At 34.8% G+C, this 128262-nt stretch overlaps 2 protein-coding genes across 2 annotated transcripts; one reads left to right on the forward strand and one right to left on the reverse strand.

Moving 5' to 3' along the window:
- The first annotated feature begins 408 nt into the window (after window positions 1–408).
- On the forward strand, window positions 409–86810 carry LOC131800597 (uncharacterized). Its single transcript, XM_059131381.1, has 5 exons — window positions 409–686; window positions 57323–57625; window positions 81063–81265; window positions 81340–81506; window positions 84479–86810. The coding sequence occupies exons 2-5, from the start codon at window positions 57334–57336 to the stop codon at window positions 84648–84650; spliced, it is 834 nt and encodes a 277-aa protein (XP_058987364.1). The 5' UTR covers window positions 409–686; window positions 57323–57333; the 3' UTR covers window positions 84651–86810.
- A 39409-nt stretch (window positions 86811–126219) lies between these two features.
- LOC131806711 (uncharacterized) lies at window positions 126220–126695 on the reverse strand. Its single transcript, XM_059131319.1, has 2 exons — window positions 126606–126695; window positions 126220–126527 (listed from the first exon to the last, which is right to left on the reverse strand). Exons 1-2 carry the CDS (start codon window positions 126618–126620, stop codon window positions 126276–126278), a joined length of 267 nt encoding a protein of 88 aa, XP_058987302.1. The 5' UTR covers window positions 126621–126695; the 3' UTR covers window positions 126220–126275.
- Window positions 126696–128262: the final 1567 nt, after the last annotated feature.

Consider the following 128262-nt stretch of genomic DNA (forward strand, 5'->3'; position numbering starts at 1 on the left):
GTACACACACATACACTCGCCTCCATTAGAGCTTTTACTACGAAAGGGAAAAAAGCTTTTTGTAGGAAAAAAGCTTTGACGACACATTGTCCTTACGTTCTTATTCACTGAGATTATGTGGAATTTTCGTTATCACTGCTGTGGGAATATATCATCAGTCATTCGGATATGGGTGGTTATGGTTGAGACAATTGGCCATTGTTGTTGTTACTGCTGCTGTTGTTGCCTTCCGCTGCTTGTCCAAAACGTAACATTCGTTACAGTTAACTTCGTGTTTTACTATTGGCCACTTGTTGTTGCAAACTAACGGCGTGCTCTTTTCTATCACAACGTTCGTTTCGTTCGTCATTCGTCGTGTGCCGATGTTGTCGTGATTGCTCGAAGAAATAAAAGCGGCTGACATTTCGGATAATTCTAACATTTAACGGCTAACAACGCATTGTTCAACAAGTGTCGTCGCTAGGTCTCTTGCCAAAGAGAGAGAGATAAACCGAAAACGTCTCAAAAGGATAAAAGATTTTTGAAAGCCACAGAAAAAAAACATAATTTGGTGTTTGAATTTAAAGTGTTAAAGGATTTTTCGCAAGTGAAGTGTAATAAGAAAAGCGAAAAAAATTAATTAAAAATTGTCACAAAGGACTCGGAAAATTGAAAGAGGTTTTAAATTTGTAAAATTTTCAAACAAAGTGAGTTAAAATTTTTATTTTTAAAATTTTATGTAATTTGGTGGATTTTCAATAAGAAAATTAAATATTTAAGTAGTTTCAACAAACTCTAGTTTTTTTTTTTGGGAAAGTATGTAACATTTGAAGCCATTTTTTAACAATTGGTTTAGTTTTGAATTGAAAAAAAAAAAAAAAATATTGAAAAATAGTGGTGAAATATATTTTATAACAGAAATTAATAGAAAATATGATGATGTTGAAGAATGCTGACAAATTCCGTATTACTTTCAAATATTGAAAATGCATCTTGACTTTAAAATAAAGTGATAAAATTTGTCTTTAGAAAATTTTACCCTTGGCGTGACATTTTAAATGTGAATTTATGAAAGTCAATATCAAAAATGTGCAACGAACAGTTACGAAACTAGGTCAAATAAAGTTTTTTTTTTATTGAAAAATTAATTTTTTATCGAAGAATCTTAAGAGTTAGTATTTAATGAAAGGACTTTTAGCTTAAATAAAAATTAATTTCAATTTATTTTTAAAATTCTTTAAAAACTCTTTGAAATAAAATATCACGGAAAAAATTAAAAACTACTAAAAACGGTAGAGCATTTCGAAAGTATCAACCCACAGAAATCCAATAGTTCTCAATAAAGCCTGAAAAAAAGACAATTGCCTTTAAAATATATCACATAAAATTATTATAAATATTATTAAAAAAAAAAAAAAAAAAACAAGAAAATTGTCGAACAATTTTTTTTCGAAGAATTTAAAATAAAAGGAGGAGTGCTAAGACCAGCAAAAATCAGTCGTTCAGTCAGTCAAAGGGTTGTGCAAATATTTATAAGTTGGTAACTCAAAGTTTTATTGAACAAACAAACAATAAAAAATAAATATTCCGGTAGGAAAGAAGAAATTCTGAAGAAAAAGTGAAGTTTGCCTTATTTAACTAACTACCTTCTCCAAAATGCACTTTTCTTTGCGGAAAACTTTGTACTCGCAAATTGGGACGAAAGCAATTGTTTTTGAAATTTTAAAATAATTCTCAGAAAATGGCAGAAAAACATTCCTACGCAGAACATATTCGAAGATATCCAGGGAACTTATGTTGCTTCCCAAAAGTGATTGTGTCGTTGTTTGACCCATATTGTCGACATAAATAATATTAATTAAAATATTATATAAACCTTTAAACCATTCTATCGATAAACTCGAAATTACAAAGGCTAAACGATTTGGGCATAAATTTACTTTTCGATATTATGATCCTTTTTATACCCTCAGTCATATTGTTACAGTGGGTATATACCATTTGATATGGCAAAACTGTATGTCTGGATGGCAAGCATGATAAGTCTCTCAAACTTAGATCTAATTCGAAGATGAGTAATATTGGTTTACTCCTTCCAGTTCTGATCTATATCTATAAAAGAGAAAAATGTTTGTGCGTTAGATTGTTTGTTTGTTTATTTTTAATTTATAGACTTAAAAACCGCTAAAGAGATTTTCCAGAAAATTTCCAGACATATTATAACATCACCTGAAATTCCACTTGGGATACAGATTCAGAATCGGAGGTACCTACTATAAAATTTAGTTTTTGTAAGCAAATATCTTTTGATCGGATAGATACAGCCTTTGGAATGTGTAACGGAATTTGATGCAAAACTAAATTTACCAAATTATATGGAAATCGGTTCAGATTTGGATATAGCTCCCATAAAATTTTTAGGCCAATGTCATTCTTTTGATGCACCAACCATGCTATATACCATTACAATGAAATTTCGAATGTGTAACGGAAGTTGATGCTAAAAGAAATTTTCCAAATTATATTGAAATCGTTTCATAGAAATTTCGAATGTGTAACGGAATTTGATGCTAAAATAAAATTTCCAAATTATATTCAAATCGTTTCAGAAGTACATATAGCTCCCATATATATTTTACAATTTATATATTTGATGCACTAAACACCCTATGTATCTCCAATTTCAATGAAATTTGAAATGTGTAACGGAATTTTGTAAAAAAGATTAAAATTTTGAATGCATTTAAAACGAAAGGAGTAGCGAAGCGAGCCGATGTACGCCTATGAATAATAAAAATTAACAAAACCACAAAAAATTAATTTGTCAAAGGAACTTCGTTCAAACTTGAAATATCGCAACTTTTTATCAATGCTAGGTTAGGTGGAAAAATGACCGATATCGGCCCACCACTTTTGGTGTCTCCCACACAAAATTTTGAATATTTCTCAATATTTCTACCATCTTGAGATCAAATAGGATAGAACGGACAACTTCTTTTGATATCTCCCCTACAACAAATCAAAATTTTGTGTAACCACAACGCTCAAAAATATGAAAAGAGCATTCGTTAATCTTCAAACATGGCACATACCAATATGTCTACCACAAGATTTGTATGAAGATTATTTATTAGATTTATTACAGAATCTGCGAAAATGAAATATATATGTCCACTCTATCTGGTACCTCTTTAAAAATGTACCAAAAAATAAATCGCATATACACTCATTGCTGCAAAAAAAAAAAAAAAAACAATTAAAAAATTACCTAAGTTCGGCCAGGCCGAATTTTTAATACCTTCCAACATTTGGAACGAACTTCAAAAACTTTATAAAAACGTCGTCGAAAAATAGGCTTTAAATGAAACCCGTTATATGGGTATGAAATTTAAAACAATTCCGTTGAATTATGTCGCTAATATCATCAAAATACCGAATATTTACAGGTACCAATATATGGGGGCTATACGAAAACGTTGACCGACATGACCCATTTTCAAACTTAACCTGCCAACTAACAAAATACACATGTGTGCAAAATGATGAAGACATATCATATATCATAACATATTGGGAGTGCATATTAGGCATGTGATTGGCTTTAACACCAAATCGCATGAAATATATATATATAGGGAAGTTATAGCTATATCTGAACCGATTTTCACCAAAATTTGAAGCACTTGCTTTTAGGCTGAATTCGGTCGGAAGTAACAAAATTCAAACACTTTGGGCTGATATTGGCCATTTGGTGCACAAAAACCCCAAATTCGGTTGAAGATATTTATGGGAGCTATATCCAAATCTGAACCGAACTTGACAACATTTTAAACACTTTTTGCAAGCTGTATCTGATATCTGGTACTAATGATTATTGTAGTGTAGTGCATATTACGAATGTGAAGGACTTAAACACGAAATTGGATGAATCATCTATATGGGAGCTATATATTAATGTACTTGCTTCTAGACTGAATTCGGTCGGATACGCCAAAATTCAGGTCATTTGGACTGATATTGGCTATTTGGTGCATATCTTCAACCCGAAATCGATTGAAGATATATTGGAGCTATATCTAAATTTGATTCGATCATCACAAATTTCAATAGGGTTCGCCCTTGGGACAAACAAGTGCTGTTTGGAAAATTTCATCGCAATCGGATAATAAATGCGACCTGTATTTTGTTCACAAGAATACATGGACAGACAGACAAGCAGAACTGAAACCCTTAACTCTTGAAGGTTTAGTACGAATAATCATGTTATAATAAGTGAAGAAGTTATAAATTTACTAACCTGATTCACAAATATAAAAAGACATACTGCACATCTTTCGCAGTCTTTTTATTTTTTCGACTTTCAAATTTCTTAAAAGTGACGCTGTAAATGTTTTATTTATTTATTCTTTTTATCATTTATTTATTTATTATTATAATTATTATTTATTTATTTTTTAATAATGACACACTAAATTACTTGACACCCCAATTATTATTTATAGTATCTGTTTTTGTCATCATAATTCGTGCAGCATAAAATACGTTTTCTTTAATTAGGCGCAAATTAACAAATGGGATTAAAAGTGATCAAATTAAGCTGCATTTCATTTGAAAATTTATTTTCCAAAAATAGGAATGCATTGAACTTTTTGACGTCACATATTACAGCCAGATTTCGTATTTCCAAAATGTACAGATTATTATCCATTTGCATTTGGCTAAGGGCTCAATAAACACACACAAACATAAATTCTTATTTTGAATTGTTTTGAAGTGTTTGTTACCGTTTTTACATCCTCCACCATACATAGTATGGAGAGTATATTGAGTTTGTCATACCGTTTGTAACTCATCGAAATAATAACTTTAGACCTAGCAAAGTATATATATTCTTGACTTCCGTCCGTCTGTTGTGCTCACACTAGAGTCAAAACGAATTAAGATAGGAAGCTAAAATTTTGCACAGATGAGTCTTTTGTCTGCAGGCAGTTCAGGTTCGAAGACGGGCTATAACGGCCCACTATATCATATAGCCCCATAAAACGGCACCCTCGACATTCGGTATTTTATATTGTATGGAATTGTCTGCAATTTTCAACAGGGAGGTTTTGTGAGTACTTTTGCTTGATATCATCCGTTCTATAGCAAACTATAACTGCTCTAAAGCTAATGTTGATAGGGGTATGATCTACTTCAAATAAATTCTTTTCCCGTAAAGCTCTACTAAATATGCATAGTGGTATAGGGTATCATATAATCGACCCCGCCCGACTTTTGACTTTTGCTTACATTGTTTTTGTTTTTTTTTTTTTGGTAAGAGTTTATTTTTCTTTCATAGTCTAAAAATAATTATGAAAATTGAAATTATAAGATTTTCTGATTGAGATTGAACAAGTAAAAAAACAGTAAGTTCGGCCGGGCCAAACTTTTAATACCCTCCACCTTAGGGTAAAAGAAACATTAGAAGAAATGTGGCAAAAACCATTAAAATGCCGAATATCAGGAGTTACCGTTATATGGGGGCTACATCAAAACGTGGACCTATAATTACAATGTTTCGCCACACGAACTAGGACCCATTATGACCCACAAATACCAATTTTTAGACAAATCAGTGAAAAAACATATCAAAAACCATCAAAATACCGAATATCGGGAGGTACTGTTATATAGGGGCTATACCAAATCATGGACCCATACATGCAATGTTTCGCCACCGGAGCTGGAAACTATTATGACCAACAAATACAAATTTTTAGACAAATTCGTGATAAAATGTGGCAAAAAGAAACTAAGATACCGAATATCGGGAGGTACCTTTATATGGGGGCTATACCACAACGTGGACCTATACATGCAATGTTTTGCCACACGCTCAGGGACCCGTTATGACCTACAAATACCAATTTCCAGACAAATCCGTGAAAAAATGTGGCCTAAGTCATCAAAATACCGAATATCGGGAGGTACCTTTATATGGGGACTATACCAGAACGTGGACCGATATATCTCATCGTTAAATCGACTTAGAATTTTATGCTGATTATGAATATATATACTTTATGGGGTCTAAGACCAATATTTAAGGATGTTACAAACGGAATAAAAAATTTAATATACCCTCCTTTCCAAGGTGGAGGGTATAAAAAGAACCAAACAATTTATTAGATTTAAATATGTAATATTTTTATTCGGATTCCATTCCACAATAATATTTTTCAGTCCTGAATTTTGAAAACGAAAAATTAAGTTCACAAACTCAAAAGAGTAAATGTAATTGTATTTTTGACAACATTTCATACATCCATCACAAATGGGACTGACTGTCTTTGCCGAGCGTGAATTTGACTTATCAAAGAATATTCCTGTGTACTCTTGTACAGGTACACGATAATAACAGATAACTGTATATTAAAACTGACATGTGTTTTGTCATGTAAGGGGATTTTTATGAGAGAATTTGGACAGTGCGTGTGTGGTTGTTATTGTGACACATTTGTCTTTAGAGGTATCATTTCGTAAAAGTATTTGATAAATACATAATGGTTAATTAAATAGATTTAAGAAAACTAGTTTGGTAACAGCTCGGAATATTACGCACGGAAAACTAGTTAGAAAAGACATAAGTTATTAATTAAACATACATACATTTGTGACGGAGAAGGCAAGTAGCATCATATCCGAAAAATAGTAGTTTTGGAAATTAGAAGTGTACGTAAAGTAAAGCATGATTTTTTTGTAACTATAGGAAAGTTGAAGAGAAACAAATAAAATTCAGAAAAAATGATTAAAATCTTTATTAGAATTGATAGTACGGTCCATATAATATAATGTTTAAAGATTATTTCATGCAAATGTCGACAGCGACTACCTCCCAAAAGGTCCATCCCCTTAGTCCAATTTTGTCACAATCTTTCCAGCATTTCGCCCGATATAACGCGAATTAATACTTCAATGTTGTCTTCCAATGCGTCAACTGAAGTGGGCTTGTCTGTATAGATTTGTATTTTAATATAGAGCCACAAAAAATGGTCTAGAGGCGTTAAATCGCACGATCTAGGCGACCCATTCAATTAAAATGATCAGCGAACTCGGCTATCAATAAGTTCCTTGTTACGCGTGCTGAGTGGTATGTGGCACAGTGTTGTTGAAACCATATGTCATACAAGTCAAGCCCTAGAATTTTTGGCAAAAATTTAGCATCTCATCTCACGGTAACGATCACCATTCACAGAACTACCATTCTATATAGAGCATGCATTTTCATAAACCCCGACTTCACATAGTTGCCAAGATAGACCCATAGTTTCTTTTGAGGATACTCATAATTTTCTGAGTCGATTTATGTATGTCAGCCCATCTGTCCGTCCGTCTGTCCATGTAGTTTTGTGAACAAAATGCAGGACGCATTTATTTTTCGGTTCAGATGGAATCTTCCCAACAACATTTGTTTGGCCCGATGACGAACCCTATTGAAATTGGCAAGAATCGGTTCAAACTTAGATATAGCTATATATCTTCGACCGATTTTAGGTTCATTGTGCACCAGATGGTTAATATAAATCCAAATGAAGTGAATTTCAGCACTTCCGATCAAATTCAGTCTAGGAGCATGCATTTCAAATTGGGTGAAAATAGGAATAGATATAGCTGTATCTCCCACATATACAGGGTTGCCCATATTCGACGGACCCATCTGGCAACGCCATAACTTTTGACAGAGATGTCACATCGCTTAATGACATACCGCGTTTGAACCGTCAGTCCAAGCAGATTTTTACCATGAACCAATACACGCCACGCGAGCGCTCTGAAATAGTTGAAATTTACATTCAACAGAAGAAGTCAATTGTGAAAATTCAACGTACTTTTAAAACATTAAAAATGTGAGAAGTGCGCCTTCTACCTTGTATGTGTTTCAACCTTGTATGTGTTTCAACCTTGTATGTGTTTCAACCTTGTATGTGTTTCATCCGATTCTACATTCGTAATATGCACTCAACAAGAATGATATTTGGATATCAGATACTGCCCAGAAATACCTTTGACAAATTTTATCGAGATCGGTTTAGATTTGAATACAGCTCCCATATATATCCTTTTCCGATTTCAGGTTTTTTGTGCACCAAATGGCCAATATCAGTCCAAAAATCATGAATTTTGGTACATACGACCGAATTCAGTCTGGAAGCCAATAAATCGAATCCCATCCCATATATAGGTTTCAACCGGTTTGATCTTTAAGTCCGCCACATTCGTAATATGCACCCCACAAAAATAATCTTTGGTATCAGAAACCAGATACATCTCAGAAACAATTGTTTCAAATTTTGTCAAGATCGGTTTAGATTTGGATATAGCACCCATATATATCTTCAACCGATTTCGAGTTAGTTTATACCAAATGGCCAATATCAGCCCAGATGTACTGCATTTTGACATATCTAACCGGATTCAGTCAAGAGGCAACTTGGTAAAATTTTTGAGAAAATCGGTTTAGATATAGCTGTAACTCTCATATATATGTTTCATCCGATTTGGTATTTAAGTCCCTCACATTCCTAATATCCATTCGACAACAATGATATTTGGTACTAGAAATGCCTTTGGTTCCAGACTTTTGACTTTGTTTACGGGTATTTTTATAAAATGTCGAACTTTTGTTGGGGATATACCAGAATATCGGTCTACTCGATATTGCCCATCTTCGAACGCGATCTATAATTGATAGTGGTATTACGATATACCAAGTTTGAACAAAATCGGATACTCCCTTCGAGAGCTACGTCCTGAAATGGATTTGGTCCAAAAAAACCAAGGGTCTAAAATCGTTACTTCGATGAGGCACGTTTTGGCCGTATCAAAGGATATATATCCTCTCTAGCCATATGGCTGAGGGTATAAAAAGAGCATATAAGTGTTTCTTAATCTTTGTCATAGGTATTTGATGCAAAATATAGCATTTCTCAAAAAATAGAACCAGTAAACAAAGTCTTAAAGTCGAGTGGGGCCGACTTTATGATACCCTACAACACTTTGCTAATTTAGTAGAGCTCCACATAACAATTGAAAGTTTTTATGGGAGAATTCAATCATACACCCTATGATTATAATTAAAATTTAAAGTTCAAAGGACTTAATATGCTCAACCATTTGTATCTTTTTAATTCGGACTTGTATTGCCCATTTGGAGCAAAATTAATTTGAAATCAAATATAGATATATATGGGATCTATATCTAAATCTGAACCGATCTCGATAAAATTTGGCAAAGATATTTCTGAGCTGTATTTGATATATTTCCCTGCATATCGTTGTTACGGAGTGCATATTACGGCAGTGGGTAACAAGTATGACAAATCGGATGAACAGTATATATGGGAGCTATACTAGCATACTACTAGCTTCTAGACTCAATTCGGTCGTAAGTGCCAAATTTCGTCCAATTTGGGCAAATATTAGACATTGGTGCAAAATCAAAGGTAAATCGGACGAAGTTATATATGCGAGCTATATCCAAATCTGAACCGATCTCGATAAAATTTAGCAAAGATATTTCTGAGCTGTATTTGATATATTTCCCCAAATATAGTTGTTACAGTGTGCATATTACGGCTGAGGAGGACAAAAATAACAAATCGGATGAACAATATATATGGGAGCTATAGCTATATCCGTCAAATTTCGCATACTTATTTTCAGGCCTAATTTGATTGTATGTGCGAAATTTCATACTATTCGGGCTGATATTACACGTTTGGTGCATAATAAAAAGCAAATCGGACGAAGATATATGTGGGAGCTACATCCAAATTTTTACCGATTATCTCCAGTTTCAATAGGGTTCGTCCTTGGGCCAAAAAAATGACTTGTGCAAAATTTCATCTGGATCGGGAAATAAATGCGAACTGTACTTTGTTTACAAAAATACATGAAGACGGACAGACGGACGGACATGCATAAATCGACTCAGAATGTGATTCTATGCAGATCATCAAAAGGAACTATGGGTCTATCTCGTTTCCTTTTGCCTGTTACAAACAAATGCACAAAGACATAATACCCTGACCACCTTGTGGTGTGGGGTATAAAAACAGTGCTTATTGCTTATTTCCTCACAACAACCAAAGTATCGCTTCTTCCTCTTGCTGTATTTATTGTTTTTCTTACTTAATTAAATGTAACATTTAATTTTCAAGTCGTTTTTCACAAGTGTCGTTTAAATAAATCCCCGCGAAAATTTGTAGAAATTCTTGAGTCCTGTTTGATTTATTCCACTTGCTATAAATTATGTTGATACTTTGCTGATATTGCTTATATAAGTTTACTGTTACATCTTAAGATGACACAAAGTCTGACATTATTTTTGGGACTACTGTGAATTTCAATGAATTCTCGAGAATTTTTCGTTTCAACGACGTTGAAGACATTTTTACAAAATGTCAATGTAGACAATGACTACATATTTAACAAACGTGTCGAGGGCACGGATGTTGGCAAGGTGGATCGATTGCCATTTATTTTCAAAGTTTAAACCAAATCACAGAGAAATCAGATGCCAAAAAGGCTAACAATGATTTTATTGTTCTATTAACAAATGTAACAGTGCTTTACAATATATCCCAAAGAGAATGATATTTTGAAGTTAAAACATATAAATAATTAATAAATTAAATAGAATCTGATTTTTTTCCAATATTTGCTTTAATGTCATTAAAAAAAGAGAAAATTATCCATGGGAACTATATAAAAACATACACATAGTAGTTTTTTCGTTAAGGTTTGAAGTCAACAGATTTGCCTTTTAATTTGATTAACAAGCGACATAAATGGCCTGTCTAACATTTAGTTTTATTAAATTAATTCGCAAAAAAAAAACGTAAACAAATAACAGGAAGACTATAGTGTTAATTTAATTTGTAGCGAATCAATCACATTGGATGTTTGTGCATTTCATGTCAATTACGAACAATTCGTTTTGGAACGTGTGTGACGTATGACTTTTATTTTGGCTACACACTTTCATGACTCATACGCCTGTATGGATAGCACGGAGAGTAACTGTGCATGACGTATTAAAAAATGAAATAAAAAAGTTTCTCGTTTAATGGATAATGGATTATACGCGGAACCTACATTTACATACATTCATTGTTAGAGAATAAAAAAATAAAATTTCTAACCGCTTCAAAGTCATCAGATCCTGCAAAAATTTAAGGAAAAATTTTAATTTTAAAATTTAATTTGAACTTTGTGTTTAAAAGTATATTAATTTTGCCATTTCGTTTTTAACACCTCGAAATATACATTTTAACCCCAAAGAATATATATTTTTAATCAGCATAAAAATCTATGTCGATTTAACGATGATCATCCGTCTCTTCGTCCGTGGAAATCACTCTGGCTTCCAAACGAATTGAAGTAGGTTGATAAAAATTGTACTCAAATCTGTGTTTGGTCTGCAGACCTTTTGGTATTGAAAATAGGCCTTCGGTACCTTCCAATATTTGCTATTTTGATGATTTTAGAGACATTATTCACCGAAAGTTTTTCAAATTTCGTATTTGAATTTCCTACTGGGTACTACAGTCTATGACAGATACAGTTCGTATGCAGATATTACAGGATTCGATATAAACTTGTCTATGCAGGTCCAGGTCTTCGTATAGACCCTATATAACGGTATTTCCCGATATTTAAGCGACATTATTCACCAGAATTGTTTCAAATATCTTATTTGAAGTTCCTAATGGGTACTACAGTGTACGATAGAAAATTGTCTATGCAGGTCCAGGTCTTCGTATAGACCCCATATGTCGGTACCTTCAGTTATTTGGTGTTTTCTTGACTTTAGCGACATTACCGGAATTGTTTACACCCGGATTATTTCAAATTCTCAAGTCAAAAATCTATCTGTGTTTTAGTTACCAAATTCGTTCCAAATGGTGGAGGATGTTCAACCTTTCGCCCAGCCGAACTTTCTGCTTTATTACCTGTTATACCCTCAGCAATATGGCTACAGAGGGTATATGTCATTTGGTACGGCCAAAACGTGTCTCACCGAAATAACGGTTTTAGACCATAGGTCTCTTCGGACCAAATCCGTTTGAGCACATTTGGAGTCCGTCCATCCTTCTGTCTGTCTGACTGATGCGCACGATAACTCTCGAAGGGAGTATCCGATTTCGTCCAAACTTGGTACATGGTAATATGTTTGTCAAACGTAGATCCAGTTCGGAAATGGGCAATATCATTCCACTTCTTCTTGTATCTTTTCCACAAACTTTCAAAAAATTGAATATTCATGAATCTCATAAAAAGCGAAATTAATATCCGATTCCATTCCAGACTTGATACATCTCAGTATTTCCATCAATACAAGATCTCTTGTACAGATCGACCATTTCTTTTGATATTGAAAAACAAAACGCTCAAAGAAAGCGAAATAAGCATCCAACTCACCTCAAATTTCACACAAACAGATATGTATTTTAAATTTGGTGAAAATCGTTTCAGATATAGCTATGGTTCCCATATAAAGCTCCTACCTTTCGTACAATTTTAGCACACATTTCCAAAAATACCTCCATATCTCAATTCCAGATACTAACAGAGACAACAATATTAAATTTGTACGCTAATCCGGAGTTAGTGTACGCCATTCCGAAACCACCTCAAAATGTCCATGCTAGACATGGACAGCGACCCAATACCAACTTTCAGATCTCAAGCCCTTTCTGTGCACTCAATATCAAATATAGTACCATTTAGTACTTTTGGTAAAATTATGGTACACATTTTCAAAAACCACCTCTACATCTTTATCACAGACGCCAACATTGTCATCTGTATCATATTTCAGGATGTCAGCTCTATTCCTTTACGAAGTACAGAATGTAGTACTAATATAGGTACAAATATAGGACGCATTTCCAAACCATCGCCAAATTTCTGGCTTTAGTTTTTAGCTCTATTCGTCCACATTTTACCAAATGGTACCATTTTAGAAATTAGTACCGTTTTTGAACTTTTCGTAAACTTAAAGTTGGTATTTCCAAAAACTCTTTGGTATATCTATCCTGCGATCTATCAGTAACAACATTTCATGATTCTAGCTTCAGCCGTTTCGTCTGGGCGTTGATTCGAAGTTAGGCTGTCAATCAAGTACGAAATTATTTCAGATATGAAATGTCCAATGTGCTTGGAAAAAGAGCTTTAAATGTGAAAATTGTGATCTTTCTATTGAAGCCAATAGTGACGATATTGTTACTTCGTTACTGCTATAGTTTTGGATTTTTTTAGAAATTTAAAAATTGAATAATTTATCTTGTTATTTCGGATAATATTAAGAAGTAGCCCAATAATTAATTCAAAAGTCTTCGTGACTTTGTTCCTACAAATCCAAGATCACAGAAACTTTTCCATAAATTATTGTATTTTAGGAAACCATATAGTCGGCCCAGACCAACTGTAGCCTTCACTTACAAATTTTTGGAATTCCAAAATTAGAATTCTAAATATCATGATGAATTTTGATTCCTACTCTTTAATTGTCGTTGAAAAGGGTGTAGTTCAAAAACCATCAAGAAGTGAACAAACTATTTAATTTATTCTCTTTTGCAAATGTGTGATAAATTAGATAATATTCCTTGAGGTTATCATTAACATATCAAATGTTGTGGAAATGAATCGTGATATCACCCACACATACAGTGTTACTAAATATACATATTCATGGGAGATGAAAAGCATACATTAATTTTATCTTAATGAAACTATTAATATAAAGTTTTGTGTGGTCCGTATAATATCATGTTTCCACAAACCCATAAATTTTTCAAAAAAAAAAAAAAAAAAAAAAAAAAACAAATGTCTTTTTCAAAAAAATGTACTAAAATTCCCTTTGAATATAATTCTTATACTTATATGCACGTAAATAAAAAACCTACTTACCATTTTGCTTTGCGACAAAATTGTCTCAGACTTAATTATGATTAGATTGAATAAATTACGACAAACCTCAAGTAGATGAAATGCACACCTACATGGTCATGCACGCACACACATACACATCAAAGTACCACATTAATATTTCCACTCATGTGAGCGGATATAATTCATACAAAACCCATGTCAAATAGTCACTTCCGCTTTTTTGGTTACAGGATGTAACCAAATGTTAATTAGAGATTGTCAGAGATATGTTTGTATTTAGTGGATGCTAATATACAAAGCAATTGAGCGCAAATTAGATATTTGTTGGTATGAGAAATAAATTATGCGGATATTTTTACGTATTATCACACATATAAGAGAACCAGAGTCTGATTCCTAGATATAGCAGATAGATGGAAATAATGTGTTCACTTTACAACATATACATATATATATAAACAAGTAAGCAAAGTTAGAAGCACCCTTATGTCCAAATCCATTTTGGAAGATTTCGCTTTTGAAATTTTGTCATGGAGCACTGCCCAGATATTGCCCTTACCATTTTGACCAGGGACATTTGCGCACTCTGTCGTGCTGTTAGTTGTTGTGGTCGATTTTACAGCTAAATATAATCCAATGATCATCCAAAAGGCTAGAATTCTTCCCTATCCTTAACTCTCTTCTCAGGCATGTCGATTGGCTTCAGTTGTATGATCAGTAATTTTTTTCTGTTTTGGTTCATTTGAGCCCCTTAATATTTTGCGATCATCTGCAAAAGCAAGAAGTCGTTCTGCATCTACAAATGTAGACCCATCTATATTAATTGCTTGCCTACGATATTTGGCTATATTCATCAACGAAATCAGCATAAACAAGCCAGAAGTTCGCCTTTTGTGTATTTCGGATATCGCCTGTAAGTGCTGGTATTTTTTTTCACACAAAAGTAGTGGTCCATTCTACCCGCTGTCCTTTGGTTTCTATTTGCGACTTTATAACGGCTGCAAAATCAGGAACATTTTTAGTGGTTGGTCCATTTCAACCCATAAATATATTGCGGCCATCTTTGAAAACAATAGCTCTTCTGAGCCTAACCCTACCCTTGTGAAAATTTTCGTGAAGATCGGACGATAATTGCAATCTGTATATAATAACATAATAACTAAATGTTTATCATAGGCTGTAGTTACCATCGCTAAAATCATGAAAATACCGAATATTGGGAGGTTCCTTTATATGGGGGCTATACTAAAATGTGGACCGACATGGCCCATTTACGAACTTAACCTGGCTACTGATAAATTATGCATGTATGCAAAATGTTAGCCTTTTATCTCAATTCGTTCGAAAGATAGCGTGATTACAACAGACAGACAGGCAGAGAGACACACGGACAGACAGACACACATGCAGACAGACTGACATCGGTAGATCGTCTTAAAGCTTTACGCTGATTCAGAATGCATATATATACTTTGTAGGGTCTATTATGAATGGATTCTCTTTCTGAGTCAATTTATGCATATCAGTCCGTCTGTCCATGTATTTCTGTGAATAAAATGCAGGTCGAACTTATTGTCCAATTGAGATGAAATTTTCTAAATAACATTTGTTTGGCTCAAGGACGAATCCTATTGAAATTGGTGAGTATCGGGTCAAATTTAGATAGGGCTCCTATATATCTCTTCAACCGATTTCGGGTTAATTGTGCACCAAATGACCAATATTAGTCCCAATGACGTGGATTTTGGCACATCCGACCTAGTTGAACCTAGAAGCAAGATCTTCAAATTTGGTGAAAATCCGTTCAGATATAGCTATAGCTCCCAGATATATCTTCAAACGATTTCGGGTTAATTGTGCACCAAATGGACAATATCAGACCAAATTGCTTGAATTTTGTCACATCTGACCGAATTCATCCTAGAAGCAAGTACATCAGATTTGGTGAAATAAAGCTATAGCTCCCTTATATATGTTTCATCAGATTTGGAGTGCATCCACAACAATGATATTTGATACCGGGCATCGGAAACTGTTCGAAAATATATCTGCTAAATTTTATCTATATCGGCTCAGATTTTATATACACATCTTCATCCGATTTTACGGTTATTGCTCACCATATATGTAATATCGGGCCAAATTTAATAGATTTTTTCATATTCAACCCTTTGGTGAAACTCGGGTTTTAATATAATCCTTATCGAAGTCATATCATATCACTATACAGGAATGTTATTTGGGACATACTTTTTGTTACGTGAGCTCTACTAAATACACATTGGGGTGTAGGGTGTCATATAGTTGTCTCGCCTGAAATTTGACCTTTCCTTACTGGTTAAAAATGAGCGAGCAAAGGATCAATTATCTGGAATCCTTGTCTCGTGCGGGACCAGCAATCATCCTACTAATGACCAAACAACTGAAATTGCTATAATGACCCAAAAGTGTGACATAAGAATTATTTTCCCTACCCTCTTCGTTCAGTATTTATAGTCCTCCTTTTACTATCCTTCCAACGATAAATAGAGTTTACCGAAAGCCCTACCAATAGAGTGGTTCTCAAATAAGGACTTTTTTAACCCAACCCATCCCCGTGTAGAATATAGTGGGACTTTGCCTATTTGTATAAAATTTTATATTTTGCGAATGAACATACATAGACGTAATCAAAATGAATATTATTTTTTTTTTAAATAATGATACGACTCCAAATAAGAACATGCCTGTATTTGGTAAGGTAATTATAAATTTCATATGCCTCACAGATGTTCAACTCGTTTTATCAGACTTTCAAAGAATTTTTCTTAAAATAACTGCCAAATATAATCAACACATTTTTCTTAGCAAAATACAAAAAAAAATTTTTTTTGCTTAAACATTTTCTTCGTTTAAGAATCTTCAAAACCATGGAAAATTTCGACCACATAGAAATAACGACATTTCCACTTAATACCACCTAAAATATGTTCATTGTTCTCACTGGAGCTAATGCCTGACATCTAGATTTAAAGAAAACCTCGACCCTTTAAATTCAACTTAAAGAAAACATAATATTGTGGCACATGAATGTCTATTCCTTCAAATCCCACAGCATTTCCACGGTATTTGTTAAAGTCTTTGACAGGGATAATGTGTACTCGTATTCAATTACAGAGAGAGATGTCAGGCAACAACAGTTGCTTGCTCAGTTGAAGCAACAGCAACTCAAAATGACGCCAACACATTTCATTGGAGCGGGGGAGGGTAGGGTAGGAGAACATAAAGATTTATCGCTGTTGGTGCTAGTATGACATCCCCTTTCCGCTACATCATAGCAGCCTAGCATGGGAATTGGCTGCCCGCCCAACATTGTTTCAATTTTCTACATTGTTGATTTGTCTACATTTTCATTATTTTTTTTTTCTTTTTTTTTAATGTGGAAAATTTGCATTTATGCTGTGTTTTTTTTTTTTTTTTCAAACACGGAAATGTGTTGAAAATACAAGAATTATTACAACATATCAATCAAAATGAAACAGAACATTCCAATTTCCTTAAATACCTATTTCACTCTATGGGACAGCAACTGCTAATATTCCAGATGTTGTAAAAATAAATAAAAAAGAAAAATGGGAAATTTACAAAAATAAGTTCACAGAGTTCAAATGAGATTGACGATAATCAATGTGAAACGGAGAAAATTGCCGTAATTGTTTTAAACGGGCCATGAACTTCCTTCTGGAATGACAAATACATTCATTACAATTTGGAGCAATTGCAACATGAAAGAGATTTTTTTTATGATGGAAAATTAAAAAAAAATATATATTTCTCGGTAGGTATAATTGTTCAACGTAGTCTTGCAAGATAAAGTAATAAATGAAACATCTGGGTTTTCGAAAAGTCCATATAATGTGTACGAATAAGAGGAGGAGAAGCCAATTTGAGATATAGGGAAGTCTATCTTCTCTCCTATATATAAACAGTAAGGAAAGGTCACAAGTCGGGCAGGGCCGACTATATGATATCCTACACTACTATGCTCATTTAGTAGAGCTCCCGTAGTGCATAATATGACTTCGATAAGGATTATATTAAAAAATATTTATTGGAGCAATAGATATACCGGACCGAGTTTCACCAAATGGTAAAATTCTGTTGAATATGAAAAAATCTAATTAATTTGGGGCGATATTACATATATGGAGAGCAATAACCGTAAAATCGGATGAAGATGTATATCAAAGCTATATAAATATCTGAACCGATCTGGATAAAAATTGGCAGAGGTATTTCGAGCAGTATCTGATGACCGGTATCAAATATCATTGTTGTGGAATGCATATTACGCATGTGATGGAATTTAACGCCAAATGGGATGAAACATATATTTGGGAGCTATAGCTATATCTGAACAGCTTTTCACCAAAATCTGAAGCACTTGCTTTTAGGCTGAAGCACATCTGTCGGAAGTGCCAAAATTTAGTTCATTTGGGCTGATATTAGCCATTTGTTGTACAAAAAACCTGTAGTCGGATAAAGATATATATGGGAGTTATATCCACTAATTTCGGAGCTGTATGTACAGTGCATATTACGCATGTGAGGGACTTTAAAGCCAAATCGGATAAAACATATATATGGGAGCTAGAACTATATCTGAACCGATTTACACCAAATTTGAAATACTTGTTATACCCTCAGCCATAAGGTATATATCATTTGATACGGTCAAAACGTGCCTAGTCGAAATAAAGGTTTTAAACCCTATGTCTCTTTAGACCAAATCCGTTTCTGGACATTTGGAGCCGATCTAGCGATGTCCGTCCGTCTGGCTGGTGCGCTCGGTAACTCTCAAAAGGAGTATACGATTTTGTTCAAACTTGGTTCTTGTCAACCTTAGATCGAGTTCGGAGATTGCGATATCAGTCCACTCCTTCTGGTACATCCCCCACAAAAGGTCAAAATTTTCAAAAAAAAAAAAATAAATAATAATTATTGCACTAAACGAGAAAAGGATAATCCGATTTTGCTCCAAATTTGGAAATCCTAATATTTCCATCAGTGCTAGGTCAGGTGCGAAAATGGACAATATCAATAATTACCTCGCCATATCATCAATTACCTCCCCCACAAGGTGTCAGAATTTTGAATAATTACAACTCTTATAATATGTGATGTAAGAGCCTGATTATCTTCAAATTTCGCACATCCCAATATTTTTATTAACTCAAGGTCTGGCCTTGAAATGAAATATATCGTCAACTCCTTCTGGTACCTCCCCCACAAAAGGTCGAAATTTTCAAAAAAAAAAAAATTTTCTGCACAGAATGAGAAACAATAATCCGATTTTGCTCCAACTTAGCAAGTATTAATATTTGTGCTAGTGCTAGGTCAGATGAGAAAATGGACAATGACGGTCCACTCCATTAAGTACCTCACCAACAAAGGGTCAAAATTTTGAATATTTAGAACTCTTATAAAATGTAATGTAAGAGGCCGATTGTCTTCAAATTACACACATCACAATATTTTTATTAACCCAAGTTCTGGTGTGAATATGGAATATACCAGTCCACTCCTTGTTATACCTCCCCCCAAAGGGTCGAAATTTTGAATACCCATGAAGCTCATAAAAAGTGAAATTAAGATCCGACTCCTTTGGATCCAATATCCGATTCCATTGGTACAATATAAATATTTCCATCAGCACAAGATCTGTTCTAAAGATGGTAGAGATCGGATCATTTCTTCTGGTACCTCCCCCACATAGGGTTCGAGATTTTGAAAAATAAAACGCTCAAAGGAAGCGAAATAAGCATCCAACTCTTTTCAATTTTCACACATACAAACATTTTTGCTAACACAAGTTCTGTTGTGAAAATGAGATATATCCTCACCACAAAGGGCCACAAGGGCCACAATTTTCAATACTTTTGTCTGTCATAACTTGCGAAACAAGTCAGCTATTCTTTACAACTTGCTATTTCTCTCAACCAGGAACATGAGATGAATATGGAATTTATGATTTAGCATAAAATTGAATATAAAAACTCGATTTGTTTATAATATTGCCCACTCCAATATTTATACCCTACACCACAAGGTGGTCAGGGTATTATGTCTTTGTTCATTTGTTTGCAACAGGCAAAACGAAAAGAGATGGGCCCATAGTTCTTTTTGATGATCTGCATAGATTCACTTTCTGAGTTGATTTATGCGTGTCAGTCCATCCGTCTGTCCATGTATTCTTGTGAACAAAATACAGGTCGCATTTATTATCCGATTGAGATGAAATTTTCCAAACAACATTTGTTTGGCCCAAGGACGAACCCTATTGAAATTGGAAATAATCGGTAAAGATTTAGATATAGCTCCAATATATATCTTCGTCCGATTTGCCTTTTAATGTGCACCAAACGTGTTATATCAGCCCGTATAGTATGAAATTTCACACATACAACCAAATTAGGCCTGAAAATAAGTATGTCAAATTTGATCGAAATCGGTTCAGATATAGCTATAGCTCCCATATATATTGTTCATCCGATTTGTTGTATTTGTTACCCACAGCCTTAATATGCACTCCGTAACAACGATATTCAGGGAAATACATCAAATACAGCTCAGAAATATCTTTGCTAAATTTCATCGAGATCGGTTCAGATTTGGATATAGCTCCCATATATATCTTCATCCGATTTCGGGTTAATTGTGCACCAAATGGCCGATATAAGACCAAATGGACTGAATTTTAGTACATCGGACCAAATTCAGCCTAGAAGCAAGTATATCAAATTTAGTGAAAATCGGTTCAGATATAGATATAGCAACCATATATATGTTTCATCCGATTTAGTGTTTTAGTCCTTACATTCGTAATATTCACTCCACAACCGTGATATTTGGTACCAGGTATTAGATGGAGCACAGGAATAGCTGTTTTAAATTTTACCGAAATCGGTTCAGATTTGGATATAGCTCCCATATATATATTTATCCGATTTCGGGTAATTGACCACCAAATGGCCGTAATAGCATCAATTTTGGCAAATCCGACCGAAACCAGCTTAGAAGCAAGTACACCAATTTTAGTAAAAATCGGTTCAGATATAGTTATAGCTCCCATATATATCTTCATCCGATTTCGTGTTAATTGTGCATCAAATGGCCAATATCAGCCCAAATCACCTGAATTTTCGTACATAAGACCGAATTCAGTCTAGAAGCAAATACGTCAAATTTGGAGAAACCCTGTTCAGAGATAGCTATAGTTCGTAAAATGCACGATAGAATTAGATAGATTTTGATTTTGTACCAAATATCTCATAGAGCTCTGAAATGCCCTGTATAAACCTTTTTACGAGAGCTCTACTAAATATGCATAGTGGTGTAGGCTATCATATAGTCGGCCCCGCCCGACTTTTGAGCTTTCCTTACTGGTTTTATTTGTATTAGATGAAGTATGAACATGCAATAATTCGGTACTTTTTGTTGATTTGGATTTTCAAAAAAGATTATAAGAGTACTAAGTGCTATTAAATCTGGTATTTATTGAAAGAATATTGCTAGGAATCTGAAATTTTGCATGAGTGTTTTTGATGTTTTGTGGATGAACAAACAAAAAGGCTTTTGGAAATTCGAATAAAAAATGTACTAAAATGCATTAAATTTGGTACCATTTGGCATTATATATAGAGTTAGGTAAAATCTTGAAATTTGGTCAAAGTTGGGAAGTACAGTTGATATAAGAAGGTGTTTTTGGAAATGTGTGCTTAATGAACTGAACTAAATGGTACTAAAATTGATACAATATCGTTTTTAGGAGAACGGATGCAGTTGGAATTTTAAAATTGTGCTTTTGGGGTCGCCATGGTGGGTTTGTGATAAAGAGGTGGCTTTTTTACCCTGCTGAATTTTATCTTTTTTTTCCATAACATCTCACTGAGCTAAATTACCTTGATTTGGCCGAAGAATCATAGACCAATATAAAATATTTGTTATGATTTTGGTGATTTCTCGAAAACGTTTGTATTTACACCAAATCTAGACAAAATTTGCGAGTCACCAAAAGTCATTTCATGTTTCTTTGAAAATGAATTTCAGTGAAGTCGAATTTTTTTCTTTTTCCAAAAATATGTGTAATCCACTTATTTTATTGCATAATTTTTATAACGCTTTCTTATGCAAAATTTTTGCGAATTTCATTTGAAAATAAAATCTCCATATTCCGAATATTATGAAAAGCATTTTGCATGTTAATGTAACATGTTGGAATTTTGCCTTTAAAAGCTACAACGATTATGAATTTATGTAACAGGTCGTGGTATGTTCCACACACACACACACAAACACACTTGGAAGTACATTTACATAAATAGCGAACATTTTCAATGGCCAAAGGAATGTGCAAAGCGAAACAGCTGTTGACAATGTTCCACGTAACTTGACACCTTATATTTTTTTTCTTGGCCAATAACAGCACACCCACAAATGAAAAAGAAACGAAAAATCTCAAGCGAAATCAATCCGCATTCTCCCCACGAAGTGAAGAAGCAAAAAAGAAAAAAAAAATCATGATGACTTTTAATTGTTGGTATTTACAGACATAACAAAAGGTTAGCAAATAAAACCAACCCAGTTGTTGTAGCCAAAAACACATTTCAAACAACCTTTTTTTCTTTAGGATTGAAATTCACCAAACAGAATGCCCTCAACGATCCGCCCCGATGCAATGTGGAAAATCTAGCATACTATGGGGGTTCCCACATGAATTTGGTTCAACAAGTTCATCAGAGTTCTATTTGTTTGTTTGCTAGTCGCAACAACATTACGGTCATCATCATCACCAATCGCCATTGACATTTGTTGTGTTTCTCTACAAAGCGCCTAAAGTTATGCCTTTGTTTTTATAGGCAAGTTAGAAGCCACGCGTATATTCTACACTTGTTGATATAATAAAGGAACTGCCATGGGGCAGGTTATTCGACCATAAAGTTGAAATAGCTCGCTGATGAACTTTCAACGAATATGTGATAGATTGGTTGTTACATTACATACAAAAGTATCTGATATATTTTTTATGGAGATTTCTTTCTTAAAAGTGGTTTGATGACCTTATGCAAAAGGTATTACATTTATGGGTGTCACTCTGTACTCTATGAGAAAATCTTTAATAAGGTAATTCAAAAGGAAACATTTAGGGCCTATTTATGGGGGTCGAAAGAAAATCCATGTGAAAGATACCGAACTCGAGAGATAATTCTATGTGTGACTTTCATATTTTTGAATTTTGTTATATTTGAATCAAAAATTTCGAAAACAAGCATAGAATTGGTTTTTTCATCTTCGACATAAAAACTAGCTAAAATAATCAAATATTTACACATTACATAGAAAATGCTTTAAGTAAATTTTAAGGTTGAACTCCCACCATGCTGCAGAACGATTCAATGAGTTACAGATGTGTGGTTGTTTTAGCAATTTTTAAACATTTAAAAAAAATAATTAAAAATCTGCTGGCCTATGGTCAGTTTGTTTTCATTTGTGAAATCGAGTTGAAAAATATTTTGTTGTTGCTAAGAACTATTGGATAGAGGGTGTCTGAAAACAAAATCAAAGAATAGAATAACTTTAGAAGCAACGGCAGGTGGATTTTGTGGAGTCTGGGGCTTGAGAAAATACAAAAACATGGAAATTCAACAACGGTATGACAAAATGTAAAACAGTGTTTGGCACAATTAGAATATGCTCGTTTTCGAACGAATTTCCCTCCCAGTCTAATACGAGCAAAGCATGTTCAGTCTTATTCTAGCGAAACCGAATAGTGGAATTTATTGTTTTGTTTTTTATACACTTCACCATACATACTCCTCGAAATACACATGTCAGACCCAACAAAGTATATATAGTCTTGATCAGCGTAAAAAGCGATGTCCGTCTGTATGTCTGTCCGTCTGTATGTTGTAATCAAGCTATCTTTCGAACAAATTGAGATAGAAGGCTACAATTGTGCACACATGTATATTTTGCCAGTAGGCAAATGGGCCATGTAGGTCCACGTTTTCATGGAGCCCCCATATAACGGGACCTACCTATATTCGGTATTTTGATGATTTTAGCGACATTATGCACCAGAATTGTTTCAAATTTAGTATTTGAAGTTCGTAATAAATGCTACAGCCTATGACAGAAAATTGTCTATGCAGGTCCAGGTCTTCGTATAGGGACCATATATCAGTACCTCCCTTTATTCGGTATTTTGACGATTTTAGGTACAATACTCACCGAAATTGTTTGAGATGTAGTATTTAAAGTTCGTAATGGATGCTACAGCTGTGACAGGGAACTGTCTATGCAGATCCAGGTCTTCGTATAGCTCCCATATAACGATAACTTCCTATATACGGTATTTTAATGATTTCAGCTACATTATTCACCGTTTATTTCAAGTTTCGAATTTGAATATGGTAATTGCTTATGACAAACAATGCTTATATAGTCCACGTCATATAGACCCCAATATAACGGTTATATTCGGTATATTTAAGATTTTAACAGAACTTTAACGGATTTTACTTTTTGAAAATTTCCAAATTCGTTCCAAATGGTGGAGGGTATTCAAAGTTCGGCCCGGCCGAACTTACTGCTTTTTTACTTGTTTTTTCTTCTCCCAGGAGCTCTCTCGCTCAAATTCGAGCTCTTTACTCCAATATCGAGCGAGTTTTTCGAAGGTCTGCTAGAAATGTTCAGCATCTGGATATTAACACTTTTGAAGATATGACAACTATTTAGAAAAAAATACTGTTTTCAAATTTGGTATATCTAAAAAATTGTGAAGATATTTTAAAAATTAAGCGGCTCATATTAGTAAAAATAGAGTATAATTATGTTTTTTCGAAAATTGCACTTAAACAGCAACCTCTGCAGCATCGCAGCTGTAATATAGTATGTTTTTTTCGACTTGGGTAAGATCAGTCGCAGCCAAGATGTCCCTAAATATCTTATGAAAAGAACAGAATTTTCCCCTTTCTCTGAGTCTAAATAGTGTATTTTTATACTCTCCACCAGAGTATGGAGGGTATTTTAAGTTTGTCATCCTGTTTGTAACGAAACGAAATATATATTTTAGATTTCACAAAGTATATATATTCTTCTATGTCGATTTAACGATGACCATCCGTCTGTAAAAATCACTCGTCTGCAGAACTTTTGGTATTAAAAATGTTTAGTTACAGCCCCAATATACCTTATTTTTATGATTTTAGCACCATTATTCACCAGATCTGTTTAAAATTGTATTTGAAGTTCGACATGGATACTGCAGCCTATAACAGATAATTGCATATGCAAGTAATGGTGTTTATATAGTCCCCATGTACCGTACCTCCCTATATTCGTTATTTTAAGGATTTAAGCGACATTATTCACCGGAATTATTTTAAATTTCGTATTCGAAGTTGGGAATCTGTACTACAGCCTATAACAAAAAATTACCCGTCTTCGTATATATAAATGATCTCATTTTGCGTCGGTCCGCACTTAGCTGTTTTTTTTTATACCCTCCACCATACATAGTATGGAGGGTAAATTAAGTTCGTCATTCCGTTTGTAACTCATCGAAATAATCAATTAAGACCCAACAAAGTATATATATTCTTGATCAGCGTAAAAGACGATTTAGCCCTGTCCGTCCGTCTGTCTGTCTGTTGTAATCAAGCTACAGTCTAAACGAATTAAGATAGGAAGCTAAAATTTTGCACAGATCCCTCTTTTGTCTGCAGGCAGGTCAAGTTCGAAGATGGGCTATATCGGTTCACGATATCGTTTAGCCCCCATATAACGATACCCCCCGATATTCGGTATTTTGATGATTTTAGCCACATTTTCTAATGGAATGGTCTGAAATTCCTTGGAAAAGAATTATCTATATAGGTCCACGATATCGTATAGCCCCCATATAACGGAACACGATATTCGGTATATTGATGATTTCAGCCACATTTTCAATGGAATTGACTGAAATTACACACGAGGAGTTCATTGTGAGTACTTTATCCCTTGGAAGAGAGGTCTACGATATCGTTATCCCCCTATATAACGGTACCCCCGATATTCGATATTTTGATGATTTTAGTTAGATTTTTCAACGGAATTGTCTGAAATTGTACCCAAAGGTTCTTTGTGAGCAGTTTAACCCCTGACATGTACAGGTTAACAGGCAGAAGGAAACGAGATAGACCAATAGTTCCTTTTGATGATCAGCATAGAATCACTTTCTGAGTTGATTTATGCATGTCCGTCCGTCTGTCCGTCCGTCCGTCTGTCCATGTATTTTTGTAAACAAAGTACAGGTCGCATTTATTGCCCGATCCAGATGAAATTTTGCAAAGATCTTTTGTTTGGCCGAAGGACGAACCCTATTGAAATTGGAGATAATCGGTCAAAATTTAGATATAGCTCCCATATATATCTTCGTCCGATTTGCTTTTTATTGTGCACCAAACGTGCAATATCAGCCCGAATTGTATGGAATTTTGCACGTACGATCAGATTTGACCTGAAAATAAGTACGCCATATTTGATCGAAATCGGTTCAGATATAGCTATAGCTCCCATATATATTGTTCATCCGATTTGTTATTTTTGTCCACCGCCGCCGTAATATGCACTCTGAAACAACAATATTTGAGGAAATATATCAAATACAGCTCAGAAATATATTTGCTAAATTTTATCGAGATCGGTTCAGATTTGGATATAACTCCCATATAAAACTTCGTCCGATTTTCCTTTTATTGTGCACCAAACGTCTAATATTTGTCCGAATGGGATGAAATTTGGCACTTACGACCGAATTGAGTCTAGAAGCTAGTATGTAAAATTTGGTGAAGATCTGTTCAGATATAGATATAGCTTCCATACATATTATTCATCCGATTTGTTATATTTGTTACCCACCACCGTAATATGCACTCCGTAGCAACGATATTCAGGGAAATATATCAAATACAGCTCAGAAATATCTTTGCCAAATTTTATCGAGATCGGTTCAGATTTGGATATAGCTCTCATATATATCTTTATCCGATTTCAAATTAATTGTGCACCAAATGGGCAATACAATTCCGAATTTAAAAGATACAAATGCTTCGGCATATTAAGTCCTTTGAACTTTAAATTATAATTATAATCATAGCGTGTATGATTGAATTCTCCCATAAAAACTTTTAATTGTTATGTGGAGCTCTACTTAATTAGCAAAGTGGTGTAGGGTACCATAAAGTCGGCCCCGCCCGACTTTAAGACTTTCTTTACTGGTTTTTACTTATTTTTACTCAAATACTAAATTTTTATACTATTGTTTATATGTGATAATATGGATGTAACAGTTATGTTGGCGAATTGACTTCGGAGATGCTTGAGAATGTTCGGGTTATTTCGATATCGTTGTTCTGGATGTTGAAGATTTGTATGTAATCGGGAACTCTGTTAAATGATCATCGGCTGCTGAGTGGTAAATAATCAAGAATTTCGATTTTCGGGTTGTATACGACTTGAAGACAATCGGAAACTCTGATGAATGAATATCGAGTTTTCAGCGCACACTTAACGGCTTGGAGGTGGGGTGTGCCCGAGGAGTAAATGATCGTATACTTGTTTTATTTTTATAAGTGCGACCTGACATACATAATTTTTTTTTTTTTTTTAAATCTTCTTTTTTCTTCTTCTTCAAAGGCAATTTAAGGCATCATTTTGCACTTTTTGTTCTCTGTAGCAAAACACTATTATTTTCGTCACAAACATTGGAGGTATTTTCTAACCACTCACTTTACCGAACCTAAATCTCACTTTTACCTGTTATGTTTATTCTAAAACACATCTTGACCACAAAAAATCGGCAAAATGACATCAAAAAGCCTACGAAAGTGTATTATTAGCATAGAGAACGCTGTGTTTTCGTTTTATTTCCTATTTTTAACATCATAGTTAAATACTGATTTACGTAATTAATATTGTTCTACCCACTTACGATAAACATCTTTAATAAAACAATACAAAATACAGCGGAAAAAATACCACCGACCAGCCATATAACGCCCAGAAGGGAAACCATACACAATACAGTCGTCGCAATTCATCAGAACACTTTTCATTGTTGCCTTCCAATAATGATTCTCTGTGGTCACTTATTGTCGACGGGAAACACATTGTGGAAAACCCACAATGGATCTCTCGGGCACTGCTGGCCCAATGTAAATAGTCATGACGGACAGTCAATGGTAAAGTAAATACATATGAATACACCAAATAAGGAAGAACGTGTGGGGAGTAAATGTATGAAAAGGTTAAAGTATAAACACAGTCGTACGCTTTAACAATTATTGGAGCTTCAATAGCTCCGTCTTAAATATGTGAGATATGCGCCACAATAGTGCACAACTCATTACATACATGGTGAGATTTTTTTTTTAAATTTAAGAATATATTAAGTTGAAAATTCTTAAAGTAATGCAAAGATCTCTATGAACTTTCAAGGTCAATATCAACGTTTGCGAATTTTATTTCAAAATATTACAGTACCTTCGTATATGGTCAAGGCTATATAAAGACATTAAATGAGTTTGGAGAGCAACCCGAAGCTCTCTCGACATTTTTCACAATCGAGCTAAGAAAAATTTCAGTGTAAAGAATTGCAGGAATAAGTGCAAAATCTGCGGAAAGTAAAAATGGGGTTAAAACTCTAAAATAGATAATACTTTGGTGGTGCACATTAAATGTGCGAATTGCTATTTCCCATAGACTCACAATAAATTTTTATCTAAAATATTTCTTCCTTTCACAATATGTAGACACAGAACGGATATGTTTTTAATTACAATGTAAACAAGTAAAAAAGCTGTAAGTTGTAACTTTGAATACCCTCCACCAATTGGTAGATATTTGGCAATTAAAAAAAATATATAAGATCCGTTAAAAATTCTGTTAAAATCTTAAAAATACCGAAAGTAGCCGTATATTAGGGTTTAACGACAACCTGCATAGGCAACTTTTGTCATAAGCTATTACAATATTCAAATGCGAAACCTGAAAAAATATTCTGTTTTTAATGTAGCTAAAATCATCAAAATACCGAATATAGGGAGGTATCATGGGGGTTATTAAACGTGGACCTGCATAGACAATTTTCTGATAAAGGCTGTAGTATCCATTAAGAACTTCAAATACAAAATTTGAAATAATTCCTTTGATTAATGTCCCTAAAGTCATCAAAATACCGAATATCGGGAGGTACCGTTATATGGGGGCTATACCAAAACGTGGGCCTACATGGCCCAGTTTCAATACCAAAAGTCCTGCAGACATAACATGCATTTGAGCAAAATTTTATCAATCTACTTCAATTCGTTTGGAAGCTAGAGTGATTTCCACAGACGGATAGACAGACGGACATCGCTATATCGACATATACTTTGTGGGGTCTAAAATGTATATTTCGAGGTGTTACAAACGGAATGACAAACTTAATATACCCTCCATATTATGGTGGATAGTATAAAAAGGAAGCATTTTTTATACCCCACCATATAGTATGGAGGGTATGTTATGTTCATCAATCCGTTTGTAACTCATCCAAATAATAATTTTACACCTAACAAAGTATATATTCTTGATCAGCGAAAAATTCTAAGACGATTTAGCCCTGCCAGTCCGTCCATTGAAGTTCCTAATCGGTACTACAGTCTATGACAGAAAATTATCTATGCATGTCCACGTTCTTGTATGACATCCATATATCGGTACCGCCCTATTTTCGGCATTTTGAAGATTTTAGCATTTTACATTATTTACTGCAACTGTTTCAAATTTCGTATTTGAAATCCCTAATGGGTACTACAGCCAGTGACAGAAAATTTTCTATCCAGCCCAATTATTCGTAAGGCCCCCCCCCCCCCATATCGGTACCACCCTATAAGGGTTATTTTGATGATTTTAGTCACATTATTCACCCGATTTTTTTTCGAGTTTCGTATTTGAATATTATAACGTCCTATGACAAAAGTTGCCTATGCAGGCCCACGTTTTCGTAAAGACTCCATTATAAGGGCTATATTCAATATTTATACCCTACAACACTATGTGTTGGGGGTATTATAAGTTTGATTGGGCCAAAAATTATGTAACACCACGAAATATTGATTTCCCACATAGGAAAGTATATATGGATTTTCCTATCTCGCCGAGCTGAGTCGATCTAGCTATGTATGTCCGTCCGTCCGTCTGTCCGTCTGTCCGTCTGTCCATGTTAATTTGTAATCAGTCTACAGGTCGCAATTATGGTCCGATCTTCACGAAATTTAAAATGGAGGTGGGGCTAGGGTCAGAATAGAACCCTATTTCTTTTGGTGATGATCGCATAATATTTGGGGGTTGAAATGGACCAAAAACTGAAAAAATTCCTGATTTTGCACTTGCTCTACAGGTCGCAATTATAGACCAATCGACGGAATTTCGCATGTAGCTATAGTTTAGGGCGGGGAAGAAGCCTACCCATTTGGGTGGTCATCGGATAATATTTAGCGGGTAAAATAGACCATATCTTTTTAACCATGACAAGGTTACTTCTGATCTTTACATTGATGTTAAGATCCCAAAAATCTAATATATAGCAAAATATGTGCGATATATATGTTTATCAAAGAAGATATGCTTGAAAAATCTCTTATATGTCGAGAACGGCTGAACTGATTTCGACAGTTCTTATTAATTCAGAATGGCCTCTTGGCAGGAAACAAAAAACGTCTAAAAAAATCGCATAAAAATATCTCTCTAAAGATGAAAATATTGATTTTGTAAAATTTTCTCATATTTTTTCAATTTTGTCATATTTTAGGCATATTTTCATTTTGAATTAAACATTTGGTAATATTTCTACAGCTAACAAAACTAAGTAGTTAGGATATCAGGATATCATATATATCGCATTTATGGCCCGATCCTTACGAAATTTTGCATGGAGATAAGATGAGAGTCAGAATATAAGCCTACTCTTTTTGGAGATGATCGCCATATATTTAGGGGTTGAAATGGACCAAAAAACTGCAAAATTGTCAGCAGGTCGTAATTATCGCCCGATCCTCACGCACATTTGAATGGGGGTTACCGGAAATTGCAAAAGCCAAGCAGTTTTGGATGGCCATCCAAAAATATTCAATGTGTGAAGGAGTTTGCCAACTTTTGTAGACAAAATACGAAAATGTTTATTCCAGGGACTCTTTGGAGAATTCACAAATACGGGAAAGACGCACTTCTGACTATTTCGTTAACGCTGATTTCGTTGAAGAATATAGTCAAATGTCTGTATCTCATATAGATGCGTTTCAGTCAAAAACCAATAATAAATGTTAATCTTTTGCCACTTCTGAGAGATTATAGGTCTTTGGGAAATATTGGTTCCAGATCTAGGAAGACCATTTACGTGCAACATCTACAAATAAATTGGAAATGAGCAAATTAGTTAAAGTTGCTATTATTCGAAAGTTAGGGAACGAAACCTGATGGTTTTCTTTTATTATTTGTCACAATATCTTGTGGAATTCTTTCGAGTATCTCGCCTATATAAACTGTATCGTTTATTATAGTGTTGTAGGGTATTCAACGGTCGTCCCCGCTCGACTGTAGCCTTTGCTTACTTGTTTAAAGATAATAATAGAATTGTTAACGGATTTTTTTTTTTGTTTTTTTTTTTTTTTTTTTTTGAATCACGATTAAGCCCACATTATTTGACGCAGAGTTTTAATTTGGTAGAACAATTTGAAATGTGTTTAGGATGGTTGGTATTGAAAATGAGTTATCGCTCCACGTTTTTGTATAGCCGCCATATAACGGTATATCTCGATATTCGGATTTTTGACGATTTTTGCACACATTTCCCACGGATTTGTCTAAAAAATGGTATTTGTAGTTCGCAGTGGGTTCTAGCTCCTTTAGCTGAACATTGTATGTATAGGCCCTCGTTTTTGTATAGCCCCCATATAACGATACCTCCCGATATTCGGTATTTTTAAGATTTTTGCAACATTTTCCACGAATTTTTCTGAAAATTTGGTATTCGTATGTCATAATAAGTTCTAGCTCTGGTAGCTCAACATTGTATGTACAGGTCCATGTTTTCGTATAGCCCCCATATAGTGGTACCTCCCCATATTCGGTATTTTTATACCCTACACCACATAGTGGTAGGGGTATTATGTCTTTGTGCATTTGTTTGTAACATGGAGAAGGAAACGAGATAGATCCATAGTTACTTTTGAGAACCTTCATAGAATCACTTTCTGAGTCGATTTATGCATATCAGTCCGTCTGTCCGTCCGTCCGTCCGTCCATGTATTCTTGTGAACAAAATGCAGGTTGCATTTATTATCCGATTGAGATGAAATTTTCCAAACAATATTTTTTTGGCCCAAGGACGAACCCTATTGAAATTGGTGAGAATCGGATCAAATTTAGATATAGCTCCCATATATATCTTCATCCGATTTCGGGTTAAATGTGTACCAAATGTCCACTATCAGTCTAAATTACTTGAATTTTGGCACACCCAACCAAATTCGGCCTAGAAGCAAGTATATCAAATTTGGAGAAAATCGGTTCAGATACAGCTATAACTCCCATATATATCTTTCATCCGATTTGATCTTTAAGTCCCTCACATTCCTACTATGCACTCCACAACCGTGATATTTGGTACCAGGTATTAGATGAAGCACAGAAATAGCTGTTTTAAATTTTATCGAAATCGGTTCAGATTTGGATATAGCTCCTATATATATCTTCATCCGATTTCGGGTTAATTGACCACCAAATGGCCAATATAAGCCCAAATGGCCCGAAATTTGGCACATATGACCGAGATTAGCCTTAAAGCAAATACAACAAAGAACTACTTAAAGAAAATCGGTTCAGAAACAGCTATAGCTCCCATATATATGTTTTATCCGATTTTGTGTTTAAGCCTCTCACATTCGTAATATGGACTCCACAAGAATGATATTTGGTACCAAATATAAGATACAGCCCAGAAATAGCTGTTTGTAATTTTATCGAAATCGGTTCAGATTTGGATATAGCTCCCATATATATCTTCATCCGATTTCGGGTTAATTGTGCACCAAATGGCCGATATAAGTTCAAATGGACTGAATTTTAGTACATCGGACCAAATTCAGCCGGTCCAGATATAGATATAGCAACCATATATATGTTTCATCCGATTTAGTGTTTTAGTCCCTTATATTCGTAATATTCACTCCACAACCGTGATATTTGGTACCAGATATTAGATGGAGCACAGGAATAGCTGTTTTAAATTTTATCGGAAATCGGTTCAGATTTGGATATAGCTCCCATATATATCTTCATCCGATTTCGGGTGATTGACCACCAAATGGCCGTAATAGCATCAATTTTGGCAAATCCGACCGAAACCAGCTTAGAAGCAAGTACACCAATTTTAGTAAAAATCGGTTCAGAGATAGCTATAGCTCCCATATGTATCTTTCGTCCGATTTGGTCTTCAAGTCCCTCACATCCGTAATATGCATTCCACAGGAATGATATTTGGTACCAGATATCAGATAAAGCCCAAAAATAGTTGATTTTAATTTTATTAAAATCTGTTCCGATTTGGATATGCCTCCCATATATGTCTTCATCCGATTTCGTGTCAATTGTACATCAAATGGCCAATATCAGCCCAAATCACCTGCATTTTCGTACATAAGACCGAATTCAGTTTAGAAGCTAATACGTCAAGTTTGGAGAAACCCGGTTCAGAGATAGCTATAGTTCGTAAAATGCACGATAGAATTAGATAGATTTTGATTTTGTACCAAATATCTCATAGAGCTCTGAAATGCCCTGTATAAACCTTTTAACGAGAGCTCTACTAAATATGCAGAGTGGTGTAGGGTATCATATAGTCGGCCCCGCCCGACTTTTGAGCTTTCGTTACTGGTTTATTTTTTTTTTTTTTTTGTCACATTTTCTCACGGATTTGTCTAAAAATTGGTATTTGTAGTTCATAATCCCGCTCCGGCGGCAGAGCATTGAATATTTAGGTCCTCGCTTTCCTATAGCGCACATATAACGATACCCACGATATTCGGTATTTTTATAATCCTAGTCACATTTACCCACGAAATTTTTTTAAAGTTGGTATTTAAGAAGATTTGGTAGATGACAATCTTTGAAGTATAAAATTGTCTATAGAGGTTCCCGTTTTGGTATGGCCACCATATGACGGCCTCAACCAATTTATGGTTTTTGAAAAGCTTAACTGCATTATCCAAACGGTAGTTTAAAATAGAACACGTTTGAATTCAGGTAATTTTAAAAAAAAATGTTTTCTTTACCCAAAGGTGGAGGGTATAAATGTTTTTTTTACTTGTTTTGTGGGAACCTTGATACAGATATTCTCTTTTATTTAAAATGGAATCAGTCATTTCTGTTTTTTTTTTTTTTTTTTTTTTTCAATTTTCAATTTTTTTTCAATTTTTTCAAATTTCTAAAAATGTTGAAGATGGGGGAACTTGCCCCCTATAAATTTAAGTTACTTTGCGATGTGAACGTGTCTTCTATTTTGGGACAAATCACATAATCTACTGGATTTGTTTTCGGAAATTATGTTGTTGCACAGTGTGATAATAATTATAACGAATGAGATCGCAAAAAATGGCAGGCTATTAGCTTAGAAACAGACTACCGAATCCTTCAAGGGTACCGTTTTATGAGAACGATACCACATTAGATATTCTATACAAGGAGTTGGATTCTATGTATGTACGTTGCAAAACATGCACCGATTCGAATCAAATGATCCATTCGCTTAGTCCAACTTTGGCATACTCTTTTCAACATTTTGGTCGGTATTTCATGTTTATATGCTCCTATGTTCTTACCAATGCGTCAATTGATGCAGGCTCGTGTGTATAGAATGAACTTTAACATATCTCCACAAAAATAGTCTAAAGGCTTTGAATCGCACAATATAGGCGGCCGGACTAGCCTTTTCTGTTAAGAGTTTTGTGTGGAATATGGCACCGTTTTATTAAAACCAAATATAATTCATGTCAAGCTCTTGCATTTCGGGCATAACTTAAATAACACGAAACGTGTGCGAGCTATTCAAACCAGTGTTGTCAAAAAGGTAAAAACTGAATAATCACCCTCCGTCTATCTGTCCGTCTGTGAAAATCACTCTAGCTTCCGAACGAAATGAAATAGGTTGATAAAATGTTACTCAGATGTGTGTTTGTATTGCAGGATTTTTGGTATTGGGCTATTCGCTTAGCCCAACGTCTTGGTATAGCCTCCATATAACGGTACCTCTGCTCCTTTAACGATATTACCCACTGGAATTGTTTCAAATCTCGTATTTGCACATTGTAATAGGCACTACAGCCTGTGACGGAAAGTTGGCTATGCAGGTCCAGGTGTTCGCATAGCCAACATATGTATATCTGTACTCCTTATATTTGGTATTTTCACGTTTTTGTGACATTATTCACCGGCATTTTTTCAAGTTTCATATTTGAATATTGTAATGGGCTATGACAAAATTTGCCTATACTGGTCCACATCATTGTATAGACCCCAATATAACGTAACTCCCTATTTTCTGTATTTGTATGATTCCCAACAGTATTTTTCAACGTATGTTTTTATTTCAAAATTCCTTCCAAATGGTGGGGGGTATTCAAGGTTCACCCCGGCCTAACTTACTGCTATTTTACATGTTGTTATTGAAAATGGGCCACATAACTCTACCTACCGATATTCGTTTTTTCGCGATTTTAGCAACATTTTTCAATAGAATTATTTGCAATTTCGAATTAGAAGTTCGCAACGTGTACTTTTTCTTTTGATAGAATATTGCCCATACAGAGCCATGGTTTAGTATAGCCTCCAGATATTTGATATGTTGATGATTTCAGCAGTATTGCTCACCGACATCTTTTTAAATATAAGATTTTGAGTTCTTAATGGGTATGTGGCAGAAAATTGCTTTTTAAACTAAAGCCACAAAAAAAAAATTAAACGAAAAGGTTCTACTTTGCCCCTCTTATAAAATTATACTACGTCCATCTTACCAGAACAATTATTATTCTCACGGAAATGAATAGCCTCTGGATAACACCATGACACGACAAAAATTAATACGAAGGGGAGAATGTACCCAAACAAGAACAATAAATAGATGTACAAAACAAACAAACGCACACACACACAACAAAATTAGCTTCAAAAGAATAATGACCCTTGACGGTGGACAAAAGGACCCCAAAGGCCTCTCAATTTACCTATGCCGACGAAGAGTAGACCACAAAAAGAGGACAACGACTAAATTTACTAATTGTGTTAATTAACATGTTGACATTGGGGGTGGTAAACAAAAACGCCGGCAACAACAAATTAACCGCAATAAATGATTACAACAATTTGCCAGCTATTGAGAGTTAATTCTTATCTCTCTCTCTTTGTTTGTTTGTTTTATCAAAATATATGGGCCGGGAGGTAGGACACATACGAAGAGAAGGGTTATGTCATGGGATGATGGTTTACATAGTTTTTATACCTTCCACCATTCTTTGGAGGGTATATTAATTTTGTCAGTCCGCTTGTAACTCCTCGAAATATTCATATTTATATGAATATTCAATATTCATAATAGATATTCATATATATATTCTGGATCAGAGTATAATTCTAAGACGATCTAGCAATGTCCGTCTCTCTGTCCGCCTGTCTGTCTGTTGTGATCACGCACGAATTAAGATAGAAGGTTAAATTTTGCATACATACATAGTTTACCAGTAGGCAGGTTAAGTTCGTAAATGGTTGTCCACGTTTTTGTATAGCCCCCATATAACGTTACCTCCCGATATTCGGTATTTTCATGATTTTAGCGACATTATTTACCGGAATTATTTAAAATTTTGTATTTGAAATTCGTAATGGGTACTACAGCCTATGACAAAAATTTTTGTATACAGGTCCAAGTCTTCGTATAGCTTCCATATAACGGTACCTCCCGATATTCGGTATTTTAATGATTTCAGCAACATTATTCACCGGAATCGTTTCAAATTTCGTACTGGAAGATCCTAATAGGTACTACAGCCTATGGCAAAAATTTTTGTATGCAGGTTCAGATCTTCGTATAGCCCCCAGATAACTTACCTCCAGATATTCGGTATTTTCATGATTTTAGCGACATTATTTACCGGAATTATTTAAAATTTCACATTTGAAGTTCGTAATGGGAATTACAGCCTATGACAAAAATGTTTGTTTACAGGTCCAAGTCTTCGTATAGCCCCCATATAACGGTACCTCCCGATATTCGGTATTTTGATGATTTCAGCAACATTATTCACCGGAATTGTTTCAAATTTGGCATTTGAAGTTCGTAATGGTTACTACAGCCTAAGACAGAAAATTGCCATTGCCGGTCCACGCCTTCGTATAGCCCCCATATAACGGTACCTTCCGAAATTCGGTATTTCGGTTTCGCATTTGAATATTGTAATAGGTTATGACAAATGTTACCTGTGCAGGTCCATGTCATCGTATAGACTCAGCTACATTCAGCTACATTCGGCACTTTTAAGATTTTAAATGAATTTTGAACTGATTTTATTGTTTTTGAGAATTGCCAAATTCGTTCCAAATGGTGGAGGGTATTCAAAGTTCGGCCCGGCCGAACTTAGCTGCTTTTTTACTTGTTTACTATAATTCGGACATACCGATGTATGAATACAACATTTCGAGTAGCGAATAACGACATATTAGCTATAATTTCTATAATCGATACATCGTAGGGATTCTTAAAATGATCCATTTTCCAATGTTTACATTAGATCTTTAAAATGTCATAAAAATTCTTTATTCAAAGTCTGGAATCTTTTGGTCAATTTCTGAGTCTCTTTATATCAGTGCCCTACATTCAAGTCCCCTGTGGGTTTCTCAGGACGCAGCATAAAAAATTGATTCAATTATGCCAACCCCAACATATTTTGTAGGCTTCGTATTTGCTTAACATAATTATATAAATAAACCCCATGAAAAAGTAAATGTATGTATGTATCCAACAACGCTAACGTACATAAATTAATTTTCTTGTTTTAAGCAACGTTTACAAGAAACCACAAGAGAAAGATGGCGTTAAAACACAAGACACAAAATGTAGTCGTCGCCACATGGTCTACGAAATTCCCTGAGGTAAAATCTAAATATTTTTCCCCCAAGTCCAACAGGTTCCACCCACACGCACACACACATTAACACAAGCCGAGAATAAACGACGTTAGGGAGAAGAAAAAAATATAAAACAATCAAGAGGCTATTTCCTTGGGGGAAAATAGTAATTTTGTGGTAATGGCGGAGAGAGAGGGAATAAAGAACAATGACGACCTTATGGCCAACTAATCATTACATTACCTCCATTAGTTAGCTTCATTCAATGGTCATAAACACCATACCATACCACCATACCGTTGGCCATGCCATGCCATGAAAATAAGCCAACAGTTAACAGGAAAAACAACAGAAAACGAACAAACAACTGTTTGCTCACCTCTTCGGAGAAGTGAAGTTACGCCAATTTTATAGCCCTTTTCAAGGTTCCGTCTGCACTGCAAACATTATTTACCACCTGCAACAACGTGTAAAATTTCCTTTGGCATAACTTAAGGCCATGGAAAGTGTTACAGTGTCGGTGAGTTGTGGGATGGTGTGAGACGGGCGGTAAATGGCGATTGTAATGATGAAAAGTGTGTTCTTTATTTGGCTTATTTTCATAACCACGCTATAAACATTTTCATTCATTGGTATTTATGGTTGGCGGACTGCTCGTTGTTGTTGTTATTGTTGTAATCTTTGACTCATCTCCGCCAATTATACAGGTATACAACAACAATCCAAAATGTATTGCAGGCTAACAGTGTGGGCGAGATCGTACATAGTAGAATATCAAGGAGGTTATATGTAAGTTACTGATTTGATTTTTGAAGTGAAACAATCGCTAATTCTTTAAGGTTCAATATTTGCTACTGATAATCTCGCTGTTTTAATAAGAAAATTCATAAGCAATAACATTATGCGACAAAATTTTATATTATCACTAGCTGAACCCGGTGCGCTTCGCTACCCCTTTTCATTTTATATGCATTCACAATTTTATTTACGAATATATGTTGATTATTATTGCACTACTTTAATGCGTAAATAACCAAAACCATTAGAAAAGCAGTAACATGACATACATACACGAAGGGTTTGTCCTTCGGATTTATTTATTTCATAGCAAATACCAAGCGTGCAGTAAACTGCAATCTTTTGAAGTTGAGTGGCATTTCTATTGCAATTAGTGAATTCGAGATAGCAACATACTTCGCCGTAATAAGCGTATTTCAAATCAATTGTTGTGTTGTTTTTTAGTGTTAGCCTAAGGCGTTGTGGGTCAATGGTTCTTATTAAAATCATATCCCAATCTGATCCGATTTAAATATAATTTTAAAAAAATTACTTTTACACCAAATTCCGCCACACCTTTCATATTTCATTGAAGTTGGTGCGTCAAATATGTGAAATCGGCCGATAATATATATATATGGGAGCTATATCCCAATCTTAACTAATTTCCAATTAATTTGTCACATTTATTATTGTAACCAAATTCCGCAACACATTCTGAATTTCATTGGTATCGGTCATATATATCATGTTTGGTGCATAACATGTATGAAATCGGCCGAAATATATATGTTAGCTATATCCAAACCTCAACTGATTTCAATATAATTTGGCAATTTTTTCTGATTTTGTCTCTCTCGCTTTGGGTGCATCAAATATGTGAAATCGGCTGAGTATATATATGGGAGCTATAATCAAATCTGAGCGTATTTGAATATAATTTGTCAAATTTATTGGAATCGAAAATACATATCGTGTTTTGTGCATCAAATATGTGAAATCGGCGGAAAATATATATGGGAGCTATATCCAAATCTGAACCGATTTTAATATAATTTGACTAATTTATTTTCTAATCAAAATCCCGTTGCATATTGCAAATTTCTTTGGAATCGAACATACATATCGTGTATGGTGCATAAAATACATGAAATCGGTCGAAACTATATATGAGAACTATATCCAAATCTGAACCGATTTTAATATAATTTGACAAATGTATATTTGTTTTAATTCCTGCTACACAATCCAAATTTCATTGAAATTACAGATACATAGCGTGTTTGGTGCATCAAATACATGAAATCGGTCGAAAATGTATGTGGGAGGTATATCCAAATCTGAACCGATTTCAATTTAATTTGACAAATTCATTTTGGCTCCCAATTCCGTTACTTATTATACCCTACAACACTATGTGTTGGGGGTATTATAAGTTTGATTGGGCCAAAAATTATGTAACACCACGAAATATTGATTTCTCACATAGGAAAGTATATATGGATCATTCTAGCTCGCCGAGCTGAGTCGATCTAGCTATGTATGTCCGTCCGTCCGTCTGTCCGTCTGTCCATGTTAATTTGTAATCACTCTACAGGTCGCAATTATGGCCCGATCTTCACGAAATTTGGAATGGAGGTCGGGGTTGGGCCAGAATAGAACCCTATTTCTTTTTGAGATGATCGCCAAATGTTTAGGGGTTGAAATGGACCAAATACTGAAAAAATGTCGGATTTTGCAGTAGCTATACAGGTCGCAATTATAGACCAATCGAATTTCGCATGTAGCTAGAGTTTAGGACGGGGAAGAAGCCTACCAATTTGGGTGGTCATCGGATAATATTTAGCGGGTAAAATAGACCATACATTTTGTGTTGAAAAAATTCAAAATTTTTCATTAAACCGCGAATATTTTAAATCCCGGCGAAATCACAAAGCCATGACAAGGTTACTTCTGACCTTTACATTGATGTTAACATCCAACATATCGGATATATAGCAAAATATGTGCGATATATATGTTTATCAAAGAAGATATGCTTGAAAGATCTCTTATATGTCGAGAACGGCTGAACTGATTTCGACAGTTCTCATTAATTCAGAATGGCCTCTTGGCAGGAAAGAAAAACCGTCTAAAAAAATCGCATAAAAATATCTCTCCAAAGATGAAAACATTGATTTTGTAAAATTTTCTCATATTTTTTCAATTTTGTCATATTTTTGGCATATTTTCATTTTGAATTAAACATTTGGTAATATTTCTACAGCTAACAAAACTAAGTAGTTTTGACATCAGAATATCATATACAGATCGCATTTATGGCCCGATCCTTACGAAATTTTGCATGGGGATAAGATGAGGGTCAGAATAGAAGCCTACTCTTTTTGGAGATGAAGCCCCTATAAATGGGTTTATTTTAAGCGATATTTACGACGGTTTTTTTTGGAAATTTTCGAGTTCCATCAAAATAGTGGACTGTATTAAAAGCTCGACCCGGCCTTAGCTGCTTTTTTACTTGTTTCACCTATTGAAATTGTTGAGAATCGGTTCAAATTTCGATATAGCTCCCATATATATATCTTCAACCGATTTCGGGTTATTTGTGTACTAAATTGTCAATATCAGCCCAAATGACCTGAAATTCCGGACTTCCGACGGAATTCAGTCCAGAAGCAAGTACTTAAAATTTTGGCGAAAATCGGTTCAGATATAGCTAAAGCTCTCATATACATGTTTTATCCGATTTGGGGTTCAACGTCCCTCACACCCGTAATGTGCACTCCACGAGAATACTATTTGGTACCAGATATTTTATAGAGCTCGGAAATGTTTCATCCGATTTCGGGTTTTAAGTTAATCATATTCGTTATATGCACACCACAATAATAATATTATAGAGCTCGGAAATACCTTTGCAAAATTTTATCGAGATCGGAGATTTGGATATAGCTGCCTTAATCCGATTTCAGGTTTATTGTACAAATAATGGCTAATATCAGCCTAAATGGAGTGAATTTCGGAACGTACGTCTCCATTATGTAGAACTCGGCTCCGATATATATTTGGGTAATATAATCCTTCTCATACTGATAACATGCACTCTATAGCAATGTAATTTAATATAAAAAAAAAATAAAAATATCTCCGTCAGATTTAGTGAAAATCCAGATCCAGAATACGATATACCTCCCATATATTAGTTCCCTCTGTAACGAAATTATAACTGCTCTAAAGCCAAATGTTGATAGGTGCTATGATATACTTCAAATAAATTATTTTGTTACGGGAGGTCTACTAAATATGCATAGTGGTTTAGGGTATCATATAGTCGGCACCGCCCGAAATTTGACTTTTCCTTACTTCTTTTTAATATAATCCTATTCAAAGGTCATGGCCCTTGTAGTGTTACAAGTTCTAAATTGTGGTATTAGTACTAAGTCAGAAAAGTAAAACTCCAAAATACCAGTAAAATTTTTATACCCTCCACCATAGTATGGAGGGTATATTAAGTTTGTCATTCCGTTTGTAATACCTCGAAATATACATTTTAGACCCCACAAATTCGATTTAGCGATGTCCGCCCGTCTGTCCGTCTGTGGAAATCACTCTAGGTTCCGAACGAAATGAAGTAGAATGATAAAATTTTACTCAAATGTATGTTATGTCTGCAGGACTTTTGGTATTGAAAATGGACCATGTAGGTCAACGTTTTGATATAGCCCTCATATAACGGTACCTCCCGATATTCGGTATTTTGATGATTTTATCAACATTATTCACCGGAAGTGTTTCAAATTTGGTATTTGAAGTTCGTAATGGATACTGAAGCCTAAAACAGAAAATTATCTGTGTCTTTGTATAGCCCCCATACGGAATATCAAAATACGGAATATCGGGAGGTTACGTTACCCGATATTCCATATTTTGATGATTTTATCGACGTTATTACCGATTTTTTTATAAGTTTCGCATTCGAATATTGTAATGGCTTATGACAAGTGTTACCAGCTATATTCGATATTTTTAAGATTTTACCAGAATTTTTAACGGATTTAATTGTTTTTGAGAATAGCCAAATTCGTTCCTAATGGTGGAGGGTATTCAAAGTTCGGCCCGGCCGAACTAACAGCTTTTTATACCCAAACCACATAGTGGTAAGGGTATTATGTCTTTGTGCATTTGTTTGTAACATGGAGAAGGAAACGAGATAGACCCATAGTTACTTTTGAGAACCTTCATAGAATCACTTTCTGAGTCGATTTATGCATGTCCGTTCGTCTGTCCGTCCGTCCGTCTGTCCATGTATTCTTGTGAACAAAATGCAGGTCGCATTTATTATCCGATTGAGATGAAATTTTCCAAACAATATTTTTTGACCCAAGGACGAACCCTATTGAAATTGGTGAGAATCGGATCAAATTTAGATATAGCTCCCATATATATCTTCATCCGATTTCGGGTTAAATGTGCACCAAATGTCCACTATCAGTCCAAATTATTTTGGCACACCCAACCGAATTCGGCGTAGAAGCAAGTATATCAAATTTGGAGAAAATCGGTTCAGATATAGCTATAGCTCCCATATATATCTTTCATCCGATTTGATCTTTAAGTCCCTCACATTCCTACTATGCACTCCACAACCGTGATATTTGGTACCAGGTATTAGATGGAGCACAGAAATAGCTGTTTTAAATTTTATCGAAATCGGTTCAGATTTGGATATAGCTCCCATATATATCTTCATCCGATTTCGGGTTAATTGACCACCAAATGGCCAATATCAGCCCAAATGGCCCGAATTTTGGCACATGTGACCGAGATTAGCCTTAAAGCAAATACAACAAATTTGGAGAAAATCGGTTCAGAAACAGCTATAGCTCCCATATATATGTTTTATCCGATTTGGTGTTTAAGCCTCTCACATTCCTACTATGCACTCCACAAGAATGATATTTGGTACCAGATATAAGATACAGCCCAGAAATAGCTGTTTGTAATTTTATCGAAATCGGTTCAGATTTGGATATAGCTCCCATATATATCTTCATCCGATTTCGGGTTAAATGTGCACCAAATGGCCGATATAAGTCCAAATAGACTGAATTTTAGTACATCGAACCAAATTCAGCCTAGAAGCAGGTATATCAAATTTAGTGAAAATCGGTTCAGATATAGATATAGCAACCATATATATGTTTCATCAGATTTAGTGTTTTAGTACCATACATTCGTAATATTCACTCCACAACCGTTATATTTGGTACCAGGTATTAGATGGAGCACAGGAATAGCTGTTTTAAATTTTATCGAAATCGGTTCAGATTTGGATATAGCTCCCATATATATCTTCATCCGATTTAGGGTTAAATGTGCACTAAATGGTCAATATCAGCCCAAATCACCTGAATTTTCGTACATAAGACCGAATTCAGTCTAGAAGCTAATCCGTAAAATTTGGAGAAACCCGGTTCAGAGATAGCTATAGTTCGTAAAATGCACGATAGAATTAGATAGATTTTGATTTTGTACCAAATATCTCATAGAGCTCTGAAATGCCCTGTATAAACCTTTTTACGAGAGCTCTACTAAATATGCATAGTGGTGTAGGGTATCATATAGTCGGCCCCGCCCGACTTTTGAGCTTTCCCTACTGGTTTCCATTTGAACTACATTTTTCAGCGAAATTATCTAAAAATTGCTGTTTGAAATTCCTTGGTGGATAATTGGCACTACAGATCCTTGCGCAAGTCGGTAAATAATTTATAAGTACCCAATTATGTATCCATATATTTTGAGACATTTGTTCATTCCACTCAAAATGATTTCATCTGGACTTCAAGGGAATTCTTCACGCCCCTTAACATTGTTGCCCAGTGTAATTAACAGCTCTTGAAAATTGTTTTATTTAATTATTCACCAGATATATTTATTATTATTATTATTTTTCTAGTATAGTGATAAAGACAGCACTTAGGTGGCTCAACATACATTCTTCATTGTCCATTATACTTCCGAAAAAACACACATGAAAGGTTTATGTATTGTTCCTCCAAAAATAATTTTTCTTTGGCTTTAATTTATTATTGAGTAAAGAAGTCAATGCCCGAAATTTATTTTCTTGTGTGTTTTCAGAATAAAGAAACATTTCCACAAAACTAACTTTGCTACACCTTCGCGCTTAATCTGCCACATAATGTCTGTGTGTCTTTGTGTGTCGGTTTGCTCGGGACAAAATAGCATGGCTGGCTATTAACACTTGCGGACATATTTTCTAATTTAAGAAACAAATAAATTAAATTACAACTATCATTTAGCCGACATTTTACGAAAAAAAGCGATAAACATTCATGTTTTACATGGCCGTGAATTTACTTCTGTCACAGGCTAAACTTTTGTGGGTGGGGTTTTTGTTATTATATGTTATGCAAATCATGTCAATATGAAGAATATATATATTGTAAGTTTATTTTGGGCCGAAGTGAAATATAAATTAATATTATTGTCAAGACCCTCGAAGTAACTAAAATCAGAGGCTATATTTTTGTAAGAAAACTTGGACATATTGATACTTTTTGTTAATAAGTTTTTCACATAATTGTAAATTAAAATACTAAATTTGACTAATTAAAGGATATAGTACTTTATATTAGAACTATACCATAATGTGGGCCTATATCGATAAATACCAAAATACCGAATATCGGGAGGCGCCGTTATATGGGGGCTATACGTAAATGAGGGCCGACAACCATCTTAGACACCAAGTAAATTGTTGTGCCAAATTTTGAAGCTCTACGTCAAATAATGTGGGCGGCAGACAGACAAACAGACAGACCAACGGACATAGTTAAATTGACTTAAAATGTTATCCTGTTTGTGTATATATATACTTTATGGGGTCTACGACGAATATTTAGGGATGTTACAAGATGTTCAAAAATAAATAAAACGTAAAAACCAGTAAGGAAAGCTCCAAAGTCGGGCGGGGCCGACTATATGATACCCTACACCACTATGCATATTAAGTAGAGCTCTCGTAAAAAGGTTTATACAGGGCATTTCAGAGCTCTATGAGATATTTGGTACAAAATTAAAATCTATCTAATTCTATCGTGCATTTTACGACCTATAGCTATCTCTGAACCGGGTTTCTCCAAATTTGACGTATTAGCTTCTAGACTGAATTCGGTCTTATGTACGAAAATTCATGCCATTTGGGCTGATATTGGCCATTTGATGCACAATTAACACGAAATCGGATGAAGATATATATGGGAGCTATATCTAAATTTGATCCGATTCTCACCAATTTGTTTGGAAAATTTCATCTCAATCGGATAATAAATGCGACCTGCATTTTGTTCACAAGAATACATGGACAGACGGACGGACGGACGGACAGACGGACTGACCTGAATAAATCGACTCAGAAAGTGATTCTATGAAGGTTCTCAAAAGTAACTATGGGTCTATCTCGTTTCCTTTTCCATGTTACAAACAAATGCACAAAGACATAATGCCCTTACCACTATGTGGTGTAGGGTATAAATACATGAAATCGGGATTTGTCCTTACGTATGGTTCAAAACTGAACCGAAATGGCCCATGTTTAAAATTGCTGATGCTTTAAGTAATCCAAAGTTATTTATAAACTTTTAAAGCTCTAAATTAAATGTTGCGAAATGTAGATCAAAATATTAGTGTATATGACCTATATAATTCTTTGAGCTTTAGACTAACAAACCTAATATTATCATAGCACCTTGGAATATATTAAATGTTGTTATTGTACATATTAAATTCTCCTCTTCAGAGACTAATGATGAAATTTAAATATTTCTTTCTTTGACACTTTCCCCAAAAACTAAAGTTTTAAGGCCGATAGGGTCAGAATAAATGCCTATTGTTTTTGGAGATGATCGCAAAATATATAGGGGTTGAAATTGACCAAAAATAGAAAAATTTCCTAATTTTGCTGTTGCTCTACAGGCATAATTAAAACCATTCGACGCGTAATTTTGCACGAAGTTAGAGTGTAAGCCTACCAATTTGTACGGTCATGGAATAATATTTAACGGGCAAAAAAATATAACTTTTATCTCAAAAAATACGAAAATATCCACTAAAACGCGAATATTTTTAATCCCTACCAGATCACATATACATTAAAAGGTTACAGGGCATGGGATTTATAGAAAAATAAGTACAAAATATATGTTAACGAAATATATCTTAGTTATTCTGCCTATAGCTCAAGAACCGCTGGACTGATTTTCACAATTCTCGTCAATACGGAATGGTATCTTGTCAGAAAAGTAAAAGATCTATAAAAATCGCTGAAAGAAAATAGAGCTTCATTGGCCGTTTCAAGGCCACAATTCGAACAAATCAAAACGTATTCTAAAATTTGGTGCTATTTCCGACAGTTTTTGCTTTTATTCAATAAAATTTACGAAAAAATGTTAAAAATATGGCGTTTGACTTTGTTGCAGTTTTTATATGCTCCACCATACTATGGAGCATGGTAGAATAATACAGGTAGATGCAGTAATGCTTAGGAGCATTGATATGTCAAAAAATTAAGTTTTTATACCCTACAACACTATGTGTTGGGGGTATTATAAGTTTGATTGGGCCAAAAATTATGTAACACCACGAAATATTGATTTCCCACATAGGAAAGTATATATGGATCTTCCTATCTCGCCGAGCTGAGTCGATCTAGCTATGTATGTCCGTCCGTCCGTCTGTCCATGTTAATTTGTAATCACTCTACAGATCGCAATTATGGTCCGATCTTCACGAAATTTAAAATGTAGATGGGATTAATGTCAGAATAGAACCCTATTTCTTTTGGAGATGATCGCCAAATGTTTAGGGGTTGAAATGGACCAAATACTGAAAAAATGTCGGATTTTGCAGTAGCTATACAGGTCGCAATTATAGACCAATCGACGCGGAATTTCGCATGTAGCTAGAGTTTAGTGCGGGGAAGAAGCCCGGCGAAATCACAAAGCCATGACAAGGTTACTTCTGATCTTTACATTGATGTTAAGATCCAACAAATCGAATATATAGCAAAATATGTGCGACATATATGTTTATCAAAGAAGATATGCTTGAAAAATCTCTTATATGTCGAGAACGGCTGAACTGATTTCGACAGTTCTCATTAATTCAGAATGGTCTCTTGGCAGGAAAGAAAAAACGTCTTAAAAAAATTGCATAAAAATATCTCTCTAAAGATGAAAATATTGATTTTGTAACATTTTCTCATATTTTTTCAATTTTGTCATATTTTTGGCATATTTTCATTTTGAATTAAACATTTGGTAATATTTCTACAGCTAACAAAACTAAGTAGTTAGGATATCAGGATATCATATAGATCGCATTTATGGCCCGATCCTTACGAAATTTTGCATGGAGATAAGATGAGGGTCAGAATAGAAGCCTACTCTGTTTGGAGATGATCGCCATATATTTAGGGGTTGAAATGGACCAAAAAACTGCAAATTGTCAGCAGGTCGTAATTATCGCCCAATCCTCACGCACATTTGAATTGGGGTTACCGGACATTGCAAAAGCCAAGCAGTTTTGGATGGCCATCCAAAAATATTCAATGTGTAAAAGAGTTTGCCAACTTTTGTAGACAAAATACGAAAATGTCTATTCCAGTGACTTTTTGGAGAATTCACAAATACAGGAAAGACGCACTTCTGACTATTTCGTTAACTCTGATTTGCGTTTCAGTCAAAAACCAATAATAAATGTTGATCTTTTGCCACTTCTGAGAGATTACAGGTCTTTGGGAAATATTGGTTCCAGATCTAGGAAGACCATTTAAGTGCAACATCTACCAATAAATTGGAAATGAGCAAATTAGTTTAAGTTGCTATTATTTGAAAATTAGAGAACGAAACCTGATGGTTTTCTTTTATTATTTGTCACAATATTTTGTGGAATTCTTTCGAGTATCTCGCCTATAAAAACTGTATCGTTTATTATAGTGTTGTAGGGTATTCAACGGTCGGCCCCGCTCGACTGTAGCCTTTGCTTACTTGTTTTTATATGTTATTATAATGTTATTATAATTTGCGTTTTTCAACAATTTTTACAAATTTAAATAATTTTTCATTCAACATTTTCAATTCCAAAATTGATTTGACAGTTCATTGTCCCAGCAGCTGTCGATGCGTCTACTTATATTCTTCTACCTTGCTGTGGAGGGTATATTAACTTTGTCATTCCGTTTGTAACTCCTCGAAATACTCATGTCAGACCCAACAAAGTATATATATTCTTGATCAGCGCAAAATTCTAAGTCGGTGATGTCTGTCTGTTGTAATCCCGCTATCATTCGAACAAATGGAGATAGAGGGCTAAAATTTTGCACACATGTTTATTTTCCAGTAGGCAGGTTAAGTTCTTAAATGAGCCACGTTTTCATATAGCCCCCATATAACGGTACCTCCCGATATTCGGTATTTTGGTGATTTAGCGAAATTATTCACCGGAATTGTTTCAAATTTGGTATTTGAAGTTCGAAATGGATACTACAGTCTAAGACAGAAAATTGTCTGTGCAGGTCCACGTCTTCGTATAGCCCCCATATAACGGTACCTCCCTATGTTCTGTATTTTGATGATTTTAGCTACAGTTTTCAATGGAATTGTCTAAAAATAGAAGTTATTTCTAAGCACTTTACCCCCTGCAAAGAAATGTCTGCATATGACCACAATATGGTATAGCCCACATACAATGCTACTCCGCGATATTCGATATTTCGAAGATTTTAGAGATATTCTTCATCAGAGTTGTTTCAAGCTTCGTATTTATATTAGTACTACAGCATATGACAAAAAACATTTGTATGCAGGCTCTCGTCTTCGTATAGGCCCCATATATCAGTACCTCCCTATATTCGGTATTTTGATAATTTTAGGTATAATATTCACCAAAATTGTTTTAAATTTGGTATTAGAAGTTTGTAATGGACAGCCTATGGTATAAAATTATCTGTGCAGGTCCACGTCTTCATATAGACCAGCATACAATAGCTATATTCGGTTTTTTTAAGATGTTAACAGAATTTTTAACGGATTTTATTTATTTATTATTATTTTTTTTTTAATTTCCAAGTTCGTTCCAAATGGTGGAGAGTATTAAAAGTTCGGCCCTTACTGTTTTTACTTGTTTCGACACATTCATTCGAATTCCTTTCTATTTTCAAATACATTTCCATCTTCAAAGCTTAAACCTACCTCGGAAAAAGTTACTTCAATTCCAAACTTCAAATTTCCAACTCTATCACTTCGTCATATACTAAATTTATTACCATTTAGTATTGAAACGCCTCCTTTGGGGCCAAATCCATTTATGCTGATTTCGTTATTGAAATAATACCAAACTCTTCTGCTTTTGGTTTCACACAAAGGTTTTTGTCTATTTTACTCACTAAATTCTATGCGACGACTATCCAAAATGCTATACTTTTGCCCTATCCTAATCTTTGGACTCATGCGAAATTCCGTGTCGATTGGTCTGTAATAGTGACCTGTAAAGTGACTACAAAATGAGGAACATTTTCAGTTTTTGATACATTTCAACACCTAAACATTTTGCGAACACCTTGAACAACAATGATTTTCTATTTTTCTTTAGAATCGGACGTAACTGTATATAATACTCCCAACACAGGAAGGTCAAAAGTCGGGCGGAGCCGACCACATGATACCCTACACCTTTATGCATATTTAGTAGATCTACCCGTAACACAATATGAACCTTTCTTGAATGAGTATTATAGGTTTAGAACACGAAAAATCGTTGTTTCATTTCTCTTTGATATTTTTAACCCACTTTATTCGCATATTTTTCTCATCAATGGAAACATCGAAATAAATCAACCAACCCTTCCTGAACTCTCTGCTGCCTTCAGTGTATCCCAATTCGAATACGTCAGCAACATTTCAAATATTCCTGGCACGTTCAACCAAAATCAACATTCAACCACATGCGTACATGTATATAACATGACGCCTGTTATGCGTATGACAACCCATCTGAGGGAATGCTATTAGCGAGTTATTGATACTAGCAGCGAATATTATGTCTCAATCAACCTGCGAATGTTGCAATAGTTGGTGCGTAATAAAATTTGTTAGCAAAACCATAATTTTGTAACAACGACTACGCATGTTGATAAGCTGGAGATGTGACATCAGAACATTTGTTTTTTTGGGTGAAAGCAAAAATTCGAACACGTTCGTTTCGATATGGCCTTAAACCATATTCGGCAAAACGTCACTTGCTTTTTCCGACAGCAATCACAAATAGTGCCGATTGTATTGACATTTATTGTGGTTATGGTTTGTCAATCACAAAACACGTTAACCCGATTATTTTGTAGAGCTTAGGATTGGTTCGTACACATAATTCATATCAAAACATTGTGATTAAAATCTATGAAACTTCGTTTTTAAGATAAAGATTTTACATTAAAAAGTTTAGAAATATATATTTTCCCAGATATTTTTTTCAGATGCAATATTTTTTAAAAATGTACATTTTAAAAAAATAACTTTTACACCAAACTCCGCCACACCTTTCATATTTCATTGAAATTGGTGCGTCAAATATGTGAAATCGGCCGAGAATATATATATGGGAGCTATATCCAAATCTTAACTTATTTCCAATTAATTTATCACATTTATTATTATAACCAAATTCCGCCACACATTCTGAATCGGTCATATATATCGTGTTTGGTGCATAATATGTATGAAATCGGCCGAAATATATATGTTAGCTATATCCAAACCTCAATTGATTTCAATATAATTTGGCAATTTTTGCTGGTGCCAGATTTTGTCCCTCTCGCTTTGGGTGCATCAAATATGTGAAATCGGCTGAGTATATATATGGGAGCTATAATCACATCTGAGCGTATTTGAATATAATTTGTCAAATTTATTTTTGTTCCAAATTTAGCCACTCATGCCGAATTTCGTTGGAATTAGAAATACGTATCGTGTTTTGTGCATCAAATATGTGAAATCGGCGGAAACTATATATGGGAGCTATATCCAAATCTGAACCGATTTTAATATAATTTGACTAATTTATTTTCTAATCAAAATCACGTTACATATTCCAAATTTCTTTGTATAGTGCATAAAATACATGAAATCGGTCGAAAATACATATGAGAGCTATATCCAAATCTGAACCGATTTTAATATAATTTGACAAATGTATATTTGTTTTAATTTCCGCTACACATTCCAAATTTCATTGAAATTAGAGATACATAGCGTGTTTGGTGCATCAAATACCTGAAATCGGTCGAAAATATATATGGGAGCTATATCCAAATCTGAACCGATATCAATTTAATTTGACAAATTTATTTCGGCTCCCAATTCCGTTACTTATTTTAAATTTCATTACAATTGGAAATACATGTCGTGTTTGGTCCACCAAATACATGAAATCGGCCGAAAATATATATGGGAGCTATATCCAAATCTGAACCGATTTCAATATAATTTGTGAAATCAATTTTTTAGATAAAATCTATCACACGTTTCAAATTTCATTGAAATTGGGGATACATAGCGTGTTTGGTGCATCAAATGCTTGAAATCGGCCGAAAATATATATGGGAGCTATATCCAAAACTCAACCGATTTCAATATAATTTGACAAATTTATTTTCGGATTAAATCCCGTCACACATTCCAAACTTCATTGGAATCGAACATTCATATTGTGTTTGAGGCATCAAATGAACGAAATCGGTCGAAAATATATATGGGAGCTATATCCAAATCTGAACCGATTACAATAAATTTTGGCAAACTTATTTTTGTTCCAAATTCCGTTACGTATTCCAAATTTGGAGACTGTATCTTCAACCAATCAATAGATACGTGCATATAAAATCTAAATTTTTGGGAGGTACCTCCATTTCTGATGCTATATCTCCAGTTCCAAGTGGAAATTCAAAAATGTATATAGCCTATGTTACTTTCAGGCGATGTTGCAGTATATATGGAATTTTTCAGGAAAATCTATTTAGCGGTTTTCGAGTCCATAAATTACAAACAAACAAACATACAAACATTTTCCTCTTTTATATATATACTAGCTGAACCCGGTGCGCTTCGCTACCCCTTTTGATTTCATATGCATTCAAAATTTTATTTACGAATATATGTTGGTTAAAAAAAAAAAAAAAATTAAAAATTAAAAAAAAATTATTGCACTACTTTAATGCGTAAATAACCAAAAGCATTAGAAAAGCAGTAACATGACATACATACACGAAGGGTTTGTCCTTCGGATTTATTTATTTCATAGCAAATACCAAGAGTGCAGTAAACTGCAATCTTTTGAAGTTGAGTGGCATTTCTATTGCAATTAGTGAATTCGAGATAGCAATATACTTCGTCGTAATAAGCGTATTTCAAATCAATTGTTGTGTTGTTTTTTAGTGTTAGCCTAAGGCGTTGTGGGTCAATGGTTCTTATTAAAATCATATCCCAATCTGATCCGATTTAAATATAATTTTAAAAAAATTACTTTTACACCAAATTCCGCCCCACCTTTCATATTTCATTGAAATTGGTGCGTCAAATATGTGAAATCGGCCGATAATATATACGGGAGCTATATCCAAATCTTAACTAATTTCCAATTAATTTGTCACATTTATTATTGTAACCAAATTCCGCCACGCATTCTGAATTTCATTGGTATCTGTCATATATATCGTGTTTGGTGCATAATATGTATGAAATCGGCCGAAATATATATGTTAGCTATATCCAAACCTCAACTGATTTCAATATAATTTGGCAATTTTTTCTGGTGCCAGATTTTGTCTCTCTCGCTTCGGGTGCATCAAATATGTGAAATCGGCTGGGTATATATATGGGAGCTATAATCACATCTGAGCGTATTTGAATATAATTTGTCAAATTTATTTTTGTACCAAATTTAGCCACTCTTGCCGAATTTCATTGGAATCGGAAATACGTATCGTGTTCTGTGCATCAAATATGTGAAATCGGCGGAAAATATATATGGGAGCTATATCCAAATCCGAACCCATTTTAATATAATTTGACTAATTTATTTTCTAATCAAAATCCCGTTACATATTCCCAATTTCTTTGGAATCGAACATACATATCGTGTATGGTGCATAAAATACATGAAATCGGTCTAAAATATATATATGAGCTATATCCAAATCTGAACCGATTTTAATATAATTTGACAAATGTATATTTGTTTTAATTTCCGCTTTACATTCCAAATTTCATTGAAATTAGAGATACATAGCGTGTTTGGTGCATCACATACATGAAATCGGCCGAAAATATAAATGGGAGCTATATCCAAATCTGAACCGATTTCAATATAATTTGGGAAATCAATTTTGTAGATAAAATCTATCACACGTTTCAAATTTCATTGAAATTGGGGATACATAGCGTGTTTGGTGCATCAAATGCTTGAAATCGGCCGAAAATATATATGGGAGCTATATCCAAAACTCAACCGATTTCAATATAATTTGACAAATTTATTTTCGGATTAAATCCCGTCACACATTCCAAATTTCATTGGAATCGAACATTCATATTGTGTTTGAGGCATAAAATGAACGAAATCGGTCGAAAATATATATGGGAGCTATATCCAAATCTGAACCGATTACAATATAATTTGGCAGACTTATTTTTGTTCCAAATTCCGTTACGTATTCCAAATTTGGAGACTGTATCTTCAACTAATCAATAGATATGTGCATATAAAATCTAAATTTTTGGGAGGTACCTCCGATTCTGATGCTATATCTCCAGTTCCAAGTGGAAATTCAAAAATGTATATAGCCTATGTTACTTTCAGGCGGTTCAGGCTATGCAGTATATATGGAAATATTCAGGAAAATCTATTCAGCGGTTTTCGAGTCCATAAATAACAAACAAACAAACGAACAAACAAACATACAAACATTTTCCTCTTTTATAGATATAGATATATATATATATATATATATATATATATATATATATATATATATATATATATATATATATATATATATATATATATATATATATTTGTTTATCAGTTATATAAGCTATATAAAATCTGTACCGATCTCCATAAAATTTGTCAGAGACATTTTTGAGCTCCATAAGTTATCTGGTGACAAATATCATTCTTGTGGAGTGCATATTACGAAAGGGAGGGTTTTCAACATCTAATGAAACATTCTCTTATAAAACATATATATGGGAGCTATAGATATACAGGGTGAGACAAAAAACATACATACATATTATTTTTAGATTTTATTGAATGAAAGCAAAAAATTTCAAAAATAGCATCAAACTTTAGAATAAATTTAAATTTGTTCGAATTGGCACGAATTATGGCCTTCTAACTGCCAATGAAACCATCACACGCTGCCCGATTGTTGCTCTGCGGTATTTTGGCCCATTTCCGGCGAAGCGCTTGCTTGAGGTGATCAACACTTTCGTATTTTTTAGTGCCAACCTTGCAAAATACTCCTGACACAATAGTCCAACGAATAGGTATCCGGAGATTTTGGTGGTCATTTTGTGCTGGAACCTCATTGTGTAACCAATCTTGGGTGGCTGAGTGCTGAGTGCGATGGTGCTGAGTCCTGTTGGAATGCCCAAGGTCTGCGGCCAAAATATTTTCGCGATAATATTCGGAATTTATTCTGATGCCACGGTCGATTAATACGAGCGGAGAGCGACCATCGGCTGTTATGGCGGCTCATACAATCACCATGGCCGGCGCTTCAGTTCTGGTGGCCAACCAAAGGTGCACATTTTCAGCTTACCTCTTTGGCAAGTAATCACGATCATTTTGATTGTTTACAAACTGCTGGACAACGAATGTCTTCTCATCGGAATAAAACCAAATTCGGCAGTTCACCACTTTCGGCCAAGCGAAGCAACTCTTTAGCTCTTTCTGTGGCGGCTTTACCCCGAGCTCATTTTTCAATATTTGCTGAGTGGAATATTGCAATATGTTCAGCTCACGAGCCATTTTTCGGCCATTGCGGTTCGGGCTTCTTTACTTTTCGAACCATTTCTGCTGATGTTGCTGTTTTCTTCCGTCCATATTCTGGACGTCGGGCTACGCTACCAGTATCACGGTAACAGCCAAATATAAAGAAATCACACTATCACGCTTGAATTCCATCAGGAATAAATGGAAAAAAATGTCCTAGAAAATTCTCAAAAAATAAATGCTTTTGTACGCATGTAAACAATATAATGGGCTACCACTGTAATAATTTTAACAGCTGTCGGACAAGTGGCTTGGAAATGACAACAGTCCTAAAATTGGTTCCAGTTTTTTCATCTCACCCTGTATCAGAAAAAGAATATTCACCAAATTTGATACACGTGCTTTTAAACTGAATTCTGTCGTAATTCTCCACTTGGACTGATATTGGCCATTTGGAGCACAATAAACCTGAAATCGGATAAAAGTATATATAGAAACTATATCCAACTCTGTGCCGATTTTGATAAAATTTAGCAGAATTATTTCTGGGCTGAGTGCATATTACACATGTGAGGGACATAAAACCCCAAATGGGATGAAACTTATATACGGGAGCTATAGCTTAATCTGAACAAAATTGATGTACTTGCTTCTAGACTGAATTCGGTCGGTTATGCCAAAATTCAGGTCATTTGGACTGATATTGGCCATTTGGTGCACAATTAACTTAAAATCGGTTGAAGATATATATGGAGCTATATGCAAATTTGAACCGATTTTCACCAATTTCAATAGGATTAGCTAAATCCCATTAACAATAATCATTTTCTTGATGAAAAAATTACGTTTTATATTTCACACCCAGTAATTTTTTTTATTAAAAATTTTATACTTTTTTTCACTTGTCACTTTTTCATTCCAACAGATACGCCCAGTTCTATATAGCAAGGTTCATATCAGAACGAGACAATAGAATAAGTTAGCCAATCCATTGTTAATTGCTCGTTAAGTAAACCGCTGCTAATTAATTAACTAACTAACGGTAAAGCGTACAAATTGCGCATCCAGTCAGCTCCCCTTGACACCTATGAGAATTTAACTGCATTCCATGCAATTTTAATGACTTCCCTTGAAATTAGCTTGGAAAATAATAATCGCACTTTCCTCTAAATAAAGTGGTATTAATGTTTTCCACGTAAACACACACACACGCACCCTACACACACTTTCACCACAAACGCATGTTTTGTTTTTAGCCATCGTTTCCCATTAGCCATAACCGCAATTTTCATTTACATTTTCCTCTTCCTTCTCATAATTTCAGACACGCGTAATATGCAAACGGATATGTTGGCTTATTATTTCACGACATTCATCGTGTCCGCCGTAATGGTGTGTCAGACATGTGCATTTGTAACGAAACCGATGGCTGGCCATGCACCTGTAGGAGGCTCAACGGCATCGGGTTCACATGCAACGGCATCGGGCAGCGCTCTAAAGGACACAGCAGATATTTATGCCCTGGCCAGAGCACAATTTATGGATTCAGTTCCCAGTGGCAAAGTCTCGTTTAAGCCACACGATTTGGATGAAATGCAGGAGAGAGCTGTTTATGATCCCGGTGATGGTGAGTGTACAGATAAAAATGTATTGTTGCTTATATAAGGAAAAATATGATATGGCATTATGGGAATGGGTTGCTCTTTTTGTTGTTGTCATGTTGTTAAGATACCTTCGCAATAGTGCAGTTACGAAAATAAGTACAGGTTTTATGTTCAATTTCAGTAACATTAGACTTTGAAAGAATTAGTGGCATATGGGCTAGGAAAACAATTGGCCTTTCAAATATTATGTGGCGAAATCTTAAGTACGTAACAATGTTGGGCGGTAACAGATAATTTAAGATTCCATATTTTATAGGAACTGATACCGAGAAAATGTTTAATACCAAGTGCTCTATAAACAAGTTAAAAGGAATTTGTCGTGTTTGCCGACAGATGTATACCTTCAGCTAATGTACGATTATTTAAAAATATTTTGACTTCTGCTATGATTATTCAAAAGTTTAACCCCTTATGGAGTCGATTTCGAAGGAATTTGTCAATATATATATAATATAAACCAGTAAAGAAAGTCCTAAAGTCGGGCGGGGCCGATTTTATGATACCCTACACCACTTTGCTAATTTAGTTGAGCTCCACTTAATAATTAAAAGTTTTTATGGGAGAATTCAATCATACACGCTATGATTATAATTATAATTTAAAATTCAAAGGACTAAATATGCCGAAGCACTTGTATCTTTTAAATTCGTACTTCTATTGTTCATTTGGTGCGAAATTAATTTGAAATCGGATAAAAATATATATGGGAACTATATCCAAATCTGAACCGATCTCGATTAAATTTGGCAAAGATATTTCTGAGCTGTATTTGATATATTTCCCTGAATATCGTTATTACGGAGTGCATATTACGGCTGTGGTTAACAAATACAATAAATCGGATGAACATTATATATGGGAGCTATAACTATATCTGAACCGATCTTCACCAAATTTGGCATACTACCTTCTAGACTAAATTCGGTCGTATGTGCCAAATTCCATCCCATTTGGGCAAATATTAGACGTTTGGTGCACAATAAATGGTAAATCGGACGAAGTTATATATGGGAACTATATCCAAATCTGAACCGATCTCGATAAAATTTAGCAAAGGTATTTCTGAGCTACATTTGATATATTTCCCCAAAATTGTTGTTACAGAGTGCATATTACGGCTGCGGAGGACAAAAATAACAAATCGGATGAACAATATATATGGGAGCTATAGCTATATCTGAACCGATTTCGATAAAATTTGGCATACTTATTTTCAGGTCCATACTATTCGGGCTGATATTACACGTTTGGTGTACAATAAAAGGCAAATCGGACGAAGATATATATGGGAGCTATATCTAAATTTTTACCGATTATCTCCAATTTCAATAGGGTTCGTCTTTGGGCCAAACAAATGTTGTTTGCAAAATTTCATCTCAATCGGATAATAAATGCGACCTGCATTTTGTTCACAAGAATACATGGACAGACGGACGGACGAACGGACGGACTGACATGCATAAATCAACTCAGAAAGTGATTCTATGCAGATCATCAAAAGGAACTATGGGTCTATCTCGTTTCCTTTTGCCTGTTACAAACAAATGCACAAGGACATAATACCCTGACCACCTTGTGGTGTAGGGTATAATAAATATTGCGACGTTTGGACTATATTGGTAACTTCCTTCACTTTACATGATATATATATTAATTCTAGAAAATATTAACATGTGCGTGAGGTAAAAGGTATAGCCGATGGGTATTGGTAAGGTCAAGAAAATCGAGCATTTATATCCAATTTTATGCGAAATCATAATTTCCATATTCATCTCAGTTCTCTGGCAAATAAAGATATATTTAGATATAGCAAGTTGTAAAGAATCGCTAAATCTTGAAACCTATGTGGGGGCAAGTAGCAAACGAAATGGTCCGACCTCTACCATCTTTATAACAGATCTTGTGTTGATGGAAATATTAAGATGCACCAAATCTGGAATGGAATAGGATGTTGATTTCGCTTTTTATGAGCTTCGTGGATATTTTTGACCCTTTTTGGGAGGTACCAGAAGAAATAGTCCGATATCTAACGTTTTTATAACAGATCCTGTGTTGATAGAAATATTCAGATGTGCCAAGTCTAAATGAAATCGGATATTAATTTCGCGATTTATGAACTTAATGGATATTCCAAATTTCGACCTTTTGTGGGGAGGTACCAGAAGGAGTGGACCGATATTGGCCATTTTCGCAACTGACCTAGCACTGATGCAAATATTAGGATTTGCAAAGGATTATCGTTTCTCTTTCTGTCAAATAAATTATTTTCTTTGAAAATTTTGATATTTTGTGTGGGAGGCCGATAGTGCCCATCTCCGAACTCGATCTAAGTTTGGCAATAATATTACGATACACCAACTATGGATCAAATCGGATACTCCCTTCGAGCGCACCAGCCAGCCAGCCAGCCAGTCAGCCAGACAGACAGACGGCCGGACGGACATCGCTAGATCGACTCCAAATGTCCTGAAACGGATTTGGTCCAACAATACCTGTGGTCTAAAACAGTTATTTCGACTAGGCACATTTTGGTCGTATCAAATGATATATACCCTCTGTAGCCATATGGCTGAGGATATAAAAACTGTTGTATTTAGATGAATATTTGCAAGGGGGAAGGACTGGACTGGGTCTTTTTATACCCACAAGGTGGTCAGGGTATTATGTCTTTGTGCATTTACTTGTAACAAGCAAATAGAAGCGAGATAGACCCATAGTTCCTTTTGATTATCTGCATAGAATCACTCTCTGAGTCGATTTAAGCATGCCAGCCCATTTGTCCGTCCGGCGTCTGTCCATGTATTTTTGTGAACAAAATTCAGGTCGCATTTATTATCCGATTGAGATGAAATTTTCCAAAACAAGATTTATATGGCCCAAGAACAAGCCCTATTGAAATTGGTAAAAATCTGTTCAAATAAAAATATATAGCTCCTAGATATATCTTCAACCCATTTCGGTCTAATTTTGCACCAAATGGCCAATATCAGTCCAAATGACCTGAATTACATCAAATTTGGAGAAAATCGGTTCAGATATATAGCTCCCATACATGTGTTTCATCTGATTTGGTGTTTAAGTCCCCTACATTAGTAATATATTAGATACAGCCCAGAAATACCTCTGTTAAGTTTTTTCAAGATCGGTTCAGATTACGATATAGCTCCCATATATATCTTTATTGATATCAGGTATATTGTGCACCAAATGGCTAATTTCAGCCGAAATGAACTGAATTTTGGCAATTCCGACTGAATTCATTCTGGAAATAAGTTCTTTAAATTTGGCGCAAATCGGTTCAGATATAGCTGTAGCTTCAATATATATATTCTCAAGCGATTTCGCATTAATTGTCCACAAATGGCCAATGTCTAGAAGCAAGTACATCAAATGTCGATTCAGATATAACTACAGCTCCCATATATATCTTTCATCCAATTTGGTGTGTTAAGTCCCTCACATTCGTAATGTGCACTACACAAGAATGAATTTTGGTACCAGGTATCAGATACAGCCCAGAAATACCTCTGCCAAATTGTATCAAGATCGGTTCAGATTTGGATATAGCACCCACATATATAGCCTTAATCCGATTTCAGATTTATTTCGGGACGGACGTTTCCATTTGGTGAAACTCGGCTCCGATATATTTTCATATACCCTCCACCATAGTATGGAGGGTTTACTAAGTTTGTTTGGTCCACGTCTTCGTATAGCCCCAATATAACAACACCTCCCGATATTGTGTATTTTGATGATTTTAGCGACATTATTCACAGGAATTGTTTCAAATTTGGTATTTGAAGTTCGTAATGAATACTAGAGCCTATGACAGAAAATTGTTTATTCAGGCTCACGTCTTCGTATAGCCCCCATATAACGGTACCCTATATTCGGTGTTTTGATGATTTTAGCTACATTCTTCACCGAGTTTTTTTCAAGTTTTGCATTTGAATATTGTAATGGCTTATGACAAAAGTTGCCTTTGCAGGTCCACGTCGTCGTATAGACCCTAATATAACGGCTACATTCGGTATTTTTAATATTTTAACTGAATTTTTAACGGATTTTATTTTTTGAAAATTGAAAATTCGTTTCATATGTTGAAAGGTATTCAAAGTTCGGCCCAGACGAACTTATAGTATTTTTACTTGTTTTAACACAATCCTTCTCGAAGTGATATCATGCACTCTGTAGCAATGTTATTTGGTATAAAAATAAACATGTCTCCGTGAAATTTAGTGAAAATCGAAAATCGATTCCCACTAAGACCAAATTATAACTGCTCTAAAGCTTAATGTTGGTAGGTGGTAAGACCTACTTCAAATAAATTCTTTTGTTTCGGGAGCTCTACTAAATATGTATAGTGGTGTAGGGTATCATATAGTCGGCCGCTTCCGACTTTTCCTTACTGGTAGCTGTATCTATTTTAATTCCAACAGAGGGGATTTATTGCATTGATACTAGTGTCTCTGTTGGTGTTGTTCTCATTGCTTCTAATTATGGTTAAGTACTTTCTGGAAAAAAATGGACATTTTCGCATTAAAAACCGCTATCTTCCCAATTGTAATCTAAGTTCTCCAAAATCCTGTTTTTCTTATAATCGGTTTGTAATTGATGCAAAAAATCGTTTTAAATTTCAATTTAATCACATCAACGTGCCGTACAAGATACAACCTGTTGCTTAATATTCCATCATATTGATTTAATAATTTGAATAGTCTACATGTTAAGGCAGAATATATGCCCATTATTACTGTGCGTATCAAATATCTAGTAAATGTGTAGACATACTGATTAGACCACATTTAGTCTCTCATCTTCATCAGGATGGCCATCATCAACATCTGCGGTGAATGTAGGAGGACAATTTGGCAATATTTACCGAGTCCCAAAAAATCCGCATACACACACACATAGATTCTCCTTTTTATTATGCATAAATGACCATAAACATTGCCCAAAAATATCAACCATGAAACTAGATTCCAAAAGGACCCAGCTCGCCCCTCCCCAGTCCCCGGAAAAGCAAAATATCAAAAAATAACATTACATATCAACAATCATTGAAAAATCACTGAAATAGAAACTAGGGAATAGAAGGACCCAACAAGTGTGTGTATGTGTGTGTGTTTGGGGTTTATTTTGTTGCGAAGGATATGTATGATATGAACTCAACAAGTTAATCAAATGTTAAGGGTGCCTTTAACCACAAAGCCAACAAGAACACCAACAACAACAACAATAGCAAGTGGAAAAGATACACATATCGCATGAGTGCCATTCACACAAACACATTGCCACGTCCCAACCCATCTCCGCAGTGTGGGTTTATATTTGTATACGTGTAGGCTAACAAACCCAAATAAAATGCTAGCATATTTTAGGGGATCTTATGGCCTAAACTACCCAAAATAACTACATGTGCGTCCGTGTGTATGTTTCGTACAAACATTTTGTATATCTTTTAAAATTAAATTAAAAAATGTTTTCAATGTTTATTAGCAAAGGACATACGGAATATTTGGATACGTATTTTTAAATCTAAAATTGGGTATTTGTATCGAACACCTATCGGCTTGTATTTGAACCTTTTCTTGACGCTAGAATACCAGAATACCATTCATAAGTTGTTTGAATTAATGTGTAATCAATAAAATGGAATCACTTTTAATACAATTGGGTGACCTAAGTTGAGTTTATTTTAAGAGCTGAGAGATTTATTTGTGTTGGATTTGAGTAGAATATAAGGGATAGGTTTTATGATACTGATTTATTTGTCGTTAAAGTATGTGGGGTTTCAAAAGGGCGGTTATTTTTAACATGGCCCGCTTACTAGAGGCGTTGATGCCAGACGCAATTCGATTGTTCTCAATTCGTTACCGTGGTAATTTACAGATCACCGATTTTGTATCAATTTTTGTGAGAACCAAAGACACAACGTTTAGGATGGGTAAATTATAACAAATCATTTAGCTTATACAATTTTAAATTTTTTAATGTTTTAATTGCATTAAAGATTTGTTTTATTGTTAGTGTCTTCAAAATTCAAAAATGTTATCTAAGCATTTCTGACAGTAAGTGTATGGATTTAAAAATATAAAATTACTCCTTTATTAGAAATAATAGAAAGAGATATGTTTTATACACCGAGGCTCAAGATGCCAAATTATAGCTGACTTAGTTAGAAAATGAATCAAAAAACTTGAAAATGTCACTCCGTCTGTTCAGATATAGCTATAGCTCCCATATATATTTTTCATCCAATTTGGGGTTTTAAGTCCCTCACGTGTGTAATATGCACACCACAACAATAATCTTTGGTACAAGATATCAAATACAGCTCAGAAATAAGCGTTTAAAATTTTGCCAAGATCGGTTCAGATGTTGGATATATACATTTATCCGATTTCCAATGGACCGAATTTTGGCACTTTCGACGGAATTCAGCATAAAAGCAAGTGCTTCAAATATTGGTGAAAATCGGCTCAGACATAACTATTTTTCCCCATACATATTTTTCATCCGATTTGGTGTTAAGTCCGTCTACAGCGTAACATGCGCTCCACAACAATGATATTTGATACCGTACATCAGATACAGCTCGAATCAGACTTTAAGTTATTTCTCGCCATACGAGTGTACGTAATATCATTGTGGAAAAGAAATATGCAAACATTAGATGAAAAAAACTGCAACCAACTTCAGACTGTTGTTCGCTTGGCCGAAAGTGGTGAACTGCCGAATTTGGTTTTCTCCGATGAGAAAACATTCGTTGTCCAGCAGGTTGTAAACAAACAAAATGATCATGTTTACTTGCCAAAGAGGTCAGCTGATAATGTGCACATTCGGTTGGCCACCAGAACTCAAGCACCGACCATTGTGATGGTGTGGGCCGCCATAACAGCTGATGGTCGCTCTCCGCTCGTATTAATCGACCGTGACATCAGAATAAAGGCCGAAAATCGCGAAAGCAGTCTGGAGGGTGTATTAAAGCCTTGGGCACGCAAACATTTTGGCCGCAGACCTTGGACATTAAAACAGGACTCAGCACCATCGCACTCAGCACGCGCCACCCAAGAATGGTTTCAAAATGAGGTTCCTCGCTTCATTTCCAACGCACAATGGTCACAAAAATCACCGGATACCAATCCGTTGGACTATTGTGTCTGGAGTATTTTGGAAAGCAAGGTTGGCACTAAAAAATACCATGGACATAATTCGTACCAAAAGTGACCAATTCGAACAAATCTAATTCTAAAATTTTGTGCCATTTCCGACATTTTTATACCCTCCACCATACATAGTATGGAGGGTATATTAAGTTCGTCATTCCGTTTGTAACTCATCGAAATAATCATTTTAGACCCAACAAAGTATATATATTCTTGATCAGCGTAAAATTCTAAGACGATTTAGCCATGTCCGTCCGTCTGTTGTAATCACGCTACAGTCAAAACGAATTAAGATAGAAAGCTAAAATTTTGCACAGATCCCTCTTTTGTCTGCAGCAGGTTAAGTTCGAAGATGGGCTATATCGGTCCATGATATCATATAGCCCCCATATAACGGTATTTTGATGATTTTAGACACATTTTCCAATGGAATAGTCTGAAAATCTACAGGAGGAGTTCTTTGTAAGCACTTTACCCCCCGAAAGAGAATTGTCTATATAGGTCCACGATATCGTATACCACCATATAACGGTATCCCCCGATACTAGGTATTCAAGGAGTTCCTTATGAGTACTTTATCTCTTGGAAGAGAATTATCTATATAGGTCACCGATATCGTATAGCCCCCATATAACGGTACCCCCGATATTCGGGATTTTGATGAATTGATCCACATTTTTCGATGGAATGGTCTGAAAATTCACACAAGGAGTTCCTTGTGAGTACTTTATCCCTTTAAATAGAATTATCTATATAGGTCCACGATATCGTATATCCCCCATATAACGGTACCTCCCTATATTCGGGTTTTTGATTATTTGAGCCACAATTTCCAATGGAATGGTCTCAGAATTCACACAAGGAGTTCCTTGTGGGTACTTTATTCCTTGGAAGATAATTATCTATATAGGTCCACGATATCCCCCATATAACGGTACCTCCCGACATTTATTTTTTATGATTTTCTAACAAGAAGTCTGAAATTCTAACAAGAAGTTCTTTGTGAGTACTTTACCGCTAGACATAGGTTTGTCCACAATATCCACAATATCGTATATCCCTCACATATCGGCACCTTCCGATATTAGGTATTTAAAAGATTTTAACGAAACTTTTAATGGATTTTTTTTGAAGATATCCTAATTCTTTCCAAATGATGAATTGTATTCAAAGTTCGGCCTGGCCGAACTTACTGCTTTTTTAATTGTTTGCTTTCATTCAATAAAATTTAAAAAAAAAATGTAAAAATTTGGCGTTTGACTTTGTTGCATTTTTTTTATCTCACCCTGTATATACTTTATGGAGTCTACGACGAATATTTAGGCATGTTACAAACGGAATAACAAAGTTAATGTACCCTCCTTTCCAAGGTGGAGGTTGAAGTAGGATGATAACATTTTACTTAAATGTGTGTTTAGTCTGCAGGAGTTTTGGTATTGCATATGGACAATATGGGTTCACGTTTAGGTATAGGTGCAGGTCTTCGTATAGCCCGTTACTCAATTTATTCGCTACTTTGATGATTTTAGCCACATTATTCACCGAAATTGTTTCAAATTTCATATTTGGAGTTCACAATAGGTACTACAATCTATGATAGAAAATTGTCTATGCATGTTCAGGTTTTCGTATTTAGATCCCATAACGGTATCTCCCTATATTCGGTATTTTGACGATTGTAGTACCCATTGGGAACTTTGAAATTCTTTCAAATTTCAAAGTTCCCAATGGGTACTACAGTCAATGATAGAAAATTGTCTATGCAATTCCAGGTCTTCGTATAGCCCCCATATAACTGTACCTCCTATATTTGGTATTTTTGAGATTTTAACAGAATTGGTAAGGGATTCTATTGTTTATTTGTTTATCTATTTTTTTGTTTTTGAATATTTCCAAATTCTTTCCATATGCTAGAGGGTATTCAATGTTCGTCCCGGCCAAACTTACTGCTTTTTAAATTGTTTCTATATCAAATTTTCGCAAAGCTATGAGAAACAAGTAAGCAAAGGCTATAGTCGTGCGGGACCGACTATGTTATACCCTACAACACTATAATATGTTAGAAGACCCCTTATGTCCAAATCCATATTGCAAGATTTCGCTTTTGAAATTAGGATTTTGACTGGGGACATTTGCCCATTTGTAGTCCATTTTACAGCTAAATATAATCCAATGGTCATCCAAAATGCTAGAATTCTTCCCTGTCCTTAACTCTCTTCACAGACGTGTCGATTGGCTTCAATTGTGAGATCGGAAAAACATTTCTGTTTTTGGTTAATTTGAACCCCTAAATATTTTGCAATCATCTCCAAAAGCAAGAAGCCCCTTCGTATCTCTAAATTTAGACTCATCTATATGATTTGCTTGTCTGCAATATTTGGCTATAATCGTCAACGAAATCAGCATAAAAAATCCAGAAGTTCGCCTTTTGTGTATTTCGGATATCGCCTGTAAGTAATGCTGGTATTTTTTCGCACAAAATTAGTGGTCCATTGTACCCGCTGTCCTGAACTCTAACTTTATGCGAGATTTCGTGTCCTTTGATTTCTATTTGTGACCTTTATAACTGTTGCAAAATCAGGAAAATTTTTAGCTGTTGGTCCATTTCAACCCCTAATATATTGCGGACATCTTTGAAAACAATAGGCCTAGCCCTTTTGAGCTCAACCCTACCCTTGCAAAAATTTTCGTGACGATAGGACGATATTTGCAATACTTATATAATATCTCCAACCTGTGTTGTAAGGTGAAAAAATATTACAACATATTATAAGTCAAATTGAAAAAATCGCATGCGATAAAAAATATGAAAAAATAAAAGAATGTCACAAAATACGACAAAATCTATATTAACATCTTTATCGACATATTTTTCTACGATTTTTTTAAATTTTATACTTTTATGTCAAGAGCGTATTCTGAATTGACAAAATTTGTCAAAATCGGTCTAGCCATTCTTGAGATATAAGCATTCTAACTAACATCCCCTTCCTTTGTATATACACATTGTATATATTTCGCTATATATAACCGATATATTTACTATCGGCATCGACGTAACGGTCAGAATTGACCTGTTCGTCTATTGGTGATTTCGCCGGGATTAATAATTTTCGCGGTTTAATGGAAAATGTGACTTTTATTTTACACAATTGTTGTGGCCTATTTCACCCACTAAATATTACCCGATGACCATCAAAATTGGAAGGCTTCTGGCCAGTCCTAAGCTGTAGCCCCATGCTAAATTCCGCTTCCATTGGTATATAATTGTGACCTGTAGAGCAACTGTAAAATCAGGAATTTTTTCAGTTTTTGGTCCATTTCAACCCCTAAATATTATGCGATTATCTCCAAAAGAAATAGGGTTCTGACCTTAACCCCACCTCCATTTTCAATTTCGTGAAGATCGAGCCATAATTGCGACCTGTAGAGTGATTACAAATTAACATGGACAGACGGACGGACGGACATACATATCTAGATCGACTCAGCTCGGCGAGATAGGAAGATCCATATATACTTTCCTATGTGGGAAACCAATATTTCGTTGTGTTACATAATTTTTGGTCCAATCAAACTTATAATACCCCCAACACATAGTGTTGTAGGGTATAAAAATATGGGCAAATTTTAAAAAGATTGTCTGGCAAATTTTAAAAAGAGACAACGAAAACTAACTAAATATAAATTTTATGTCAGCATATTTGCAGAACATTTCAAAGACGAAAAATCCGGTTTTGTAATATTTATCTTTTGGTTGAAGAAAAAAAGAAGAAAATGACATAGAATTAATCAAATTGAAGGGACGAAATATTTCCACAAAAATTACTTCTTCGATAAAATATACACCGATTTCATTATGTACATACGTCAAGGTCTTAAGAAAAAAAAAAAATAATCAAGCTTTAACTTGGAAGTTTGACTTACAGTGTCCATTGGGTATTCTTAATATACTCACCAAGACGTTTCATCTCCAAAAGATATTTTCCTCCTCTCCACATTTTCAGTTCACACATATTATCCAAATTCTAAAAGTGTGAAAGTTTTAAAAAATATTTTTTATTGTGTTTGATTAGGAAAATGTTTCCTAGTTCAAGCCAATAAATAACAAATTCATTCGTCCTTGAATCTTTGTTTTTGCTATATTTGCCTTGGTGATAGCTATCTTAACAAAATTGCCAATCCGTCATATTTCTGTCATGTGTTCACACAACCTAAATTTTATTTCCTATTAATTTGCTACAAACCAGCCCCATTCGATGCGTACATTAGATATTCATGGTGAAGATTATAAATATTTGCAGTTTTTCGTCAAGGAAATTAATCAAAATTTTGAAGGCACACACACACACACATACATTTATATACGTATGTAGGTGGTTTTGCGAAACAGAAGAACTATTTGACAATTTTTTTATTTAAAATGTCAACGGAAATTTAGCTTTAAATATTTTATGAATTCCTTGATATGTTCTTGTCGGCATTTTAATATTGTTGACAGCTAACATGTCAAAAACATTTCAAAATGGAATATATTTCAATCGAGTGCGCATATGGCATGTATTACATCTAAATACACCGCCACCAAAAGGAAGTCAGTATTCGAGAGGAGAGAAAATTCGAACAGGAAATATGTAATATTTTAGTTTGGTATGGGGAGGAAACAAATATATATAGGTCGTAAGACACAGCTAGTAGTCTGAGAATATCCTTATAGTGTATCATTCGTTGTTGTTGCTGTTTTGTTTTGCGTATGAGCATTTTTTTGTAATATTATATTACATATGTAGGATATGTTCCGACTGAAGAGTATATACTCAAATTGCATATCACAGCATGATTCAATTTATTCCTGTTATGACTTTACATTTTTTTTTTTTTGTGGTCGAACTTTTTGAATTCGATACTTTATATCTCTCTTTAAAACGAACTGTTCAACTTTTTATGCATTTAACTAACACTTATTTGATATTTCAGATATCAAAACAGGATCTTTATTTGGTTTTCTGCTGCCGTAGTTATCAAACCCTACACCACAAAGTGGTGGGGGAGCATTGCGAAGGAAGCGAGATAGTTACTTTTGAGAATCTTCATAGAATCACATTCCGTCTGTCCATGTATTTTTATAAACAAAATGCGGGTCGCATTTATTATTCGATTGAGATGAAATTTTCCAAAAAATATTTTTTTGGCCCAAGGACGAACCCTATTGGTGAGCATCGATTCAAATTTAGATATAGCTCCCATATATATCTCCAACGGATTTCGGGTTTATTGTTCACCAAATGGCAAATATCAATCCAAATGACCTGAATTTTTGCACAAAAATCAGTCTAGAAACAAATACATAAAATTTGGTAAAAATTCGCCCAGATATAGCTATAGCTCCCATATATATATATATGTTTCATCCGAACTGGTGTTTAAGTCCCACAAAAATAATAATTGGTACCAGATATCAAATACAGCCCGGAAATACCTCTGTCAAATTTTATCAAGATTAGTTCAGATTTGGATATAGCTCCCACATATATCTTTAACCGATTTCGGGTAAATTGTACACCAAATGGCCAATATCAGTCCAAATGACCTGAATTTTAGCAGATCTGACTGAATTCAGTCTAGTAGCAAAATCTTAAAGTACCTCATATGATAACAATGAACTTTGGTAGCAGATATCTTATTGAGATATAGCTCCCTTATGTGTCCTTAATCCGATTTCAGGTTCATTGTGCAAATAATGGCAATTATTAGCCCAAATGCAGTGCATTTCGGGGCGTACGTTTCCATTTAGCGGAACTCGACTCCGATATATATTTCTACACCCTCCACCATAGCATGGAGGGTATATTAAGTTTGTCATTCCGTTTGTAACACCTCGAAATATACATTTCAGACCTCACACAGTATATATATTCTTGATCAGCATAAAATTCTTTGTCGATCTAGCGATCTGTTGATATCACTCTAGCTTCGGAACGAAATGAAGCAAGTTGATAAAAATTTACTCAAATGTGTACAATGTCTGCAGGACTTTTGGTATTTAAAATGAGCCATGTAGGTCCATGTCTTCGTATAGCCCCCATATAACGGTACCTCCCGATATCCGATATTTTAATGATTTTAACGTCACTTTTTCCGGAATTGTTTCAAATTTGGTATTTGAAGCTCGTAATATAGCCTCTGACAGAAAATTGTTCGTGCAGGTCCACGTCTTCGTATAGCCCCCATATTACGGTACCTCCCGTTATCCAAAATTTTAATGATTTTAACTACATTTTTCTCCGGAATTGTTTCAAATTGGGTATTTGAAGTTCGTAATACAGCCTCTAACAGAAAATTGTCTGTACAGGTCCACGTCTTCGTATAGCCCCTATATAACGGTACCTCCCGATATTCGGTATTTTGATGATTTTACCGACATTATTCACCGGAATTCTTTAAAATTTGGTATTTGAAGTTCGTAATAGATACTTCAGTCTAAGACAGAAAATTGTCTGTGCAGGTCCACGTCTTCATATAACCCCATATAACGGTACCTTACGATATTCGGTATTTTGATGATTTTAGCGGCATTATTCACCGCAATTATTTCAAATTTGGTAATTGAAGTTCGTAATACAGCCTCTGACACAAAATTGTCTGTGCAGGTCCACGTCTTCGTATAGCCCCCATATAACGGTACCTCCCGACATTCAGTATTTTGATGATTTTAGCGATATTATTCACCAGAATTGTTTCAAATTTGGTATTTGAAGTTCGTAATGCATACTACAGTCTAAGACAGAAAATTGTCTGTGCAGGTCCACGTCTTCATATAACCCCATATAACGGTACCTTACGATATTCGGTATTTTGATGATTTTAGCGACATTATTCACCGCAATTATTTCAAATTTGGTAATTGAAGTTCGTAATACAGCCATATAACGGTACCTCCCGATATTCAGTATTTTGATGATTTTAGCGATATTATTCACCAGAATTGTTTCAAATTTGGTATTTGAAGTTCGTAATGCATACTGCAGTCTAAGACAGAAAATTGTCTGTGCAGGTCTACGTCTTCGTATAGCCCCCATATAACGGTACCTCCCAATATTCGGTATTTTGATTATTTTAGCGACATTATTTTTCGGAATTGTTTCAAATTTGGTATTTGAAGTTCGTAATGAATACTACAGCCTATGACAGAAAATTGTCTATGTAGGTCCACATTTTGGTATAGTCCCAATATAATAGAATCTCCCTATATTCTGTATTTTTATGATTTTTGCTACATTATTCACCTATTTTTTTCAAGTTTCGCATTTGAATATTGTAATGGCTTATGACAAAGTTTGCCTATGTAGGTCCTTACAGCTTTTTTCTTGTTTTTTTATCCAAATCGCATAGCATTATGCAACTAATTTTTCATTTGACTAGAATTTCAAAATTCTTTCTAGTAGATGTAATAGAAAATTTTGAATTCGATACTTTTTATCTGTTTCTTTATAACGAGTTTGCGTAATTTAAGATTTGTTACACTTTTTTTTGCATTTAACTAACACTTATTTGATATTTCAGTTATGGAAGCAGGATTTGCATTTTGTTTTCGGGTACAGCAGATATTTTGCTATTTCAAAACAGCCAAGTGTTATACTAATTTTGTTGATTTTATATTGTAAAGAAAAGCCTTATTTTGCTATTCAATGCAGACAATCAGCCATAGTCTATTAAATTAATGCGTGACTCATTTTTTGGCCGAAACACAAACAATCTACCATGTGGGAGCCTTAATGCATTTACCAACCAACATTTATTTATTTCAGAACTCTTAATACAGAAACAGTGGCCGCGTCAATAGTACAATGACGTCACTCGGCCGTTCATTCATACAGACATCATTCATTATCATTGTCCAGCATAACTCTCTTCATTGTGCAGTTAGAAAGAATGGACACGACGACGGCGTGTTGGTATTTTCCAACAAATTTATTTTTATTCTTTGAAAAACAAATATGTTTTTTAATTTCCGTTCACATCAACAGTTGTTAAAGTTGTTCTTATTCTCGTTGCTGTTCATCTTTTTGACATTTTCATGATTTTCAAATGCAGAAAAGAAAAGAGAAAGGATTTTAGTTGGATGGCTAACTCAATACTGCATGAATTCAAATAAGCATATGTATGGCGGTATGACACGTTTTGTTTCGAAATGAAAGGAAACCAGTGTTTTTAAACATTTTAAGTAGAAAAATAAACAATTTACCACAACTTTTCGTGATGAAATTAAGATTGGGACAACGACAAAAGGAACCCTTACAAACATTGCTTATTTATAGAATCTTGCTAAAGGGACAGTATATGAAAATAGAAAAGTAATTTTTGAGAGTAACCACAACGTTATTACAATTCAAATATAAATAAGTTGTTTACCCATCATCAGAGATGGATTTACATGTAATTTCCTGTAATTCCAGATCCAACAATTACAGTTATTCGAGAATTAAATATTATCTTAAGTTTTTATATATTTGAGGATAAAAACAAGTAAAAAAACTGTTAGTTCGGCCGGGCCGAACATTGAATACCCTCAACCATGTGGAAGGAATTTGTAAATTTTCAAAACAAAGTCCGTTGAAAAATGCTCCTAAAATCATAAAAATATCGAATAAAGGGAGTTACCGGTATATTTGGGGCCTATACGAAGACATGGACCTTTATATGGTATTTTTATCATAAGCTATTACGATATTCAAATACGAAACTTAAAAAAATTCCGGTGAATAATGTCGCTAAAATCATCGAAAAACTGAACATAGGAAAGTACCATTATATGGAGGCTATACGAAGATCTAGACTTCTATACTTTTGACTTCGACTGTAGAACCCACTAGGAACCTCAACAACGGAATATAAGACAATTCAGGTGAATAATGTCGCTAAAATCATCCAAATATCCAATAAAGTGAGATACAGTTAAGTGGGGACTATACAAAAACTTAGACCTAGTTATGTCTAGGATGTAAGAAACGGAATGGCAAGCTTAACACACCCCCCCATAGTACGGTGGAGGATGTAACTAAAAAGCAGCATTAAGTTTGATCGAGTCGAGTTCAACAGATAATATTTAGATTTTTAAATGGACCAAAACTTTTGTATATAAGAGTACAAACATTTCCCATAAACTGAGAATATGTATACCCTACTCCACATTGTGGTAAGGGTATTATATTTTTGTGCATTTGTTTGTAACAGGGATGAGGAAGGGAAATAGACCCATAGTTACCTTTGAGGATCATCATAGAATCGCTTTCAGAGTCAATTTGTGCAAGTCAGTCCATCTGTCCTTGTGAACAAAATGCACGTCGCATTTATTATTCGATTGACAATATTTTTACCCTACAACACTATGTGTTGGGGGTATTATAGGTTTGATTGGGCCAAAAATTATGTAACACCTCGAAATATTGGTTTAATCCCGGCGAAAGCACAAATAGACGAAGAGGTCAATTCTGACCGTTACGTAGATGCTGATAGTAAATATGTCGGATATATATAGCGAAATATATACAATCTATATCTATAAAAGAGGAAAATGTTTGTATGTTTGTTAGTTTGTTTGTAATTTATGGACTCGAAAACCGCTGAATAGATTTTCCTGAAAATTCCCATATATACTGCAACATCGCCTGAAAGTAACATAGGCTATATACATTTTTGAATTTCCACTTGGAACTGGAGTTATAGCATCAGAATCGGAGGTACCTCCCAAAAATTTATATTTTATATGCACATATCTATTGATTGCTTGAAGATACAGTCTCCAAATTTGGAATACGTAACGGAATTTGGAACAAAAATAAGTTTGCCAAATTATATTGCAATCGGTTCAGATTTGGATATAGCTCCCATATATATTTTCGACCGATTTCGTTCATTTGATGCCTCAAACACAATATGAATGTTTGATTCCAATGAAATTTGGAATGTGTGACGGGATTTGATCCGAAAATAAATTTGTCAAATTATATTGAAATCGGTTCAGATTTGGATATAGCTCCCATATATATTTTCGGCCGATTTCAAGCATTTGATGCACCAAACACGCTATGTATCCCCGATTTCAATGAAATTTGAAACGTGTGATAGATTTTATCTAAAAACTTGATTTCCCAAATTATATTGAAATCGGTTCAGATTTGGATATAGCTCCCACATACATTTTCGGCCGATTTCATGTATTTGGTGGACCAAACACGATATGTATTTCCAATTGTAATGAAATTAAAAATAAGTAACGGAATTGGGAGCCAAAATGAATTTGTCAAATTAAATTGAAATCGGTTCTGATTTGGATATAGCTCCTTCGACCTATTTCATGTATTTGATGCACCAAACACGCTATATATCTCTAATTTCAATGAAATTTGGAATGTGTAGCGGAAATTAAAACAAATATACATTTGTCAAATTATATTACAATTGGTTCAGATTTGGATATAGCTCTCATATATATTTTCGACCGATTTCCTTTATTTTATGCACCATACACGATATGTATGTTCGATTCCAAAGAAATTTGGAATATGTAACGGGATTTTGATTAGAAAATAAATTACTCAAATTATATTAAAATCGGTTCAGATTTGATTATAGCTCACATATATATACTCAGCCGATTTCACATATTTGATGCACCCAAAGCGAGAGATACAAAATCTGGCACCAGAAAAAATTGCCAAATTATATTGAAATCAGTTAAGGTTTGGGTATAGCTAACATATATATTTCGGCCGATTTCATACATGTTATGCACCAAACACGATATATATGACCGATTCAAATAAAAATGTGATAAATTAATTGGAAATTAGTTAAGATGTGGATATAGCCGATTTCACATATTTGACGCCCCAATTTCAATGAAATATGAAAGGTGTGGCGGAATTTGGTGTAAAAGTAATTTTTTTAAAACTATATTTAATTCGGATCAGATTGAGATATGATTTTATAAAGAACCATTGACCCACAACGCCTTAGGCTAACAGCAAAATACTACACAACAATTGATTTGAAATACGCTTATTACGGCGAAGTATGTTGCTATCTCGAATTCACTAGTTACAATAGAAATGCCACTCAACTTCAAAAGATTGCAGTTTACTGCACCCTTGGTATTTGCTATGAAATAAATAAATCTGTTTTTTTTTTAACCAACATATATTCGTAAATAAAATTTTGAATGCATATAAAATCAAAAGGGGTAGCGAAGCGCACCTGGTTCAGCTAGTGTATATATACAAAGGATGGGGATGTTAGCTAGAATGCTTATATCTCCAGAATGACTGGACCGATTTTGACAAATTTTGTCAATTAGGAATGCCCCTTTGACAAAAAAGTATAAAATGATGTTTTATAGATTTTGTAATATTTTGTAATATAAATTTATTTTTTCATATTTTTTATCGCATACGATTTTTTCAACTTGACTTATAATATTGAAGTGTATACTTTGTAATATTTTTTCGCCTTTCAACACAGGTTAGTGTTATTATATACAGATTGCAATTATCGTCCGATCCTCACGAAAGTTTTCACAAGGGTAGGGTTAGGCTCAGAAAGACTAGGACGATTGTTTCCAAAGACGTCCGCAATATATTTAGGGGTTGAAATGGACCAAAAACAAATAATATTTCCGATTTTGCAGTCTTTATAAAGGTCACAAATAGAAACCAAAGGACACGAAATCTTGCATGAAGTTAGAATTTAGGACAACGGGTAGAGTGGACCACTACTTTTGTGTAAAAAAATACCAACATTGCTTACAGACGATATCTAAAATAAACCATAAGCGAACTTCTCGCTTTTTTATGCTGATTTCGTTGACGAATTTTGCCAAATATCGTAGATAAGCAAATCATTTAGATGAATCTAAATTTGGAGATACAGAGGGGCGTCTTGCTTTTGGAGATGATCGCAATGATGAGAGATGATCGTTCAAATGAACCAAAAACAGAAAAAATTTCCTGATCACACAATTGAAGCCAATAAACACGCCTGAGAAGATAGCTAGGTACAGGGAAGAATACTGGCATCTTGGATGACCATTGGATTATATTAAGCCGTAAAATGGACCACAACAACTAACAGCACGACTGAGTGCGTAAATATTGGGCAAATGTCCCTGGTCAAAATACTAAGGGTAATATCTGGGTAGTGCTCCGTGACATAATTTCAAAAGCGAAATCTTCCAAAATGACTTGGACATGACGGGGCTTCTAACATATTTTAGTGTTGTAGGGTATCACATGGTCGGCCCCGCACGACTATAGCCTTTGCTTACATGTTTTTTTTTTTTTTTTTTTTTTAACTGGTGAGAATCGGTTCAAATTTAGATATAGCTTGCACACAAAATGGATTGCATTTTGGCAATTCCAACTGAATTAATCATATTAGAAATAAGCACTTCATTTACTCAACGTCGGTTCAGATATAGCTCCCATATATATGTTTCATCCACAACAATAATCTTTGGTACAAGATATCAGATACAGCTCAGATATATGTGTTTAAAAATGGTTCAGATTTCTATATAGTTCCCATATATATATATTTATCCGATATCAGATTTATTGTGCACCAAATGGTCAATATTAGTCCAATAGTCCTGAATTTTGATACATCCGACCGAATTCCGTATAGAAGCAAGCACATCAAAATTGGTGAAAATCGGTTCAGATATAGCTATAGTTCCCATATGCATGTTTCATTCGATTTGGTGTTTAAGTCCCTCACATTAATATGCATTCGACAACAATGATACTTGGTACCAGATATCTTATGGAGCTCGGAAACATCTTTGCCTAATTTTAGCGATATCGGCTAAAATTTGGATATAGATCCCATATATATCCATAATCCGACTTCAGGTTTACTGTGCAAATAATGGCTAATATCAGCCCAAATGGAGCGAACTTCAGGACGTGGGTTTAAATTTTGATAGTATGATCTACTTGAAATAAATTCTTTTGTTACGGGAACACTACTAAATATGCGATTTTTGACTATCCTTAATGGTTTGGCCTAAGTTTCAAGCAAGTACATTACACCAAGTTTGAAATATATCGAGCACTTCCATCGCTCAATCTGGGGTTCTAATTTTTTTTTTCGCAAATTTTTGAACTTTTTCCTATATAAGTTAGCTACAGTGCTCCAGATGGTCTTTCCTTTAACATTTTGCATTCGACACATGCATAACACCCTCATTCTGGTATGGCCTGGGGATTTATCTTGATGTTTTTAGTTAAAGAGAACTAATCAGTTAAAATAGTTTGGTAATATCCGTTCATGGTTTAAATGAAAATTAATTAGTATCAAATCTTTTGCGAATTGTATTTTGAAATGCAAATGTTATTTGCAATCACTTTTATCATCCCGTGCCTTGGGTTATTCTGTTTGTATGTGTTTTATTTATTAACATTATTAGAATAAATGGACATGAACAGTCAATTTACTGAATTCAAGCGTGTTCCACTTTAAACTGCAAATAAAATGTTGTTAAACTTTTCATAAAACCATTAGCTGGGTGAGGTCATTATATGGGAGCCATACCAAAACGAGAACCTATGTAGCCAAATTTATACTTCAGGGATTCTTATGTTCAAATCGTCTAAAATACCATATTTGAAAAAATTTCGTGGGTAAAAGTGATCAAGAGTATCAAATACAGAAAAACTTGGACGTATACATACAATGTTCCGCCACCAGAGATAGAACCTATTACGACCTACAAAAAACAAATCCGTGAAAAAAATGTGGCGAAAATCATCAAAATACCGAATATAGGGAGGTACATATGGTTATATGGCGGCTATACCAAAACGTCCTAGACACAATACAAATTGTTGTGCCAAATGTTGAAGCTCTATGTTAAATAATGTGGGCCGACATAGATAAATCGACTTAGAATTTTATTCTGATCATGAATATATGTACAGTATGGGGTCAACGACGAATATTTAGGGATATTGCAAACGGAATGGAAATGTTAATATATCTGCCTTTTCAAGGTGGAGGGTATAATTACATTCTTCACCCGTCTCAGACATGTACTATCTAGGCTGTAGTTTAAACAAGTTAAAAAGAAGTAAGATCGACCGAACTTTGAATACCCTCCACCATTCGGAACGAATTCGGAAATTTTCAAAAAATAAAATCGGTTAAAAAATCATAAAAATACCGAATATAGCCGTTATATTGGGGTATATAGGACGTGGCTCTACGTAGGCTTTGTTTGTCATAAGCCATTACCATATTCACATTCGAAACTTGAAATAAACGGTGAATAATGTAGCTAAAATCAACAAAATACCATATATATGGAGGTACCGTTATATCGAAGCTATACGAAGACCTGTACCTGCATAGACAATTTTTTGTCACATGCTGTACCATCCACTCCGAACTTCAAATACGACATGTGAAACAATTTCGGTGAGTATTGTGCCTAAAATCGTCAAAATGCCGAATATAGGGAGGTTCTGATATATTGGGCCTATACGAAGACCTGGACCTGCATCGACAATTTTCTGTCAAACGCTGTAATATCCATTACGGACTGCACCATTCGGAACGAATTCGGAAATTTTCAAAAAATAAAATCCGTTAAAAAATCTGTTTAAATCTTAAAAATACCGAATATAGCCGTTATATTGGGGTATATAGGACGTGGCTCTACGTAGGCTTTGTTTGTCATAAGCCATTACCATATTCACATTCGAAACTTGAAATAAACGGTGAATAATGTAGCTAAAATCAACAAAATACCATATATATGGAGGTACCGTTATATCGAAGCTATACGAAGACCTGTACCTGCATAGACAATTTTTTGTCACATGCTGTACCATCCACTCCGAACTTCAAATACGACATCTGATTGTGCCTAAAATCGTCAAAATACCGAATATAGGGAGGTACTGATATATTGAGCCTATACGAAGACCTGGACCTGCATCAACAATTTTCTGTCAAACGCCGTAATATCCATTACGAACTGCAAATACCTAATTTGAAACTACTCCGGTGAATTGTGACACTAAAATCATCAAAATACCGAATATAGAGAGGTACCGTTATATGGGACCTATATGAAGACGTGGACCTGCGCAAACAATTTTCTGTCACAGTCTGTAGCATGGTATAATAAGAAGGTAGAACAGCTTCGAAAATCTACAGAAACACAGCCCTGAGGCTATACCCGCTTCCTGTCAAATTTGAATGCAACAATTTGTTTCCATTCATTTAATATTTTTGCCACATTTTCAAATTCAGTTAAACAGCGGGAAAAATGAATAAAATGCCTAAATTGTCTTTCAAAAATATGATCTAAACAGTTATATCTTTCAATTCCATGGCAAAAGTGGCAAATAGGTATAATGCGCGTCTCGAAATTTACGCGTCTTCCAATCATTGATTTTGAAAATATTCTTTTTTTATTTTTTAAAACAATAAATACATATACAAAATTGGCAGAAGTCGGGCAAACTTAGAAAAAAATTGTAATCACCTTGTAGCTCTACCTAACCTTTTTATTGTACCATGGGCTGTAGTATCCATTACGAACTTCAAATACCTAATTTGAAACAATGCCGGTGAATAATGTCACTAAAATCATCAAAATACCGAATATCGGTAGGTACCGTTATATAGGGGCTATATGAAAAACGTGGACCTACATGGCCCATTAACGAACTTAACCTGCCTACAGGCAAAATAAACATGTGTGCAAAATTTTAGCCTTCTATCTCAATTTGTTCGAAATAGACGGACTGACGGATATCGCTAAGTCGACTTAGAATTTTACGCTGATCAAGAATATATATACTTTATTGGGTCTGACATAACTATTTCGGGGAGTTACAAACGGAATGACAAAGTTAATATACCCTCCATAGTAGGGTGGAGGGTATAAAAAGATTCAGGTATTTTCACGACTTCTCTTAGTTCCTTGTCAAGAGCAGGGGTTATTTAAAACTACTGCCTTAAACCAAAAACCACTATAGTTTTCTCTGATATATAACAATTTACATAAAATAACTTTTTTTTGTTAATTTTTGATTTGCATAAACTAGTCAAAAGTATTCCGATTAAAAAAAAAAAAAAAACCTAATAAAATAAAATGTATTTAAGTTTTTGAATTATTATAAAAGTTAGATAAAATATTAATATTTTGATCAACTTTCAGTTTTACTTCGCGCTCTCAATGCTGACATTGCTGCCAATGGCCATGAACTCGGCACTCAACCCATGGAACCGGATTATGCTGATACCGTGTACAATGAACTTGAATATGCCAGCAAATATGATATGATGCAAAAACTGCAGCAGGATATACAGGAGGAGCAAGATATTGTTAGTAAATCGGCAGTGTTGATGAAACTTCTGGAAGTAAGAATGTCTTCCAATTGAATTTCGATTAAAATTGTAATAACCTGTTTTTTTCCATATTTCTCAATCGACAGGATCCCACAATTGAAACACTACCAATTGTCTATGTGGAAGAGGATGGTTCACTAGATGATAACATCAATGATAACAGTCTCGACTATCCAACGAATACAAATGGCATGACGAAACGGTCTCGTTACTACAGACGCTATCCTTGGAAACGTCATAATAGAAATCGCAGGTACTGCTACTATAGACTTAGTTTGTAATTAATATAAGAAGATGTTTTAAACACAAATCGTGGGAGGTGGTTTGATGAATGCTTTCAATAAATATAGGGCATTTCCCCCCATAATTTTCATGGTCTCGTTGGTCCGGTCAAAAACAAAGATTACCATTTGGAAATATGAAATGGGTCATTCATAAAAATATTGGTTTCGGGTAAACAGGGCACCGAATATTGGTGGATACCGTTGTATATGCGCTATAGGAAAACGTGTACCTACATGTACAATGTTCTCCTCTGGAGCTAGAACCCATTATGAAGTATAAATATCTATTTTTAGACAAATCCATGGAAAAACGTAGCAAAAATCATCAAAATACTGAATATTCGGTGTTATCATTATGCGGTGGCTATACGGAAACGTGGACATGGGAGGTGCCTTTATATGGGGATTATACAAAAACCTGGACCTAAAACCCATTATGACCTACAAATACCAATTTTTAGACAAAGTCGTGAATAAATATAGCGAAAATCATCAAAATACCGAGTATCGGGAGGTAGCATTATATGGGGGGCTATACCAAAATTGGGCCAATATATCTCAATTTAAATACCAAACATCCTAGACACAATACAAATTGTTGTGCCAAATTTTGAAGCTCTACGTTTAATAATGGGGACTGTATAGTTATTTCAACAGACAGACGGACAGTCAGACAGAGGGACATCGTTAAATTGGATTAGAATTTTATGCTGATCATGAATATATATACTTTATGGAGTCTACGACGAATATTTAGGGATGTTACAAACGGAATGACAAAATTTATATTCCCTCCTTTTCAAGGTGGAGGCTATAAAAATATATATTCGAGCAATAGGTATACCGGACCGAGTTTCACCAAACGGTAAAATTCTGTTGAGTATGAAAAAGTCTATCCAATTTGGGTTGATATTACACATGTGGTGGACAATACCCGTAAAATCGGATTCTCATGTATATCAAAGGTATATAAAAATCTGAACTTATGTCTAGGATGAATTCTGTCGCTTTAGTTTATTCGGAATGATATTAGCCATTTGGTGCACAAAAATCCTTGAAATCGGATGAAGATACATATGGGAGATATATCCAAAACTGATCCGATCTCTATCAAATTTGATAGAAGTATTTCTGGGCTCTATCTGATCAAATAATATTCTTATGGAACGCATACTTCGCATGTTAGGTACTTAAACACTAAATCGGATGAAACATATATATTGGAGCTATAGCTATAGCTTTGGGCTGATATTGGCCATTTGGCCTGAAATCGCATAAAGATATATATGGCAGCTATATCCAAATCTGACCCGATCTTGACAAAATTTTAGGCACTTATTTCTGAGCTGTATCTGATATCTGGTACAAAAAATGTAGAATGCATATTGCGCATATAAGGGACTTAAAAACCCATGTCGTATGAAACATATATATGGGAGCTATATCTATATCTGAACCTATCTATATATCTATATCTAGCTATATCTATATCTAGCTATATCTATAGCTGAACCTATCTTCGCCAAATTTGATGTACTTCTTTTCAGACTGGATTCGGTCAGATGGTCCAAAAAGTAGGTCATTTGGACCGATGTTGTCCATTTTTTGCACAATTTCAATAGGGTTCGTCCTTTATCCAAACAAATATTGTTTGAAAAATTTCATCTCAATCGGAATATAAGATCGCACGTATGCATTTTGTTCACAAAATATATGGACAGACGGACGGACAGACGGACGGACAGATGGACTGACATGCATAAATCGACACAGAAAGTGATTCTTTAAAAATCCTATGGGTCTAACTATGGTCCTTCTCCATCTTACAATCAAATACACAAAGACCTAATACTCTTACCACTATAGAAAAATTCAATGTTGCAAATAAAGTTAATTCTGACAATGATTCTGACTCAAAGTCATAGTTATTCAGTTGTTTTTGATTAATCTTACGGAGATCTTCCGAATATCTCTCTAATATAATGCTAATGTTTTTATCGATCTTGTAGATCTCTTCTTAAACGCCTAAGCTGGAGAGTTTCATTTAGCATATGATGGTTGGAACTCCTTTGTAGACCGAGTAGTTCCTTCCTATAAAACCAAGTAACGATTGGGCAGAATCTTCAATACACCCACTGCACTTATTGTTTCAACTTCATTCAGCTATTTCAAGAATCTGCCATTGAGAATCAGCCCAGTACCAACGCTGTGGATGACTCACCATAAACTACCTTCTCGGTATATCTGTTATATATATCAACTTTCTTCGATCAATTTTCTAACCTTCAATGCCATTTCTCTGACTCTGCGATGAATAACGTGGAACCACCGATGTGTATTACCCATTATTTGCTAATTTCACTGCCTCTTCGGGAAATTTTAGCATTACTTCTTCTGCATGATGATTAGAGAGTGTGGTGTAGTTCGGCTCAACCGTACTTATCTTAGTCCATTTAAAGTGATATTTTTGAATAAAAATCTTAATAGGTGATTTCTTATGAGTTTTTACCAAGGATCCCGTTTGCAGTCCGATATTTTTTTCGTCAGATATTTTGTCCGGTAAAAGGTTCCTTAAATTATTACGCTTCACTGTTTGGCCAATAATGAATGTTTGTTGTTTGTGTTTCATTTCAGATCGATTTAGAAAAAATAGTCAAGCCCATATCGGGCTCTGTTTAAGACCCTAAGTATTAAGCCGTATAGAATAGTCGATATTCGACTTGTCCGACCAGGTGGTAACTGGATTTGTCTGATTTTCCAAGAAAATAAGTCCAAATTGACTTGCTTGTAAAAGAAATATTTTGAATCTTAGATTCTGGATAGAAAAAAAAAATACATTTCAGTAAATTAGTCTCCGAATTATAATTTTATTCTGTGTGCTGTTTTTAAATCTTGCATACATTTAATCCAATTCAAACGTTTTATAATTTTTCTATTCCAGCACCTACGAACCGGAATTACGTTACGCTTGCACTCCCACCAAGGAGGATGTCTTCAAGCTGTTGGTAAATCTGCACGAGAATCGCAATGGCAAAAATGGCAAGACCATCAACTTCTGTAATCGCAAACGTCCGGCCAAGGCAATTTTCACCAACATCCGATTTTTGGGTTAAATTGTGAAATTAGTACTGGTAGCGAAAAACAAGCAAGAGAAAACGATGAGATTGAAAGCAAAGTGAATCAAATTAAGTGAAAAATTCAAATCAATTATTACAGACAGCCAACAAACATATTTAACATATTTATAAAGAAACCACGTTAAAGGAAGTGTATATTAACACAAGGAAGAGAGAGGGTGAGAGGGAGCGTGAGAGTGGAAGAATATAAATCGCATATACATATTATACCAATAATTGTGGTAAATATATCATATCTATATAATATATCATTAAAAATAATAAATAAGAGATCCTTAAAAAAGTCCTATGTGCAGCTAATACAAGAAATGTGTTAATTGTAAATTTAATAGACTTATATTAATAAAAATTGCATTATATGTGGTTACTTGATGTGAAATTGGGCAAATTACGAGCATAAAATTAATTTTCAAATTTTTAGTTTTTGTGTACTGATATTTGAGAGTAGTTCATTTATGAGCAAAGAGCAAAGAGGAAGGGGAATAATGGGCCACCGATAATAGACCCACCCTTTCTGGAACCTCTCCCACAAAACTCCAAGTTTTCAAAAACAAGTATTTATCTCATTGAATTGCAGAGAGTACTTGATTTGAACTACATAAATGAGATGTGGTTCACTTCCTCTGGTACTTCTGCCACAAAGTATCAGGTGTCCGATTTTCTGTAAACTTAGCACATCATTATAGTTTTTCCTCTGTTAAAACACGTGTGAAAATCTAATATATCGGTCCAATCATTCTACCACCAGGTTACAAATTCACAGACAAAAATCATACCTATTTCTCATAAAAACCAAGGAAAGAATCTCATACAGGGCAAACTTGGCATATTGAAATATTGATATGAGACTAAGGTCACTTCGAGCACTATATTCACTCTATTAGAGAATATGTGAAAATATATCGGTATAATCAACCTGCAAATTTTTAGCTCTTGTGGGGAAGACTAAGGTCACTTCGAGAATAGACATGGGAAAACTGATTGTAAATTAAAAAAAAAAAAAAACAACAATTAATAATGGCAATATTAGTATTTTCTCGAAGGATCTGAAAATAAACATCCCCTAACTATTTTTATTGTGGAGACATATTCCCAGAGATATGGGTATTTTTAATTCAGAAGTTGGAAAGCTTAAGAGAAACATTTCTAAATTTTCTCACTTATGACCTAAAGTAAATTCTTAATTCATCAATTTTTTTGTCGACTTCCTGTGATTATGTGATTTTTTAGCCTTCCAACAATATGATTTTATTTCCCTGCTATTTTGTATTATGTTCCCTTTATATCTTCAAAACTTCAAGATATATGCGGTAGATTCTATTAAAAATATTTGGAGAAACACAAGGCAAATAAATTGGAAATAATATCCAATTCTATAATATGGAAGTGAGGTTAGTGTCCATCAAAAGACCAATATCGTATGTATTTCCTAATACCCTGCAAAACATTGGTATAGAGTAGCTTGGAAAAAAAATTGGAAAAATATTTTTCAACTTCAAAGATTTTACACCAGATACCCCAAAATGCAATTTGAAAAATTGTAAATAAAAAATAAATATATTTATCAATATTTAACTAAAAACAATTATAGAAGTATAATCCGCATCATCAAGGAAATACCTGAAAAGCTAGAAAATCCACCCAAGAATAATATCTTCCAAATAAAAATCAAATTTAAAAATACACACACAATTCCTAATAATATTTGTCTTTTTAATGTTTGCATTCCAAAAATAATATCACAGTAATAAAAATAAATCAATTAGTTAATACCTCACCAAAAAATAAATAAAATAAAAAAGTAAAACAAAGAACACTACTAGATTCCCCTTGTGTATGCACTAAAAATCATATCAATTGAATTAAATTTTAATTTTTAAATGTTGTGAGAAATTGTTGCAAACAAATACATTAATAAATATGTAACTTTTGATCGCTCTTAGTAATAATAATATTGGCCCCTGAAATAAACTATATAGTTGCATTTGTATTAAAATAATTTAAATGTTTTATTATTTCATTTATGAAGGCATATTGTGTACATACAAGTATAATTATTCCATATTTATATTTTATTAAAAAAAAATGTTTTCAATTAAAGAATATATATATTATTAAAATTTACATACATACATATATATACAAGAATTATACAGAGAATAAAAATATATATATATACACATATATGTAAATCATTCAGTGTATGAAAATTATATTAATAAAATATGTGAAACAAAAATTATTTAATTTCATTGCTCATGTATGCGTTTAGAGAATATAAAGTGTAACATTGTAAATTGTAGGTTTACACAAATCCATCATACAAAAAAATAAAAATAAAAAAAGAGATCTCGATCTCGAATAAAATAACAAACATGTTTTATTTGGAAACATTCAATGAAATAGTTCAGTTTAGAATGCGAAAGTTAGAACCCTGGAAACCAACAGTGACCTCAATATCAAATTTCAAGATTTTAGCTCTATCCCTTCACCCAATACCACATTTAATAGCATTAATTCTTTTTGTACAGCAGCAGTACGCATTTTTAAAACAATCTCCATATCTCAACCTCAGATACCAACAGTGACCTCAATATCAAATTTCACCTCTGTAATTTCCCTCATCACCAAATTTAGTACAATTGTAATAAGTATATCCAAAACAGGCTCCTTCTTTTTATCACAGATAGTAACAGTGAAATCCATATAAAATTTCAGGATTTCAGTTCTATCCCTTCATCCAATACCAAATTAAGTACTATTTAGTACTTTTCGTACATTTAAATTACACATTTTCAGAACTAAAACAAAAACCAGTAAGGAAAGACCAAAAGTCGGGCGGGGCCGACTATATGATACCCTACACCACTATGCGTATTTAGTATAGCTCCCGTAACAAAAAGGTTTATATTGGGAATTTAAGTGAAGTAGATCATACCAACTATGATACAAATAACATTTCGCATGATATGACTTCGATAGGGATTTTAATATAATCCCTAGAAAGTCTTAAAGTCGGGCGGGGCCGACTTTATGATACCCTACACAACTTTGCTAATTTAGTAGAGCTGTGCATAACAATTAAAAGTTTTTATGGGAGAATTCAATCATACACGCTATGATTATAATTATAATTTAAAGTTCAAAGGACTAAATATGCCGAAGCATTTGTATCTTTTAAATACGGACTTGTCTTGCCCACTTGGTCCATAATTAATTTGAAATAGGATAAAAATAAAAATAAAAATCAATAAAATTAGGCAAAGATATTTCTGAGCTGTATTTGATATATTTCCCTGAATATCATTGTTACGGAGTGCATATTACGGCTGTGGGTAACAAGTATAACATATCGGATGAACAGTGTATATGGGAGCTATAGCTATATCAGAACCGATCTTCACCAAATTTGACATACTAGCTTCTAGACTCAATTCGGTCGTAAGTGCCAAATTCCATCCCATTTGGACAAATATTAGACGTTTGGTGCGCAATAAAATGTAAATTGGACGAAGTTTTAGATGGGAGCTATATGTAAATCTGAACCAATCTCGATAAAATTTAGCAAATGTATTTCTGAGCTGTAGTTGTTTTATTTCCCCAAATATTGTTGTTACATGGTGCATATTACGGCTGCGGAGGACAAAAATAACAAATCGGATGAGCAATATATATGCGAGCTATAGCTATATCTGAACCGATTTCGATAAAATTTGGCATACTAATTTTTGGGCCCAATTTTGTTGTATGTGCAAGATTCCATACTATTCGGGCTGATATTACACGTTTGGTGCACAATAAAAAGCAAATCGAAACAAAGATATATATGGGAGCTATATCTAAATTTTGACCGATTATCTCCAATTCCAATAGGGTTCGTCCTTAGGTCAAACAAATGATCTGTGCAAAATTTCATATGGATAAGGCAATAAATGCGAACTGTACTTTGTTTACAAAAATACATGGACCGATGGACGGACGGACATGCATAAATCCACTCAGAATGTGATTCTATGCAGATCATCAAAAGGAACTATGAGTCTATCTCATTTCCTTTGGCCTGTTACAAACAAATACACAAAGATATAATACCCTAACCACCTTGTGGTGTAAGGGACTGAGTTTCACCAAATGGTAAAAATGAATATGAAAAAATCTATTCAATATGGGCTGATATTACGTATGTGGTAATAACAGTAAAATTGTAAGAAGATGTATATAAAAAAATCATTTGAAGATTTAAATAACCAGTAAGGGAAAGTCAAGGTCGGGCGGGGCCGACTATGTGATGCCCTACACAACTATGCATATTTAGTAGAGCCCCATAACAAAAGAGTAGATCATGCCACCTATTAACATTTGGCTTTAGAGCAGTTATAGTTTGGATTCAGGGGGAATTAATATATGGGAGGCATATCCCATATATTCTGAATCGATTTTAACTAAATTTGACGGATACATTTTAATCCTTTATACCAAATAACGTTGATATAGAGTGCATGGCATCACTTCGGGAAGGTTTATATTAAAAAATATATATCGGAGCCGAGTTCCACAAAATGGAATCGTACATCCCGAAATTCACTCCATTTGGGCTGATATTAGCCATTATTTGCACACTAAACCTGAAATCGGATTAAGGATACATATGGGAGCTATACCCAAATCTTAGACGATCTCGAGAAAATTTGGCAAATGTATTTCCGAGCTATATAAGATATCTGGTACCAAATATCATTCTTGTGGGGTGCATATTACGAATGTGAGGGACTAAAACACATAATCGGATAAAACATATATATGGGAGCTATAGCTATATCTGAACCGATTTACTCCAAATTTTATGTACTTACTTCTACATTAAATTTTGTCGGATGTACCAAAATTCTGGGGTTTTGTACTGACATTGGCCATTTGGTGCACAATTAACCCGAAATCGATTGAAGATATATATATATGGGTTTTTAAAAACCGATCTTGATTTAAATAAAATGAAGACAAACAAGTAAAAAACGAGCTAAGTTCAATCGGGCCGAACCTTTAATACTCTCCATCATTTTGAAGGAACATGAAAAATTTCCAAAAAATTACGTTGAAAACTAGAAAGGTATAGCCAAAAGTCGGGCGGGGCTGACTATATGATAACCTACACCACTATGCATATTTAGTAGAGCTTCGTAACAAAAGAATTTATTTGAAGTATATCATACCTCCCATCAACGTTTGGTTTTAGAGCAGTTACAGTTTGGTTTCAGAGGAAACAAATGGGAGGCATATCCAATTCTGAATCGATGTTCACTGAACTTGATGGAGACTTTTTAATCTTTTGCACCAAACAACATTGCTATGGAGAGCATGATATCACTTTGAGAAAAATTATATTAAAAAAACGTACGTCCCGAAATTCACTCCACTTGGGCTGATATTAGCCATTATTTGCACAATGAACTCAAAATCGGATTAAGGTTGTATGTATGGGAGCTTTTCTTAGCCGATCTTGAATAAATTATGCAAACGTATTTGTTTTCGAATTCATATTACGGATGTGAGGGATTTAAACACCAAATCGCATGAAACATATACATGGAAGCTATATTCAAAACTGAACCGATCTTGATACAATTTGGCAGAGACATTTTTGGGATGTAGCTGGGTTACGAATGTAAGGAACTTAGATATCAAATCGGATGCAACATATATATGAGGGCTATAGCTATATCTTAACCGATTTTATGTACTTCCTTCTAGACTGAATTCGGTCGGATGTACCCAAATTCAGGAATTTTGGACTGATTTCGGCCTTTTGGTGTACCATTAACCCGAGTTCGGTTGAAGATATATATAGGAGATCTGATCTTATTAACACCAATTTCAATAGGGTTCGTCCTTGGGCCAAACAAATATTGTTTTCAAAATTTCATCTCAATCGGATAATAAATGCGACCTGCATTTTGTTCACAAAAATACATGAACGGACGGACTGACATGCAAAAATCAACTCAGAAAGTGATTCTATGAAGGTCCTCAAAAATAACTTTGGGCCTATCTCGCTTCCTTCTCCGTGTTACAAACAAATGCACAAAGACATAATACCCTTACACTATGAGGTGTAGGGTATATATACCGCTCAAAAGAAAACCGTTATAAAAGACTATGCGAAGACATGGTCCTGCAAGATTTTTTTATAGGCTGTAGTACTCATTACAAACTTTAAATACGAAACGAAAATACGAGTACCTCCGGTAAAAAATGTCTTTAATATCATCAAACTGGAAACATTTCCGGTGAATAATGTCAATAACGTCATCAAAATACCGAATAATATGTGAGCTATATGAAGACTTACATATGCAATTTTCCGTCATAGATTGTAGTACCAATTACGAGATTCATATACGAAATTTTAAGCAATTCCTGTGATTAATGTCCCTAAAATCATCAAAATACAGATTATCGGGAGGTATCGTTATATAATAATATCATCAAAGTACCAAATAAAGAGAGGTTCCGTTATATGTGAGCTTTACTAAGACGTGGACCAACACAGACAATTTTACGTCGAGCTTTAAAAACGAAATTTGATACAGTTCCCGTGAATAATGTTCTTAAAATCATCAAAATACCGAAAATCAGGAAGTATCGGCATGCGCAATTTCTTGTCATAGGTTGTAATACCGATTGCGAACTTTAAATACGAAATTTGAAACCATTCCAGTAAAAATGTCAATAAAATCATTCAAAAAACGAATATCGGGTGGTACAGTCGTATGGGGGTATACAATATCGTGCACTTATATAGACAATTATCTTCCAGAGGGTAAAGTGCTCAGAAGGAACTTCTTTGTTTGGACAGACAGTTCCACTGAAAAATGTGGCAAAATACGGAATATTGGAAGGTAACGTTATAGGGGGAATATACGGTATCGTGGGCCTTATATGTTGAGCTATATGAAGACGTTAACCTACATAAACAATATTCTGTCATAGGTTGTAGTACCCATTAACCATAAAATTATTATTTTGAGAGCTACAAACGAAATGGCGAATTTAAAATACCCTCTATACTATGTATTGTGGAGGGTATATTCGATCGGCTGACTCAAACAAAACTCCCAGGATAACACTAAGCCGATTTTGGAAATGCATTTTATTCCACATCTTTATTGAATTTGTTATAAAAGAAAGCTTAAAGCAAAGAAACAATGTTTTTACTGACTTTTGAAAATTAGCAGCGCGGTCGGCAAATTAAATTATATGATAACATCCTTTTATGTAACGAAAATAGAGATTTTATAATGAGTTTTGTCAACAATGTCCTTGTTGGGTGTCATCTACACTAAAATTTGTGCCTACTAAACAACCGCAAGTATAAGGCTAATGTCTTGAATTTACGCTTTTATATGCAAGGACGACATCTTTTTTGTAATATTTTGGGTATACATACGAGAAAGCTTTCCATAGTTTGGTTGTAAAACAGATTATGTGTGGTGGTGGCGCAAACTATTAGCAGAGTTGTTAAAAGCTTGTTCTAGGTGGCGCTATGGAACATTTTATCATTCAGACCTAAAGGTAAGGTCACATTGAGCAAATATTTGACGAAAAATGTCAAATATTTCTTTGTCACAATCTGACCACCAAATTATTTGACGGTAAATACAAAAACAGCTGATTTTGGGAAAACAAAATTATTTGCCAGAAAACAAAAATTGACCAGTGTGTCCATAATGTGAACACCTATGGTCAATTTTTTTCCTCTTTTTTGGTCAAAAATTTATTTGACGGTGCAAATGTTTTGTAAGGTCAAACAAGGAAAAATATCAGTTTAAACATTGGGCAGCATTTTGCTTTAAGAAATGAGCATTTGTAACATGATGTTTAATGAATAGAAAAGCAAACGAATACAATAGTGGTTTTGTTTATTTGATATTTTTGAATTAACTGAATTTGATTGTTTAGAAAAAATTTAAAATTAAGAACTGGAAGATGTAAAAGTTTTTACTACGATTACCGATTTCCCTTTATTATATCGAACATTTATTATATCGAACTAGTAGATTCTTGCAGGGCTGATATTAGCCATTATTTGCACAATGAACTCAAAATCGGAAGGTTGTATGTATGGGAGCTTTTCTTAGCCGATCTTGAATAAATTATGCAAACGTATTTGTTTTTCGATTCATATACGGATGTGAGGGATTTAAACACCAAATCGCATGAAACATATACATGGAAGCTATATTCAAAACTGAACCGATCTTGATACAATTTGGCAGAGACATTTTGGGATGTAGCTGGGTTACGAATGTAAGGAACTTAGATATCAAATCGGATGCAACATATATATGAGGGCTATAGCTATATCTTAACCGATTTTATGTACTTCCTTCTAGACTGAATTCGGTCGGATGTACCCAAATTCAGGAATTTTGGATGATTTCGGCCTTTTGGTGTACCATTAACCCGAGTTCGGTTGAAGATATATATAGGAGATCTGATCTTATTAACACCAATTCAATAGGGTTCGTCCTTGGGCCAAACAAATATTGTTTTCAAATTCATCTCAATCGGATAATAAATGCGACCTGCATTTTGTTGTTCACAAAATACATGAACGGACGGACTGACATGCAAAAATCAACTCAGAAAGTGATTCTATGAAGGTCCTCAAAAATAACTTTGGGCCTATCTCGCTTCCTTCTCCGTGTTACAAACAAATGCACAAAGACATAATACCCTTACACTATGAGGTGTAGGGTATATATACCGCTCAAAAGAAAACCGTTATAAAAGACTATGCGAAGACATGGTCCTGCAAGATTTTTTTATAGGCTGTAGTACTCATTACAAACTTTAAATACGAAACGAAAATACGAGTACCTCCGGTAAAAAATGTCTTTAATATCATCAAACTGGAAACATTTCCGGTGAATAATGTCAATAACGTCATCAAAATACCGAATAATATGTGAGCTATATGAAGACTTACATATGCAATTTTCCGTCATAGATTGTAGTACCAATTACGAGATTCATATACGAAATTTTAAGCAATTCCTGTGATTAATGTCCCTAAAATCATCAAATACAGATTATCGGGAGGTATCGTTATATAATAATATCATCAAAGTACCAAATAAAGAGAGGTTCCGTTATATGTGAGCTTTACTAAGACGTGGACCAACACAGACAATTTTACGTCGAGCTTTAAAAACGAAATTTGATACAGTTCCCGTGAATAATGTTCTTAAAATCATCAAAATACCGAAAATCAGGAAGTATCGGCATGCGCAATTTCTTGTCATAGGTTGTAATACCGATTGCGAACTTTAAATACGAAATTTGAAACCATTCCAGTAAAAAATGTCAATAAAATCATTCAAAAAACGAATATCGGGTGGTACAGTCGTATGGGGGTATACAATATCGTGCACTTATATAGACAATTATCTTCCAGAGGGTAAAGTGCTCAGAAGGAACTTCTTTGTTTGGACAGACAGTTCCACTGAAAAATGTGGCAAAATACGGAATATTGGAAGGTAACGTTATAGGGGGAATATACGGTATCGTGGGCCTTATATGTTGAGCTATATGAAGACGTTAACCTACATAAACAATATTCTGTCATAGGTTGTAGTACCCATTAACCATAAAATTATTATTTTGAGAGCTACAAACGAAATGGCGAATTTAAAATACCCTCTATACTATGTATTGTGGAGGGTATATTCGATCGGCTGACTCAAACAAAACTCCCAGGATAACACTAAGCCGATTTTTGGAAATGCATTTTATTCCACATCTTTATTGAATTTGTTTATAAAAGAAAGCTTAAAGCAAAGAAACAATGTTTTTACTGACTTTTGAAAATTAGCAGCGCGGTCGGCAAATTAAATTATATGATAACATCCTTTTATGTAACGAAAATAGAGATTTTATAATGAGTTTTGTCAACAATGTCCTTGTTGGGTGTCATCTACACTAAAATTTGTGCCTACTAAACAAACCGCAAGTATAAGGCTAATGTCTTGAATTTACGCTTTTATATGCAAGGACGACATCTTTTTTGTAATATTTTGGGTATACATACGAGAAAGCTTTCCATAGTTTGGTTGTAAAACAGATTATGTGTGGTGGTGGCGCAAACTATTAGCAGAGTTGTTAAAGCTTGTTCTAGGTGGCGCTATGGAACATTTTATCATTCAGACCTAAAGGTAAGGTCACATTGAGCAAATATTTGACGAAAAATGTCAAATATTTCTTTGTCACAATCTGACCACCAAATATTATTTGACGGTAAATACAAAAACAGCTGATTTTGGGAAAACAAAATTATTTGCCAGAAAACAAAAATTTGACCAGTGTGTCCATAATGTGAACACCTATGGTCAATTTTTTTCCTCTTTTTTGGTCAAAAATTTATTTGACGGTGCAAATGTTTTGTAAGGTCAAACAAGGAAAAATATCAGTTTAAAACATTGGGCAGCATTTTGCTTTAAGAAATGAGCATTTGTAACATGATGTTTAATGAATAGAAAAGCAAACGAATACAATAGGTGGTTTTGTTTATTTGATATTTTTGAATTAACTGAATTTGATTGTTTAGAAAAAATTTAAAATTTAAGAACTGGAAGATGTAAAAGTTTTTACTACGATTACCGATTTCCCTTTATTATATCGAACATTTATTATATCGAACTAGTAGATTCTTGCAGGTTCAGGAATAGGATATAGGTAGATGCATCAACGCTTGAAACATTGATATGTCAAACATTTTGAAAGGTTTTGACAAAAATAAGAAAATTTTTCTATGTTTTATTTTACGTAATGATATGTATTTTTCAACAATTTTTACAAATTTCAGTAATATTTCATTCATTATTGTTTTGTCAGTTCATTGTCCCAGTTATTATGTCGATGCAACTACCTACCGTGATATAAACATACAAAAATGCAAAAAAAATGTTCTGACAAGGAATTTATTCCATAACAGCTGGTCATTTGCTTCCCTTCTCCAAATAAATTATACCCCAAACTCCATTTTCTTTATGTCTCTCTTTCACTCTCTCTCTCTCTCTCTCTCTCTGTCTATTTCTCTCGGCCAAATAAATTTATGTTTCCTCACAGTTTGATCAAACAATTTATTGGAAAAATATATTTTACGAATGTGAACATGTGTCAAACATGTTTCCCCATTGCACTATTTGACGCTATTTGGTGAATGTTTGAACAAACAAAATCTGTCAAATATTTGACTGTAATGTGAACATCGAATCAACTCTGTATGAATTTCACATTTGTTCAGTCGAATATGGGAAAACAAATTTCGATCAAATATTTGCCCAGTGTGACCGTACCTTAAGTTATTATAACTTGTACACTTGTGACATTACTAATGTTGTACAGTACAGTTTAGGGAAATAAATTAAGATTAAGCAGTAATGGAATTAAGCCTGACCATTTTGCAACAACAAAATAATATGGTATCCCGAACAAACAAGCCAACACTGTTCAAATAAATTAAGTATGAAAAAATAGTTTTCTTTTCGTAGCAGAGACGCAATGGCTGTTAAAATAGAAGCTAGTAAATCAACGCTGTACAAATAAGTTCAAGAAGACTAAATGTAAGCAATGTGTCAAAGAAAATGAGTCGTAACGGAAAGATTTCTTAAAATATTATCCAAGAACTCCAAATCCATATATGATGATATTAGTCTACAAATAACTTCAGACTTAAGTCTACGGATCTCTATTAGGATTATTATTTTCATGCCCTTCTCATACTATTTAGAGTATATAAGTTTTGTAAATCCGTTTGTAACTCCTCGAAATATTCATTGAAGGTCCCAACAAATATTTATATTCTTGATCAGCATAAGCTTTTGCGATTTAGCCATGTTCGTCAATTATACTATGAACCCTCCTCCTCGGTCAAATTGTACACTACGGGCTATATCGTAAATTATATCAAAATGTTCCTTAGCAATTCATCACCTAATTTATAAAACTTGCATTGTATTAGCATTGTAAATAATCTATGAAGAGATGTAACTGTGGAATGTGGCACCGAAATCAAGTCACTTATTAAAGTTTCTGCCTCCCTGTTGAGTACAATGGGAAAATACTGGATGGGAAAGGAAGAACGAAATATGTATTTCTATTATCTATACATAAGAGTAATGAAGTAACTGACTTACTGACTGAGAATCAACAGATTCTATCTATAATCTTAAAATTATGCACAAGGGCCAGTCTTGGTGCATAGGCATGCGATAAAGCTTTTAATACCCTACACTACAAATTTCTATTTCGGGGTAATTGTGCACCAAATGCTCAATATCAGTCAAACCACCGGAATTTTTTCATATCTGACCGAATTTAGTCTAGAAGTAAGTACATCAAATCGGTTCAGAATAGCTATAGATCCCAGCTATATGGACTATTATGTCTGGAGTATTTTGGAAAGCAGTACCAAAGATCACTTCAAGAAAGCGCTTCGCAGGGAATGGATCAAAATACCGCAGAGCAACATTCGGGCAGCGTGTGACAGTTTTATAGGCCGTTTGAAGGCCAAATTTTCTGCAAAGGTTTATTCTAAAATTTGATGCTATTTCCTACATTTGTTGCATTTTATTATCTCACACTGTATGTTTCATCCGATGATATTTGGTACCAGAAATAGTTCTGTCAAATTCTATCAAGATCGGTTCAGATTTAAATGTAGGTCCAAATACACCTTCAACCGATTTTGGTTTAATTGTGCACCAAATGACCAATATCAGTCCAAACGACCGGAATTTTGGTACATCCGACCAAATTCAGTCTAGAAGCAAGCTATAGTTCCCATATGTATGATTCATCCGATTTGCCATTCTCGAAGTGATTTTATGCACTCTGTAGCAATGTTATTCTATATCTATAAAAGAGGAAAATGTTTGTATGTTTGTTTGTTTGTAATGTATGGACTGGAAAACCGCTGAATAGATTTTCCTGAAAATTTCCATATATACTGCAACATCGCCTGAAAGTAACATAGGCTATATACATTTTTGAATTTCCACTTGGAACTGGAGATATAGCATCAGAATCGGAGGTACCTCCCAAAAATTTAGATTTTATATGCACATATCTATTGATTGGTTGAAGATACAGTCTCCAAATTTGGAATACGTAACGGAATTTGGAACAAAAAAAAGTTTGCCAAATTATATTGTAATCGGTTCAGATTTGGATATAGCTCCCATATATATTTTCGACCGATTTCATGTATTTGATGCACCAAACACGCTATGTATCTCTAATTTCAATGAAATTTGGAACGTGTGACGGGATTTAATCCGAAAATAAATTTGTCAAATTATATTGAAATCGGTTCAGATTTGGATATAGCACCCATATATATTTTCGGCCGATTTCAAGCATTTGATGCACCAAACACGCTATGTATCCCCAATTTCAATGAAATTTGAAATAAGTAACGGAATTGGGAGCCGAAATGAATTTGTCAAATTAAATTGAAATCGGTTCAGATTTGGATATAGCTCCCATATACATTTTCGGTCGATTTCATGTATTTGGTGGACCAAACACGACATGTATTTCCAATTGTAATGAAATTTAAAATAAGTAACGGAATTGGGAGCCGAAATGAATTTGTCAAATTAAATTGAAGTCGGTTCAGATTTGGATATAGCTCTCATATATATTTTCGACCGATTTCATGTATTTTATGCACCATACACGACATGTATGTTCGATTCCAAAGAAATTTGGAATATGTAACGGGATTTTGATTAGAAAATAAATTAGTCAAATTATATTAAAATCGGTTCAGATTTGGATATAGCTCCCATATATTTTCCGCCGATTTCACATATTTGATGCACAAAACACGATACGTATTTCCAATTCCAATGAAATTCGGCATGAGTGGCTAAATTTGGTACAAAAATAAATTTGACAAATTATATTCAAATTCGCTCAGATGTGATTATAGCTCCCATATATATACTCAGCCGTTTTCACATATTTGATGCACCCAAAGCGAGAGAGACAAAATCTGGCACCAGCAAAAATTGCCAAATTATATTGAAATCAGTTGAGGTTTGGATATAGCTAACATATATATATATATCGGCCGATTTCGTACATGCTATGCACCAAACATGATATATATGACCGATACCAATGAAATTCAGAATGTGTAGCGGAATTTGGTTACAATATTAAATGTGACAAATTAATTGGAAATTAGTAAAGATTTGGATATATCTCCCATATATATTATCGGCCGATTTCACATATTTGACGCACCAATTTCAATGAAATATGAAAGGTGTGGCGGAGTTTGGTGTAAAAGTATTTTTTTTTTAAATTATATTTAAATCGGATCAGATTGGGATATGATTTTAATAAGAACCATTGACCCACAACGCCTTAGGCTAACACTAAATAAAAAACAACACAACAATTGATTTGAAATACGCTTATTACGACGAAGTATATTGCTATCTCGAATTCACTAATTGCAATAGAAATGCCACTCAACTTCAAAGATTGCAGTTTACTGCACTCTTGGTATTTGCTATGAAATAAATAAATCCGAAGGACAAACCCTTCGTGTATGTATGTCATGTTACTGCTTTTCTAATGGTTTTGGTTATTTACGCATTAAAGTAGTGCAATAATTTGTTTTTTTTTTTTTTAACCAACATATATTCGTAAATAAAATTTTGAATGCATATAAAATCAAAAGGGGTAGCGAAGCGCACCGGGTTCAGCTAGTTTGGTATAAAAGATAAAAATTTCTCTGTCAAATTTAGTAAAAACCGATTCAGATTTGGATATGTCTCCTATATATTATTTCCCTCTGGAACCAAATTATAACAGTTCTAAAGTCCAATGTTGATAAGTGGTATAATCTATTTCAAATAAATTCTTTTTTTATGTGAGCTCTACTAAATATGCATAGTGGTGTAGGGTATCAGATAGCCGGCTCCGCCCGATTTTTGACCATCCTTACAGTTTTTTTTTAATTCGTACTAAAGGTTACGTATAGTACTAAAAATTGAATAGTTTGTATTGGACAAAAGGAAAGGAATATCGACTGATGTAGTGCAGGATAGATGTACCAAACGGTTTTGAAAATTCGAACCTGAAGGCTACGAAAAGTTTTAAAATGGTACCAAACTTCTAAAGTGGTACTAAATTTTAGTGAAATTTGTTATGAGAATCTAGGTTGAAAAATAAGCTTGATATATGAAGGTGGTACTAAATACTAAATTTGGAACAGTTTAGCTAAGGGTTAACGGATGAAATTTTGTATTAGGTTCCCTTTTTGTGGTAGGTTTGAGAATTAAAGTTGGTTTTGGAGATGTGTACGAATATTGCTATATATGGTACAATTTAGTAGTGGGTGAACAGATAGTGCTTGAAATCTGAAATTTGGTATTAGGGTCGCTGTTCATGTGAAGTCTGGACATATGGAGGCTGTATCCGAAATGAGTACTATAATTGTACGAAAGGTACTGAATTTGGTATTGGGTGAAGGGATATATATAAAATTCTGGAATTTAGTGTTAAATTTCTGACGGTATTTGTGGGTTGAGATTTGACGTTGGTTTAGAAATGTGCACTATATTTGTACGAAAAGTACTAAATTTGATAAAAGGGGTAGAATTCCGAAATTTGATATGGATGTCCCTGTTGGTGTCTATAATTGCACTAAATGGTACTAAATTTGTACTAAATTATACTAAATTTGCCCTAATTGGTACTACTTTTATTTTATTTTTTTACTGGTTTTAATTTAGATTTTCCCCAAATATTATGAGTTGCCATTCTCTAACTTCATTTAAACTTTTTACTACTCATAATTTAAAAATTTACATTTTAAAAATGACCGCAACAAGTTTCCTTTCCCCCAATCTCCTTGAATTTTGTTGCGGTTTTTATTGTTTTTCCTGCATTAGACATTTCATACACGTTTTGATTGCTCCACTTGGATTTTTCATCTCTTCGTGTGCTATGAAATGTGGCAAATATTGCTTGTCGCTCCACTTATTGCATTCGCTCCAATGAACAATCATAAACAGCACTTGCAAACGCCGCCATAGAAATGCATATCAAGTGCAACGAAAAAAAATATAAAATGTTTAAAATACAGTGGCATTAATTTTTCATAAAATTGCTAAACTTATATAGATTGCCAGGAAGTTGATGACAACTCTCTCTATAATTGTTATATTATTTTTAAACCGTGATATATATTCAAATCTATTCAATCTTATCAAAATATGGTTTCCAATTACATGATATCAAGTAAATTACTCGCTATCCTGGCGCCCAATGTGTTGACAGCCGCCAATATTGATGTGACAAAACGGAACAATATTATTACAGTTTTTGTACTAGGAAAATGTTGAAGTTATCATAAAACTATGAAGTATCGCTAAAGTTCTCATTCGTGTACTATATTTGAGATATGTTAATATTACTGTTGAGTGTTAATACAGTCATTTGATACTTCATTCCTAGAGTGATTCCAGCACTTTTAGTGCATATGAAGTTTTAATAGACAAAAATATGGTACGCAAAAGGAAATAGTAATATTTTTTTGGTATCAACCGTCTCGATTGGGGTGAAAAAAAAATACAAAAAAGAAAATTCTAGAAAATAATGAATGTAGCTCCAATAAAATTTCTTGAACATATATATGTTTTGGCCAATATTAAATCATGTGCGATGTATGAAGTTTGGGAGACTAGAAGAATCTAAGGCAAGGAAACTTTGAATTCCTAAGCATAGATGAAATATGCAAGGATGTCAATATGTCGACGGAGACCTTAGTAAAGTCATTCGAAGAATGCTGTCCCCTTGAAAGAGGAAAACTGCCTACGAAAAACCCTTCGATAATAAAATGTATACACTGGCAGTATCGAAGGCGCTTTCAATAACGCCAGCGCAGATACATTCATCCAGGTTGACCGGGCCCTCAGAGACTGAATGAACCATATGCTAAGGAATCAATGGATAAGTTGTGGACTATGTGACGTTAACATAAGGGAAAAACTTGTTTAAGGAACGCCACGAGGAGGGATTCCATCACCTCTCCTTTACGTTACTACCATAAACAATATATTAAGGATTTTAATCGACGAAAGATTTGAACCAGTCTGCTATGCAAACGACGTTATATTACTTCTGAGTAGAAGGAACCCTAACTTGATGTGCAGAAGGGCCGAGTCGGCACTGAAACTCCCATTCAATTGGGCCAGACCAAGAGGTTTTAATGTAAACCCGGAAAAACTGATATGTGTATTTTCACCAGGAAAACAAAACTGGACCATTTCGATGAACCAGTCTTCCTGAATAAGAAAATCAACATTTCCAAAAAGGTTAAATATTAGGGCGTGATTCTAGATAGGAAACTTAATTGGAGAGACCACATCCAAGAAAGAGCATATAAAGCTCATACATGCTGGGTAAGGGGCTGTAGGCTCAAAATGGGGTTTCAATACAAGGATGACACACTGGCTATACTGGCTAAGCGGAATTAGACCTATCCTTACATAGGCATCAGTAGTCTGGTGGATAGCTATGGATAAGCAAGTGAAAAAGCATTACGTTCGGCCGAGCCGAATTTTGAATACCCTCCACCATTTGAAACGAATATGGAAATTTTCAAAAAAATTAAATCCTTTAAAAATTCTGTTAAAATCTTAAAAATACCGAATATAATCGTTATATTGGGGTATATACGAAAACGTGGACATGCATAGACAAAAAAAAAAAATCCGGTGAATAATTTATCATCAAAAAATCATCAAAATACCGAATATAGGTTGACATAGGGGCCTTACAAAGACCTGGACCTGCATAGCCAATTTTCTGCCACATGCTGTAATAAATACGAAATACGAAATTTTAAACAATTTCGGCGAATATTGTACCGAAAACCATCAAAATACCGAATATAGAGAGGTACCAATATATGGAGCCTATGCGAAAACCTGGACGTGCATAGGCAATTGTCTGTCATACACTGTAGTTTCCCTTACGGACTCTAAATACGAAATTTGAAACAACTCCGTTAAATAATGTTCCTAAATTCGTCAAAATATAGGGGTACCGTTGTATGTGGGCTATACGATATCGTGGACCTTATAGACATTTCTCCACCAAGGGGTAAAGTGCTTAGAAAGAACTTTTAGTATGAATTTTTCGACAATTCCATTGAAAAGTACAGCAAAAATCAGCAAAATACAGAATATAGGAAGGTACCGTTATATGGGGGATATACGATATCGTTGACAATATAGACAATACTCTTCCAGGGGGCAAAATACTTAGCAGGTACTCTTTTTGTGGATGTTAAGACAATTTCATTGAAACATTTGGCTACAATCATCAAATTACCGAGGGTACCGTTACATGGGAGTTATACGATATCGTGGATTTATATTGCCCATCTTCGAATTTGACCTGCCTGTAGATTGATCTGTGCAAAATTTTAGCTTCCTATCTTTAATCGGTTTGACTTTAGCATTAAAACAACAGATGAACAGACGGAAGGACGGTCTTAGAATTTTACGCTGATCGAGAATAAATATACCTTGTTATATCTAAAATTATTACTTCGATGAGTTACAAACGTAATGACGAACTTAATATACCCCCCATAGAGTGTATGGTGGAGGGTATAAAAATGTAATACGAAAATATAACAAAAACCTTGTATTGGACCGGATACCAGAAACAATTATGGCTGCCTCCTGTGAAACATTAATTCTCACTAGAGGCTCATGGATCGACGGATTTCATTCATGGGAATTTTTATTGAAGAACCATGTACCGTAATCTCTTTCCGCTTGTCCGATTATAATTCGATCAGTCAAGCGGAGGTCCGGGCGATTGCAGAATGTCTTAACTTGCTTAATGTTAACATGAGGCCGGCTACCGTAAACGGACATTAAATTGCTATAATAGCTATAACTGTAATCTGCCCGTCTTCTTTCAAAAACCTCTTAGTCTAGAGCGCACAAGAGGCCTATACTTGCATAAGTGTATGTCCTCCAGGACATGTGCATTCTATCTGATATATACTATATAGGGATCTAAAGGTCAAAATCGCATTTTATCGACTTAAAATTCAGGTGTTTAGAAGTATATGATTTAACCCAAAAACCTGAACCTGAAGTTTGGTTTTCCATGGAGACCAACATTATAAGGTCTAAATACGAAACAACTATTATTTTTTCTTTCATACACAATTTCTTCAATGTTAATTCAGTGTTTTTTTTCTTGAATCATAATATTTTATTATTTTTTTGTTGTGTATAAAATCACCAGCCTATTTCACATAGCCAGTATAATAGTTATTTCTTCTTTTAACTTGTTATAAAACTCCATTAAAGGTCAATCAAATCCCTTTTTGAGTGAAATACTCATCTGCTTGTTTTTTTGTTCACTGAACGCTAATTTTTTATGGTCCGAAAGTATGACACCATATTTTAACCCTTTTACGGGGAAACTTTCTTTTTATAAATTATTTTGAAGAACTGAATGTGAACATATGTCGCATTTCTCATAACCCAAAAAAAAAAAAAACTGCCATAAATTTTCAATTTTATTCGTAAGGCCGTATTGTGTCCAGTAATGGAGTATTTAAGGATGAGTTTACAACGGCTACGACTGAAATTAAATTTATTGCCCATTCAAATAAAGCAGAGTCGTAAAGATGAAAAACAAAAACTTTATACATCCATATTTATGACCTTAAATTTGGTGGTTTAGCTTAGGGCAGGTTAGTACACAAATGTCCATTTCGCATCCAAATAAAAATTCGGAATGCTTTAAATATTTATTTGTAATTTATGCAGCTCTGAAAATATTGTGAATATATTTTGCTTTTATTATATTGCATTTCCTTCTCATCTATGCCCTCGCTGTGGGTATCGCTGCGTTATCAAATCACAAATTAAACAATAAAACAAGTAAAAAAGCTGTAAGTTCGGCCGGGCGGAATTTTGAATATCCTCCACCATGTGAAACGAACATGGCAATTCTCAAAAACAATAAAATCCGCTAAAAATTCTGTTAAAGTCTTAAAAATGCCGAACGTAACTGTTATATTAGAGTCCATACGACGACATGGACCTACAAAGATAACATTTGTCATAAGCCATTACGATATTTAAATGCGAAAATTAAAAAAATCGCTAACAATGTAGCTAAAATCATCAAAATACCGAATATCGTGAGGTACCGTTATATGGGGGCTATACGAAGACGTGGACATGCACTGACAGTTTTCTGTCTTAGGGTGTAGTATCTGTTTCCTTCCTCGCTGAAGGAAAAGTTTGCAACAACAAAAAACTGGATAGCAGCAACTGGAACCCAACCAGACAAAAAAAGGCAACAGATAAGTGGCGCGCGAAAATAAAAACAACGCTTTTTACAATCCGACAAGATTTCGGTTTGAAGAAATTAAGCAAATTTCTTCCGTTTATTAAATGTACAATTTTAATAAATTACACACGATCAGTTAAACAATTCGAATTTCGTGTCTTTTTAGAAAAATGGCGATGCGAACGACAACCAAAGTTTTTCGGTCCAAAAAAAGCAACTGAACTCGCCGTCAAACTTGCTCGCTGCTAAAAAACTGACGAGAGGTAATCCATCAAAAAATCCTTCGTCCAGTACATTGTGGCCACATTTATTTCAGTATTGCCATATCTTCTTAGAATTGCAACATCTCCTCAGAATTGCCACTGGAGCTCGTTTTAAAATTGTTCACGAACGTGAACATTCCGCCCACCTTTCAGTCTTTCCATTAGAGAAACGACATGGAAAGGCTCGAGAAAAAAAAAAACATGAAAAGAAAAATTAATAAAGAAAACAATGATTAGTTAATTGTTCCCAGTTGTGCATTTTAAATATGACACTCCTTATTTATTTTAGATCTTATTCAGAGAAAGAAACCAATAAATTTACAACAACAATTTCCAATCCAAATTTATTTTATTAAAAATAAGAGAGAAAAAATTCAAATAGATCCACTTATGCCAATTCGACTGCAACTGAAATAACAAAAAATAGGGTGAAATAGGTCATGGCTAAAGCTTATATTAGTTGGCTTACATCCAGCTTATGGGGTACACAATCCCGATATAATGTAGCCAAAGATCGTAAATTGTGCCAGAGGTTTTCCAAAAGTACCTCCACTTACCCCATTCCGAATAATTTTTGAGTACAGATCACCCCCTAAAGTTATAAAAACAGGGCCAGAGGTGTAAAATTGTTCATCAGCTAGTTGTAGTCCCGGGAAATCTTCGGTAATACGCACGTCAACGGACCTTTTCGGTGTCATCACTTTGTGATCTCGCCTCACCTCAGCGTAGGTTTCAACAGTCGTAGACATACCGTGATTGCCTCTAAGTCTAAGAAGACATCTAGCTTTTTTTTCCGATTTTCACAATTTTTTTGACTCATCCTTCTTGCCAATGATTCAGAAATTATTGAAATCTCATTGGTTGGGTCAATCAAAGCCCTTTCATGTATATACCGGTCTCCACAAACTATTTTAACCATCGCCGTCGGTTTCAATAGAACCGTCTCCTGCAAAGTGTATGTAGGAATTACTTCACTGGACTGGTTCTTTCTTCTATTGTACGGCTGAGCATTTCGTCCACGGTAAGGAACAACCTCATTTAAAAGCCTCTTAGACTCACTGTGAGAATTTCGGGACGAACTAGGTCCTTTTTTCAATGCAGATTTGGACGAACTGGGTCCTTGCTGCGATAAGGCTTTGGACGAACGAGGTCTATGCCTATATGACGAGTGACTTTCATTCTCCGATATGGACTCGGAAGTACTAGGATGTTGCCTTGCCTTTCTTTTTCTTGCGATCTCCCTAGACGAACGAGGTCCAGGTTTATGGAGTAGAGTGTGATGCATATCACCACATTTGTGACACTTTCCTGTGCTTGTACATGTGCGCCATGTATGATCATGTCCCAGGCATCCAGCACAATGTTGATAAATTGAAATTATTTTCATTCTCTCCGCATAGTCCATATTTAAAAATTTTTTGCAAAAACGAAGAGGGTGATCTTTCAAGCAGACACGACAAACTATTCGTTTCTTGCCTACTCGATTTTCGACGTTATATTTCTTAGCTTTAACCATTACCCTAAAATAGAAAATTTAATTGATCAATTTGAAGGCAGAAGCACGAGCTTTACCACAGGTCTTACAACAAGACCACGTGATGTTTTGATCTCTGCAACACGCACCAACTGATCGACACCTGGCAACACTTTAGTGACCCGCCCTAACCGCCACTCGTTTGGGGGGATATTGTCTTCCTTGATGACAACCATATCATTTACTTTAATGTTTCTTCTTGATTCTTCCACTTATTCCTTTTGTCAGCTCTTTCAAGTACTCATCTTTCCACCGCAGACATAGACGCTGATTGAGAGCTTTGACTCTTTGCCATCGGTTTATTATTGACTCTGGTGTCTCACTTATAGCAGGTTCTGGAGGAGACAAAATTGGACCACCGATTAAAAAATGTCCCGGCGTTAAAACATCCAGTGAAGATACGTCTTCTGAAAGGGGACAGAGCGGTCTTGAGTTAAGACAAGACTCTATGCGTGCCAATAATGTTGAAAACTCTTCGAAAGTATATTTTAAATTAGCTGCTATTCTTTTGAAGTGATATTTAAAAGACTTGACCCCGGCCTCCCATAAACATCCCATGTGTGGTGCGCTTGCTGGATTGAAGTGCCAATCGATACCTTGTGTAGCATAAGATTTCATTATTTCGGGTGCAATGTCCTTTAGAAAAGATCGAAATTCCGCCTTTAAAGCTTTCGACGCTCCAACAAAATTCGTGCCGTTGTCGGAATACATCTCACGCGGACACCCCCTACGTGAAACAAAACGAGCAAATGCTGCCAAAAACGTAACTGTCGACAAGTCGCTGACAGCTTCCAAATGAATGGCTCGTGTAGCAAAACACACAAAAAGACAGACATATCCCTTTGTAATTAGACATGCACGGCCTGTGTAATTTTTGATGTCATAAGGTCCTGCGAAATCTACGCCTGTTCGAGTAAAAGGTCGATCAAGTACAGTTCTTGAAAACGGCAGAGACGCCATTAGTTGAGTCCTAGTCTTTTTTGCAATGATGGTACAAATTCTACAACGACGTATAGACCACTGTATCAGATTTTTAGCTCGAGGTATCCAAAATTCTGTCCTCAAAATACGTAGCATCAGCTGATTACCTCCATGCAAAGTTATCTGATGAATAAAATTAATTAAGAGGCGCGACAATTTGCAGCCATATGGCAAAATTATCGGATGCTTTTCGGTAAGTGACAGGGATGAGGAATTTCCAACCGCCCACCTACACACATTAAACCCTTTTTATCAATGAAAGGATTCAAACAGAGTAAATTACTTTTTGGAGAAATGGATTTCCCTTTGGCAATATCATAATATTCTTCTCTGAAATATACCTTTTGGGAAATAAGAACTAATCGCTCTTTGACAGTTTTAAGCTCTTCAGATCCTACAATTTGGTTAGAGAACCGTTTTTGTTTATTAAGGCAGTCAATAAACCGAAAAACGTAGGCCATTATCCGCAATGCCTTTCCATAACACGAAAAACGGTCCAGAACATCATCATAATCTTTAATGAAGGTATGGAAACTTTTCAACTTGCGTTCTTCTTCTTCAGTAGCGAACTCATTGTTGATAATTTCCCATTCGTTACTAGGAGACTTAAGCCAAGAAGGTCCATACCACCATAGTGAATTATCTATAAGATCTTGCGGACGGATACCTCTACTTATTATATCTGCAGGGTTAAATTCAGATTTGACGTGTCTCCACTTGTCCTTTTCAACCTTATCCAGAATCTTTGATACTCTATTTGCAACGAAAGTTGTCCATGAACTAGGGGGCTTTTGAAGCCATGCAAGGACAATCGTGGAATCTGACCAACAATAATATTTGGTATTCTTTCATTTAGGCACAAGTCAGTTTTAAATGACCCATCAAATCGGATAATAAAAGAGCTCCGCAAAGTTCCAACCTTGGGAGCGATACAACCTTTAATGGGCCACTCTTGATTTTGCTAGCAATAAATGTGTTTGTATTGATCCATTATCAGCATGAACTCTTGCATAAACACAGGCCCCATAAGCTTTCTCTGAAGCATCAGAAAATCCATGAATCTCTACTAGTGCATTGGGTTCAAAACCTACCCATCTTGGAATTTTAATGTGATTCAAATATGCATAGTCGCATATAAATTGATGCCATTGATTTTGACTATTTTCAGTTAATTCTTCATCCCAACCTATGCCATCACTCCATATTTGTTGCATCAACATCTTCGCGACAACAATAACAGGACCTAACCATCCTGCTGGATCAAATAGACTTGCTATTATCGACAGAACTTCTCTTTTAGTAAATGTCATCTTCATGTCAATAGGTTTTACCGAAAAGTAAAAATGATCACTTTTAGCGTTCCATCGGATGCCTAAAGTCTTGGCATTACTCTCATCTTCAATTTCCAAAAAATTCTCACGTAGAATATGCTCTGATGGCAACCCATTTAAAATTCTTTCGTCATTGGAAGTCCATTTTCTCATACAAAACCCAGCAGAAGATAATGCTTGAATCAACTCATTTCTAGCCTTGATAGCTAAATCTAACTCATGCGTCCCTGCTAGTGCATCATCTACGTACATCATGCGTCGAAGAATTACTGCAGCTAAAGGCAATTCATTTTCGACATCTTCGGCTAACTGGAGCAATGTTCGAATGGCCAAAAAGGGCGCACAATTGACCCCAAAAGTAACAGTCTTTAATTCAAATTCATTCAGATCAGCTTTGGGGTGTTTTCGAAAAACAATTCTTTGAAACTTGGTATGACGTTCCTCTAACCATATTTGGCGATACATTTTCTCTATATCTCCATTAAAAACAAAACGGTAGAATCGCCATCTAATGATCAACAACATTAAGTCATTTTGGAGGATTGGACCAGCATGTAGAACATCATTTAAACTGAGACCCGTCGTTGACTTGCTAGATGCATTAAAAACAACTCTCACTTTTGTAGAGGAACTCTCAGGCTTTATAACTGCATGATGCGGCAAATAAAAAGAACTGCAAACATCAGATGATTGATCAATTTGAATCATATGACCCAAATTTTCGTATTCTAGTAAAACACTGTCATATATAATTTTAAAATCTGGTTTCTTACACAACGAAGCTTCGTTCCTAAAAAATTGTCGACAGGCTTTAGTTTTAGATTGTCCTAGACCTCGTCCATTTAAAACTGGGACTTAAATGGCAACGAAACTATATATCTTCCATCTGACCGTCTTTTAGTGGTTTTCTTATAGACTTCCTCACAGTACTCATCTTCGGGACTGAATTCAGAAACTTTTGGTGGCTCTTCTAATCTCCAAAATTTTTCTAAGAGTTTATCCACTTCTACCGAGGTACAAAGCGAAACAAATGTCGTAAACGCAACGCGATTGAGACTGGAAATTGGTCCAGTGAGGATCCAACCAAAAATAGTTTCCTGTGCAAGAAGAGACCCTAGAATATTCTGTCGCACACCGCCTAAAACAATTTGCGGATACACATCACCCCCAATTAGAATATCCACCTTATCGCTTGTTGCAAATTTTGGATCGGCTAATGGCAATGTACCTAGTGAAAAAGAGGAAGGAATATCAACGGAGGTACTCGGTAATCTACCAGTAAGTAAGGGCAGTACCAACGCAGCGACTTCAATATTAAAATTATCGGAATGTGGCGATTTTAAACAAAACTTACATTCCTTTTCTGCAGAACCAGCTATTGCTTCATTCAGGCCAGAAATTCTAGCATTGACATTCGTCACTGGCAGATTGAGCCTTCGTTGCAGCTTTTCTGATATAAAGGTGGCTTGCGAACCCGAATCAATCAATGCTCTTGCTGTAAAAACATCCCCGTTTGAGTGGATATTAACAATGGCGGTTCCCAATAGAACCTGTCTTCGAGTGTTCGTAAAACAACTTTGAACATTAGATCCACTGTTATCGGAATTCTGTCTTGCTTGCTGACTAGTGCTTGGCTGAACATTCGCATCTGTAACAGAATTTGAGATTGTGCGGCATCTATGTAAAAGAGTATGATGCTTCAAATTGCATCTAGAACAACTGAACTGACTAGAGCACTGACTCAATTTGTGATTGTTACTGAAACAATTAAGACATAAATTATTTCTTTTCACCAAAATAAATCTTTCTCCCTGGGTCATTTTTAAAAATTTTGGACATGATTTTAGAAAATGATCTTGAGAACATGCAAAGCAAGCTCGTTTATTAACATTTGCCTGATAGGACTTGACTCTCTTATCGGGTCTGGTAGATTCATTTCTTTGTAAACTTTCGGTCCCTCGGGAATGTGTAAGGTCATACACAGTTTCCAATGATTGAAATCTGGAAGTCAAAAAATCATCAAGGTCTGCCCATTTGGAAATTTCAGTTTTATTACTAACTGTTTGTTCCCAGAGTGATAAAGAAGTTGCTGGCAGTTTAGTGGAGCATAAAAATACAAATATTGGGTCCCAATTATCTATATTGATATCGTGTAATTTAAGAGAAGTTATACAATTATTTATATCCCTTTGCAAACGTTTGATTTCTCCTGCTGATTCATTCCTAACAGGTTCGAGGCTAAAAAGTATTTTTAACTGACTGTTTACCAAAATACGCTTATTTTCATACCTATCCCGAAGGTTTGACCAAGCATTTTCAAATCCAGAATTCGTCAGAGGTGATTTTTTAACAATTTCCAACGCCTCTCCTTGAGTACTCTGACGTAAATAAAATAGTTTTTCAACTGGCGTGATAGATTTGCAGCTAATGTACACCGCGCTGAACATGTCTCTAAAGGACGGCCATGAGAGATAGTCGCCGTGAAAGATTTCTGTAGTGCATGGTGGTAAACGTAAACGATGATCGGGTATTCGGTTCTCTAAAGGGTCTACTGCCTGGTTATTTGTGACCATTGTTGACGTCAAAGCGGATTGATTCATAAAAGTTTGCGACAACTCACCCATTTGAGCAGCGCAGACGATGTAAGCTTCTCTACATTGCTTGAACAATTCTGATGCTTCTTTTTCTTCGTCCAATCCATCACTCCCAACACAAAATTGTTCATAAGCCGATCTAACTTTTTGCCAAAGTCCTTTAAACTCTTCTTTCCGAAGCTCTACCGTGAACATCGTATGTTCACTAGGGAGAATAGCAGTATATTCCTTTTCAAATTCAAGAAAAAGAGCGGCAAGCCTTTTGAATTTTAACAACATTGTTGATTGTGACATTTTAATTTCAAATAAAGCTTAAAAACTGCCACAGAATTATTAACAGAGAAAGCAAATTATGACAATATATTTACAACCGCTTAAGATAACCTGTGAAAATAAGCAACCAGTCTCGTTTTGACGATTCTATTTTATCAATCCAACAATTTGTATTTTATGAGTACTCAGAAATATAAGAACAAATATTCTTTATTCCTGTATTCTGAGAATATTGTCACCGTCAATGTTCGTATAAATTTCAAAAGATAACAAAACAATGAAAGGAAATAAACAATATATATATTAAATTCTATTCCAGTCACGACAGTATAGAAATTACTGAAAGCTCTTGTTATTATAAGTCTCCACTGAAAATTGCCTCGACAACAGATATGTATAACAGCTGAGTGTTATTATTTCGTAGTGAATGCAAACTTCATATGATCACTAAAGTTGACCGAATAAAAAGAAGCAAGAACAAACAACCACGAATATTAATTTTTTCTTACTCTCTTTTCTCTAGAAATACGAGAAAAAAGATAAACCAGTAGACAACAATATTTGCACCAGAAATATATTAATAATTTTTTGGAAATCAATCAATTCCCGATTCTTAAGAGAAATGCATTGTCAAACATACCTTGAAACACAGCAGATAATATAAGTAATTCAAGGAATAAGTTGCGTTCCTTGAATATTTTCCCAACAAATTTAGGTTTATTTTAATCTTTTCAATTTTCACGCACTCACACTCACACTTTATTTTTAATAATATATAAAAAGGGTATGTTTTTCCTCAATTTTTACCACTGGATTTAATAAAGGTTTTAACAATTAAATTTTTTCACTTTTGCTTCAATTTAGATATAAACTAATGAAGAAGTAGTACAGAAAGAAAGGAGAGGACAATTGTTGTTGTTTTGATGCCAAATGTCGACTAGTGGTAGCGTAGTTGCCAGATCAATAATTTATAATGCGTAAAAATGGGGAATACAATAAAATTAACAATTTCCCAAAAAAACGAATTCTTGTTCACAATTTATAAAAAATTTTGGTTTTATTCATAAAACCAACGAAGTGTTACCTTTTTTTATGAATATCAAATGAAAAAATGTTCCTCGTTTTGCTATCCGGCTCGAAGGACTTATGTTTCCTTCCTCGCTGAAGGAAAAGTTTGCAACAACAAAAACTGGATAGCAGCAACTGGAACCCAACCAGACAAAAAAAGGCAACAGATAAGTGGCGCGCGAAAATAAAAACAACGCTTTTTACAATCCGACAAGATTTCGGTTTGAAGAAATTAAGCAAATTTCTTCCGTTTATTAAATGTACAATTTTAATAAATTACACACGATCAGTTAAACAATTCGAATTTCGTGTCTTTTTAGAAAAATGGCGATGCGAACGACAACCAAAGTTTTTCGGTCCAAAAAAAGCAACTGAACTCGCCGTCAAACTTGCTCGCTGCTAAAAAACTGACGAGAGGTAATCCATCAAAAAATCCTTCGTCCAGTACATTGTGGCCACATTTATTTCAGTATTGCCATATCTTCTTAGAATTGCAACATCTCCTCAGAATTGCCACTGGAGCTCGTTTTAAAATTGTTCACGAACGTGAACAGTATCCATTACGAACTTCAAATACCAATTTTGAAACAATTCCGGAGAATAATGTCGCTATAATCATCAAAATACCGAATATCGGGAGGTATCGTTATATGGGGGCTATACGAAGACATGGACCTACATTTTCAATACCAAAAGTCCTGCAGACATAACATACATTTGAGTAAAATTTTATCAATCTTCTTCAATTCGTTCGGAAACTAGAGTGATTTCCACAGAAGAATATATATACTTTTGGGGTCTAAAATGTATATTTCGAGGTGTTACAAACGCAATGACAAACTTAATATACCCTCCATACTGTGGTGAAGGGTATAAAAGTATCAGTCGGTTTTGCCGACAGATGTATACCCGCAGTCAACGTTTAAATATACTTTGACTTCTGTTATGATTATTCAAACTGTTGACCCTCTATGGACTTGGTTCCGAAAGAATGCACCTATATTGGCCATTTCGTACCGGAACAAATTAAAAAAACTATATAAAAATTGAAATGTGCGCGACTTACCATACATAGTTGACCGAAGTATTCCATTTTCATACTTCATCTAATACAGACACAGAAAGGTCAAAAGTCAGGCGGGCCGACTATATGATACCCTACACCACTATGCGTATTTAGAAGAACTCCCGTAAAAAAAAGTCTGGTATATGGTGAGCAATACCCATAAAATGGGATGAAGATGTATATCGAAGCTATATAAAAATCTTAACCGATCTAGAATAAATTTGACAGAGGTATTTCCGAGCTTTATCTTATGTCTGGTATCAAATATCATTGTTGTAGAGTGCATATTATGCATGCGAGGGCCTTAAAACTCCAAATCGGATCAAAATCACAATTCACACCATTTTGAATGTTATAAGCCATTTGGTACACAAGAAACCTAAAATCGAATGAAGATATATATGGGAGTTATATCCAAATCTGAACCGAACTTGATAAAATTTGATTTATGAATTGCTAGGCTGTATCTGATATTTGGTGCTAAATATCAGTCTTGTGGGGTGCATATAACGAATGTAAAGGACTTAAGCACCAAAATCGGATGAAACATACATATGGGAGCTATAGCTATATCTGATCCGATTTTCACCAAATTTAAAGCACATGCTTGTAGATTGAATTCGGTCGGATGTAGCAAAATTCACACCATTTGGATTGATATTAGCCATTTGGTGCACAAGAAACCTAAAATCGGATAAAGATATATATGGGAGCTATATCTGAATTTGGACCGATTTTCACCAATTTTAATATATTGTTAGGAAGATTTCATCTCGATCGGATAATAAATGCGACCTGTATTTATTCATAAATTTCATGGACAGACGGACGGACGGAGGATCTTCAAAAGTAAATACGGGTCTATCTCGCTCCCTTCCCCATGTTACAAACAAATGAACAAAGACATAATACCCTTACCACTATGTGTGTTGAAAACATTGGTATTTATCGGTAGGTTTTAGCGACTACTTTGATTTCGCCGCAAACTTACTGATAAATTTCGTTAATTATCGAAAAAAAATTAGTTAGACAATCGCACTATGGCAACTTTCAGAATTTCATATCTTAATATCAGATACCAACTGTAACCTGATATCAAATTTCAGGATTTCAGTTCTTTAATTTCCACCCTTACCAAATTTAGTACCATTTAGTACAATTATAGTATGCATATCCACAACCAGCTCCTTCTCTCAAACCACACAGTTACTTCAATATCAAATTTCAGGATTCCAATACCAAATTTCAGATTTTAATACCCTATACCAAATTGTACGATATATAGTACTATTTAGTTTTTTCGTGCACTTGTGGTACACATTTTCAAAACCCCCTTTTTTATCATAAAGCAAGGACCAACAGTCACCATAATACATAATTCCAGCTTCTTCCGTTCACCTTTAACAAAAGTGTTCAAAATTCAGTACCCTTTAGTACAGTTGGCACACTTCATATACATTTCCAAAACCACATTCATATATCAAACCAGTAAAGAAAGTCCTAAAGACGGGCGGGGCCGACTTTATGATACCCTACACCACTTTGCTTATTTAGTAGAGCTCCACATAACAATTAAAAGTTTTTATGGGAGAATGTAATCATACACGCTATAATTATAATTTAAAGTTCAAAAGACTAATTATGCCGAAGCATTTGTATCTTTTAAATTCGGACTTGTATTGCCCATTTGGTGCAAAATTAATTTGAAATCAGATAAAGATATATATGGGAGCTATATCCATATCTGAACAGATAACATTTGTGAAAGACATTTCTGAGCTGTATTTGATTCCCTGAATATCGTTGTTACGGAGGGCATATTACGGCTGTGGGTAACAAATATAACAAATCGGATGAACAATGTATATGGGAGTTATAGCTATATCTGAACCGATTTTCACCAAATTTGGCATAATAGCTTCTAGACTAAATTAGGTTGCATGTGCCGAATTCCATCCAATTTGGGTAAATATTAGACGTTTGGTGCATAATATTGTTGTTAGAGATGCCTATTACGGCTGCGGAGGACAAAAATAACAAATCGGATGAACAATATATATGGGAGCTATAGCTATATCTGAACGGATTTCAATTTCAAATTTGGCATACTTATTTTCAGGCCTAATTCGGTTGTCTGTGCAAAATTTCATACTATTCGGGCAGATATTACACGTTTGGTGCACAATAAAAGGCAAATCGGACGAATATATATATGGGAGCTATATCTAAATTTTGACCGATTAATAGGGTTCGTCCTTGGACCAAACAAATTATTTGTGCAAAATTTCACCTCAATCGGATAATAATGCGACCTGCATTTTGTTCACAAGAATACATATTCTGAAAGTGATTCTATGGAGATCCTCAAAAGTAACTATGGGTCTATCTCGCTTCCTTCTCCATGGTACAAACAAATGCACAAAGACATAATACCTTTACCACTATGTGGTGTAGGGTATAAAAATGGTACTATTTTAAAAGCTTTGTACCATTTTAAAACTTTTCGTAACCTTAAAGTTCGAATTTTCAAAAATCCTTGATATATGCACTCCACGAGTAACTCTCATTCCAAATTTTAGAATTCTAGCTAATTTATACAAAGTATTCAATTTTTGGTCCATACATAAGTACTTTTTGTATCTTTTTAGTACGAATTTTCCAAAAACCCATATTTATCACTCGCCTAAATACGTATTTTCGTTAAAATCTTTTTATACCCTACACCACATAGTGGTAAGGGTATATGTCTTTGTGCATTTGTTTGTAACATGGAGAAGGAAACGAAATAGACCCATAGTTACTTTTGAGAACCTTCATAGAATCACTTTCTGAGTCGATTTATGCATGTCAGTCCGTCTGTCCGTCCGTCCGCCTGTCCATGTATTCTTGTGAACAAAATGCAGGTCGCATTTATTATCCGATTGAGATGAAATTTTCCAAACAATATTTTTTTGGCCCAAGGACGAACCCTATTTGGTGAGAATCGGATCAAGTTTAGATATAGCTCCCATATATATCTTCATCCGATTTCGGGTTAAATGTGCACCAAATGTCCACTATCATTCCAAATTACCTGAATTTTGGCACACCCAACCGAGTTCGGCCTAGAAGCAAGTATATCAAATTTGGAGAAAATCGGTTCGGATATAGCTATAGCTCCCATATATATCTTTCATCCGATTTGATCTTGAAGTCCCTCACATTCCTGCTATGCACTCCACAACCGTGATATTTGGTACCAGGTATTAGATGGAGCACAGAAATAGCTGTTTTAAATTTTATCGAAATCGGTTCAGATTTGGATATAGCTTCCATATATATCTTCATCCGATTTCGGGTTAATTGACCACCAAATGGCCAATATCAGCCCAAATGGCCCGAATTTTGGCATATGTGACCGAGATTAGCCTTAAAGCAAATACAAGAAATTGGAGAAAATCGGTTCAGAGACAGCTATAGCTCCCATATATATGTTTTATCCGATTTGGTGTTTAAGCCTCTCACATTCGTAATATGCACTCCACAAGAATGATATTTGGTACCAGATATAAGATACAGCCCAGAAATAGCTGTTTGTAATTTATCGAAATCGGTTCAGATTTGGACATAGCTCCCATATATATCTTCATCCGATTTCGGGTTAAATGTGCACTAAATGGTCAATATCAGCCCAAATCACCTGAATTTTCGTACATAAGACCGAATTCAGTCTAGAAGCTAATACGTCAAATTTGGAGAAACCCGGTTCACAGATAGTTATAGTTCGTAAAATGCACGATAGATTTAGATAGAGTTTGATTTTGTACCAAATATCTCATAGAGCTCTGAAATGCCCTGTATAAACCTTTTTACGAGAGCTCTACTAAATATGCATAGTGGTGTAGGGTATCATGTAGTCGGCCCCGCCCGACTTTTGAGCTTTCCTTACTGGTTTATTCTATTTTTACTCCCATTCATATGTCCATTCGTTGGCGTATCAGCAACGACTGAATGAACGAGTGTAGGAATATGTACGTCAGCATAGGCAGCAACTCAAAAGTTGATTGATGCTCATGTCTGCCCATTGGCCACTGCCAATGGCTTCTCTGTCGAGTGATAATTAGTAAACGTTATCATGGAGATTAGGCCCAATTTCAATATAACTATACCCTCGATTACAACAGACATTTATGCCAAATTTTAGTTTTATATCTTTGTTTATTCATTATGTAACAAACTCAATATGACGTCCTGCTTTTGTTCGCTTTATGACGTGTCACCTTTATGGTGCATTCATGTCCAAACAATAACCCGACAATATTGGCTGTTGCCCTATTCATATTGATTTAAAATTCTTCTTTGTCGCAAAAGACTACAGACTACCACCTACACCTAACACGACCTAATATTTATCCATTAGTTTATGTCTGGATGCCCACACAGAATTGGAATACCAACTACTGTCACAGGTGAGATTTAAATCTGCATTCATTTATATTAATTCTCTATCCGGCTGGGAAATTACATGTCTCAATTTGAGTTGCATTGTTTGGTAGATTTAGTTTGTCAACCGAAGGTATCAACAAAATGACACCAGTTCGAAAGAGAAGAAGACATTGGATTAAAGGATTGGCATGCAATTTAATTAAATCAAAAACAATGCAAATAACGAAGTGAGAAATTTTATAATTCACATGGAATTCTGTACTAGAGAGAAAGAGAATTTTAAAATAGGATTCGAAAAGAGGATAGAAATTCATTACAATTGCTACTAATCACAATTGTCTAAAAATAGTCACTGCAATGGATGTGTTTGTCTTTAGGGGTTTTAAGGAATGGCCTTAATTTCCCAACTTGATTTTTATACCCTACACCACACGGTGGTAAGGGTATTATATCTTCAGACTGCAGTCATTTCCAAGCCAGTCGCCCGACAGCAGTTAAAATTATTCCACTGACAGCTCATTGATTTACAAGCCTACAAAAGTATTTTGGTGATAATTTTCTAGAAAAAAAGTTATTCGTGATGGAATTGAAGCGTGATAGAGCGATTTCTTTATATTTGGCTGGAAAACCACAAGTGGCTACCGTTAGAGCACTTCAGCATTTAAATGTGAATAAATCTTTTGTGTCTGGTGCCATCGCTCGTTACCGTGATACTGGTAGCGTAACCCGACGTCAAGGAAGTGGACGGAAGAAAACAGCAACATCAGCAGAAATGGTTCGAAAAGTAAAGAAGCGACTTTATCGAAACCCGCGTCGCAGTGGCCAAAAAATGGCTCGTGAGGTGAACATATCGCAATATTCCATTCGGCAATTGTTGAAAAATGAGCTCAAGGTAAAGCCATTAAAATTCCAATAAGTGCAAGAGCTTATACCGCATCAGAAAGAAAATAGACTCAAAAAAGCAAAACAGGGTTGCTTCGCTTGGCCGAAAGTGGCGTGGGCAGCCATAACAGTCGATGGTCGTTCTCCGCTCGTATTAATCAACCGTGGCAGCAGAATAAATGCCGAATATTATCACGAAAATATTCTGGAGGGTGTATTAAAGCCTTGAGCACGCAAATATTTTGGCCGCAGACCTTGGACATTCCACATTCCAACAGGACTCAGCACCATCGCACTCAGCACGCGCAACCCAAGAATGGCTACGAAATGAGGTTCCACGATTCCTTTCCAGCGCACAATGGCCATCAAAATCTCCGGATACCTATCCGTTGGACAATTGTGTCTGGAGTATTTTGGAAAGTAAGGTTGGCACTAAAAAATACCAAAGTGTCGATCACCTCAAGCAAGCGCTTCGCCAGGAATGGGCCAAAATACCGCAGAGCAACATTCGGGCAGAGTGTGACGGTTTCATATGCCGTTTGAAGGCCATAATTCGTGCCAAAGGTGACCAACTCTAAGAAATCTAAACTTATTCTAAAATTTGATGCTATTTCCAACATTTTTTTGCTTTCATTCAATAAAAAATAAAAAAATATGTAAAAATTATGGCGTTTGACTTTGTTGCAGTTTTTTATCTCACCCTATATATATTTCATCCGATTTGATGTTTAAGCTCCTCAAATTCGTAATATGTACTCTAAAAGATAGATATTTTTGGTTCCAGATATCAAATACAGCCCAGAAATACCTCTTCAAAATGTTATCAAGATTTGTTCAGATTTGGATATAGCTCCCATATCTTCTCCCATATAAGCTCCATCAGATTTGATGTTAAAGTTCCTCACATGCGTAATATGCATTCCACAACAATGATATTTGATACCGGATATCAGATACAACTCGAGAATACCTTTGCCAAGTTTTATTGAGATTGGTTCAGATTTTTTTATTGCTTCAGTATACATTTTCATCCGAGTTTATGGTTATTGTTCTCCATATATGTAATATCGGCACAAATTGAATAGATATTTTCATATTCAATCGAATTTTACCATTTAGTGAAACTCCGTCCGGTATACCTATTGCTCCAACAAATATTTTTAATATAATCCTTATTGAAGTCATATCATGCACTATACAGCAATGTTATTTGGAGGTGCAAAAGCATCAGTAAAGTTAGTTGAAAATCGATTCAAAATTGGATATAACTCCTAATTTGTAACTTCCCTAAAACCCCGATAGCCATCCGAATAAGGTTCATAGTTCGTATGATCTACTTTACATAAATTCCCAATACAAACTTTTTTTGTTATGGGAGCTCTACTAAATAGGTATAGTGGTGTAGGGTATCATATAGTCTGCTCCCGCCGACTTTTGACCTTCCGGAGCAGAATGCTTTTGTTCTCTTCTGAATTAGTAATTTCTCCAGTTTACCAATAAGTTGAATTTTTTAAAGTTCTCCTCTTAAACTGTGTTGAAAATTTGATCCTTTCGCCAACCATCTATGATGAAGAGGATCCTGGAAATAAATGTCATTTGTTTAAAAACTCAATCATCCAGTTAATGTCCTGCCCTAAGTAAGTCAATCACAATTATGATATCAAAATGCAGGCCATATACCCATAAAGTCACATTACCTGTAACGCCGTCCAGGGCGATGTTCAACTATCATGGCCAACCACCATGATTCCTTCAATAACTTACATTATATGCCAGCAGTCATTTGACTTCGATGCAATAACTTTTTGTAAAACGTTGATTTCTTTGGAGGACGAAACTTCAGCTATAGTAACGGAAAGCAACACTACAAATAAACTAAACGGTTTTTCCAATTTCCTTCCCCTTCAAATGATGGCGAAGTTATTACCACAACTTTAATAACTAGATTTCAGTCATGCCTTTCAGCAGCACGCAACAGCGCAAAAACGTTGGCAAAAATTTACAACACCAGGACATTCTTGTCCATTCTTTTGTTTGACGTGTTTCTTATATTACTTTATGTTACGATCTCTTGATGCTGTAAACACTCTCCATGATGACTTTCCGTTATCTTGGAGATAAACATTCGACGTTGTTAAGGGAGCAGTAAAGATGAATGTTTCGTGTGCACAACATCCAATCAGAGTATTAGTTTGAGGAAATGTTATCAATTAACTGAAAATGATGATTTTACTATTAGAATATTTTATTGAACACTTAAAACCGTCCTTCGTGGGAGCGATGGCCGACGATATGATACCTTATACCATAACCATTTTATTCTATTTAAAACTTTATCATATGATCCAAATGTTAACCTAATAGGATATGTATGTAGGGTCGCTGGTATTTGATTTGCATAAAACTGGGGAGAACATATAGAGGCTCCAGTATAAAAAAAGATTTAAAGAAATTTAAGGATTTTAGGTAAATTTTTAATTGATATGGACTGAAATTTGACACCTGGTGTTCTTAATAGATACCTGATGTCCTTGAAAATTAATGTTAATACGGGTCAAAAAATTGATATAGCTCCCATAGAACCCTACCCCCAGATTTTACTTCTTTGAAGGATTTTTGGCACAAAGTATGGCCTTCGAACGGTCAATGAAACCGTCACATGCTGCTCGAATGTTGCTCTGGTGCATTTTTCCCATTCCGGGCGAAGCGCTTGCTTGAGGTGGTCGACACTTTGGTATTTCTTAGTGCCAACCTTGCTTTCCAAAATACTCTAGACACAATAGTCCAACGGATTGGTATCCGGAGATTTTGGTGGCCATTGTGCGCTGGAAATGAAGCGATGAATCTCACTTTGTAATCATTCTTGGTTTGGCGTGTGCTGAGTCCTGTTGTAATGTCGAAGGTCTGCGCCCAAGGCCTTAACACACCCTCCAGAATATTTTCGCGAAAGCTAAATTTGTCGGAAATAGCATCAAATTTTACAATAACTTTAGATTTGGTGACCATTGTGACCGAAAACTTTGGTGGCCATTGAAGTAAGGAACCTAATTTGTAACCATTCTTGGATGGCGCGTGCTGAGGGCGATGGTGCTGAGTCCTGTTGGAATGTCCAAGGTCAAAATGTCCAAGACCAAAATGTTTGCGTGCCCAAGGCTTTAATACACCCTCCAGAATATTTTCGCAATAATATTCTGATGCCACGGTCGATTAATACAAGTAGCTGTTATGGCGGCCCACACCATCACCATGGCCGGTGCATGAGTTCTGGTGGCCAACCGAAGGTGCACATTATTAGCTGAACTCTTTGGCAAGTAAACACCATTATTTGTTTGTTTACAAACTACTGGACAACGAAAGTTTTCTCATCGGAGAAAAATTAATTCGGCAGTTCACCACTTCAGCCAAGCGAACAATTCTTTAGCACTTTTGAGTCTATTTTCTTTCTGTTGTTGTTTTTGCACTTTTTGGAATTTCAATGGCTTTACACCGAACTCATTTTTCATATTTGCCGAATTGAATATTGCGATATGTTCAGCTGACGAGCCATTTTTCGGGCACTGCGACGCGGGTTTCGATCAAGTCGCTTTTTACTTTTCGAACCATTTCTGCTGATGTTTCTGTTTTCTTCCGTCCACTTCCTTGACGTCGGGCTACGCTACCAGTATCACGGTAACGAGCGATGGTACGAGACAAAAAAGATTTGTTCACATTTAAATATTGGAGTGCTCCAACGATAGCTAGCTAAATATAAAGAAGTTACACCATCACCCTTAAATTCCATCACGAATAACTTTTTTCTGACAAATTCTTACCAAATGCTTTTGTATGTTTGTAAACAATTTAATGAGCTGTCACTGAAATAATTTAAACAGCCGTCAAACGAGTGAATTTGAAATTACAGCAGTCTGAAGTTGGTTGCAGTTTTATACCCTACACCACATAGTGGTAAGGGTATTATGTCTTTGTGCATTTGTTTGTAACATGGAGAAGGAAACGAGATAGACCCATAGGTACTTTTGAGAACCTTCATAGAATTACTTTCTGGGTCGATTTTTGCATGTCAGTCCGTCTGTCCGTCCGCCCGTCCGTCCGTCTGTCCATGTATTCTTGTGAAGAAAATGCAGGTCGCATTTATTATCCGACTGAGATGAAATTTTCCAAACAATATTTTTTTGGCCCAAGGACGAACCCTATTGAAATTGGTGAGAATCGGATGAAATTTAGATATTGCTCCCATATATATCTTCATCCGAATACAGGTTAAATGTGCACCAAATGTCCACTATCAGTCCAAATTACCTGAATTATGGCACACCCAACCGAGATCGGCCTAGAAGCAAGTATATCAAATTTGGAGAAAATCGGTTCAGATATAGCTATAGCTCCCATATATATCTTTCATCCGATTGTTCTTAAAGTCCCTCACATTCCTACTATGCACTCCACAACCGTGATATTTGGTACCAGGTATTAGATGGAGCACAGAAATAGCTGTTTTCAATTTTATCGAAATTGGTTCAGATTGGATATAGCTCCCATATATATCTTCATCCGATTTCGGGTGATTGACCACCAAATGGCCGTAATAGCATAAATTTTGGCAAATCCGACCGAAACCAGCTTAGAAGCAAGTTCACCAATTTTAGTAAAAATCGGTTCAGATATAGCTATAGCTCCCATATATATCTTTAGTCTTTAAGTCCCTCACATTCGTAATATGCACTCCACAGGAATGATATTTAGTACCAGATATGAGATAAAGCCCAAAAATGGTTGATTTTAATTTTATTAAAATCTGTTCCGATTTGGATAGGCCTCCATATATCTTCATCCGATTTCGTGTTAATTGTGCATCAAATGGCCAATTTCAGCCCAAATGGCATGAATTTTGGCAAATCCGACCGAAACCAGCCATAAGCAAGTACACAAATTTTAGTAAAAATTGGTTCAGATATAGCTCTAGCTCCCATATATATGTTTCATCCGATTTGCTCTTAAGTCCCTTACATTCGTAATATACTCTTCACAGGAATGATATTTGGTACCAGATATCAGATAAAGCCCAAAAATAGTCGATTTTGATTTTATCAAAATCTGTTCAGATTTGGATATAGCATAGCATACTCTTCACATTATTCTATCGATTTCAGGTTAATTGTGCACTAAATTATCAATATCAGCCCAAATCACCTGAATTTTCGTACATAAGACCGAATTCAGTCTAGAAGCTAATACGTAAAATTTGGAGAAACCCGGTTCAGAGATAGCTATAGTTCGTAAATGCACGATAGAATTAGATAGATTTTGATTTTGTACCAAATATCTCATAGAGCTCTGAAATGCCCTGTATAAACCTTTTTACGAGAGCTCTACTAAATATGCATAGTGGTGTAGGGTATCATATAGTCGGTCCCCGCCCGACTTTTGAGCTTTCCTTACTGGTTTTCATCTCACCCTGTATATGGGAGCTATATCCAAATCTCAACCGATCTTGACAATATTTGGCAGAGGTATTTGCGAGCTCTATAAGAGCTCTGGTACCAAATATCATTGTGGTCACTAATGTGAGGGACTTAAACACCATATCGGATGAAACATATATATGCACTTGCTTCTAGAATGAATTAGGTGGGATATACCAAATACAGGTCATTTGGACTTAGGTTAACCATTTGGTGCACAATAAGCCAAAACAGGTTTGAAGATATATGGAAGGTCTATCTAAATCAGATCCGATTATCATCAATTTCAATAAGGTTCGTCCATGTGCCAAAACAAGTATTGTTTAGTAAATTTCATTTCAATTGGATAATAAATGCGACCTGCATTTTGTTCCCAAGAATACATGGACGGACGAACTGGCAGGCATAAATCGACTCAGAAAGTGATTCTATGAAGATCCTCAAAAGTAACTATGAGTCTATATCCCTTCCTTCTCTATGTTACAAACAAATGTACAAAGACATAATACCATTACCACTTTGTGGTGGCAGGGTATGAAAAGCCGTAAGGAGGGTCAAAGTCGAGCGGAGCCGACTATAGAATACCCTGCACCACTCTGCGTATTTAGTAGTAGTACCGGACTTTCACCAAATAGAACCTGTAAGGAAAAGTCAAAAGTCGGGCAGGCCGATTATATGATACCCTACTCCACAATGCATATTTATTGGCCCTTTGGTGTACAGTTTGGAAAATTTCATTTCAATCGGATAATAAAGGCGACCAGCTTTTTGCTCACAAGAATACATGGACGGACGGACGGACTGACATGCATAAATCGACACAAAAAGCGATTTTTATGTAGATCCTCAAAAGTAGCTATGGGTCTGTCTCGATTTCTTCTTCCTGTTACAAACAAATGCTAAAAAACATAATACCCTTACTTAGTGGTGTAGGGTATAAAAATCGCCCTTAAAAATTTGAACAGAATCTATTAAAAAATACTCAAAACTTATTACACAGACCGGCTATCAAGGCTAATGTAGATAATATATCACTAGGAAGTTGTTTCCATATTGCTTTCAATGCATAGCACTTAATCTAATGAAATAAAGCGTTTAACAATATTAATAAAATCAATCATTTGAAGTGTTCACTTTCCTAAAATAAACTTTATCCTTATATGATGCAGACTTTTTACTTGGATTTTCATAAAAATATAATTTATAGATATTGTCTTATTATTTTTATTGATTTTACTTTATTTTCTTAAAATATTTGATAATTGTTTGAAAATTAGTTAATATAATAATATTTAATTATTACTCGTGATGGCGTCTTAGTGTCGTTTGTGGTGACGACCATGTGAACCATGGGCGCTAAAGCCACCGTGATGACCGCCATGATGGCTACCGTAACCACCGCGATGTTCACCATATCCTCTATGGTGATAGCTGGAACCACCATGATGTTTGCCTGCAGGACCACCATAGCTAACGTGGTGGCCACCGTGATTACCACCATAATATGGTGGTCTGTTATGAAGGTCATGGCCCCTTGTCACAACAACGGCTAACAATAAAATTATAAACTGTAATATGTAAATTAGAACATTGAATATTATTTTTTAAAAATTAAGTTATAATGATTTAAATTCATTTTAACCTACCAGAAATTTTATCATTTTGATGTCAGATGCCTGTATGTTCAATTTTCAAAGTGGACTGGTTATTGATTTGTGAATTTCGTAGCCTTTATATTGCTTTCTCTTTTGAAGGGCAAACTGAGCTACACAGTTAATTAGTGGAATTTCCCGTTTTCAATTCTACCTGTATAAATGCTTCCCTGTACCTGTGGATTAAAAAATTAATCTCGTTTTTAAGTAGAAAAAAATCCATTGTAACACTCAGTTTAAGAATTAACTGTGTAAAAGTTAATACAAATATTTACTTACCCCTCGGCAGAGAATTATCTGTATAGGTCAACAATATCGTATAGCCCCCATATAACGGTACCCCCCGATATTCGGTATTTTGATGATTTTACCCACATTTTTCAACGGAATTGTCTGAAAATCCACACAAGGAGTTCCTTGTGGGTACTTTATACCTCGGCAGAGAATTATCTATATAGGTCCACAATATCGTATAGCCCCCATATAACGGTACTCCCCAATATTCGATATTTTGACGATTTTAGCCACTTTATCTGAAAATCCATACATGAGATTTTAAAATTCGTTCCAAATGGTGGAAAGTATTCAAAGTTCGGCCCGGCCGAACTTACTGCTTTTTTACTTGTTAGGCATATTCTTGGCAAAAATCATCAAAATTCCGAATATCGGGAGGTACCGCTATATGGGGACTATACCAAAACGTGGACCTATACATACAATGTTTCGCCACACGAACTAGGACCCATGACGACCTACAAATACCAATTTATAGACAAATCCGTGAAAAATGTGGCAAAAAAATCAAAATATCGAATATCAGGAGGTACCGTTATATGGGGACTACCCCAAAACGTGGACCGATATATCTCATTTTCAATACCCACAGTCCTAGACATAATACAAATCGTTCTGATTAATTTTGACGCTCTACATCAAATAACGTGGGCTGTATCGTGATTTCAAAAGACAGACAGACGGACACCCTTAAATCGACTTAGAATTTTATCCTGATCATGAATATATACTTTATGGGGTGTACGACGAATATTAGGGATATTACAAACTGGAATGACAAAGTTAATATACCCTCCTTTCTATGGTGGAGGGTTATACAAATATTTATAAATTCTTTAAAAAGTGGTGTTTAGAGTTTGTAATGAGTTTTATGTTCTGTAGCACAATATTGCCTATGTCCTCATATTACCGATATTTGGTATTTGATTATGATCACATTTTTTATGGAATTTCTTTAAAATTCGGTATTTGTAGGGATCTTCAAATATGAAATTTGAAACGATGTCCTTTAAAATTATAAAAATACCGAATATTGGGAGGTACCGTTATATGGGGCTCATATGAAAACGTGGACTTGCATAGACAAGTTTCTGTCATAGATTGTAGTGCCCATTACGATTTTGAAATACGAATTTTGAAACAATTGCGGTTTGTAATGGTCTCTCAACTATATAAAAATACCGAATATTTGCAGGTTCCGTTATAAAGGGGTATACGAAGACGTAGGCCTGCATATGTGTTTTTATACCCTACAACACTATGTGTTGGGGGTATTATATGTTTGATTGAGCCAAAAATTATGAAACACCTCAAAATATTGGTTTCCCACATAGGAAAGTATATATGGATCTTCCTA

The sequence above is a fragment of the Musca domestica genome, unplaced genomic scaffold, assembly GCF_030504385.1.
Source record: "Musca domestica strain aabys unplaced genomic scaffold, Musca_domestica.polishedcontigs.V.1.1 85, whole genome shotgun sequence".
NCBI lineage: Eukaryota > Metazoa > Arthropoda > Insecta > Diptera > Muscidae > Musca > Musca domestica.

Coding starts and splice junctions, on each gene's coding strand:
- LOC131800597 (XM_059131381.1), top strand. CDS start 57,334: ATGCAAACGGATATGTTGGCTTATTATTTCACGACATTCATCGTGTCC. Junction 81,266..81,339: donor TGTTGATGAAACTTCTGGAA/GTAAGAATGTCT, acceptor CTCAATCGACAG/GATCCCACAATTGAAACACT. Junction 81,507..84,478: donor CGTCATAATAGAAATCGCAG/GTACTGCTACTA, acceptor TTTCTATTCCAG/CACCTACGAACCGGAATTAC.